At 44.7% G+C, this 113,795-nt stretch overlaps 3 protein-coding genes across 3 annotated transcripts; 2 read left to right on the forward strand and 1 right to left on the reverse strand.

Moving 5' to 3' along the window:
• Positions 1–14,155: 14,155 nt before the first annotated feature.
• TRAPPC5 (trafficking protein particle complex subunit 5) lies at positions 14,156–15,728 on the forward strand. Its single transcript, XM_060240721.1, has one exon. The coding sequence runs from the start codon at positions 14,190–14,192 to the stop codon at positions 14,754–14,756; it is 567 nt and encodes a 188-aa protein (XP_060096704.1). The 5' UTR covers positions 14,156–14,189; the 3' UTR covers positions 14,757–15,728.
• Positions 15,729–22,899: 7,171 nt separating this feature from the next.
• Positions 22,900–77,632, reverse strand: FCER2 (Fc epsilon receptor II). Its single transcript, XM_060238356.1, has 9 exons — positions 77,403–77,632; positions 58,040–58,162; positions 57,264–57,326; positions 54,119–54,172; positions 51,971–52,033; positions 49,946–50,035; positions 47,721–47,872; positions 25,532–25,638; positions 22,900–24,520 (listed from the first exon to the last, which is right to left on the reverse strand). Exons 1-9 carry the CDS (start codon positions 77,491–77,493, stop codon positions 24,379–24,381), a joined length of 885 nt encoding a protein of 294 aa, XP_060094339.1. The 5' UTR covers positions 77,494–77,632; the 3' UTR covers positions 22,900–24,378.
• Positions 77,633–102,385: 24,753 nt separating this feature from the next.
• Positions 102,386–107,133, forward strand: NDUFB7 (NADH:ubiquinone oxidoreductase subunit B7). Its single transcript, XM_060240722.1, has 3 exons — positions 102,386–102,704; positions 104,796–104,964; positions 106,946–107,133. The coding sequence occupies exons 1-3, from the start codon at positions 102,461–102,463 to the stop codon at positions 107,040–107,042; spliced, it is 510 nt and encodes a 169-aa protein (XP_060096705.1). The 5' UTR covers positions 102,386–102,460; the 3' UTR covers positions 107,043–107,133.
• The last annotated feature ends 6,662 nt before the right edge of the window (positions 107,134–113,795 follow it).

Here is a 113,795-nt window from a genome sequence, read left to right on the forward strand (position 1 = left end):
ATTTATTTATTTATTCGATTTATATCCCGCCCTCCCCACCAAGGCGGTCTCAGGGCGGCTTACAACATAAAATTCAAACAATAAGGTTAATAAATATTAAAATACATTGAATAATTTACAGCAATTAAAACAATAAAACAAAAAACGATCTAACAGTGTGGTGCTATTCTACTCTTCCTTCGCAGTGTTTAGGTACCAGTCAGTTATATGCCAACCGGAAGAGGACTATCTTACAGGCCTTGCAGAACTGCCCAAGGTTCTGCAAGGCCCTCACCTCTTCTGGTAGCTGGTTGCATCAGCAGGGGGCTGTAATTGAAAAGGTCCTATCCCTGGTTGACTTCAGACCGGCCTCCTTTGGCCCAGGGATTACTAGCAGGTTTTGAGAACCAGATCTAAGCACTCTCTGGGGAACATGTGGGGAGAGACGGTCCCTAAAGTAGGTAGGTCCTAGGCCATATAGGGCTTTAAAGGTAATAACCAGCACCTTGTACCAAACCCGGTATATTATTGGCAGCCAGTGCAGTCCCCGGAGCCCTGGCTGGATGTGCTCCCACCTGGGGAGCCCTAATAACAGCCGGGCAGCAGCATTCTGCACTAGCTGCAACTTCTGGATTCGGCACAGGGGCAGCCCCATGTAGAGGGCATTACAGTAGTCCAACCTCGAGGTGACCGTTGCATGGATCACTGTTGCCAGATTGCCATGCTCCAGGAAAGGAGCCAACTGCCTTGCCCGCCTAAGATGAAAAAATGCAGACCTAGCAGTGGCTGCTATTTGGGCCTCCATTGTCAGGGCAGGCTCCAATAGTACCCCCAAGCTCCTGACCTTGTGTGCCCTTGTCAGTGGCACTCCGTCAAAGGCTGGTAGGGGAATTTCCCTTCCCAGACCACGTTGGCCTGCTCCAGAACCACTAATTTTGGAAGGGGTGTGTGACGGTAAGGTATGGGTTAAACAGAAAACTGAAGATGCACAGAGCCTGCGTCAGGTGACCTGAGGGTGGGGGCGAGAGTGCTCAGAACTCTCAGTGAGATTGACAGCTAACGGCTGAGGGAGTCAGTTAGTGCCTGACAGAGCCGGAGAGAGTTGGTGCCTGTCAGAGTCTGAGAGAGTTGGTCTTTGTGGGAGCTGAGACAGTGGCTGAGGAGAGAAGCCAAGCTGACTGCTAGCTCTATAAAAACAGCAAGGGGCTGTGTGTGACTAAGAAGGAGAGTCACTGTGAAGACCTGAACGGTCACAGACACTTATATACATCTCTTAAGATCTAGAGAGGTGGCTGAGGGAACAGATGTGGGTCTAAGAGTCTGAAGGGCTGAGAGTAGAGGCTCCAGTCGACTGGAGAGACTTGGCACATCATACCCAAGAGGCCAGCCTATACTAGTAGTGGAGAGTGCATTATTTAGGAACTGTGAACCTGAGAGACCTAAGAAAAAGAAAAGATATTGTAAAGCCTGAAGGGACTGAGCAACTTGTTAACAGCTTGAGACATAATATAGCCTGTGTATATATCACCCATATCTCCAGTTAAGACTTTGTGTTTAATATAAATATCTGTGGTTTACGTTAAAGTTCTCTGGTGCCTTTAATTTGGGAAAACTGTCAAAGCTGCTGTGGTCCCCTACGAATCATAATTATATATCTATCTGAAAACAAAAACCCCGAAGAGACTAGAAGAGTGAAATCCATATCATACCCACCCCTTTGAGTTCTATAGTCCTGAGGTGAAAGTTTAAAAAAGGAAGAACTGAGAAGGCAGAGGGGCTGGGGTAGCCATAAACAGCACATAAAAGCGATCCAGTGGGACTGTGAGGCGGGTGCTGTTATAGGGTGCTGAAAGACCTGAGTCAGATTGAGGTGACAAGAGAGGAGGTCCTACAACTGATTGACAAATTAAAAACTAATAAGTCACCAGGTCCAGATGGCATACATCCAAGAGTTCTGAAAGAACTCAAAGGTGAACTTGTGGATCTCCTGACAAAAATATGTAATCTTTCATTGAAATCTGCCTCCATTCCTGAGGCAGCAAATGTCACCCCCATCTTTAAAATGGATGGTAGCAAATGTCACCCCCATCTTTAAAAAGGGTTCCTGTATGAAACCATTTTCAATTGTTATGGGCCAGTTTGCGAGGTCACTGTATTCTTTGAAATAATTGAATTTGCTTCCTGTTTCCTGCTCTGTCTCTTCTTGTTCCGTGTACTTTCATGTTGACCACTGCAATCCTCATCTGTATCAAAAGAGTCAACAGTGAGTTGAGTATTGCTAGAAAGAGCTCCCATGGTTTGTGCACTATATCAAGAAACTGACTTCCATCCATTTTGTGTATATAAGTACTTGTGTTAATCAATGTAATTTTATGTAAATTGTACCAGAATTTGTAGTAGCAGATAGGCTAGGTCAGCAGGTAATTACCAATTTGACACCTGTGTAATTAGTCACACCTGTATATTCAGCTCCATTTGACAGGTAGATGTTTTAGATCTAACTCTGACAGTATGACCGTTTTCGCACACAGCTTATCACGGGGTCACATTCCTGTTCTCTCCGCAGCGTCCGTCGGATTTCCCATTATCTGCACCGAAGTTACAGGAAGTGCCGCGGCTTTTGCGTAGCAAACGTAAACCACTAAAACCCAGTTTATGTTTGCTGCACAAAAGCCACAGCACTTCCTGTAACTCCAGCGCAGATAATGGGAAATCCGACAGACGCTGCGGAGAGAACAGGAACGTGACCGCGTGGTGAGCTGTGTGCGAAAACGGTCTGAGTCATCAAGAATCAGAGTTGGATGTCAGCTCTTAATTAGATCGTGTTCAGAATTGGCTAGTCAATCAGCCAGTTATGTAACAGCTAGGATATATTCTGGCTAGGAGCCACAACACATCATCACATGAAAATCATCACAGGACCTGATACCAGGAAGATATGACAGGCCAGCAAGACGGAAGGTGAGAAGCAGTGATGTCTACCTGTGTTGTGTGCAGTCCTGTAGCTAGCAACGTTTTGCTTAGGAGACCCAAGTGGGCCTGCTATCATATGACTGTGTGGAGCTGTCACACCACGCTTATACATAACCAATAAATAAATAATAAATACACGTGGTTTATTGCATAAAAATGTTTCAAGGTTGTTATTGTTACAAATAAAAGTGGCTTATTGCACAATAATATTTCAGATTTGTTATAATTTATTACAGTAGTAGTCAACTCCAAAGTAAGGTCTGGATCACCATATATCACCGGGGTGGCCAAAGTGTGGCTCAGGAGCCACATATGGCTCTTTCACACATATTGTGTGGCTCTCAAAGCCCACACTGCCCCATTGGCTAACTTGGAAAAGGCATTTCTCTCTTTAAAACCCTTCCCCAAGTCAACAAAGCTGGCAGCTTGGAGAATGCATTTAAAGTTGCTTTCTTTTCACCCCTCCCCCAATCTATTTGCCTGCCTTCCTCCCTTCCCTCCCTCACTCCCTGTGGCTCTCAAATATCTGACATTCATGTCTTGTGGCTCTCAAACATATGACATTTATTGCATGTGGCTCTTATGTTGGCCATCCCTGATATATTATATGCTCCCACATTCAAAGAATTCTCTCCTAGGGAACGTGTGCTGGGTCCTTGTTCAAAGAGCAGTTCTCATGCCTGTTGCTCAAAAACCAAGTGCCCCCAGGGCAATCACACAGGCAGAAACCAAACATCACTATGCTCTGGCACCTTTAAGACCAACAAAGTATTATTTAAAGTAGAAACTTTTGTATGCAAACACACTTCCTCAGATACAAACAATCAAATAAAATATCCTCAAGTCCTGCTTATAAGGAAAAGAGAGGCTGGGGGCAGCTGTTACGGAATGGCCATACAGAGCCAAGATGCATTGAGCTGAAATAGGCCTGTAAGATCAATGAATGGCAGCAAATTAGCACATAAATGCAACAGGTAACAGGGATGTGAGAATGAAACCAGAGTCATTCCTGCAGAACCCCCAAGCCAAACGAAAGTCATCCCAGGGCACATGTGATAACAGACTCTCAGCATGTACACACTTCTTCACATACATTGAAACAGATTTCCTCAAATATTACATTTCATTGCGAAATGAGGATTAACACATTTCAGAAATGCTTCAGTTCCTTATACCAAACTGAGTTTCCTGAATTTGAATTCATTCACAAGCACACTGAAAGCACATTGCAACTTTGCATCCTGACTTCTTTCTTTTAAATAGTCCTTGTATCCTTTTGTATAGATATAACAAAGATTTCCATTCAAATTCTGTCTGAACATATAAGCTTTGACATTTGAAACCTCAGATTCCCAAAACCAACATAAATCAATCACTGGACATACCAAGATAGGCTTGCTCACCTGTTATTTGTCAACATTGCATATGCTGTTAAATGCCAACAATTCCTGTCTGATTCAGTAGTAGAAGAAGATTCCTGCCCTATACTCTTCATCTCAGAATCTCAGAGCTGCTGATAATCACCTTTATCTTACTCCCCCACAACAGAGAACAAAAGAAACAATTGATCTGGCAAAGGGTTACTTTTATGGCTCTGAAGGAGGGAACAAATGCTAATTTCAGGGAGACATGAACTGCTGCTGGAATTGGGAATCACCACAGTTCAAACAACGCCTGACATTAGTTTGCATTGAAAACACACACTGAAAAGAAAATCACTGAAGAGGCTGTGTGAGGGGGCCTGTAAAAAATGCAAGGAGGCCCCTCCCCCATTGGCCCCTTTAGAGCTACGGCGCTGGTTGTGTGCCTGACCTAGAGAGCATCAAGTAAGTAAGGCTTAGGGCAAGTAGCCAAGGAATGCTGCACTGTGTAGTGTAGGATCAGGCTGGCTAGTTGTCATAGTCTTTTATTTTAGTGTGTTCCTCTGTATACACTATATTATTTTTTGTTTGGTTTTTATGTCCCTTTTTATGTTTCTCTTCTCCCCCCCCCCTTTAAAATAAAAGCCTTGTATATTTTTCTATAATTTGGCTTTGTATTTTGTAGACCTGTGACCAGAGATTCCACTAGACCACAAGAATCCATAAGGAAATTATTTTGTAAGAATGCAAAAGAAGAAGGGGACAGTAAAAGATGAGATGGCTGGACAGCACTACTGATGTAACTAACACAAATTTGAGCAGACTTCGGAGGATGGTGGAAGACAGGAGGGCCTGGCGTGACTTTGTCTGTGGGGTCACAAACAGTCGGACTCGACTGTATGACTGAACAACAACAAAAATCACTGGCTTCACTGGTGCTTGCTTGGCTAGTTTCAGCCGTAGGTGTTGACAAAGTTTGACTTGACATTGTAAAATAATTTTTAACATTTCGAAATTTTGTCAGATTGCTTTTCCTTGAGATTGCATTTTTTGTATCCACTTAAGTACTTTCTTGAACTAATTGCTATTCCTTTTTGGGGTTTGACCAGTACAATTACAGTCATAAAGTTGTTATTGTTATTAGTTCTACTGCAACTACATTATTTATGAATAACACACTTTAAAAAGGTAAAGGTAGTCCCCTGTGCAAGCACCAGTTGTTTTCAATTCTGGGGTTACGTTGCTTTCACAATGTTTTCACTGCAGACTTTTTACGGGCTGGTTTGCCATTGCCTTCCCCAATCATCTACACTTTCCCCCCAAGCAAGCTGGGGACTCATTTTACCGACTTCAGAAGGATGGAAGGTGAAGTCAACCTTGAGCCGGCTACCTGAACCAGTTTCCGCTGGGATCGAACTCAGGTCGTGAGCAGAGGGCTCCGGCTGCAGTACTGCAGCTTTGCACACTTTAACACAAACATAAAAGAGGCAGTGCAACAGATGCACTTTAATATTAAAATAAACTCTTTATATAAACAAAAGCGTAGGAATCCTCGTTCATTCCTTTCCAATTGCTATTACTTCATAGCAAGGCTCTAGGATATTATTGACTACAAATATTTTCAGCATCCACAAAGATGTATAGTACAAAACGTCTAAACATGTAAGTAATACATATACTGTAAATCCAGGCTAATGTTCATGAAGTTTCCAGGCTGTCCCTGGGAGGCTGCCGTTCTTCTCACTTGGATCCTGAATCCCACTTCAGCTTTTTTTAAAAAGGTCTCTAATAATTGCACAGGTTACTAACATTTACCCGCAATAATCCAAAGCAGGCTTTGAAGCAAGATCTGTGCAGGCCTTATGGTGCCGTTGTTTCTTCCTGGGCCAGACTGAACTGCTAGGCTGCTGGAACAACCAGCCCACTTTAAGAGATGCTACGTCACTGAGCATGCTCCATTCCAAGGTGAATATTAAGTACTTCAACCCACTGGCTTATGATTCTATCACTAAAATAGCCTTATTTTAAGAACAAATGCTTAAAAAAAACCTCCATTAATTTTTGTTGAAAAATTCATTCATTTTTTTTTAAGTTGCTGCAGCGGCCCTCTGGGATTAGGGTCCCTCAAATTTAAGTTTCATTAGTTTAACAGTAGGTCCGCCTCCAGGTGGGTCATATTGACCAGAAACCTTATTTTGGACTTTAGAACTGTATTAGACTCAATGTTATGGGTAATGTGTGGATCTTGAACCAATGCTTGTAGATGTGCTAAATTTAGATGCACAGCTTTGTAAATTTTAGCACTCTACATATTCTTTTATTGACCATTCCTACACAATTTTATAATAAAACACTTTACTTATATTTTGTGGTGTTCTTGAATTCAGAAGGCTTCAGCCTGTACCCAGTGCTAAAGCCCTCACTTGCTACAGCTACCAGATCAAATTGTTTTGTGAAACTTGCCTTGTAAGTGACCTACCCTGCAAGAGTGACTTTTTTGTTCTTATTCCCAGGAGGACTGGAGGATTTTTCAATTGGTCTGGGTGATAAGAAAGGGGCTAATGGTAGTGCTACTCTGGAGCATGATGATTTTTTGCTTTTGTCCCGCTTGACCTGCCCCTCCCAAGGGATCTTGGCTTTAGGGTCCCTTGACACAATAAAACTTTCTTCAAATATATTAGAAGTAGGAAACCAGCCAGGGAGGCAGTGGGGCCCTTGGATGACCATGGGGTAAAAGGATTACTGAAGGAGGATAGGGAAATGGCTGAAAAGCTAAATGAATTTTTTGCCTCCGTCTTCACTGTAGAAGACGAGAACTTTTTGCCCGCCCCAGAACCACTAATTTTGGAAGGGGTGTTGAAAGACCTGAGTCAGATTGAGGTGACAAAAGAGGAGGTCCTACAACTGATAGACAAATTAAAAACTAATAAGTCACCGGGTCCGGATGGCATACATCCGAGAGTTCTGAAGGAACTCAAAGTTGAACTTGTGGATCTTCTAACAAAAATCTGTAATCTTTCATTGAAATCTGCCTCCATTCCTGAGGACTGGAAGGTAGCAAATGTCACCCCCATCTTTAAAAAAGGTTCCAGAGGAGATCCGGGAAATTACAGGCCAGTCAGTCTGACTTCAATACCGGGAAAGTTGGTAGAAACCATTATCAAGGACAGAATAAGTAGGCACATTGATGAACACGGGTTATTGAGGAAGACTCAGCATGGGTTCTGCAAGGGAAGATCTTGCCTCACTAACCTGTTGCATTTCTTTGAGGGGGTGAACAAACATGTGGACAAAGGAGACCCGATAGATGTTGTTTACCTTGACTTCCAGAAAGCTTTTGATAAAGTTCCTCATCAAAGGCTCCTTAGAAAGCTTGAGAATCATGGAGTAAAAGGACAGGTCCTCTTGTGGATCAAAAACTGGCTGAGTAATAGGAAGCAGAGAGTGAGTATAAATGGGCAGTCTTCGCAGTGGAGGACGGTAAGCAGTGGGGTGCCGCAGGGCTCGGTACTGGGTCCCATGCTCTTTAACTTGTTCATAAATGATTTAGAGTTGGGAGTGAGCAGTGAAGTGGCCAAGTTTGCGGATGACACTAAATTGTTCAGGGTGGTGAGAACCAGAGAGGATTGTGAGGAACTCCAAAGGGATCTGTTGAAGCTGGGTGAGTGGGCGTCAACGTGGCAGATGCGGTTCAATGTGGCCAAGTGCAAAGTAATGCACATTGGGGCTAAGAATCCCAGCTACAAATACAAGTTGATGGGGTGTGAACTGGCAGAGACTGATCAAGAGAGAGATCTTGGGGTCATGATAGATAACTCACTGAAAGTGTCAAGACAGTGTGCGTTTGCAATAAAAAAGGCCAATGCCATGCTGGGAATTATTAGGAAGGGAATTGAAAACAAATCAGCCAGTATCATAATGCCCCTGTATAAATCGATGGTGCGGTCTCATTTGGAGTACTGTGTGCAGTTCTGGTCGCCGCACCTCAAAAAGGATATTATAGCTTTAGAGAAGGTGCAGAGAAGGGCAACTAGAATGATTAAAGGGCTGGAGCACTTTCCCTATGAAGAAAGGTTGAAACGCTTGGGACTCTTTAGCTTGGAGAAACGTCGACTGCGGGGTGACATGATAGAGGTTTACAAGATAATGCATGGAATGGAGAAAGTAGAGAAAGAAGTACTTTTCTCCCTTTCTCACAATACAAGAACTCGTGGGCATTCGATGAAATTGCTGAGCAGACAGGTTAAGACGGATAAAAGGAAGTACTTCTTCACCCAAAGGGTGATTAACATGTGGAATTCACTGCCACAGGAGGTGGTGGCGGCCACAAGTATAGCCACCTTCAAGAGGGGTTTAGATAAAAATATGGAGCACAGGTCCATCAGTGGCTATTAGCCACAGTGTATGTGTGTATATAACATTTTTTGCCACTGTGTGACACAGAGTGTTGGACTTGATGGGCCGTTGGCCTGATCCAACATGGCTTCTCTTATGTTCTCTTATGTTCTTATGACACTCCTTTCTAAGTACTAACCCTAGCCAATCCTGCTTAGCTTCCAAGCTCAGGCTATGCTGGGCTATTCAGGCTACTGAAATATATTGCACCACCTGGGATTTCTGGCTTTGTAAGTAAGATCTGGAACATTCTCTTCTTAACTAAATTGGGATACTGCAAAAATGGTTGCATGGGAATAAGTGACTGTGGATAAGTTTATAGAACACTAGACATTTTTGTTTAGGAATCACATATATACAACATGTATTCTTTAAAGCATTGTAATTAAAAAAAACAAACAAACAGAAGGGTAAATGTTCACTTGGTCATTGTAAAAGAGTGATGTGCAGCCTTTCAACAATCAATTGAAATCAGACTCCAAGGCAATAGAAGCAAAAACTTCATGAATTCGCAGATCCTTGCTACAGGGGAGAACAGGGCTTGCTGAGGTCCATCATTTTTGAAAAAAGTGTAGATTATTCTTCCCACCTGATTTAACTCGGAATAGAGACTGGGAAAACTGGGTAGGACTGCGCCGTATTGTTAGATGGAGGGTGATAGATTGGTGTCAGTCAGCGCTCCCATTTAAACATTAATAGAATTTCTTGGCCCTGTGACCAAATCTAAATTTCAGTGAACAGAATAATATTTGTGCTAGAGGTTACAGTTGCCAAATGTGGGTGTTGTGTATGAGGACTCAAGTGAAGACTTATACGGGTGTTCCTGCCAGGGTTGCCACGTCCAATTCAAGAAATATCTGGGGACTTTGGGGGTGGAGCCAGGAGACATTAGGGGTGGAGCCAAGATCAAGGGTGTGACAAGCATCATTGAACTCCAAAGGGAGTTCTGGCCATCACATTTAAAGGGATGGTACACTTTTTCAATTCGTTCCTTCCATAGGAAATAATGAAGGATAGGGGCACCTTCTTTGGGGGCTCACAGAATTGGACCCCCTGGTCCAATCTTTTTGAAACTTGGGGGGGTATTTTGGGGAGAGGCACTAGATGCTATAATGAAAATTTGGTGCCTCTACTCCAAAAAACAACCCCCCCAGATACCCGCGGATCAATTTTCCATGATTTTCTATGGGAATAAATCTCCATAGGGAATAACAGAGTTCCCAGAAGTCATTTCCCTCCCCTCCCCCCGCTTTCTGATGACCCTGAAGCGGGGGGAGGGTCTCCAAACCGGGGGATCCCCTGCCCCAACCTGGGGATTGGCAACCCTGGTTCCTGCCTAGCTCATTGGAGCCATTAGAATGGAGCTTGGGAACTCAGGAACAATGGGCAGGAGGATCCAAATCCCTGCTGCCTTGCTCCAATCACAGGCCCCCTGCTGGTTTGAATGACCCAATAACGTGCTTGCGTGGGAACCCTGAGTTGTATATAGTTGGCCTCTTTGGCCCAGTTCTTCAGTCTTTGAGTGCAGCCCTATACTATGCTGTACCTAATAAAGAGCTGATGATCACTACCACCTCGCCTCTTCATTGCATCGAACCCACTATATTATAGTGGCGATGAAGGTGAGATCCAGATTAGCGAAGCCCAGGACAAATCGGCCTCCACCGCCACCCAGCCCTACTGCTTTGTGTGGTGGTATTAAGGGTGGTCCATTTGGAAGCAAAATGCCTCTGTTCAAACTAGTTTACAGCCCTGGCTGAAAGCAAGTGCATTTCCATGGTGACCATGGGGTGTCCTGTCCTTCAGTTCCCTCCCTGGAAAGCTGGGGAACCCAAGACTGCCTGGTCAAATGGTGCAGAGGAGAACCAGCTGGAGTAGCTTCCCCCGGGGAGGGGGGGGGGCGGGTGAACGGGATGAAAATGTGGGTTGAAATGGAAGATCCTCTTTGAAGGATATGAGCTCCCCCCCCCCCGATTGCTCAGCATGGCCATGTTTCCTTTGCTGTTGCTTACGGCTCTGAGCTCCATGCCCTCCCTGCGGCCAGCTGCCTTCTCCTCCTGCTGCTGTTGACTGGAGCCACTGGGAGGCTCTCCAGTGGAGGAGCCATACAGGTGAAGGGAGAGTTTAATGGAGAGGCCTTCCCCCCCCCGCCCCCCGTAGCTACAGGTCTGTGGCTGCCATGACTGATCAATCAACTACGGGGTGAAAGTATGGTGAAGGGAGGATGTCTGATCAGAACTCTCAGTTACAAAGAAAAATGGATCAAATCAGGAGCACTGTCGAGCTTCTGGGTACCTTTGGAATTTTGACACAAAGCGGTGGGTGAAACTACAAATTGGCCATCAAAGAAGTCAGGGCTAACGACAAAATGGCGGCTGCAGAAGCACACATATTCAGAGACAAAGCCCAAATACTGGGTACAAGATAAATATTTTTTTTAAAAAAAATAAAGTGAGAGAGATTAAAAGCAACATGGGTAGCAGCTGCAGCAGAAAAATATGTATTTTAATCTGGACAGTTAATCACATCTTCTGTGGCCAGTTAGAAGCTGTGCTGGGCAGGAAACCCCCCCCCCCCTGATGGGCAATGGAAAAGGTGTTAGGGGGCACCACGGCATCCACAAGCACTATTTCAGGCATCTCTGCCATAGAGTTACACGTCATTTGGCTGACCCGAATAAAAGGTACTACAGTGCAAGAGGAGCTGTGTGAGTCTATTGTAACAAAATAAAGCAGATGTCCAACACTAGTATTTACTTCTACATGAGCGAAGGTTTCCTGAGTCCCAGCTCTGCTCTCCAGATTCGCATTACTGCATTCCAATCCCACCAGCTTTACACATTTTGAGCCAAAAGCACGCACTAAATTTCCATGAGAAAAACAAAGTCCAAATGTTATGCACCGAACCAGCTTTCGTGAGCAAGCACACTGCTTCAGAGACGGCGGAATAAAACTGAGCCGGTCTTCACGGTGCCCCCGGACTCAACAGAGCTCTGCACCTGAACCTACACTCCTGTGACTAGGGTTGCCAATCCCCAGGTGGGGGCAGGGGATCCCCCGGTTTGGAGACCCTCCCCCCGCTTCAGGGTCATCAGAAAGCAGGGGGAGGGGAGGGAAATATCTGCTGGGAACTCTGTTATTCCCTATGGAGATTTATTCGCATAGAAAATCATGGAGAATTGATCTGCGGGTATCTGGGGCTCTGGGGGGGCCTATTTTGGGGGGTAGAGGCACCAAATTTTCAGTATAGGATATAGTGCCTCTTCCCAAAATACCCCCCATGTTTCAAAAAGATTGGACCAGGGGGTCCAATTCTATGAGCCCCCAAAGAAGGTGCCCCTATCCTTCATTATTTCCTATGGAAGGAAGGAAGTGAAAAGGTGTGCCGTCCCTTTAAATGTGATAGCCAGAACTCCCTCGGAGTTCAATGATGCTTGTCACAGCCTTGATCTTGGCTCCACCCCCAAAGTCTCCTGGCTCCACCCCCAATGTCTCCTGGCTCCACCCCCAAACTCTCCTGGCTCCACCCCCAAAGTCCCCAGATATTTCTTGAATTGGACTTGGCAACCCTGCCTGTGACCCACATCTGACTGGAGCTCCCTGCATTATAATTAATATACAATTTCCCCCACAGAGCCGCTGAGGCATGAAGGGACCCCCCGGGGCGCCCGCAGAGAACCATCCTCAGCACCGACGCTCATTTTTTACAGGCTCGTCTCCTAGCTACGCGCGAGCGGCCTTCGAGCCGTTGCTACAGCGACACTTCCGGTATCCCGCCGCTTCCGCTCCGGAGCCCCGCCTCTTTTGCAGCAGTCGTAAAAGGCGGAGCAGAGCCGCAAAGGAAGCAAGTGATGCCCGCCGGGGCCACTTCCGGCGTTCCGTAGAAGCGAGAAGAGCCTCTCCCCGCACAAGCCGCCGGTTCCAGGCGCAGCTGTTGCCCTCGGCGAAGGGGAGCGCCCCGCACATCTGCACGGCCCGCACAAGAGGTTTGTTGGGTTTCCTAAAGGACAAAAAGCGACCGAGGCTGCAGGTTAACGCGCTGGTGATCTTTTAACTCCTCCCGAAGTTCCCAGAAAATAGAAGAGGCTCGAAGCTGGTTTGTATTTGCAGATGGGAGTGTGGCTGCGCCCTAAGCCTCTGCCGCATTTCTTACAGGGATGGTTTGATCAGTGTGTTGAAAACCAAATGCCTCAAACACAATGATAAACACAGAGTAAATAACATGTTCTGACTGCACCCACTAGCTGTAGAACTGGTTTCTTCTTCATCTTACATTTGTTTTCAGAAAAAATAATCTTGTTACATGATGCAGTTGATCCATATCCTGTGCTTCCTTTGTGCCGTCTATGGGATTTCTCCTTCCTCCCATTCTTTCTCAGGTGACTCTTGTCAATTAAGCTAGATATTAATAATCAGCTTGAGGTCACCACGTGAGTTTTATAACTGGACGGCTGCTTGAACTCAGCATGGGCTGGATCCAGCAGTTTGTCCATGAAGGTGTTGATTGTGATGGACTTCCTCTTCCTCTCAGCAAATGCTGCTGCTGAAAAGAGGAGGGGGCGATTTCACCTCCTTATCCCTTCACACTGCAGCCCACCAACCTACTTTGGCAATTACTCTGTGCAAATCCCTCACCCTGGGAAAGCTGGTTAAGAAGGAACTGCTGTAGTGAGGGGAAAGCAGGGAACAGTCCTTACGTGACTACTGTTTCCAGCTCTGTGTCCCAAATTGCTACATTTCAAGGTGCTGGTACTTACCTGCAAAGTCCTATATGGCCAGGGGCCACCACACCTTCAGGACTGCCTCTCCTCATGTGAGCCCTGTAGAACTCTTAAGACCAGTAGTCTAACATCTCATGGTGGTCCCCAGCCCCAGAAACATCCGACTTGCCTTGACTAGAGCCAGGGCCTTTAGCCCTGGTCCCTGCCTGGTGAAATGAGCTTCCTTTAGAGATCAGGGACCTGCAGGACCTATTGCAGTCCCTCAGGGCCCGCAAAACAGAGCTCTTCCACCAGGCCTTCCATTGAGGCAGTGGACATCGCCTTTTATTAGGTGTTCCCCTTCCCCCAAGCAGTCTTGGGATCTGATGGGCCTCTGGACCTGATGGGTCATGACTGTTGAGGCAGTGTTTTTAAGTTTTGTATTTGGGCTGTTTTTATATTTTAATAGTGTTTTAATGTTTAATTTTCTGGTGGAACCCGCCCTGAGCCTGTTTGTGGGAAGAGCAGGATATATAAATCAAATAAAAATCAAATAAATTGTAATAGTTTATAAGCCTCCTCCCCCTGCAAAATAGATAGCATTTAGAGGCTACTACACAAAATAATCCCTTGTTTAGCACACTGTTATACTAATTCAGGTATAATTCAGCTTCAGGTGTAATTCAGTAAGTCACATTTTATGTATTTATTTATAATTTATATATAATTCAGATGTAATTCAGCTTTAGGTGTAAATAGTTTTTTCTTTTCTCAGTAGCACCATGGATGCACGCTTTACTCGTGGGAAGTCAGCTATCCTTGAGCGGTCACTCACCCGTCCAAAGACCGATGTCAGTCTCAGTGCTTTTTCATTGCTCTTCTCTGAAATTGTGCAGTACTGCCAGAACCGTGTTTACTCTGTCTCAGAGCTTCAGAACAAGCTTTCTGAACTTGGACAACAGGTGGGAGCCCGCATTCTGGATGTTCTGGTGATGCGGGAGAAAAATGGCAAGCGAGAAACTAAAGTCATCAACATCCTGCTCTTCATTAAGGTGACTGTGTGGAAGGCTCTCTTTGGGAAGGAGGCTGATAAGCTGGAGCAAGCCAATGACGATGACAAGACCTACTACATCATTGAAAAGGAGCCTCTCATCAACACGTACATCTCGGTGCCCAAGGAGAACAGCACTCTCAACTGTGCCTCTTTCACAGCGGGAATTGTGGAGGCCATGCTCACCTGCAGTGGTTTCCCTGCTAAGGTCACAGCCCACTGGCATAAGGGCACCACCCTCATGATCAAGTTTGATGAGTCAGTTATAGCACGTGACAAAGCTCTGGATGGCCGCTGAGTACAAGTTGTCTGAACTGATCTGAATTGCTTTTGTGTAACACGTACTCCGATAGGATTTTGAACTTACTGCCCTGACCATGATGGGCTGCTTGTAGTGCAGAAAACCAGTTCACTTCATGTTGTTATGTCCATACATTAGCTCTGACATTGAATATTTCTCCAGTGTTGGTACTTATCACCCAGGACCATTTCAGTTTCCAGAGATCGTCCCTGATTGCATTGTTAAGCTTTTCAAGGCTGGAAGCTGGGCAGGCAAGGGAGGTTATATTTTTCCCTATCACAGCCAGTGAGCAGAGCTAAGCTTAGGTGACATACATAGAATTGGATTTAAGGAATCTTCCGTTCCTGTTGTTCTGTATTTCTTTGTTGCTGCTCTTCTGAAGTTGCACCGAGAGAATAGTTCTAAAGCATGAATGTGGATGCTCTGTTTGCATTTAGAATGAGCCAAGAAGTTCTCACGTTCATGTTTTTACTGCTGCAGAGTTAGTGTCTATGAGTTAGTGATAAGTGTTGTGGTTTTCTTGCATTCTTGCCTGCAGAAATAAGTTGGAACTGTTTTTGCAAAGCCATTTTATTCTGTCAGCTCTTGATCATTGTGTTCTGGCAGCCTTTAGTGTTGCTCCGAAGTTATAAAGACAGCAGAGCTCAACTAGATCTCTCTGAAGTCAGGCTTAGAGGGGGCTAAGCAAAGAATGTTTGAGAGTTGTTCCTCCAAGGATATTCCAGATTAAGTTGCAACATAGCAGCAGATATCAGTCTTTGGATTCCTGTGGACTGGGTAGGTCCTTTTGTTATGTTGTTGTTAAAGCAAAAAGAATACCAAGGACCTATGGTTGAAAGAAATTCGCTTGTTGGGCTGCTTTTTAAAAATAATTTAAAATTGTTCCATTAAATACAGTTAAGATACTAAAGGTTCTGAATGATCTGTTCTTGTTGCCCTCCTCCCAGTTAATAAACTGTTGAATAGCCATTGTAGGGTGTTTTGTCTACTTTTCTGATCATGAGATACTCCACTGTATTGAACTTCCTCATTTTGTTCCTGTTTTGTACCTGGTGTATTGCACCTGACTGTAACAATATGCAGCGGCAAGCCCCATTGAACCATTACTTTACTTTCATTTGTTTTAATGGGAAAATATTTGCTATATGGTTTTCACGTGATTCTGAAGTAGTTCAGTAATGTTTTGTTATATGTTTGCAAATGAGGTTTCTATGTCTCTGAAAACGATAGAACAGATGCAAAAAAGTCATTCCAATAGTGGTGGTAATTTTTTCTGATACAAGGAACCTACTTCCTTAAAACATATTTTCTAACCAGAGCAAGGTTTCCTTGCAGTGAAAGAACTAGTGGAATGGAACCTGCCTCTACTTGGCTGTGAAAGGTTTAGTTTATGATCTATCCAGAATAATTAAACTTTGAAATTTGTCCCACACCAAACTGGCTTCTTGAAACCTTTCTATTTGGGGAATGTTCAAATTTATCCATCAAACTGAAGGATGCTTCAGCTGGAGAAGGACTGGTCTTCAAATGGGGGCCTTGCTTATGGGTAAGCCTGCCTTCCGTCCAGTAGGTACTTTACGCAAGTTGACTTCCATTGACTTTGTTCCCTAGTGAAACTTATATTAATCTTCAGCATTGTTAATCCAGGGCCCACCACATTTTCCTTTTGTTCTCATCATTACAGACGTCTGTGCCATGTTCAGCTGGTGGAGGAACCTTCGACAAACTGCTGCTGATTAGGGACAAAATTGCTTTCTTTCCTTCTGTCTCAGAAACTTAGTGCAACTTAAACTGTTTCCACATCCTGCACAGCCTAATCTGGTTAGTCTGCTGCACATCCTGTGGTCCATTTCAGACAACAGCTGCAGGCTTTGCTGCTGTGTTTCCTTTTCTCCCCCTGCCCCAGCACCATTTTTGTAACGAAACATTCAGCATGATGAAGGATTCTAAATCTCAGGAGCTTGTGTGCTATTTTTGTGTTATTTTGGTTAGTCCTAATGAAAGATACCATATGACTTTTGTTTTCACTACAGGTAGAGGATCACAGCAGGGGAGTTTATTCAAAAACCATTGAATTATATGCTAGGATCCCATAGCACTTGTGTGAGTGAAGTGTTAGTGCAGTGTGAATGTCAATGGCTGTTCTACGTTCAAGTTCTTGGATGGTTTCTTGGCTTCATGAACTCTCTGTCTTAATGTGTGACAGACTCTAAGCAACTTGCAAGTAGTCTTCACAGATGATTAAAATAGCACTGTGGGCTGCACCAGTTATGATAGCAGGTGAGACTTTAATTTTTAAATTTTATATTGCATGAGTTCTCTGCAAAGAAAATTAATGGAAGGTAACAGTTTTAGTGTAGCCCCTTTTGTGGCTTACAACTTGCAATGATTGTTATGCGAGGAACATTTTAAAATATGACTCTTGTCCTTTTAAAGTTTCACAAATACACAATGGTGATCCCCCCCCCCCCAAAAAAAAAGATGTATTCTTGAATACTATTCACCAGCATGAACAAATCATGTTTGTGGTGGGCATAAACCCGATTACCGGCTCTGCTCCTTCCTCCCCTCTGATTAGATGGCAGTTGAAGATTTCAGCAGTTTTCAGTTTAACAGCCCTTTGTCATAATGTCTAAATATGGATACTTGGGAGAACTTCATTTTATCCCATAAACCAGGGTTCTAAAATAGCAGTTCATGGGAATGAAAAGCTCCAGTTTTTCAAGTCACCCATATTTAACCATCCTAACAAAACAAATCAGATTGAAGACTTCTACAACCAGGAAATCTTCTCTTTATGTTTGGCTATGGGAATGAGTGGCAGTTATTCAGCCACTACTTTAAAAACCGTCACTACAGAGAAAGAATGTGGTCAATGATTACCCTGTCTAATCTACCCTTTCTGGGCAAAGTGACTGAGAAAACAGTAGCAAACCAAGTTTTCTTGGATAACTGATCTGCTCTAGACCCTTTTTGGTTTGGCTTCAGGTCAAGGTATGAGGCAGCATGGCTCTTCTAGCTTTAGTTGATGACCACTGAGTGTAGACAAAGGCCAGGTCTCTTGTTCTTACTGGATTTATCTGCAGCCTTTGATAGATCGGGGTGTCAAATGTCTGGCTCATGGACCAAAACCAATCCACCTAGGGCTTTAATCAGGCCCGCGAGGCTCTTTTCTCCCCCCTCCTCTCCTCCCCCTTTGAAGCTCAGGTGCTGCTGAAGTTCCCTTTCTGCCTTGTCTTTCCCAGCTGCAGCAGAAAGCAAAGCTGAAAAGAAAATGAGTGGGTTTTCCATTGAGGTCTCTGTACCCACACAGATAGGGCACAGGGACGTTAATAGAAAATACATTTCACATTTTCCTTGCAACTTTGTCTGTGCTGCAATGTGTTTCAATGGAGTGGAGATCAGTTTCACTTTCAGCATTCCTATATAGACAGCTGAAGCTCATGCTTCCTGGAGTTGTGTCCTTGCAAATAAAAGGTTGATGCTTTGAGCCAGTTTGTCTCTGCTGAATGGACTTGACCTAGTGAGTACTCTAACCCAGGAACCCACAGCCAAAGCGGTATATTACACTGGCAAGCCATTGCCAATCTAAGTAGACCCCGGAGGGGGGGGGGGGGAAGCGAACTTTGCAGTGCCATTTCATTGTTTTCCCAGTCTCAGAGCATTTTATATTTTTAGTTTCTGCTGTGATCTTTGTGCTTTTTCTTGAAGTTTTATTTTTAAAATTGCATTGCCAAATCCCACTATTCCCCCACCTTTCCATTTTAAACAAAATATTGCAAGAGTTTTAAGCATGTTTGTATTCTACGTTTTAAAAATGTCTTTAATTGTGTTAAACTGTGTCTTTTATAAAGTTTATATCTCTGCTACCTCACATTACATTTTACTACACACATGAGCCATTTGTGTCAAATCTGGCTCTCTTAGCACCCCTGTGATCAGGCCATCATATTGAGGTGCCTGCAGCCAGAAGTAGGTAAAGGGATGTGTGTTGAACTGGTTCAAATCATTCCTCATGGATGGACTCAAAGAGCCGCTATTGCTGTTGCTGTGGGGCCTATGTCATAATTGGTTTTTATTGTTATGCTGTTTTGTTGTGTTGATTTTATTATTCATGTTGTGCTCCGCTCTGAGCCCCTATGGGGAATGGGTGGAATATAAATAAATAATAATAATAATAATATTTGCAGCATATAACACTTCACCTAATTCAGATAGTCACGTGAAGTATATTAGACAATTGTAGGTTAACATTTCAATGCTAAAAAAGACGCACTTAAGTCTACTTCCTACATTATAAAATGTGAGCCTTCCACCAGCTATGCAGATCATAATGATACTACTAAATGAGGCTATAAGTATAGTTGCCAGACCCCCTCCCCCAGTGGAGGCAGGGGTCATCCGCTGCCAGTCCCTGCCCCCCAGTGGCCAATCAGCTGGCTGGTGGAGGGACTTGCCAGTAGAAAAAGGAAAGCCCAGGTCATGTTGCTGGTGCTGGCCAAGAACTGATGTCATCACACCAGCAACATCAGGGCCATGCTCTTGTATTTGAGCAAAAACGCTATGGTAGAAGCCATTTTTACCATAGAGTCTTTGTGCAAATACCAGAATGTTGCAGCGAGACTGCAGCATGATATCACTTCCTGTGTGATGCTGGTGGTGTAGCCCGGGCCTTACTCTTTCTCAGGGCTCATTTTGTAGCAGGAGCTCCTTTGCATATTAGGCCACACACCCCTGATGTAGCCAATCCTCCAAAAGCTTACAGGGCTCTTATTACAGGGCCTACTGTAAGCTCTTGGAGGACTGGCTACATCAGGGGTGTGTGGCCTAATATGCAAAGGAGTTCCTGCTACAAAATGAGCCCTGCTTTTTCTGGCAAGTCCCCCCTATCCCTCACTGGTTACCTGGAGGGACCTGGCAACCCTAGCTACAACTAATGAAACTGTTTTGCCATGCTAATGTCAAATTGAAATGAATACAGAAATGATATTCTAGTTGAGAAGCTGGTAAAATGTGGTTTGGATCCTATTATTGTTAGGTGGATATGTAACTGGTTGACAGATCGCACCCCAAGAGTGTTCGTTAATGGTTCCTCATCCTCTTCCTTGAGAGCCAGTTTGGTGTAGTGGTTAAGTGTGCGGACTCTTATCTGGGAGAACCGGGTTTGATTCCCCACTCCTCCACTTGCACCTGCTGGAATGCAATATGGGGCCACTGTTTTGCATTCCCTGAAGAACATCTAAAGCAGCTGTAAACATTTGGAAATAACCATATAATAGTGAAAGAAAACTTTGTCCAGTTTCAAACAAAAGATCCCCTCCCTTCAGACAACTCCACCTATATCTGGTCATGCAGTATATTTTGTATTAGGAAAAGTGTAGATTGCTGGACTTCTGATTTTATTTTGCGAAAGTGGCTTTAGGGAATCTGTAGATTGAGCTGTAGGAATCCAGAAACTGACAAAAAAAGAACGGGAAAAGTCCAGAAGGAAGGCAGATTGAGCAGCAGGCTTTTCTGTCTAAAGTCCACCAGTCTTGGATATCTTGCTGTGTGTGTTTTGGGGTTTTTTTTGGAGACCACCAAAGATCAATCCCTACCTTGTCCTTCTCTCCCCCCAGCCCCCAGCCTATGAGGGTCCTTCTTTTCCTAGAGTTCCTTGATCCTTGGGTAGGTAGCTATGAAGCTACTTTTGTGTGCTGTGGAATTGAGCTGTAACTGGAAGGTCAGGAGGGTGGGGGTAAGGAGGCAATTAGTAGTTCGCGAGGATTTGAACAGGGAGCGGAGGGCGGCACAGGGAGAGCCGCCGCTGAGGAAGCCACGGCACCTCAGCGCAGATGCTTCCTCCAAGCTCCCCTCGAAAGCCGCCGGCGGGGGGTTCCGCCCCTCTCAGGTGGAGGTGGGGGCCAAGACCACCCACTATGAGTTTGAGCAGCAGCGGTACCGCTTCGCCGGCCTCTCGGAGGAGGACCTTAAGCAGCTGGTGAGCGGCCTTCCTTGGGTTGACCCAGTGCAGGGGTGGCCAAACTGTAGCTCAGGAGAAGAAGAAGAAGATGATATTGGATTTATATCCCGTCCTCCACTCTGAAGAGTCTCAGAGCGGCTCACAATCTCCTTTCCCTTCCTCCCCCACAACAGACACCCTGTGAGGTGGGTGGGGCTGGAGAGGGCTCTCACAGCAGCTGCCCTTTCAAGGACAACCTCTGCCAGAGCTCTGGCTGACCCGAGGCCATTCCAGCAGGTGCAAGTGGAGGAGTGGGGAATCAAACCCGGTTCTCCCAGATAAGAGTCCGCACACTTAACCATTACACCAAACTGGCTCTCTTAAGTGTAATGGTCCGCACGCTTAACCATTACACTTAACCATTACACCAAACTGGAGCCCCATGTGGCTCTTTTACACATATTGTGTGACTCTCGAAGCCCCCACAGCCTCATTAAAACTAAAGTTACTTTCTTTCCACCTCCCTCCCCCTCCATCTATTTGCATCCCTTCCTTGTCTTGCAGCTCTCAGACATCTGACGTTCATGGCTTGCAGCTCCCAAATATCTGATGTTTATTCTATGTGGCTCTTGCATTAAACAAGTTTGGCCAACCCTGACCCAGTGCGTGGGGGTGGTGGTAGAGTCCTCAGGTGCCTTGTGGGGAGGGCTGTACCACCTCAGAGAACAGGTGCATGATAGCAGTTGGGGGATGATAGCCTAGACAAAAAGTGGAGAGGGTTCTTTACACACACAAAAATCTAGACTGGAGGGTTTCAGTCTCTTCTCCCTGGGCTGCTGGTATTGTGTTTGCAGAAAGTCCCTTTTTCTGTGCAAGGAGGAGCATTCAGAAACAATACCATCTCATTGGACTACTGTGTGGTCCCTTTAATTGTGATGGACAGGACTCCCTTTGGAGTTCAATTGTGCTTGTCACACCCTTGCTCCTGGCTCCACCCCCCAAAGTCTCCTGGCTCCACCCCCAAAGCCCCCAGATATTTCTGGACTTGGACTTGGACTTGGCAACCCTAGTGACAGCCCCTCAGAGCGATGTATAGCTACATGGAATTAATTCTTCCCTAATTTAATGTTTACTTAGGCAAGACTACTTCTTGTTGGTCATCATAAGACTGTTCTTTTTTGTCAGAGTTGCAGGTGTGTCAATGAATCTCAGACATCTTTTGCTTCCTTAGCAAACAGTAGTGCATTCTAGGAACTTCCAGTGCTTAAAAAAAAAGCAGGAACCCACAGGAACTCAGTTCCAGCTGGCTTGCCATCAGAAGGTGTGGTCTAGTATACAAATGAGTTCCTGCTGGGCTTTTTCTAGGAAAAAAGTCCCAGAGCTATCTCAGTTTGGCACAGCTAATACAGCATAATCAGGATAGCTAACATGTATCCAGGGCTGGATGTACCTATTTTTGGAGGGGGGGGCAAAGTTAAAAAATGGTGCCCCTCACTACTCTCCCACCATGAAGATCTTCCTATTTTTGGAGAGGAAAGGGTGCTGGTGGTGCACCCCTTGCTCTAGCACCTGGGGCGGCTGTCCCCTCTGCCCCCCCCCCCAGATCCAGCCCTGCATGTATCAAGTTTCCCCCATGTCTGTAGAAAAATACCCATATGGGGCCAGGTTCAGCATTAGGTATAGTACAGGTAGGGGGACCCACAAGATTATCAGAGGATCTCATCCTTCACCATCACTCACCAGGCAGTTTCTCAACCCACCTGTAGTGCCTCTACCTCTCTCATCTGCCCCTCTCCTGCCTGCCTGCTCATCCACCTGCCTGCCTACTGAGGAGAGGTGGCGATGATGGGGTTGGCATCAATGGTGAAGCGGTTGGCAGAAGTTGTTCCTACTCCTTCTCCCCGCATGCCTGCAGCACTGCCACCTTGGGCGGGGGGAAACGGCTGGCTCCCACTCCTCCTCCCCTGCCCACAGAAGTGGAACGGTGGTGAAGCTGGTGTTGGTGGCAGAGGGGAGCACTGGTGGCTCCCCCTCTCTGGGTCTGCAGAAGAATATCCAGAAGAATATCTGAACCTGAGCCAATTATCGGGATGTATCAATCCATAAGAGGACAGTTCAGTTTGAGATTTAGGACATACTGTTTACAACAAATCAAAAACCTAGAAAAACAAAAGCAAAAAAATTGACCAAATTACCAAGTAAGCTAAAACTTTTTATTACAAAGTAAACCTATATAATAAAATCTACTAACGTGAAAACTCTTAATGCCATATTTTATCTAATCCCTCCATGTGATTAATTCTTCACAAGGCTGTGATGTCACAAATATACATTTCCTTAATTGTATTTACCCACTGGTGTTTACAATGTAAAATATATTGCTTCTGGTTTATTAAATGTAATCTAAGAATGGGTTGTGGAATGGTATGGCATAGGCCAGTCTCATCAGATCTTGTTAGCTAGGCAGAGTCAGTACTGGGATGGGGGACCACCAAGGAAGACTCTGCAGAGGAAGGCTTGCCTTGAAAGTCCCTTGATGGGTTGCAAAAAGTCAGCTGTGACTTGATATACATATAAATGTACATAAAAATTCCAGTAATTTTTAGATCAAGCAGCTTGATTTAATAGAGGGTCCCCAGCCTCTCACTGGGGGTGGGTTTTTCCCCAATTTCAGGGGCTCCAACCCACTGCCATGGAACTGGCCAGCAAGGGAGCCCCACCCCCAAAGAGCACCAGCACACTGCAATGTGCCTGCCATGATGACATCACACAGAAGTGACGTTATCATGCTGGGCAGGTTGCAGAGGGGATGGATCTAGCATTTGGAAAAAACTCTATGATGACCATAGAGCTTTCCCCTGCCAAGTGCTAGAGCGCCCCCCTCCCGTTCCCACAATGTGCCCAGTGCAATAATGTTACTTCTGGGTGACATCCTTACACCATGTCCACAAAGCACGCACAAGGAAAATCCCCCACTGGCTGCTGGGTAGGACCTGGCAACCCTAATTTAATGGCATGCACTCTGGAATAAACATACATGGTATCTTAATTCTGAGACCTTCTGATAAAACTACTGAAACCATTATCCATAATTTAGAGGCTCACTCAGATAACCACCATATGGGGGGGAAATTGTTCTATGTCCACCACAAAACCAGAAGCTTCCCTCAAAGTTGTTATAAATTCTGACTAGACTCCATGATGAGAGATGTCACTGATGGACCATTTTCATTAAATTCTCTCTAAACAAATAACCAACTGAAAAAATTGAACAATGAGTAATCATATATGTCCAAACTTCCTTTGGCTCACATTCTATTACAAGCAAAATGGAATATATTGCTGGAAAAGGTTGCTTGCCTTTTTCAACCACAGCGTTTTGAACTTAATTGAATAAATGGGACCTACTTGGTTGTGCTCCCTCGGGGATCAATCTTAGAAGTAAATTGATCTTTATTTGTAAATATTAAAAATCAGATATGGTATAGTTACTGCAAGTTTACACCAACTTAAATGTGATCACCATTGCCTCATGTGTAGAAATAATTTGCCATAACCATATCCCAGAAGGTATCAGAGTTTGCACTGCTGGAAGATTTGTTTCAGCAAGGGCCCTAAGCAGAATGACAGAGTCATCAAGAGCGAACCTTCTCTTGTGGATTCTGTTCTTGCTGGCCACTATTGGCAATTCCACGGCTTCTCACAAATACTGCCCGCCACCTCGTTGCCACATCCATAATCATTCCAATAACCATTGTTTTGCATCATGACACAGTCTTCGCCATGGCCATAATCATTGGGCTCCCCTGGAAACCAGTGGCTGTGGAAGACAAGTGATGGCAAGGTCAGTAACATTCCTGTGAGGCTGTTTTTACACAAGATTTGGCGAATACTCTCTGATAACCAGCAATGGGTTGTATAGAGAAATGCCATTCACTTTGACCACATCACACTATTGGGAGGTTGGAGGCTTCAAAACCTCCACCATTCCAAGAAGCAGACTTGTGCATTTTTTTCATTATTAATCACAATAATTACACAAATTGGGTGTTCCATAGTATTGTATTTAACATGAAAACGAAACAAAATCCCCATCTAAACAGCCTATAATAAAAAGACTATGATTTTCGTTCATTTTGTTTTGGCTTCTTTCATTACTGTCGTCTCTGTCTGTATCGGTTTCTCTTTTTCAAGGCAAGCAGTGTTTTACTAATAAGGGCCTAGAGCAGGGGTGTCGAACTCGTTTGTTATGAGGGCTGAATCTGACATAAGGGAGACCTTGCTGGGCCAGGCCATCTGTGTGCTTATTTAAGATTAGGTAGCAGAGATATAAACTTTATAAAGGACACAGAAAAACACAATTAAGGATTTTTTTTAAAAAAACTTGAAACATGCTTAAACCATTAGCACTCATTGGACTTAAAGGTAATTTCTTTGTATTTTTCCAATGGGATCCAGGGAAATGGGCAAAGGAAGCTCTGGCTCTTTCCTTCTTTCCCCAGGGGATCAGGAGAGGGAGGAGCCTCAGCCAATAGAAGGAAGGGAGGCTTGGCTCAGTAACTCTGCTGTGCAATTGACAGAGCCTGGCAAAGCAAACTCTGCCTTCCTCCCCAAGGGAGGAGCCTCAGCCAATGGGGAAAATAGAGGTTTTGCTCTGTAGCTCCTGTGCAATTGAGCAAGCCTTGCAAAGCAAGCTGCGATGCAGAAGGGAGTAAGAGAAAAGCAGACGGCAGCCAGTTGCTTGGGGGCCTGATTCAGCCCCTGTGCTGCATGTTTGACACCCCTGATTTAAAAGGTGCTAAGAAACATATACACACATTACTAGACTTACCTGTACTTTAAAGGACTATCATTCACCCAGATGAACATATTTTCACTTTTCATATCATGGAGACCAATCCAATAGCTAGAGACTTTTTTCTTTGATTCAAGAAATGCCTGCAACACAAACCCATTTATGTCATTAGACTAAAATATACTATACCAAGAGTACATTGGTATCTAACCTCTTGGATCCAACATTAACATTACTGTGCTAGGGAGGAGACCACAGTTTTCTATGAATTATATGGATTACTGTTATGTGCTGCCTTTAAAGGCAGCTTGGAAATTGCAACTGGTCCACAATGTGGCAGCTCGATTTCTGCCAAAGGCCAGACAGACGACAGGAACACTTCTTATATGTCTTAAAAATAGGAATGGGTACAAACTAAAGCATGAAGCAAAATTTATCATGGATTTTGCCGTTTATGACCTGAGGCTCATGATCAGTCTGCTGCCATGAATCTCCATGAACTTTTAAAGCCATTTCTGGCAATTCATGGATGAGAAAGCAAGGCGTGAAAGGGATTCTGAGTCTCTTTAACCCCCTGCTTTCTGTTCTCTGCCAAAGCCACAAAAAAAGCTGAGTGGTGAGAAGCTCCCTGCTGCTCAGCTGTTTTTTGCACTTTATTGTGACATCCATTTCAAGTTTAAATTCTTGTTTTGGCTGTGGACTACAAACTGCACACATGTGTCCATCCATACTTAAATCAAGCACTTTGGCTGACAGTAGGGTTGCAAAGTCCAATTCAAGAAATATCTGGGGACTTTGGGGGTGGAGCCAGGAGACTTTGGGGTGGAGCCAGGAGCAAGGGTGTGACAAGCATCATTGAACTCCAAAGGGAGTTCTGGCCATCACATTTAAAGGGACCGCACACCTATTTAAATGCCTTCCTTCCATAGGAAATAATGAAGGATAGGGGCACCTTCTTTGGGAGCTCATAGACTTGGACCCCCTGGTCCAATCTTTTTGAAACTTGGGGGGTATTTTGGGGAGAGACACTGAACACTACATTGAAAATTTGGTGCCTCTTCCTCAGAAAACAGCCCCCCCCCTCAGAGACCCGTGGATCAATTCTCCATTATTTCCTATGGGAAGTCCCCAGCAGACATTTCCCTCCCCTCCCCCCACTCTCTGATGACCCTGAAGCAGGGGGAGGGCCTCAAAATTGGGGGACCTCCTGCCTCCACCTGGGGATTGAGTAACCCAAAGAGCAATGTGGAAAAGTAAAGCAGGAACAAAGCCAAAGGCATCCACGAACAACCCACCTTCCTATGAAAAACTTTATATAAATAAATTACTTGTTAAAGAGACAATAGTTGTAATACATAATTATAAAACCATAAATAAGACAAAAACATATCCCACAAAGACAAAGTCTTATCTCTTAAGCAAAAGTTCCTTTCTTATTAATAGAAGTCTGGGGAAAGCCTTGAACAGCCGTGAAGTACGATTCCAAGAAGAGAATAATCCTTTCAGCCAGGAAGGTGTGTATAAACAAATTCACAGCGTTATTCTGCTAAAGCGACACAGTGCAACTTCGCAGTTCTAAAAGCCGGGAAGATGCGCAAGCGAAAAGCGGTACACCGCTGTTTCGCATGAGCAGCAGAGCGCAATTGAGCGACAGGGAAGCGCACATAGCCCTGTTTCACCCGAGGCTTTAACAAGCTGCACAAGAAATAATATAAGAGTATCACCAACAAGCTAAAAAATACAATGGAAGAATATGACAAAGAAACATATATACGAACCTTCACTAATCCTGAAACATTCATACAAAGCAATAGCTGAACTTCTTTTCTGCAGATTAAAGCGGCACCACACAGCCACACCTCACAGAATATATATGAACAGGTGTCAGACATTACCTAAATCCTTAAAGTTACAGTACATTCTACACTCTTTAAATCAGAAAATGTCAGACATAATATCCACAAAGATCAACAGTAAAACTTACATACAGATGCATTATAAAAATCATTGTCTATAGAAATCAATGTTACAAAAAACATGAAAGATCCCAATCATTGTTCAATCCATTGGGTGTTAAGGAATTCAATTTGAAAATCCAACGCATTTCCTGCCTGAGCAACCATTTATGGAGATCTACTTTACCCTGAAGTCGTAAAGGAAATTTTTCCAAAACAAAAAACCTCAAATCATTAGGATCATGTGCAAATTGGCGAAAATGCTCAGTGAGAGGAGCCTCAGAAATTAAATTTTTTACACAAGACTTGTGTTCCAAAACACGTGTCCTGACAGCACGTCTGGTACTGCCACAATAAATTTTTAAACAAGGACACAAAATAATATAAACACAAGCTTTGGTTGAACAAGTAGTAGTATCATGTAAAGTGACCTTAAAGCCTGTAGTGGGATGTTCATCCAATCTATCCACGGACCCACCTTGTCAGCATCAGAAAAAATGGCCATGACATCATCAGTATAACACCGAAACCATAATACAGAAGAGAAAAATGGATTAACCAGAGCATTGCAATAAAACTCTTTCTCCAAATAATCCATAAACAAACAGGCAACACTAGGAGAAAAGGGGCTCCCCATGGAAACCTCTTTGACTTGTACGTAGAATGAATCCTGAAATCGAAAAAAATTATGTTCAAAAATTATATCTATGAGCTCGAGTAGAAAATGAGTAGGAGGAAGGCGTTCCTCTCTAGAGTCTAAAATGTTCTCCAACACTAGTCTCACCTCATCGTGGGGAATGTTAGTATATAAGGCATTGACATCAAGGGAAACCAACATTGCATTTTCTGTTACTTGAAACCCTTCTATTTGAGCAATAAAATCAGTGGTATCCTTGATGCAGGTAGGTGACAATGGGACAAAAGGTTTTAGAAAAAAATCCACATACTGACTGACAGGCTCTAAAAGGGAAGCAGAAGCGGAAACAATAGGTCTCCTGGGAGGGGGATGACCAGCCTTATGGATCTTGGGGAGTATATAAAAGACCGGAGTGCGTGGAAATTGATTGCAAAGCCATTGTTTAAGTTGATCAGTAATATAACCCATATTATTTGCTTCAACCACAACAATTTGGGGAGGGACGGTGGCTCAGTGGTAGAGCATCTGCTTGGGAAGCAGAAGGTCCCAGGTTCAATCCCCAGCATCTCCAACTAAAAAGGGTCCAGGCAAATAGGCATGAAAAACCTCAGCTTGAGACCCTGGAGAGCCGCTGCCAGTCTGAGTAGACAATACTGACTTTGATGGACCAAGGGTCTGATTCAGTAGAAAGCAGCTTCATATGTTCATAATTTGAATCACTCTCTTAACTTTATCAGTAGGGTCAAAATCCAATAATTTGTAATAAGTGTCATCATTCAATTGACAATGTATCTCTTGAAGGTAATCAGAAGTATTAAGGACAACAATACTTCCACCTTTATCAGCAGGTTTAATAGTAATTGCTTCATTATCAATTAGGGACTGTAAACCTTGTTTGTCCCTGTGTGAAAAATTGCACCATCTAGATTTAAACTGTCTTTCCACTCGTTCAATCTCATGAATAACTAACTTCTCAAACACAGAGAATGAGGAATCAAAATGAGCAGGAGTGAATGTGGACCTAGGTCTAAAAGGTACATCAGATGGAGTGGTATTAATCTCATTATGAAAAAAAATGTTTAATTGCCTAGTGAGTTTATACAAGTCAAGTCTGGCCTGAAATGCATCATCATGAGGGGTGGGAACAAATCCCAACTCCAAATTCAAAACCCTCATCTCAGCTGTTGATAAGGGATGGGACGACAAATTGACAATCAAGTCCATTTTCTGCCTCTCTGGGGGCGTTTCCAAAAAAGAAGAAGGCTAGAATAGATGGAAGGAGCCCTCTGGGTCTGGGATGTCTCAATGCATAATTCCTTCCCAATGTGCCTTCATCCCCTGATGACACATTATTCTCTTCACCTTCTGAAGTGTCCGGTTCGGACCATACATCAGCCCAGCTCACACGTTTCCTGATGGGTTGTAAAGCCCACCAATTATAAACATCAGACTGTTTGTAATCATTTGTGTCCCTTCTGAATTTCTTCACCTTCTTTAAGATGACACTCAAATTGTTTGACCTTAGCTGTTAGATCCTTAAAATTAACATCAAAATTTTGTGAGGTTTTCTCCTTTAAGCCCTCAATCATTGTTTCAATTTCCATCTTTGGTTTAGCAGCCTCTGCCACTGTTCATTTAATTATAAGTAACATTAAGTCCAGTGAGCATTTGTTTAAAACAGCCGCCCACTGGGCTTGAAACTCCTCATCAGATAAAAACATAGCCAGTGGCTTTTGAATTCGTAAACCTCTTGGGATCATATCTGATGTACAATAATCTCTTAAAGAAACTGAATGCATATTCATTCTAAGCTCTTTTTTCATAAGATATTCTAAATTAGACCATGTATTGGCTCCCTCATTGGAAAAAGCAGAGGACACTGTGGATAGAATGTCTAATTATCTCTCTCTCTTAAGCACAGTGCTCTTGAGCTCTTAGTCATCATTTGCAATGGATTTTTCCATTTTCACACAGTAAAATGCAATCGCAAAGTGAAAGCAGCCTAGAGACTTAACCATGTGCTGATGGACAATGAGAGAAGTTCCACTGTGGGAACAAAGGTAATGATAGAGTTTTTAAATGCTGCAGCTTTTAAGATTTAATTGCCTATCCTAATTAAACATTTAGTATAAGTACAGAGGGGAGGGTTTACAGGACTGTGTGTTTCTTTGTATCATTGCTCAGCCTGATGCTTGAATGGAAAAAGTGTACTCTTTTTATGTTTTGTTTATTCAATTTTCTTATATTTTGAATGTGAAGAAACCAATCAATTCTTCTTCTGGTTTCCACTTGGCTCACCAGACACACCTTTCTCCTCGTGAAGTTTTTATTTTATATTAATCTTTTAATTTTTAACTGCTAGCCTGGCTGTAATTATAACAACCTTTGGAATAATCCACATTTGGGAGACGTTTTAAAGAGCCAAGAGTCAGGCGGATATTTAGAATTGACACTGAGAAAATACAAGGACACACTTGAGTAAAGTGATGTTTCAGCCCAGTCAACAAAACTAACAATCACTAGACCCCCAATTTGTGATTCTTTTAATCTGCTAAAAAACATTTCCATGATTTTGCATACTAATTCACTGTCCACTTTCTCTAAATTTAGGACTGCTTGCCATTCCATCCTATTGTCTGAATAAGTATGCTTCTAGCACACAAAAGCTTACATTCTTTGTTGGTCTTAAAGGTGCAACTTGCCTCCTGCTTTGTTCTACTGCTTCGGACCAACACGGCTGCCCACCTGGGTCTAGCTTCAAAACAACTGAAAATTGATTAGTTTTATTTAACTCAGATCCTCGCATTAAACTAGCTTGCTGTGCTGGCAGAGTCAGCAGATTTATCTGTGGTTACTGACACCTCTGCCATGTTTTTCTCAGCACTGGAAGATAATGCTGATAATAATGAAGTAAATGAAAGCCACACAGATCAACTTCAAGGCACAGAAGTCAAGGGACTTAGAGTCATATATAAACCTCTGTGAGTTTTTCCATTTAACTGTGAAAACTGTTGAACTTATTTGCAAAAAATTACAAGTGCTGCATTATAAAATGGATAAGATAAGCAACACAGTATTAAACAGTGATGGAAGAAGAAGAGAAGTAAATGGAAAATATGAATTAATACAGTCAATGTTACCTCAGACTGCAGTCCCCCTGGATGGTGATAAGGCTACAGATACAATTGTTCCCTCTTGTGTCGTGGTGAGTAAATGTAGAGGGAACTACAGATTAGTGCTACAACCTTCCAAGATTAGTCTGACTTTTGTAAATGGACATATCCCCTACTGGAACTCTAAGACGGCAGCTAAGAACTTATCTAAAAGCCTTTGTGGGGAAGCAGGTGAGAGTGGTGGACTTAAAGGAGCTAGAAATCCTGGGTAGTGAGAATCAAGCATTAAGAGTCCTACTGTTCTTCAGTAGCCCAGAAATACCATCAACTTTATTACAAAATAAAGATTGTTTTGAATGTTCAAAGCCTGATATCTGTAAGCATACCATGCCTATTTGGTCTTGCTCTCCAAAGAGTGGAAATGGAGAGGGGCAGTGCTTGAGCTCACCATCCTTAGAGCACAATAGTTTGAAATTGCTAAGATGTGCTAAAGAGCCCTATACTGGCTATTGAGAGTGAAGTCAGACCAGGGAAGTAGCCAGGGGTCCCCCCACCCTTGGGGGGCATTTAAAGAAGTCAGGGGCATCCCCTCATACATACACCAGGCTGTCTCAGAAAAGGTAGCAGATACTGTGGGAGACTGAGCCTGGGACCTTTGCATGCCAAGCAGATGCGTAACCAGTGGAACCACCAGCCCTCCACTCATGTCCGCATGAAGATGTTAGGAAGTGGTTTTGGTCATCTGTAAGCTCTGGTTTGACTAAAGCTTTCTTTGTTTTTTTATGCAAGGATTCAAGAGCAAATAAAACTCTCCTCCTTGCTTACTGAGATCTTCACACCTCCCCACCGCCCCCAAGAGCCAGTTTGGTGTAGTGGTTAAGAGTGTGAACTCATATCTGGGAGAACCAAGTTTGATTCCCCACTCCTCCACTTGCAGCTGCCATAGCTCTCACAGAGCTGTCCTTGAAAGGGCAGCTTCTGTGAGAGCTCTCTCAGCCCCACCTACCTCACAGGGTGTTGTTGTGGGCGAGGAAGGTAAAAGAGATTGTGAGCTGTTCTGAGACTCTGAGATTCAGAGTGGAGGGTGGGATATAAATCCAATATCATCTCCTCCTCCTCTCCCCTCTCCCAGTCTGACTTGGGGTGACACTGGCTTGGGGTGGGAGTGAAACTCTGAATAATAATATGCCCCCCTGTCTAGTCCTCCCACACCATTGGCCCATCAACCTGACTGGGACATTTCTTGTAAGGCAGGGAAAGAGGCTCAGCTGACCAGTCTCTTCTGCTGCTTGCAATATTGTAAGTCATGGAGAGCACAATGTGGAATATGCAAAAAGGAAAGAAAAATAGCTCAAACAGAAAGAGCAGGGTGGGGGGAGGGATATATTTTGGAGCAAACAGGACCAAGAGGTGAAAGTTGCTTGGGAAGGGAGCCGAGCAATGAAATCAGGGGGGAGGAGGGCAGTTGAGCTTCCTTAGGCATTCTTTTGCCTTTGGCGTGAAAGCGGCTGCAAAAAAGGCACTCTGTAATGTCCTGGGTTCGGGCACGAGTAACAGTCAACATACTTTATCAGCTAGTACATCACAAAGACAACATAGCAGGGCCGGGTCCCCGAATATATACATTCGCCCGGAACAACCCACTTCCCAGTCGGGTCCAATCCTGACCAGTTAAACTTCCCACCACAGATCTCCATAGGCAGTTAGCATCTGTCCCTTACAGTCAGGTGATCCGCGGTTTGCCGCTGGCCATCGCAGCACACATAGCCATGCTGTGTTGTAATTTCAGGGACCAAAATGCAAGACACAACACACACACCGTCAGAGCTCAGGAGGGCTTCTTGAAGGCTGTGTTCCGTCCTGCTTTGAGTCCTGCGAGAGATCAGCAGGAGTTTCAAGGGGCAGCAGAACCCTTGATGGGACAGCCAGCGTCAGGAGTAGCAGCAGGGCTCTGAAGGAGGATGGGCAGGGAGGTTGCTGGCAGAATTGCAGAGGCAGGAGAAAACGGGCAGTGGCAACAGGACAGGAGAAGAGCAAGGCACATCAACAAATAAAAAAAAATGGGGAGTGTAAGGAAGATATCTCTCTCTCGGCTTGACTTCGCGAACGAAGATTTAAGAAGGGTGCAATAGTCCACGTCTGCTGCAGGCTCGCTGGTGGCTGACAAGACCAATGTGGGACAGGCAGGTCCGGCCACAGCGGCTGCAGGGAAAAGTCTGATTTAGGGTTGGTGCTGTAGCAGTGCGATTCTTCCTCAATCTCCTTTTGTCCTCAAGACCAGCTATGCGTGTGTTCTCAAAGGAAGAGACAGCCTGGTGGATGGTGTGCCTCCATGCTTTGCGATCTGAGGCTAGGTCAGACCACTGGTGATGGTTGATGCGACAGGTGCCAAGGGATTTCTTCAAGGAGTCCTTGTACCTCTTCTTTGGTGCCCCTCTATTTTGATGGCCGGTGGAAAGTTCGCCATACAGGGCAATCTTCGGAAGGCGGTGGTTTCCATCCTGGAGATATGCCCTGCCCAGCGCAGCTGCATCTTCAACAGCAGTGCTTCGATGCTTGTAACCTCTGCCCGCTTGAGGACTTCAGTGTTGGTCACAAAGTCACTCCAGTGGATGTTGAGGATGGTGAGAAGGCAGCGCTGATGAAAGCGCTCAAGGACTCGCAGGTGATGACGGTATAAAACCCACGATTCGGAGCCATAGATGAGGGTTGTCATCACAACCGCTTTGTAAACATTGATCTTTGTGCCTTTTTTCAGATACTTGTTGCTCCACACCCTTTTATGCAGTCGGCCAAATGCACGGTTTGCCTTTGCCAGTCTATTGTCAATCTCCTTGTCGATCTTGGCGTCTGAGGAGATGATGCACCCCAGGTAGCTGAACTGCTGGACTGTCTTCAAAACTGATTCACCCACAGTGATGCAACGAGGGTGATAATCTTCCTGGGGTGCAGGCTGGTGGAGAACTTCTGTCTTCTTCAGACTAACTTCTAGGCCGAATAGCTTGGCAACCTCTGCAAAGCAGGACGTCATATGCTGCAGAGCTGATACCGAGTGGGAGACAAGTGCAGCATCATCAGCAAACAGTAGCTCTCGGATAAGTTTTTCCATTGTCTTGGAGTGGGCCTTTAGTCGCCTCAGGTTGAACAGGCTGCCATCGGTGCGATAGCGGATGATACTGGCTGATTTGCTTTCAATTCCCTTCCTAATAATTCCCAGCATGGCGTTGGCCTTTTTTTTATTGCAATCGCACACTGTCTTGACATTTTCAGTGAGTTATCTACCACGACCCCAAGATCTCTCTCTTGGTCAGTCTCTGCCAGTTCACAACCCATCAGCTTGTATTTGTAGCTGGGATTCTTGGCCCCAATGTGCATTACTTTGCATTTGGCCACATTGAACCGCATCTGCCACGTTGACGCCCACTCACCCAGCCTCAACAGATCCCTTTGGAGTTCCTCACAATCCTCTCTGGTTCTCCCCACCCTGAACAATTTAGTGTCATCCACAAACTTGGCCACTTCACTGCTCACTCCCAACTCTAAATCAATTCTGAACAAGTTAAAGAGCATGGGACCCAGTACCGAGCCCTGCGGCACCCCACTGCTTACCGTCCTCCACTGCGAAGACTGCCCATTTATACTCACTCTCTGCTTCCTATTACTCAGCCAGTTTTTGATCCACAAGAGGACCTGTCCTTTTACTCCATGACTCTCAAGCTTTCTAAGGAGCCTTTGATGCAGAACTTTATCAAAAGCTTTCTGGAAGTCAAGGTAAACAACATCTATCGGGTCTCCTTTGTCCACATGTTTGTTCACCCCCTCAAATAAATGTAACAGGTTAATGAGGCAAGATCTTCCCTTACAGAACCCATGCTGAGTCTTCCTCAATAACCCGTGTTCATCAATGTGCCTACTCATTCTGTCCTTGATAATGCTTTCTACCAACTTTCCCAATATTGAAGTCAGACTGACTGGCCTGTAATTTCCCGGATCTCCTCTGGAACCTTTTTAAAGATGGTGACATTTGCTACCTTCCAGTCCTCAGGAACGGAGGCAGATTTCAATGAAAGATTACAGATTTTTGTTAGAAGATCCACAAGTTCAACTATGAGTTCTTTCAGAACTCTTGGATGTATGCCATCCGGACCTGGTGACTTATTAGTTTTTAATTTGTCTATCAGTTGTAGGACCTCCTCTTTTGTCACCTCAATCTGACTCAGGTCTTTCAACACCCCTTCCAAAATTAGTGGTTCTGGGGCGGGCAAAAAGTTCTCATCTTCCACAGTGAAGACGGAGGCAAAAAATGCATTCAGCTTCTCAGCCATTTCCCTATCCTCCTTCAGTAATCCTTTTACCCCATGGTCATCCAAGGGCCCCACTGCCTCCCTGGCTGGTTTCTTACTTCTAACATATTTGAAGAAATTTTTATTGTTGGTCTTTATGTTTTTTGCAATATGCTCCTCATAGTCCCTTTTTGCCTGCCTGATCACAGTCTTGTATTTGATTTGCCACAGCCTGTGTTCCCTTTTACTAATCTCACTTGGACTGGTTTTCCACCGCTTAAAGGAGTCCTTCTTACCTTTTACAGCTTCCATTACTTTGTTTGTTAACCATGCAGGCCTTTTCTTATGCCTGTTTGTGCCTTTCCTAACTTGTGGTATGTATTTTATCTGAGCTTCTAGGATTATAGTTTTAAATAGTCTCCAAGCTTCCCCAAGGGTTTTGACCGTATTTACCTTTCCTTTCAGTTTTCTCCTCACATGCCTCCTCATCTCATTGAATTTACCCCTTTTAAAGTTAAACGTGGTTGTGGCGGTCTTTTTGGGCAACTCCCTATTTATACAAACGGTGAAATCAATAACATTATGGTCACTGCTACCAAGTGGCGCAATCACTTTTACATCTCTCACAAAGTCTTGGGCATTACGTAGGACCAAATCCAGGATCGCCCCACCCCTGGTAGGTTCTGAGACCATCTGCTCCATAGCACAGTCATTGAGAGCATCAAGAAACTCAATCTCTTTCTCTCGACCAAAACACATATTGACCCAATCAATCTGCGGGTAGTTAAAATCAGCTATTACGACACAGTTTTTACGTTTAGCCGCTATCTTTAAGCCTTCCATCATATTATAATCGTCCTCTCTCTTTTGATTTGGTGGGCGATAACAAACTCCCATAGTTAAATTTCCTTTTGGGCCCTCTATTTCAACCCAAAGCATTTCTAAAAGTGAATCTAATTCTCTGACCTCAGTCTTACTGGACCGTATATCCTCTCTGACATACAGAGCCACCCCACCTCCAACCCTTCCCTCCCTATCCTTCCGATATAACTTATATCCAGGAATCACCGTGTCACACTGATTCTCCTCATTCCACCAAGTTTCTGAAATTCCCACAATGTCTATGTTTTCTCCCAACACTAAACATTCCAATTCACCAATTTTACTTCGAACACTTCTAGCATTTGCATACAAACATCTATAATTTCCCAGGCAGGCTAGGCCCGCCACCTTCCTCCTGCCGCCTTGAGACTCTGGTAGACAGTCCATACTGTTTGTCACCATCACAATGGACAACTCTGGTCCGTTACCCGGTAGAAAAATAGCAGCCAACCCTTCATCTCTTTGAGACGAGTCCTCCCGAACCAGAGACATTTCATCTCTTGTCAGCTTTTCCCCAAGATTTAGTTTAAAAATTGCTCTGCCACCTTTTTGATTTTAAGTGCAAGCTGCCTGGTTCCATCCAGGGACAAGTGGAGACCGTCTCTTTTGTACAGCTCCCGCTTGTTCCAGAAAGAATCCAAGTGCCTAACAAACTTAAATCCTTCCTCCTTACACCATTGTCTCATCAACACATTGAGACTTCTCATTTGTGTCTCCTGCCCTGCATGTGGAACAGGTAGCACTTCTGAGAAGGCTACTTTGGAGGTCCTGGCCTTATGTCTCCCACCTAGCAGCCTAAATTTTTCCTCCAGGACCTCACGACTGCATTTCCCCACATCGTTGGTGCCAACATGCAGCACGACCACAGGCTCCTCCCCAGCACTGTCTATCAGCCTATCTACTACACACGTAATGTCCGCTACCTTCGCACCAGGCAGGCAAGTCACCATACAGTCAGTACGTGGTTTCTCCACCCAGCTTTCTACTTGCCTAAGGATCGAATCACCAATTACCAAAACCCCCCCTCTGCCCAAAGATGGTTCCTTGGCACGAAAGAATTCCCGCTCACCAACCGAAGAAGAGATCCCTTCTGAGGACGCATTCCCCTTATCCTCAGCATGGTGCCCTGTTCCCTCCCGACCCTCACGCTCTCTGGCAGCAATGGGGCTGCTACGTTCAGAGCGAGGCTCATCTAATACGCCCCCGAGAGTCTTTTCCAAGTGCCTAACTGACCATATCTGCTTCTCCAGGGCAGTCACCTCGGCCTCAAGGGTACGGACTCATTCCCTGAGGACCAGGAGCTCCTTGCATCGAGCACATACCCAAGACTTCTGTCCTTTGGGCAGATAGTCGTACATGTGACACTCAGTGCAAAACACTGGAAAGCCCCCAACCCCCTGCTGGCATTCTATCTTCATGTTATATATATTAAAATATACAGTCCTCTTTAAATGCTGTTTGTTTAAGTGGCTCCCCTTCTGGAGGGTCAACTTACCTTATTGGGAAAACGAAATCAGGGATCTGGGTTCCTGGTCCTTAGGGAGCCCCCAGGCGAAGAGACTTTCTTCCTTCTGGCTCTCCCCAACCCCCCAACACCTCCAAGAGGGCACTATGTGCTCTCATCTCTATTAGATAGTTTGCTAGAATACCTACCTCACCTTTCCCATCACAGGATGGATTTCTTTATCAATTAAGAATGTCCTTTCTTAAGGCAACAAGCCTCATGTGGACTTTATCTTAAGATAATCACTCTTGCATAGCCAGCTCAAGCTAACAGGTTATCGGCCCAGCAGTCTGCTAAGAGAATAAATCCTTGTGGAAAGCAAAGCTGCTGATTAGCAAAAAAGTAAGGTCCCAGTTGTGGCTTGAAAGAATTAAAAGGGTAGAAAAGCATAGTAGTCAACACAGATTACAGATATCCGCTAACAATGCTGAAAGAAGGAAATTCTGCAACATGGAAAATGCAGTTAGAAGCCCTATTCAGAAAGAGGGTTGCCAGTCTCTAGATGGGGCAGAAGTCTCCCAGAATGCCAATTGATTTCTGAATACAGAGATCAGTTCCCCTGGAGACATGCCTGATTTGGAGGCAAAGGCAAAGGCTTCAACTCATTTGTTACAAGGGCCAGATCTGACATAAATGTCACTTTGTTGGGCTGGGCCATGCATGCCATAAAATGTAATGTGAGGTAAACCTTATAAAGGTGATTTCAGATGTCAGATGTTGAATAGTGGCAGCGAATGACAATAGCAGCCTGGATTGGATTAGGTGTGATAAGCAGGCAGGTAGTAGGCATGGTGTTGGTAATGAGACAGGAAACCTATGTCTTAATTCCATCCAGGAAGATGCAAAGAATAAATGGACATACGTCTGACATTAGAAACCACAACATTCATTTGCCAACCTAAGAGCAGCAGTGCTCTTACAAAGGAATTTCAAATGGAGATGAGAAAGAGGGACTGCTGAATTGCAATCGATAATGAAATTCAAGACAATACATCTTCCAGGACTGAATTGTGAACTAGTTTTCCTGTCTTATTACCTATGTGTGTACTATTCACTTGGTATCTGAAATCACTCCACTCTTCAAGATATAAGGACCAATCCAAACATTCTAATTCCTAATTAGGGTTTTTTTGAAAGAAAATAAATCCAGATAGGAACAGACAGAGCCATTTTTAAACCCCCCAACTTTTGAGAATAAGAGGCAGAGAGAGAGAAGCAAAGGCAGGCTTGTCTCTGTATCTCTCCCACACAAAGCAGCCACAGAACTCTCTGCATGCCTATATGGCAGGAAGCAAAGTGCCATGGAGGAAGATGGGAAACAAAGGCATGGTACGGCTGTAGCAGCAGCCCTGGAAGCAGGAGAAGGAGGTCGCTTGGTAGGCTGGATCTGAGCCCCACATGGGATGGATACAGCCCATGGGCCAAACATTTGACACCCCTGATCTAAGGCATTATATTCCTCTGTGGTCCCTCTCCAAACCCCACTCTTCCCAGGCTCTACTCTAAATCTCCAGGAATTTCCAATCCAGAATTTGGCAACCCTTCTCATTAGAGATCAACTGATAAGCATGAATCAAAAAGACTGGCCACTCCTGAAGCTGAGCAGGTAGCATGGGACCTAAAGGATGACAAAGCAACAGACCTAATAATGGTAAATGTAGCTGACACACATCTTTTGTATTTATGGGAGGCCATAACTGTAAAGGACATGTGTAATACATTATGCAAAATACAGAAGAAAAGGGTGGCAAAGAAGTCTGAATCTTAAAAGATGGCATCACATGTAAATAAACTTGTTAGCATTACTGTTCAACTGAGAACCACAGGGAAAGAGTACTCAGAGTAATGGCTCTCATATCTCTTCCAAATTCTTTTGGTTCTCTATTAAACTCTTTGGAAACCAGACCAACAATCCATTTATGATGTTAAATTACAACTAAGTGGAAGGAAGGAAGCTGAAAGCACAGAAATGGAGCTGCACAGAAGAAAGCCTTTCAAATGCAGAAATCCTAGCTGAGCTGAGAACAATAGAAGACTGTTACCAAGACAGTCAACCCCAAGTAGGAAATTCAATGGTTTCAATGGAAGGAAAACCAACTGCCCTAAGGCCTTCAAGTAGTAAACACGTACATTCAATCACAGAAGGCTAAATTAGACGTGCATCTAGGCTTCCCCCCCCCCCCCGCCTTGGCGGGGGACCCCCGAATTTGCAGCCTCCTCCCCCGCTCTCCAAAAATCCAGAAGTGGGGAGGGGGGGAGAGAACGTGCATGTAGGCATCATATCATTGTAGAGCTCCTGCAGGTTTAGAAACCTGCAAACAGTTTTTAAAATGTGTGCCCCTTTAAGGCTGCACAGGAAACAGGAAGGGCTTCATGGGAAAGGGTCAGTAACAGTTTCCATGGAGAACGGCCCCTCCCTTTCGTTTGCTTTCGTTTTCACAGCAAGTGAAGTTCTGCTGGAAGGAGACCAAGTAAGTATTTGTGTGTGTGAGAGAGGGAGGGGGCAGGGGATTCCCTGGTTTGGAGGCCCTCCCTCCCTTTAAAAAGCGTGGGGGGAGGGAAATGTCTACTGTGCACTCTATTATTCCCTATGGAGAACGATTCCAATAGGGAATAATGGGGAATTGATCCGTGGGTATCTGGGGCTCTGGGGGGGGCTCTAGGGGGGTATCTGGGGCTCTGGGGGGCTGTCTTTTGGGGTAGAGGCACCAAACTTTTAGTATAGCATCTAGTGCCTATCCCCAAAATACCCTCCAAGTTTCAAAACAATTGGATTGTCCAATTCTATGAGCCCCAAAAGATGGTGCCCCTATCCTTAATTATTTCCTACGGAAGAAAGGCATTTAAAAAGGTGTGCTGTCCCTTTAAATGTGATGACCAGAACTCCCTTGGAGTTCAATTATGCTTGTCACACCCTTGTTTCTGGCTCCACCCCCAATGTCTCCTGGCTCCACCCCCAAAGTCTCCTGGTTCTGCCCCAAAAGTCCCCAGATTTTTCTTTAATTGGACTTGGCAACCCTATGTGCATCCCTCAGTCTGACCCATGGATGACACAGCAAAAGTTGCTAAGCAGTTCCTGAGGGAGCACATCACAGAGTCCTACACTCCACAGCAAGGAGCCCTGTGGCACAGGGTGGTAAAGCTGCAGTACTGCAGTCCAGGCTCTCTGCTCATGACCTGAGTTTGATCTCGGCGGAAGCTGGGTTCAGGTAGCCGGCTCAAGGTTGACTCAGCCTTCCATCCTTCTGAGGTCTGTAAAATGAGTACCTGGCTTGCTGGGGGGAAAGTGTAGATGACTGGGGAAGGCAGTGTAAAACCACCCTGTACAAGTCTGCCATGAAAATGTTGTGATGCAACATCACCCCAGAGTCAGAAATGACTGGTGCTTGCACCTTTACCTTTTACACTCCACAGCAGAATGGCTTGGCTGCAAGAAGCCAGCATCTGACGGAGATGGTAAGATGCATGGCGCACAACAAAAACTAGGGCAAACAGTCCTGGCAGCTACATACTTAACAAAAGACTTTCTCTCCGACCTCCAAGAGAGCAACAAGTACTCTCGTCTCTGCTATTCCATGTGGATTTCATTATTAATGATGAATATCCTGTCCTTTCTTGGTTTTAAACAATTTTATTAATAACATATGGTTACAATATTTAATTACGGTATGTCCTTGCTATCTCAAACCCATATGATATTTTCAACCCCCCCTCCCTCCATTACTAGACTTCCGCCGAAGTTATATACTTAAGTTCAATTAAAAAGGCACCCCTAACCAATCAAAAATCAATGTCTTTCTTTTCTCCCATTCACATTAAAAAATTGTCCAATGTCTTTTTACATTCCACTCTTGCTCTATGTATTCTCTAAATTTCTTCCACTCCTTTTTAAACAGATCCAAATCATAGTCAAAGTTCTTGCTAGCTTGTCCATCTCACTCCACGATTAAACTTTCACAATCCAGTCCCATTTCTCTGGTATTTTTTCTTGCTTCCACAACTGCGCTTACAATGTCCTAGCAGCTGAGAGCAAATACCAAATTAAAGTCCTATCTTTTGGAAATTTATCTATTTGTAGTCCTAGCAGAAAAGTCTCTGGAACTTTCTTAAAGTCATATCCCAAAATTTTAGAGATTTCTTGTTGTATCATCTGCCAAAACTTTTTCGCTTTTTCACAAGTCCACCACATATGAAAAAAAGAACCCTTGTGGTTTTTACATTTCCAAAATCTTTCTGACATCTTTTTACTCATCTTTGCCAGTTTTTTCAGAGTCATATACCACCTATACATCATCTTAAAACAATTCTCTTTAATATTTTGACATGTTGATATCTTCATCGAGCTCTTCCAAAGGTATTCCCATATATCCATTTGTATTTCTCTATTTACATTAATTGCCCGTTTAACCATTTGAGATTTTACTACTTCTTCTGTAGACCATTTCAATAGTAATTTATATACTTTCGATATTAATTTTTCATTGTCTCCAAGCAGAACCCTTTCCAATTCTGTTTGTTCACGTCTAATTCCATCAGATTTAATATCGTTTTCCATCAAACTTTTTATTTGTTGCATTTGAAACCAATCGTACTTGTTGTTTAACTCTTCTGCAGACTTTAATTCAATTTTGTCACCTTGAATTTTGAGCAGTTGATTATATGACATCACTCTTTCTTCATCAGATTCAGCTGTTATTTTTATTACTTCTGCTGGCACTATCCAAAGCGGCTTTCTCTCATCGCCATATTTCTTATATTTTATCCAAGTGTTTAATAAGCTATTTCTAATATAGTGGTGAGAAAAAAGACCATCCATCTTATTTTTCCCATAATACAAATAAGCGTGCCAGCCGAATTTATTCCCATGAGCTTCTAACCATAGAAGTTTTTTATCTAACAGCATTATCCAATCTTTAATTCATGTCAAGCAAACTGCATCATGATAAAGTCTTAAGTCCGGAAGTTGAAAACCTCCTGTCTCCTTAGCATCTGTTAAAATCTTCATCTTAATCCTTGGTTTCTTCCCAGCCCATACAAAATCAGAGATCTTCCTTTGCCATTTATTGAATTGTTTGCTATCTTTCACAATCGGGATAGTTTGGAACAAATACATTATTCTTGGCAAAATATTCATCTTAATTGCAGCAATCCTGCCCAATCCATTTCATCAAATCTTTGTCCATCTTGCACCATAGCTTTTCGTAATTATTTTTAAACAAGTCAATATTCTTCATAGTTATTTCTAGGCCAAGATATTTAACTTTAGAAGTAACTTCACATCCCATCAAAGTCTGCAATTCTTTCTGTCTGTTTGGTTGCATATTTTTACATAAAAATTTTGACTTCTCTTTGTTTATACATAATCCCGCTATCTCTCCATATTCTTTTATCTTGGCTAACAACAATGGTGTCACTTGAATCGGATTCTCTATAATGAACACAATATCATCTGCAAATGCTTTATATTTGTAAAAGAATCCTCTAATTTTTAATCCAAGCTTCATTATAAACAACAATGGTGAAAGCGGGCATCCTTGTCTTGTACATTTGCTCACCTTCAACTCTTTTGTAAGATCTGCATTTACACACAGTTTTGCATGTTGTTCCATGTATATTGCTTTCGTCATTCTTACAAAATGTTCCCCTAAATTTATTTTTTCCATTACTGCAAACATGAAGTCCCAGTTCAAATTATCAAAGGCTTTTTCTGCATCCACAAAAAATAAAGCTGCTTCTTTTTCTGAATGTTTCTCATAATATTCCACAGTATTAATAACAGCTCTTACATTGTCTCTTATTTGCCTTTTAGGGAGAAATCCAGCTTGATCTTCTTTTATAAAATTAATCAGATATTGCTTCAGTCGTTCTGCCAAAATTCTTGTATAAATCTTATAATCATTATTTAGTAGTGAAATTGGTCTATAATTCTTTACATTTGTGATGTCTTTATCTTCTTTAGGAATCAACGAAATTACAGCCTCCTTCCAAGTATTTGGAATTTTCCCTTTTTCTCTTATCGTATTCAACAATTTTTGCAGTTTAGGTACTATCGTATCTTTAAGAATTTTATAAAATTTAGTTGTAAACCCATCTGGCCCAGGAGCTTTACCTTCTTTCATTGCTTTTATAGCTGCTTCAATTTCAATTTTTTCTATTGGATCATTTAAAATCTTTTTCATGTATTCAGTCAGGGGTGCTATTTGAATATTTCGTAGATATTCTTCCATTATGTCTTTTCTGATTTTCACACCTTTGAATAAATTTGCATAATATTTAAAAAATTCTCTTTTAATTCCATTTTGATCAACCATCTCTTTTTGATTTACCATGATTTTGTTAATAATTCTATTTTCTTTCTTTTTTTTCAATTGCCAGGCTAGATACTTCCCAGGTTTATTTGCGCCTTCAAATGATTTTTGTTGCAAACTTTTTAAATTCCATTCTAATTCTTTATTCAACGTGTCTTACTTGGGATTGTAATATTGTGATTTCTTTTATTAATTTCTTCTTTCCTGGTCTTTTTTAAAATTCCTCTTCTTTTTTCTTTATTTCATTTTGTAAACCTAGCAACCGCTCTTTCTTGGCCCTCTTATCTTTATTATTCAATGTGATTAGTAATCCTCTCATTACTGCTTTATAGGTATCCCAAACTGTCTGAAATTCCACATCATCAGTCTCATGTATTTGAAAGAACGCTGCAGTTTCCTTTTCTAAAAATGTCACAGTGTCTTTATCTTGTATCAGATCCTCGTTAATTCTCCATCTTCTTGTTTTCTTTTGCAGTTTTGTAGTCCAGCATATTGGGTTATGATCTGCACTAACCTTTGGTAGAATCGCCACTTTTTTAGTTATGAGGCCCAAACTTTTGGAGCCCCATAACATATCTATTCTGGAAAAAGAATTATGTCTTGCTGAAAAGAAGATATAGTCTCTTACTTCAGGATTAAACTTTCTCCAGATATCTTCCAAATTTTCTTGTTTAACCAACTCGAAAAAAGAATTTGGTAGTTTTCCTTCTTTGTCTGTCTTCTTTGGCTTGATCTATCAATATTATTTTGTATTGTCCCATTAAAATCACCCATCATCAAGATCTGGTCATATGACATTTCATCTAACTGTCGATTAATGTCTTTAAAGAACTTGTCTTTCGCTCCATTGGGCGCATATAATCCTAGTAGCAACGGGTTTTTTGCCTCCATCATCACTTCCACTGCAATATATCTTCCTTCTTTGTCTTTAAATATCAATTTTGGTTCTAATTGTTCTTTAATATAAAAGACTACTCCTCTTTTCTTTTGTTCTGCCAAAAAATTCCAGTCCCAAATTTTTATTCCACAAAAATTTATAATCCTTTTGTTGTATATGAACTTCCTGTAGACAAATTATATTACATTTTTGTTTTTTAATCCAATGAAATGTTACTTTTCTTTTTTGTGGTGAATTTAGTCCATTTACGTTCCAAGATAGTAACTTGTACTCCATTATGGTGCAGAATCCTTATTCTCTTCAAAAAAACTATACATCTTTTGTTCATTCTTTATTGTAATCCTTTTTCCATGTTGTTCGAAACCAAGACCTTCAGGTAGTATCCATTTGTATCTTGTGCCCTCCACACGCAACTTCTCTGTTAACCTCTTGTACTTCTTCCTGTCGTTAATCACTTGCCTTGGTAGCTCTTTCATTATTTTAACTCTACTCCCTTCTATTATGCAAGCTTTTTGAAAACCTTTGTTTAGAATTCTTCCTGCTATGTCTTTAGACCTTAATTTTATAACAATGTCTCTTGGTAGACCTTTGTCCTTTGCATATGCTAAGTTAACTCTGTAGACACTATCCAGCATACTTCTGAATTTTTCAGGATCTTCTTCTAAGTATTCAGCAATGATTTTCACCAAATAATCCATTAAATTCATCTCTTCCCCTTCAGGTAGTCCTCTCAGACGCACTTGTGTTTCCATTAATCTGCAGTCATGAATTGTGACCTTCTCTTGGAGTTTTAGAAGGGTAACAGCATGTGTATCCACTTTCTCTTCAACACCCTTAACTCTGTCCTTGATCATACCCAGTTCATCTTTAAAGTCCTCAACATCTTTTCTAAGATCTCCAATATCTTTTTAAAGTTCTTTTTTAAGGGCCATTAACATTTTGTCCACCCCTTTCATCATCCTGGCTTCCAAGGCATCAAATTGGATTTGCATTTTGTCAAAGGAATGAGGTCTTGCACGGATTACCCTTCCTTCTGACATAAAAACCTCACCAAAACTTAAAAGGTCTCCAAATCAAAATCCAACACCAAGTCCAATAGCTTAGAACATGCTGTTTAAAACAAGACTAATTTAGTCTTTCTCCTACCTTCCTGGGCTGAGATATTGATTTTTAACAGATTTGGCAATTTTCCTCCCTTTCAAAATGGCGATCGTTGTTTCTCTATGGTTAAAAGAAGTTCCTAGTGAGGACTTTCTTGGTCTTGGTCTTAATTCCTTCCTGGTTCAACTGTCAGTCTTTTTCATTGGCCAGCAAGGTTTTACTTCCTCATTTAAATTGCTCAGTTCTCTTCCACCAAGTATCGCAGCCTTTGGAGCTTGTTATGTTGATTACCAGTTTAGAGCGAGAAGCGAAAGAGCCTGTGTCATCAGCCACAGGTATTCAAAACAATTTCATTCTTTTTCAAGTTCTATTAAAGTTTTTAGTTTAAAAGAATTCAGATTAGGCAGACCCTTATCTTCATTCTGTTTCGCCTCAGTTCCAATTATTTTTAATTCTCACTGTCATTTAGATTAGCTTAGAAAAGTCCCGGAGCAGAAATATAAATCAAAGTACCTTATCTGTTATGTTCTTGCACTTCCGCCTTTCTGTTCATTAAGTTGTAAATCAGTCCTTAAAGTGAATGTCCGACAGGCTTAAACCAATTTTTTTGCTTTTAATCCTTTGTAGATGATAGAAAACATTCCCTCTTAAACGCTGGATCTTCAAGGCTTCCAGAAGGCAGGTTTAATTGCCTAATTTCAGCCGAGATCTACGACTGAAGGTATTCGACGTTATCTTGGTCCAATATCTGACTGATATTGGTGGGCAGAGATCCCCAGAGGGGTCTTTACTACCCTGAACAAAGGAATAAAATTCCCCCTTAGTCAGGGATGCAGCTCTGTCAGCACACTCAAACCAGAAGCCAATATCCTGTCCTTTCTTAAAGCAACAAGTTTCATATGGACTTATGGTAGGCTCCATTCCACATGTACAGCCAGCTCAAGCTAACACATTGTGACACTGAATGGTCTGATCTGTAGTGGCAGGATTCTTCTAGGGGGCATATGTAGAACCCCGAGGAATCCTGAAGTGTACTGGCTTTCTTTCTCCCCTTCTCTCTCCCTGGGCTTATAGCTTTCAGTCCCATTGATGGGGAGAAAAATGGGATACAAGTATTTTCAGTTAAATTATCACCTGTCATAATTACAGGCCTTTTGACAGAATACAATAACCGGCAAAACACAAATAATTCCTAATAAGGAATAGTTTGACGCACCAGTAATTATGTTAAAATCTGAAGAAGTAAGCAGTGACTCACAAAAGCTCATACCCTGCCACAAATCTGGTTAGTCTTTAAGGTGCTACTCAACTCTTACTCTTTTCTGGGTTAAAAATGTATCCAACAGGTTCCTGTGACATTTCCACAAAACATATCCTATACAACTATCACTGCAGCACTGATACCACATTTTCCCACATAAAAATGAGCTCTGAGGAAATGCAATATCTCTGCCACAAAAGAGCTGGCTTGTGAGGAAATAAACAGGTTGTGCTCAGTAAATGAAAAACCTATACTCAATTATTATAGAACAACTATTAATTACCTGCTCAGAGTTGTCATTGATGACAACTAAGTGGCCACCTTGATCATCACAGAATTTTTCAGCTAAAGACCAGTGCATTGACTCTTCATGAAAATAGTAGCATTGTCCTCTGTTCAGGTGCCATCCTTCTGGACACATCTTGCAGGCTGAAGCTACAAATGAATGACAGAGGAAGTATGCAAAGCAGTCATCAATATATCTAATTCTCACCCTGGCCAAATCTGTAGATACTTAAATCCAGAGATCAGAACCATGAATAGACAAGACAGATGTTTCTACAAACCTAAAGAAAGTCACAGGTTTGCAGAAAAATGTGTAATTAAGAAAAATAAATAAAATAATAAAATAAAAGCAGTGCTTGTAGCTTTAAGAAATCATTGCCCTCTCAGAAGCTTCTGTGGCTGTTACTAGGCAACCATAACAGTATTGCCAGCCTTAAAGCCTTGGTTTTTGCCTTTAAAAGGCAGGGGAGAGAGTAAGGTTGATTTGAGTTGCCATTGTGGAGAAAGATGGGGTATACACATAATAAATAAATAAATATAGCTAAAGAGGGGGGCAGATAGAAAGCAGGATGGTGGGTAGGAAGGAAGAAGAACAGATTGGATTAATATGCCACCCTTCACTTGGAGTCTCAGAGTGGCTTACAATCACCTTTCCCTTCCCCTCCCCACAACAGACACCCTGTGAGGTGGGTGGAGATGAGAGAGCTCTCTCTTGAACTGCTCTTGAGAGAGAACAGCTCAGAGAGAACTAGTGACTGACTCAAGATCACATCAGCAGGTGCATGTGGAGGAGTGGGGAATCAAACCAGGTTCTCCCAGATTAGAGTTCATGCTCTTAACCACTACACCAAACTGGATGTCTTAGGAGAGAAGGAAGCAGGAAAAGTTAATGGTATGGGGGTTGTGAGGAAGAAGGGTAAAAGAAATGGTATGGGGAAAGGGATGCAGAAGAAAATGATGTGCATCTTGCAAGTCCTTGTTGGTTTCCACTGCACAACTAGGCCTGGGCTAGCAGCCAGAATTCTGCAACTTTGTCATAGTTTTCCTAGGGACTGGCTGCCAGAGTAGGAAAGGAAGGAAAGCTTAAGACAGGAGGTCAAATAAAGGTAGATTGGCTGTGCTGGGTTGGAAGGAGAAGAGGCTATGAGGGCTTTCATGGAAAGGAAGAGGAAACAGTGGATGAAGGGGAAATGAGATGCCCTCCACATGTTCTTATGGACCTGCTTATCGTATATCAGGGGTGGCCAAACTTGCTTAATGTGGCAGCCACATAGACTAAATGTCAGATGTTTGAGAGCAGCAAGACATGAACAAATATTACACACATATCTTTCTTAAAACTCTTAATACTGTCTTTGCATAGAAAGATAGAATATATATGTATGCACTTGACAACGTGACCATGCTAGGAGACTTTTTTTTAAAAAAAGCTGGTAATAACAGTTCCCCATAAGACCAGCATAGGGAAAGGTTAGGAAATTATTTTTGGCACTAGTGAGAGAAGGAAACACACATGTACCACATAAACCACTGACCGCCATTTGCATTGTTATGCATCTCTCTTTGCCTCGACAACAAAGTTAGTAAATATGGCTCCTACAAGAGCTATGAAACTAAGGGGAACCCTATGCCATCCTCTTTAATTCTGTCCCTCCTTCTAGTGACTCCCTCATCTCTTACACTCTCTTTCCCTGCTTTAGTTCTCCAGACAACCTCTGCAGTGGAGGAGAGCTTGCAAACCTGCCTATTCCCCCCTCCTTCTCTGCTTCACACATGGCAGAAATAGTCCCCTACCTATGGATCAGCACTCAGAGGTTGACTGAAGTCCTGATGCTAAACAAGCTTACTTGAGAGTAAGCATGCATTAAGTTCCTCCTTGACCTCCAGGAGCTTCACCACATGTGGCTCCCGAGCCACAGTTTGGCCACCCTTGTCATATATTACACCTAGAGAAGTCTGTGTATGCTTCACTTTCATACACAGCAGACTCTTCTCATGGTGTTTACTTTCACATTGTACTGGTCTCTAGGGATGTGCTCTCATCATTCCTTATATGATCCAGGGCTTTTTTCGAGCAGGAACACACAGGAACGCAATTCCGGCTGGCTTGGTGTCGGGGGTGTGGCCTAATGTGCAAATGTACTCACTAGCTGGGGAGTAAGCGATGTCTCTGAAGAAAACAGCATTTCATTAGTCCAGGAGCAAAGGAATGTTGTATCTTACCGTTTAGTTTATGAAGTACACTTCCTAATTTAAACAGCTCATCCCAGATGTTTTTTTCCTCAATGTATAAATCAAATAGTTCTTTGGTCACTAGGAACAATATTTTGAGGAAAAAATAAAATAGGTGAACTTGGTCTCATGCAATTGGTATACAGCGCAAAAGTGATTCCAAAACAAGCTTTTCACAGTTTCCTCATCACTTTGTATACTAATCAGTTAAGAAGTAATTCTCATTTTTTCACTGCTGGCCAAATTAAATGCAAAACCAGAAGATGGACAAATAGGTGTCCCACACTTTTTGAAACTATCAATAGTAGGGGAGGAGTGGAGTTCTGATCTGTGATAACGTATAAATATTTTGAAGACAATCACTTTTTGTCCTTCCTGAATCTCTGTCTCTTCCACATTCTAGTCATGTTCTAGGTTGTATTTGTATTTAGCTAGGGGGGCGGGGGGGCAGACCCCACTAATTCACCCTGTTTTGCCTTTACCTTTCTAGCCCCTACACTGCTCACCCACCACCCTCCTTGCTCACCCACCACCTTCCTCACCTGCCTTTCTCTCCTGCCCACTGCCTTTTTCACCCACTCATTGCCTTCCTTGGCTGCCCACCACCTTTCTCACCTGTAGGGTTGCCAAGTCCAACCCCAGAAATATCTGGGGACTTTGGGGGTGGAGCCAGGAGACACTGGGGTGGAGCTAGGGGGGAGGGGGGAAACGGCGCCGGGGAGCGTGGCGAGCCGCCCCGCAGCTGCCGCCTCTTTTCCGCTCACCGTGGCTGCTCCTCCAAGATGGGCTCAGCCTGAGCCCATCTCGGAGGAGCAGCCACAGCGAGCAGAGAAGAGGCGGCAGCGGTGCAGCGGCCTCGCCCGCTCCGCCTCTGGGGTGGAAGCGCAGGGGAAGTGGAGGCGGGCCGGGGCGGCTCGCCATGCTCCTGGCCTGCCTCGCCCTCCCCTTCTCTGGTTTTGCCTGCTCCTCTGAGATGGGCTCAGCCTGGGCCCATCTCGGAGGAGCAGCTGCGGTGGGCGGGGAGGGGGCGGCAGCAGCGCGGCGGCCTCGCCTGCTCCAGGATCAGGCGGCTTGCTATGCTCCCCGGCACCATTTCCCCCCTCCCCCGCTTCCGGTTTTTTGGGGAGCGGGGGAAAAGGGTGGAAATCCTGGGGTCCCCCGCCAGGGCGGGTAGATTGGGAAGCCTACTCACCTGCCTTACTCTACTGCCCATTACCTTTCTCAGTCGCCAGCCACCTCTCTCGGTCGCCTCCCTCACCTTCCTCACTTGCCTTTCTCTCCCACCCCCACCTTCCTCGCCCACTCCACCACCTTCTTTGGCCACCCACCACCTTTCTCGGCCTCCTGCCGCCTTTCTTAGTTGCCCGCTGCCTTTCTCGCTCGCTCGCCCTCTGCCCCCCCCCTAAATTTTTATCCCCTGGGCCCCCCATCTAAATTTTTCTGGCTACGGGTCTGATTTAAAGGTAGAATAATAGTTAAAGTTCTATTAAGAACTTTGGTGCATCTGTTTGATTCCTGATTTTGAGAACAGAGTTTCTGAGATCTGCTTTATATGTATGTCTCTGGTTTTTCCTGGATTTTCCTGCTACATCTTCTCTTTACTATGTGAGAACATTATAGAAGCTGGGCTTTGGTGTGGTGGTGTAAACCTTTCCAGCATGTTATTCTGTGGTCTATATTCCTCTCCCCTTATCTGTGATTGCTATTTGTGTCATGTGGGGGAGAATATAGACGCTAACTCATAGCTCACTCACTGAAAATGCTCTCCATCAATTAACCACTTAAAGTTTCAGGCCTAGTTCTTAATGAGGTTGTAGTAAACTATTAGAGAGACTGTGGAACTTCAGATGTTGATGATCTCACAGCATTTAATGCACTTCCACACACAAAAATCCCCCCTCATAAGAACATTAGGAGTTAATGATGAGGTGAAAAGGTAAGGTTTTCGTGGAAGTTCCATTTTATTTAATAGGGTGGTTTACAGAGTTCCTAGGATTGCAGCCTAAGTGTGCTTACTATTTTGTTTTAGTTTAGTCTGATGATCTTCCAGTCTCTTCAGGCTGTTATTCATCTGTGATGCTGAAAACAAAACAAAACATTACAACTACACATCACCAGTTACGGGGAAAAGATACAGTTAAATTCTCCTTGCTTTCTTCCAAGAAGCAAGAAGGCCAGGAGTAGTACCACATGGTTCAATTTTATTTTTGTGAGAATTGGACATTTATGGTGTGTCTGTAATTGGGAATAGGAAAGGAAAGGTCCCCTGTACAATCACCAGTTGTTTCCAACTCTGGGGTGACGTTGCTTTCACATTTTCATGGCAGACTTTTTACGGGGTGGTTTCCATCACCTTCCCCAGTCATCTACACTTTCCCCCCAGCAAGCTGGATCCTTGAACAAATCAGCCAGTATCATAATGCCCCTGTATAAATCGATGGTGCGGTCTCATCTGGAGTACTGTGTGCAATTCTGGTCGCCGCACCTCAAAAAGGATATTATAGCATTGGAGAAAGTCCAGAAAAGGGAAACTAGAATGATTAAAGGGCTGGAACACTTTCCCTATGAAGAAAGGTTGAAACGCTTGGGACTCTAGCTTGGAGAAACGTCGACTGCGGGGTGACATGATAGAGGTTTACAAGATAATGCATGGGATGGAGAAAGTAGAGAAAGTAGTTTTCTCTCTTTCTCACAATACAAGAACTCGTGGGCATTTGATGAAATTGCTGAGCAGACAGGCTAAAACGGATAAAAGGAAGTACTTCTTCACCCAAAGGGTGATTAACATGTGGAATTCACAGCCACAGTAGGTGGTGGCAGCCACAAGCATAGCCACCCTCAAGAGGGGTTTAGATGAAAATATGGAGCACAGGTCCATCAGTGGCTATTAGCCACAGTGTGTGTGTGTGTGTGTGTGTGTGTGTGTATGTGTGTGTGTGTATGTGTGTGTGTATATATATATATATACACACACACACACATATATAAATTTTTTGCCACTGTGTGACACAGTTGGACTGGATGGGCCATTGGCCTGATCTAACATGGCTTCTCTTATGTTCTTATCCTCATTTTACCAACCTCAGAAGGATGGAGAGCTGAGTCAACCTCAAGCCAGCTACCTGAAAACCCAGCTTCCACCGGGGATCAAATTCAGGTCATGACCAGAGCTTAGGAGTGCAGGAGTGCAGCTTTAACACTCTGCGCCACGGAGCTCTCTGTCTCTGTAATTAGGCTGTTCTAATTGCAAATTTACAAAACATAAAACTCCTGCAGCAGGCAGAACAACTTGTTATCCTGAAGCTAATCCAACATTGTGGATGCTGCATATGCATTTGAACAGACATACAGACAGTTTCCATTATAGTTCTGTAAAACAAAAACCTTGCCACTTAGTCTCTCTTCCCTCACACTGGCAACCGGCTGGAGAGGGGAGGATGTTGTGCCATTGACATGTCTTTTCCAGCCAGCACAAACCCAAAAGTGACATCACTGCATCCAGGACTTTAAAAAAAAAAGCCCAGCAGGAACTCATTTGCATATTAGGCCACACCCCTGACATCACCATTGTTTCACGCAGGGCTATTTTGTAGGAAATGCCCAGCGGAAGCTCATTTGCATATTAGGCCCCACCCTATGATGCCAAGCCAGCTGGAACTGCGTTCCTGTGAGTTCCTGCTCAAAAAAACCACCCTGACTGTATCAAGCAAGACAGTCTAGGCTCACCCACCCCGTGGTTTACACCAGAAGTGACATCAAGCCAATAGCACAATGACTCCCCTTGACCTTTCCCCCCCACAGTGGGGACAGCAGGTGGATGGTTGGAGACCTAGTAAGCCTATATCTCACACACATCCGTCTCATACAAGCATCCTGGCAGAGCATAATCTGAAATCTCATGCTGTTAGTAAGTTCCCATTCAGGAAAAGCTTTTCCCATTACCATTAGCTCCCCTGAGGAAATGTTATGTACAGACCATGACCATTAGCAAGCAATTTAACAAAGGATAGTGATAAGCCATGGGAAGCATAATTAACAAAGACTGAGGGAAATTAGAATTAATTGTCTTTGGGAAAATTGTTCTTGGGACAATGCTGAGAGGGGAGGAAGAGCAACAACAGTTTGCAGTAGGAATATCAGGATCATTGTGAAGTAAATGCATACCATAAGTGGACTGACTAGAATGAAGTATGTCCAGTTGCTTCTCCATATGGATGTCTGGAAAAGACAGAATTCTCAGTTAGTAGGAGGACCTAGCTAATAGTCTGGGATTTTTTAGCAATGTCATCATGTTATGCTAAACAGTTCTTCTGAGGTAAAAGGCTTTCATTCAAAAGAAAATTTGGTGCACTTGAAGTAGATAGAATATGGAATTATATTTACATTACATAGTATATGGGGGGTGAGGTGGGTGGGCTCCCTCTGGGTGTCCTGCCCCCCCTGGGAAAGTGCATGCGCAATACATCGCCTCTCCTTTCCCGGTGTAGTGAACGCTGTGTGGTCACTGTCTGGCTATGCCTGGCAGATGGTCACTGCAATGGCCTCTCCTACATTACTGCATCCGTGGCAACACCTTCTCGCTGGTCCCCCCCGTTTTCACAGAGTTTGCCACGTCATGGTGCCTAAACTCAGATTGAGCTTTAACTTTTCTAACACTCTCCCTACAAGCACTGGCTATTTGTTTACATCCATTCTACCATCTGGTAACACAGTTCTGTTTGTACAAGGCATTGTGCAGGAGCTGCTGCAAAATCAAGTGCTGATTTTTCATTTCAAATCAGTTTGTAGGGTATAAACACAAAAGCCTAGGGCTTCTTTTTGTGCTAGAGCTCACCAGAGTGCTGCTCCACCTGGGCTGTCCAGGGCTCTAGCTGGCCCAACCTGCCATGCAACAGCCACGTGGGGCCTCAAGGTTCCTCCGAGGAAGGTGGGTCCTGGGCCTCAGGAGGCTGCTCTGAGAAGGGCTCCCCGATCCCCACGTGCTCTGCCTCTCACCTGGTCTGGCCTGCTGCCCACCTCCAAGCTCCCCACCTTTGCACCAGAGGGCATGCTGCCACTGGCCCAGCTATGGACAGAGGGAGGGACCCCACTCAGACCTGGCCTCAGGCCTCCTCGCCCGCCAGAACCCTCCTTCTGCTGCTGCCAGAGCTGCAGCTAATGTGATGGGCAGGCACATCAGGGTAGTCTTCCTTCCTGGCCATAACGGAGGTCAGGAGGCATGCTGCAGGGTGTGTAGCCACTTGGGGGTGGGCCCAGGGCTTGCCTCACCAGCGCCCACCCAGCTTGCCCTAGTTGTCTTGCACTGGCCAACCCGCCTTTCCTGGAGCTGCAGCCTGGCTCCCCAGACACCCTGGCTCCCTCCCGGCCAGAGTCAGGGTGCTGCTGGCAAAAGTGGCTGGTGTGACAGTGGCAAGGGGGTGACCATCCCAGAAAGAGGCTGAGGAAGTGGTTATTCAGCACTTGTGGTCTATTGGATGGACAATGTCAAACGGGGAGAACACGACTTTCTTTTCTCACCAGAGTTCCTTGTGCATAGGCGGGAGGGAGGAATACCTGGTGGGATGGGGAAAACAAAGCTCCAAAAGTCAGCTGGAGCAACTGAAACACTGCTGCTGTTTCTTGCAGGATTCACAGGCCCAAAATATATGTAAGTAAAATGATACAGGCTAGAAAAAAATAATGCTTTAAAGTTAATGAGCCTGGTGTTTCCTGCCGCATTGGCAAACATTTAAAAAAACCAAGAGGGCCCCAGTAGTGCCTGCCAGAGCTGCAGCCCAGTCCCCCCAACGCCCCATCTCCCTCTCTCCCTGGATAAAGACAAGATGATGCCTTTTGAATGGCCACATTAGTTTACAAGATGGCTAGCAAATGTGCAGAATCTTGGGGTGGGGGTGGTGTTGTTAGTACACCTGTACTAGCTACAGCAGGTATTTCACCGCCGTGCAGCCTATGGAAGGACGAGGAGGTGTGGCAGCTGCCTCTGCCGTCCCCTGCTCAAGGGCCACTCACTTCACCCACGAGACACGAAGGTCACTCTGTTCCTTTTGAATTGCAGCAGATTACCAGGGTGATAATATTGAGGTGTTCAACGTATCACACAGCAGGCTTTAGATATGTTATGTATTTAATTAATATCTATGCTGAAGCACACATCCGTAGCAGGCCAGGATGCTGATGCCTGCATTCTGATTGGCCATTCTGCTAGAATCATCCAATCAGGAAGTCAGGCATTTTGGAAGGGAATGCAAATGAAGGATCCCAAAGGGTGCAGTAGGATTGGTGACTGCCTGCCCAGTAAGACTGAGAGGGGGCAGCGGCTGCGCTCTTGGAGATGCTTGGTGGAGAGCCTCCGAGAGCACACACATGGCTCACCTGAAGCCCCCACACAGCCTTCTTGGGCCTGTTTGAACAGGCTGAGCAGGGGCTACAGGTGAGCGACATGTGAACAGTGTGCTCTTGGAGGCAGAAGGGCAGTCTCAGAGTGTCTCTGAGAGCACATGTGTGGCTCACCCTCAGCCCCTGCTCAGCCTTCTCAGGTCTGCCTGTAGAGCCTGAGCAAGGACCGCATGTGAGCCGTGCATGCACAGTGCACTCCGAGACTGCCCTTCTTAAGACAGTCTTGGAGATTTCGCACACCACTTACCTGGAGCTTCCCCAGCCCTCCCTTGCCGCAGTGGCAGGGCAGGGCAGGGCAGGTGCCAGCCTGGGTTCTAGAGGCCCTAGTTCCGGCCCTGGTTGTAATGACCACATCACTCTAGTCTTGGCCCATCTACACTGGCTCCAGGCCTGTCTCTGGGCACAAATCAAGTTGCTAGCCTTGACCTTCAATGCCCTATATGATTAACCTACCTGAAAGACCACCTACTCCTTATGAACCTGCCTGACCACTATGATCTTGTTTGGAGGCTCTGTTTGGGTATCCCCACCTTCTGAGATTAGACAGATGGCCACTTTAGAGAGAGCCTCTTGGTCATGGCATCAAAGCTCTGGAACTCTCTCCACAGGGAGGTTTCTGTCTGTCCCCTTTTGTTGCTGTCTTCTGCCAGTGGGTAAGGACTTTCATTTGGCATTCTCTCAATGATTCCTAACCAATGTTTTAATTGTTGTTTTTTATGTTTTGTATGTATATTAACTCTGTTTTTAATTGTTTTAATGATGTGTTTTAGGGGTTTTAATGGTTTTGAAATGTGATTTTATCATGTATACTTTTTGTGGCCTCTGTGAGGGCAAAAAGGTGAAATACAGTTTTTAACATAAACAATGATAAATAAGTAACAAGCAGTTTTGAACAGAAAAGCTGAATTGTTACCATTTGCACTCAGTAGAGTTTGATTGCCATGCAACTGTTCCAGTTCCTTGGCCATCTTAGAGTCTGAAACAACATGCAATGAAGTTGTTAATTGATCCCAAGCAGCAGCCTTTTTTCTTACTCCTGTCTACTCTAGATGCAGCAGCATGTGCAGAGGGCTTTAAGGCTTCCCAGTACCACCTGCATGAAACTTCTTCTACTGCTTAGGAGCAGCACAAGGATGAAGAGACCAGAGTTTCAGCAACTGGCAAGGAAGGACTAGTAACTGGACCTTCAGGACAGCAAGTAAACGTTGGAGAGTAGGCTTCTTCCTGCTCTAACCTTCTTCAATTATTGGGTGATTGGCACAGGCTTTGGAAACCTTCATCTTTGAATTATGGTGGCCATGGCCATCAGATTTTCACGTAGGATATTAGGTCGCTATAGCAACCCAATATACCACCCAAATTGTTCTCAGTGGTATCTGCATATACAGACATTGCTTGTCTTTGGGGCGGGGCTTATCTCCCATTTCCCCCCCATAAAACACTTTGTATTTTTATGCTAACCTGCAAGTTCCCTGCGGTCTGCAGAAGCCAATATGCTAGCTTTGGATGGCTCTTTTGTATGTTTTTTTGATCCACATGGGGCTCACCCACTGCTATTAGACATACAGATTATATTCTATAACAGTCAAAATTCTGCATTCCATCCCACACCACAACCATGCTTTCCCCTCATGCTTGTGCTTTCAAAATGAGCTGAAATACAGCAGCTTTTTTATCCCAAATCCATACATTTTGCAGTTAGAAATATGGTGGTTATGATCCACAGCAGAAACAGCACAGCACTTGCAATGTAAAGGACTGATATGGAGGTTTCTTCCGAACAACATCTGCAGCACTGCAACCGGAAAGCACCTGTGGACAACAAAAATGCATCACGTAAACAGTGTGCAGTGGTGGGAGCTAAATGTTCACTAGAAATGGGGAGTAATTGTTGCCTCTAGTAGCAAAGTGGAACATTCCATGCTTGACAAGTTTGGCAATGAAATAAAGCCATGGGTTTTATATATAAGAGGGATACCCCATGTACACAGAACAAAAAATGTTAGTTTATAAAATGACCCCCTCCCCCATTAGAACTGGGAGGGTCAAGCATGTTTGCTGCCCTCCTGCAAGAATCCTGGGCAGCGTGAGAGCAGAGCACAGGCACAAATCCTTAGTAGTCTGGCTGACTGTGAGGCTGGAGAAAGATTGCATCTGCGACCTCACGCCAGGCACAAATATTTGGTATAATTCGGTCATTAACAACCTTATCACAAGGTAAACAAAATATTAGGGAACTGGAAATAGGCTGCGAGGCTTTTGCAGATAAAGTCTTGTCACTCCAACATGACTTGCCGCCACACTTGATATAGTGAGTGAACTCGAGACACCGAGCACATCTTCTGGTCCATTTTTGAATTCCTTCACTCTGCTCAGTCTGGAAGAAGTCAACAGGACCCTTCTTACTGTGCACCCTACCACCTGTGGGTTGGATCCATGCCTGTCTTGGCTGGTGAAAGCCAGCTAGGTGACGCTACATGAACCACTACAGGTGATTATCAACAGATCCCTTTAAGAGGGGATCTTTCTCGCACCTCTGTAAGAGGCTGTGGTACGCTCCCCTCTTTAAAAAGGCAACTGCAGACCTGGCTGAATTGGCGAACTATCAGCCAGTGTCAAACCTATCCTTTTGGGGTAAGGTTATAGAGCAGGCTGTGGCGACTCATTTACAGGGGTTCCTGGATGACACTTCTGCCCTGGATCTGTTCCAGTCCAGCTTTCAGCCAGGTCATGGGACAGAGATGTTTTTGGTTGCCCTCATGGATGACCTCCTGTGACATCTGGATCGAGGTGGCTCAGCGGTGCTGTTGTTGCTAGATCTGTCAGCCGCATTTGATACGGTTGACCACCAGCTATTGTCTAGCCACCTCGCCGATGTGGGGATTCGGGGGTCTGTTTTGCAATGGCTGGCCTCTTTCCTTCAAGGTTGGGGACAAAGGATGGGGGGAAAGAATCGTTCCGGAGGCACCCACTCACATGTGGTGTGCCGCAAGGGGCAGTTCTGTCCCCGATGTTATTTAACATCTACATGCGCCCCCTTGCCCAGATTGTCAGGAGGTATGGGCTGGGGTGTCACCAATATGTGGATGACACCCAGCTCTAACTATTGATGGGTGGCCGATCCAGCTGTGCCCGGAAAACTTGGACCTGGCATTACAAGCCATGACATCTTGGCTCCGGCTGAGTCAACTGAAGTTGAATCCAATGAAGATGGAGGTTCTCTATCTGAGCCGCAGTGGCCTGGGAAATGAGATCCCCTTGCCGGCTTTTGACGGGGTGCCACTAATTCTGGCCCCAAAAGTCAAGAGCCTGGGAGTGCTCCTTGAGTCCTCCATGTCTATGAAAGCCCAGGTAGCAACCACTGTCAAGTCCGCTTATTTCCAACTGTGGCGGATATGACAGTTGGCCCCTTTTCTGGAGCATTACGACTTAGCAATGGTGATCCATGCTACGGTCACCTCGAGAATAGACTACTGTAATGGCCTCTACATCGGGCAGTCCTTGACTCTGACTCAGAGACTGGAGTTAGTGCAGAATGCTGCAGCACGGTTGTTAATGGGACTCCAGCGATGGGAGTACATTCAACCAGTGCTGAAAGAGCTACACTGGCTGCCTATTGTGTTCCGAGTCCGTTTCAAAGTCTGGTATTGACCTTTAAAGCCCTATATGGCCGAGGACCTGTCTATCTAAGGGACTGCCTTTCCCCATATGTTTCCCAGAGAGCACTGTGTTCAGGAACTCGATATCTATTGTCCATCCCCGGACCAAGGGAGGCCAGACTGGGCTCTACATGGGCCAGGGCCTTCTCAGTGGCAGCACCAATACTGTGGAATGCGATTCCTGAGGCCATAAGAGCCCTGCGGGATCTCTCCCAATTCCGCAGGGCTTGTAAAACCAAACATTTAAAACAGGCCTATAACAACTAGGGGAGAAGGCTGCCGCTCTATGCTGCTGGGCAACTCCATCTGAAGGACCACCAGCAGATAAATTGTATACTTGTATAGCACCAATACTTTGTTTTAAATTGTTTTAAATTATAATTATTATCCTATTGTTTCATATCTGAAATTGAGATGCTGGTTTTATTATGATTGTTAGCTGCCCTGAGTCCGTTTGGAATGGGCAGGATATAAATCGAAAGTAAATAAATAACAACAACAGCAAGCCTTTATTGGCATAAAACAGATTTAGCAGTAAAATATCAATATAAATAATATAAAATCCTAGATTATAGAATACATAGGGAGCTAATATACATAAAATAAGTAAAATATATATGAGTCGAGTTTAGCCAAATTAAATAATTAAAACAAATAAAATGTGGTAATTCCAGAACCATTCTCTGTCATATTTCCATGGCGTGTTGAAGAAATCTAGCCACCATTAAAGTTACCTCAGAGCAAGTGTCATTTAAAAGTTTGTGGACTTTGCCTGAATCAGCACAGCCCAACATATCTGCTAAGATATCTTTCAGGTGGCCAAGTTTGCGGATGACACTAAATTGTTCAAGGTGGTGAGAACCAGAGAGGATTGTGAGGCACTCCAAAGGGATCTGTTGAGGCTGGGTGAGTGGGCGTCAACATGGCAGATGTGGTTCAATGTGGCCAAGTGCACACAGTACTCCGAATGAATTGCACACAGTACTCCAAATGAGACCGCACCATCGATTTATACAGGGGCATTATGATACTGGCTGATTTGTTTTCAGTTCCCTTCCTAATAATTCCCAGCATGGCGTTGGCCTTTTTTACTGCAATCGCACACGGTCTTGACATTTTCAGTGACTTATCTACCATGACCCCAAGATCTCTCTCTTGGTCAGTCTCTGCCAGTTCACAACCCATCAACTTGTATTTGTAGCTGGGATTCTTGGCCCCAATGTGCATTACTTTGCACTTGGCCACATTAAACCTCATCTGCCACGTTGACGCCCACTCACCCAGCCCCAACAGATCCCTTTGGAGTGCCTCACAATCCTCTCTGGTTCTCACCACCCTGAACAATTTAGTGTCATCTGCAAACTTGGCCACTTCACTGCTTACTCCCAACTCCAGATCATTAATGAACAAGTTAAAGAGCATGGGATCCAGTATTGAACCATGCAGCATCCCACTGCTTACTGTCTTCCACTGCAAAGACTGCCTATTTATACTCACTCTCTTCTTCCTATTACTCAGCCAGTTTTTGATCCACAAGAGGACCTGTCCTTTTACTCCATGACTCTCGAGCTTACTACAGAGCCTTTGATGAGGAACTTTATCAAAAGCTTTCTGGAATTCAAAGTAAACAACATCTATTGGGTCCCCTATGTCCACATGCTTGTTCACCCCCTCAAAGAACTGTAACAGGTTAGTGAGGCAAGATCTTCCCTTACAGAACCCATGCGGAGTTTTCCTCAATAACTTGTGTTAATCAATGTGCCTACTCATTCTGTCCTTGATAATGCTTTCTACCAACTTTCCCAATATTGAAGTCAGACTGACTGGCCTGTAATTTCCCGGATCTCCTCTGGAACCCTTTTTAAAGATGGGGGTGAGATTTGCTACCTTCCAGTCCTCAAGAACGGAGGCAGATTTCAATGAAAGATTACAGATTTTTGTCAGGAGATCCACAAGTTCAACTTTGAGTTCTTTCAGAACTCTTGGACGTATGCCATCCGGACCTGGTGCCTTATTAGTTTTTAATTCGTCAATCAGTTGTAGGACCTCCTCTCTTGTCACCTCAATCTGACTCAGGTCTTTCAACACCCATTCCAAAATTAGTGGTTTCTGGAGCGGGCAAACACTTCTCATCTTCCACAGTGAAGACAGAGGCAAAAAATTCATTCAGCTTCTCAGCCATTTCCCTATCCTCCTTCAGTAATCCTTTGACCCCTTGGTCATCCAAGGGCCCCATTGCCTCCCTGGCTGGTTTCCTGCTTCTAATATATTTGAAGAAATTTTTATTGTTGGTCTTTATGTTTTTTGCAATACGCTCCTCATAGTCCCTTTTTGCCTGCCTGATCACAGTCTTGTATTTGATTTGCCACAGCCTGTGTTCCCTTTTATTAATCTCACTTGGACTAGCTTTCCGCCACTTACAGGAGTCCTTCTTACCTTTTACAGCTTCCATTACTTTGTTAGTTAACCATGCCTGCCTTCTCTTATACTTGTTTGCACCTTTCCTAACTTGTGGTATATATTTTATCTGAGCTACTAGGGGTAGGGGGGGGCTCCCTCTGGGTGTCCTGCCCCCCCAGGGAAAGTGCATGTGCAATACATCGCCTCTCCTTTCCCGGTGTAGTGAACGCTGCGTGGTCACTGTCTGGCTATGCCTGGCAGATGGTCACTGCAATGGCCTCTCCTACATTACTGCATCCGTGGCAACACCTTCTCGCTGGTCCCCCCCATTTTCACAGAGTTTGCCACGTCATGTTGCGACCGAATGTCCGGCAGTATAACCGGATTGGCAGGCTGGGCTCACCAACCTCGCCAGCCAAGAGAAGGAAAACTCTAACATCAAGCCCGGGCAGACAGAGGTCGTTAATGTAACATCTACCACCTGGAGGACTCGCTGCCGGCGTCCCAGCTTACTGGGCCATGGCAGACGACCCCATGGTGAAAGGGTGGAGCCAGTACTGTGCACACTGCGCTTCACCTAAAAATTCCTCTGCGCAGGTTTGAAGGGTATCCACATCCACAACCCACAACATACCAAGTCCTGCAGCGATGGGCAAAAGGCGAAACGGCAGGTGGAAGATGTCACTGGAAGCCGCAGTCCCGATCCTGCATGTAGGTGGTTCAGGGTATTGGTCGCCTGATGCTGACCCAGAGACGAAAGCATTTTTCGGCAGCACCCTGAACGACCAAGCAGCCCTATTTAGGGTCAGCACTGCTTGCTCCGTATGGAGAGGGGCCTAGAAAAGGTGGCCTAAACAAAGCTCATCTCCTTCCCCCCAGTTGGCTAGCCACGGTCAACGGGCATCCTTACTTGCGGTCGAAAAATAACAACAAAGAAAAGACATGTACCTGCCTCACAAAGTGTGCAAAGACTAAAGCTTGCGTGTTGGGACATCAGAACCATGCTTGACACAGTAGACAGTGGTCGCCCTGAACGACGCTCTGCTCTAGTTGCCCATGAACTTCTCAGGTTGAATATCGACATAGCAGCTCTCAGTGAGGTCTATTTCCCTGAGGAAGGTAGTCTTCAAGAACACGGTGCTGGCTATACCCTCTACTGGTCGGGTAAGTCAAAGGCTGAGAGCCGCTTTTCTGGCGTTGGCTTCATGATCAGGAACTCCATTGCCTCTAAACTCGAAAACCTGCCAACAGGTCACTCAGATCGCATCATGTCTATGCGCCTCCCACTTCAAAACAAGCAGCATGCAACCCTCTTTAGTGTGTATGCCCCAACCCTTCAAGCAGATCCTACAGAAAAGAACAAGTTCTATGCTGATCTACGTAACCTCGTATGGAAGACCCCTACAGAGGACAAGGTGATCATCCTTGGCGACTTCAATGCCAGAGTAGGTAAAGACTTGGAAGCCTGGAAAGGAGTACTTAGCAAACATGGCATTGGCAACTGCAATGATAACGGGTGCCTCCTGCTAGAATTCTGCACGGAGCATCAGCTCACCATCACCAACACTATCTTACAGCAGAAGAACAGTCTGAAGACAACCTGGATGCACAAACGGTCCAAGCATTGGCACCTTATTGACTACATTCTGGTGCGCCAGAGAGGCCTTCGAGATGTCTTACACACCCGAGTAATGCCCAGTGCAGAATGTCATATGGATCATTGTCTTGTATGCTGCAATCTCCATCTTCATTTTAAATCTACACCCAGGAGAGGCGGTATCCCCCGGAGGAAGTTTCAGGTTGGCAGCCTTCAATCAGCCGAAGTTAAAGCTGCCTTCCAGGCAAAACTCCAGTCAAGAATTGAGGACCCCAGTTGCCTCACAGATCCTTCTCCAGAAGCACTCTGGGAACACCTAAAAACTACCATCCTGTTGACCTCTGAAGAAGTCCTCGGGTTCTCCACAAGGAAGAACAAGGACTGGTTTGACGAGAACAATCAAGAGATCCAAGAATTACTGACAAAAAAGAGATCTGCCTACCAAGCACATCTTGCTCAGCCCTCCTGTCCCGGGAAAAAAGCAACCTTTCGCGCTGCATGTAGCAACCTCCAGCGCAAGCTTCGAGACATTCAGAACAAGTGGTGGACCAAGCTTGCAGAGAGAACCCAGCTGTGTGCAGACACTGGTGATTTAAGAGGGTTCTACGAAGCCCTGAAGGCAGTATATGGTCCATCATATCAGGCTCAGAGTCCCTTGCGTAGTGCAGACGGCCAAGTGCTCCTCACAGACAAGGCATCCATACTGAACCAGTGGTCGGAGTATTTTCAGGTTCTCTTCAGTGCCGATCGCGTAGTTCAAGATTCAGCAATCCACCTCACCCCACTTCAACCAGTGAAAACAGATTGGATGAGATCCCCACCCTAGAAGAGACTGTTAAAGCCATCAAGCAACTGAAAAGTGGCAAGGCTGCGGGAGTTGATGGAATCCCACCAGAGATCTGGAAGCATGGGGGCATAGTACTACATAGCACACTTCACAAAGTACTTGTCACCTGCTGGGAACAAGGCAAACTACCACAGGACTTTCGCGATGCAATCATCATTACTCTACATAAGAACAAAGGGGAAAAGTCAGACTGCTCCAACTACCGGGGGATAACCCTGCTCTGCATCGCAGGCAAAATCCTTGCTAGAATACTCCTGAACAGACTGGTGCCCGCCATTGCAGAAGAACTCCTCCCAGAGAGCCAGTGTGGCTTCAGAGCTAACAGGAGCACCACCGACATGGTATTTGTTCTCAGGCAGCTCCAAGAGAAATGCAGGGAACAGAACAAGGGTCTATATGTGACTTTTGTTGACCTTACCAAAGCTTTTGATACCGTTAGCAGGAACGGCCTGTGGCAAATCTTGGAACGTTTAGGATGTCCCCAAGGTTCCTCAGTATGGTCATCCAGCTACATGAAGACCAGCGAGGCCAAGTCAGACACTGCAACGATCTCTCGGAGCCCTTCCCAATAGGCACAGGTGTAAAGCAAGGCTGCGTTCTCGTGCCAACTCTCTTTACGATCGTCTTTAGCATGATGCTTCAAAGAGCCACAGTAGATTTAGATGATGATGATGGTGTCTACATCCGCTATCGCACCAATGGCAGCCTGTTCAACCTGAGGCGACTAAAGGCCCACTCCAAGACAATGGAAAAACTTATCCGAGAGCTACTGTTTGCTGATGATGCTGCACTTGTCTCCCACTTGGTATCAGCTCTGCAGCATATGACGTCCTGCTTTGCAGAGGCTGCCAAGCTATTCGGCCTAGAAGTTAGTCTGAAGAAGACAGAAGTTCTCCACCAGCCTGCACCCCAGGAAGATTATCACCCTCCTTGCATCACTGTGGGTGAATCAGTTCTGAAGACAGTCCAGCAGTTCAGCTACCTGGGGTGCATCATCTCCTCAGACGCCAAGATCGAGAAGGAGATTGACAACAGGCTGGCAAAGGCAAACCGTGCATTTGGCCGACTGCATAAAAGAGTGTGGAGCAACAAGCATCTGAAAAAAGGCACAAAGATCAATGTTTACAAAGCGGTTGTGATGACAACCCTCATCTACGGCTTCCAATCGTGGATATTATACCGTCATCACCTGCGACTCCTTGAGCGCTTTCATCAGCGCTGCCTTCGCACCATCCTCAACATCCACTGGAGTGACTTTGTGACCAACACTGAAGTCCTCAAGCGGGCGGAGGTTACAAGCATCGAGGCATTGTTGTTAAAGACGCAACTGCGCTGGGCAGGGCATATCTCCAGGATGGAAAACCACCGCCTTCCCAAGATTGCCTTGTATGGCGAACTTTCCACCGGCCATCGAAATAGAGGGGCACCAAAGAAGAGGTACAAGGACTCCTTGAAAAAATCCCTTGGTACCTGTCGCATTAACCAACACCAGTGGTCTGACCTAGCCTCAGATCGCAAAGCATGGAGGCACACCATCCACCAGGCTGTCTCTTCTTTTGAGAACGCACGCATAGCTGGTCTTGAGGACAAAAGGAGATTGAGGAAGAATCGCACTGCTACAGCACCAACCCCAAATCAGACTTTTCCCTGCAGCCACTGTGGCCGGACCTGCCTGTCCCGCTTTGGTCTTATCAGCCACCAGCGAGCCTGCAGCAGACGTGGACTACTGCACCCTTCTTAAATCTTCGTTTGCGAAGTCAAGCCGAGCTTCTAGGATTTTAGTTTTAAATAGCCTCCAAGCTTCCCCAAGGCTTTTTACTGTATTTACCTTTCCTTTCAGTTTCCTCTTCACATGCCTCCTCATCTCAGAGAATTTACCCCTTTTAAAGTTAAACGTAGTTGTGCTGGGCTTTTGGGACAACTCCCTATTTATACAAACGGTGAAATCAATAACGTTATGGTCACTGCTCCCAAGCGGTGAGATCACTTTTACATCTCTCACCAAGTCTTGGGCATTACTTAGGACCAAATCCAGGATTGCCCCACCTCTGATAGGTTCTGTGACCATCTGCTCCATAGCACAGTCATTGAGAGCTTCTAGAAACTTGATCTCTTTCTCTACATTTATCCCTGTTAAAATTCATTTTATTGGTTTTAGCCCAGTTTTCCAGCCTGTCAAGGTCATCCTGTATCCCGTTTCTGTCTTCTACTGTATTTGCAACCCCCCCCCCCAAATTTGGTATCATCCGCAAATTTAATAAGCATTCCCTCTATTCCTTCATCCAAATCATTTATAAAGATGTTGAACAAAACAGGTCCCACGTGGTTGACCACCGGGACTGGGTAGGCGTGGTCCTGCAGTGCCTTGTCAATAGTGCATTTGTAGTCCATGCAAATGCGGATGCTGCCGTTTGGCTTCACCAGGGTCACAATGGCGGTTTCTCATTGTGCATTAGCAACTGGCTCTAGTACCCCTTGCACATGAAGTGATCCAGCTCTTCCTCTATTTTAGGCTTTAAAGCAAAGGGGACACGATGGGCCTTCAGCCTTACAGGCTGCACTGTGGGGTTAAGTTGTAAGGCTACGGGGGATTCAGTGTATGTCCCCAGCATTCCGTTGAAGATGGATGGGAACTCCCCACAAATCCATTGAAAATTGGTCCCCCCCCCCGGGGGCCTGGTGGATGCCAGTGACTCCAATCCCTAATGGACCGAACCACAACCATCCCAATGATAAGGACCCCGCAACAATTAGCAAGGACAGGGTTCTCTTTCTACCATAGGTGGTGGACTTGTGAAAAAGCAAAAAAGTATTGGCAGATGATTCAACAAGAAATTTCTAGGATCTTGGGATATGAATTTAAGAAAGTTGCAAAGACTTTTCTGTTGGGATTACAAATGGAAAAATTTCCAAAAGAAGATAGAACTATAATTTGGTACTTGCTTTCAGCTGCTAGGACATTGTATGCGCAGTTGTGGAAGCAAGAAAAAATACCAGAGAAATGGGATTGGATTGTAAAAGTTATGACATGGAGTGAAATGGACAAATTAACAAGAACTTTAAGAGATTATGACTTAGAAGTTTTTAAGATGGAGTAGAAAAAGTTTAGCGGATATGTAGAAAAAGAGTGGAAAATAAAAGGACATTAAACAATTTTTGATAATGATTAAGTCTTAGAAGGAAGAAGAATATTAATCTTTGTTTTTATTAGTTAAGGGTACCTTTAAATATTAGTATTTTAAGTACATAACACCGGCAGGGGTCAAGTAACGGGGGGAGGGGTGGCTAGAAAGTAATATATGGGATTAAAAAAAGTTACTAATGATGCAAGAAATAGATATTGTTTCCATATGTTACAAATAAAATGGTTTTAAAAACGAAAATTGGTCCCCCCCCGGGGGCCTGGTGGATGCCAGTGACTCCAATCCCTAATGGACCGAACCACAACCACCCCAATGATAAGGACCCAGCAACAATTAGCAAGGACAGGGCTCTCTCATACTGCCTGTATTTGACCCTGAAGAACCCGACTCCCTTCATGGCAACCTCCTGTTTTTGGAAATACCGCACTATTGCAGGGGAGGGGTATAAGCAAGGTCCCCCCCAGGGGCACAGCTGCTTCAGGGTCTGCGCTGAGATTACTGTGAAGGTGGCCCCCAAGTCTATTTCCATCTTGCATGGGGCGCCCTCTATGAACAAGGTAGTTTTTAATTTGTCCAGTGCGGGCATGGACAATTGGCATACCTGGGCGATGAGCTTATGGAAGGAGTGCTGCTCCTCAATGATGGCGGCCTCATGGTGTTGACCATGTTGTCGCTGGGGCGCTCCTCCTGAAGTTTGGCAGGGCAATTTGGCTCTGCAAACCCATGTCAGATGGCCCGTGTTTCCACCCTGGTAGCAAACAGCGTCTCTGAATTTTCACGAGCGGCACTCAGGCCCAGGCAGGCGCTGTCTCTGATGCACATGGTTGCGGGTGTTGCTGGGCCGCGTGGTGCAGCTTGAGAGCGTCATCGCCATCGGAGTCATCCAACGCTGCAGGGGGTGGAACTGGTGAGCACTGGCTTCGATACAGCAGCTTTTGTCCTTACCCACCTTTTCAGCTGCAATAGCCGTCTTGAGGGCCTTTTCAAGTGTCGGGTCTTCCACCTCAGTGACCTTCCGGCAGGCCTTCTCGTCGCGGAGGCCATGCGTGAATTTTTCAAACAAGGCCTCTTCCAGACGTGCTGCAAACTCCACTTTCACCCCCAAGTTCACAGAAGTAAGCGAAGTAGTCAGCTGCTGACTCATTCGGCTGCTGATGCCTGTTGAGGAACTGAAGTCGCTGGGTCATGCGGGTCAGCTGGAGAGTGAAGTTGTCAGTCAGCGCCAAGATGATCTGCTCATAGGAGAATGACTCGAGCATTGCAGGCTCTTGGCTAGCTTCAGGGTGGTGATGCCACAGGTACTCAGCAAAATGGCCTTTTTCATCTCCTGGTTGTTGTCCTGGTTTTTGATCTTCTGGGCCATGAGGTAATATTTGAGTTGTCTGACCCACGATTCCCACAGCTCAGAATGAGCTGCGTCGAACTTGGGCAGCATTCCTGGAGCAGTAGCCATGTTGTCTGGTATGGCGATGTGATGCGTGCGAAAAGAGCGATGCGCGGTGCCTGGTTCTGGGACTCGCTCAGTAGGATCCCACCTTTGTCGCCACTATAATATAGTGGGTTCAATGCAAGGAGGAGACACGGTTGCAGTATTCATAGCTCTCTTTATTAGTTACAGCATGTTAATGGCTGAACTAGAAGACTGCTTTTCTGGGCCAATGGGGCCAACTATATACAGTTCAAGGTTCCCACGCTAGGATGCCATTGAATCATTTAAACCAACAGGCAGCCTGTGATTGGAGCAGGGCAGCAGGGATTTGGATCCCACTGCCCATTGTTCCTGAGTCCCCAAGCTCAGACCTAAAGGCTCCAATGAGCCAGGCAGGAACACAGGTAATAGCATCATTAGTCCACATACACAACAGTTCGGTTAGTTGGACTGTTGGAATACAAGTCATGTCCCTAACTATGCTTAGCTGAGGTACTTAAACCAGGAACTGAAGTTTGCTTATTACTTGTTTTCTGGTTTAACCCAGGCTGGAGGAAAATAAAAACAGACTTTGTCAAGGAAAACCAAGATTTGACTGTGAGCTGAATCCTGGTTTCACAAACTAACCTTATTAAAATCAAGCCGTGTTTTCATATTATGTCTGGGTATCTGCCAACTAGTTCTGCTCAAGAGGACAGAATAACTGAGCCCTCTTTGTTGCTTTTCTCAAGCCCCCCATGGAAACGGCTGTAAATCTCCACTAGATCTTCACCAGTAATTTATCACAAAACTACTTGCGATGAAGTGTGTTCCCTACAGCAGGAGGATGCTGCCATTAATACGTACAAAAACTGACAATGCAACACTGTTATCTTTTGCTGTTACAAATGTATTGTGTTATCTCTGTGCAAACGCTTTTATGCCTGCAGCTGTCCAGGCTGGCTTCCTTTATCCAACAGACAAACTGGGTTAACAGTCAAAGATTTGAGAACTGTAGTTTGGAAACACTAGAGATCTCTAACAGTAATTTTTTGCAGCGCCTTTACCAAAGTACAATTCCCTGGATTCTTCGGAGGAAACTATTAGTACCATCTAAACAGGGTTACACCCTTCTAAGATTTCAGTGGACATAGAAGGATGTAACTCTGCTTAGGATGGCACTATATGACAGTTAAACTGTATAAAATGGTCCTAGTTTATAATGTACACTACTCAGGCTCAGTTCCTTCTTCCAGTGAACAGCAGACAGCACGTTCAAGAGATTTCTGAGTCCTGCTGATTTTAACAAAAGACACTTTTGTGTTTTGGCCTCTGGCCCAGGCTTATGAAAGCGGGAAGCAGCTGTGCCTCTGACATGAAAATTTCTCTCTCCCAGACCAAAATCACAAAAATAAGTGCAGAACCAGTGATGAATGGCTGGCGAAAAGGTTTCCTGAACTATTGAGCAACATTTGCTTTCAACATAAATATTCTCTAATGATAGGGCATCTCATACTTCTCTCATTGGGGAAGAGGTTATTATCTGATGGGAATTTCTCTGTGGAAAAGACCCTGGACCATCTTCTGATCAGCAAAAGTGCTGGAGCTCATTAGCATATGCCACACACCCCTGACATCATAAACTTTATAAAGCGCACAAAGAAACACAAAGATTTTTTTTTAACCTAAAATAAAACAGGCTTAAAACATGAGCATGCTTGCAATGTTTTGTTTAACAGTCTCTGATAACTGACATCTCATGCTCTGAATTACTGCATCAATATCTGGAGACAATTGCACTACGGAAATCCTGAGTATGTTGTTCAGGTGTTGTCTGAGTGTATATCTGTAAGTTTTGATTTATTGACATTCATTACAGAAATCAGTGCCCTAGGATCCAGGGGAAAACATGAAATGGCTGGGCATTGCGAGCTTTTATACAGAAATTGCTTCGTGTGCTGGTCAAGAACATGTGAAGAAACCATGACAGAGATTGAGGGCTATGTGTCCATCTATAAAACTATAGTATTCCCAAGATAAATTGCTATAACTCCTACGAAGCAGTGCAAAAGTAGAGAGACAGCCATGTAGAGTGGCCAGTATCAACCTACTATCTGGGAAGCCTAAGTTCAAAATCTCCAATCAATCAAAGCAAAGGAAAGGAAAATGTGAAATATGAACGAAAAATAAAAGGAAATGTTTTGGGTGAACTTGTTCTGGGGATACACACTCTCAACCTAATCTTGGCTTGTTGTTATTCCTCTTCTGGATAATGAAGGCATGGAGCATGAAGGCATTAATACAGTGAAAAGCGGAAGGCAAATCCGGTTGAATGTAGGACAGCCCAGGCATAACAAGTCAACAAAACACACTCTCTCTGTGTGTAGCAAGCCAAAAAGCAAGTACCTTGAACGAAACGTTGCTGGTGTTAAAAGTGCTTTCTTTGTATCTCACCCATGTAACTGATAGAGGGAATGGGGCGAAGGAAACTCTCCCTCTTTCTCTCCCTCCCCAGGGGACAAGAAGGGGGAGGCGCCTCAGTAAACAGAAGGAAGAGAGGCTTGGCTCAGTAGTGCTGCAGTGTGATTGAGAATGCCTGGAACCCTGGCAAACTAAACCACACATCAGAGCTACAGAGTCAAGCTCCTCCATTGGCTGAGGCTCCTACTCCTCCCTTTGGGAAGAGGGAGGGGGAAGAGTGAAAGAGCAAGAGGCCGCTTTGCTCAGCTGCCTCATCACAGGGGTCTGCACCTGTGGCCATGGAAGCAGGGAAGGGAGACGGGAGCAGACAACAGCCATTTGCTAGGGAGCCTGATTAGAGCTTCTGAGAGCTCCAAACCCAAATGAGTTCTGTGAATCTTTTATTACTCCATTAGTAACATTAGTAAAGTTTATTTTTTATTACTCCATTAGTAACACAGACAGACATAACACCAGAGAACCATGATTCCATATTCACATTGCACCAGTGCAGAAATTAATAAGAGTATGTCTGAAAATAAGTGAGAAATGCCTGAAGCAACAGAAGAAGCTGGAGTGCGGAGGGTGAGGGATAAGTGAGAAGGGGCTGCTGTCTAATGTTTAGGATCCAAGAGGCTACTGCAGAGCCTTTTGCCTCATGGCCTGGCAAAATCTGGACCTATCAAGAGCAATGTTCCCTCTAAGCTGAGTTAGTGTGAGCTAGCTCACAGTTTTTTAATCTCCGGCTCACACATTTTTGTGCTAGCTCGAGAAAAATGGCCCCAGAACAAACTAATTTTTGCAGCAGCTCACAACTTCAATGCCAGTAGCTCACAAAGTAGAATTCTTGCTCACAAGATTCTACAGCTTAGAGGGAGTATTATTCTTGATTTAGAGTTAGGCAGCCCATCTTGGGAGGCAGATACCACCACCACTAAAAGGGCACCATTTGGGTATTCTGCCTCAAGCATCAAATGTTTTAGGCCATCTCTACTCCATACCCTGGTAGAAGCAGAGCAAGTTATGCAAACGTATGCCTAATTTTCCAAAACTCAGTGGGCCTGTCAGGATCAAGCAGGCCTCTGGGATTGTTTCTGAGAAGTTAATGCAAGCACAACTTTTTTTTTTTAATCCCATTAATTTGTGATAAAGAAATCTGTCAGGTTCAGCAGAATGTATGCTGAGCAGAGACCATTCAATTTTCAAGCAACAAAAATAACAATACTCAGCTAAGAATAATAATAAGAAGAAGATATTGGATTTATATCCCGCCCTCCACTCCGAAGAGTCTCAGAGGGGCTCACAATCTCCTTTCCCTTCCTCCCCCACAACAGTCACCCTGTGAGGTAGATGAAGATATTGGATTTATATCCCGCCCTCCACTCCGAAGAGTCTCAGAGGGGCTCACAATCTCCTTTCCCTTCCTCCCCCACAACAGACACCCTGTGAGGTAGATGAAGATATTGGATTTATATCCCGCCCTCCACTCCGAAGAGTCTCAGAGCGGCTCACAATCTCCTTTACCTTCCTCCCCCACAACAGACACCCTGTGAGGTGGGTGGGGCTGAGAGGGCTCTCACAGCAGCTGCCCTTTCAAGGACAACCTCTGCCAGAGCTATGGCTGACCCAAGACCATGCTGGCTTATTAACTAAGGGCTGGCTTATTAACACCCCTAAAAGCTTGCTTGTCAACAGTTGTCAACAGTTCATTAAAGCCAATTTATTGTTGAAGGTCAGAGGAGACAGAGTTGTTTCTATCTCAGGCAAGCTTTTCCCCCTTTTGTCTGCCCATAAACCCTGTTGGCCAGTCAAGGCATAATTGGTTAAGCAGCATTGCTAGCTGCAAACTATATAGGAGTGTCTTGTGCCAGCTGGTCAAGGCTACCAGGTGCATGTAATTAATAAACTGCACATTTCCCTCAAAATGAGCCCAGACCAAATCTGTAAAAACATACAGCCTGAACACAGCTGATGAAAGCCGTGAGACCCAATAACAGCTAACAGGGCCACTGATGACCCATATTCATCCTTTATCATTTTATTCTGTCTATTATACCTCAAGTATACTTTTTTAGTATTAACCATATGCAATTCTGCTGTTTACAACACAGAACTAGCACAGTCCCCATTGGAAGGACTTAAGCTTTGTTCACACAAACAAATCATCATCTGCAAATGTGAAAGGCCACTATGTGGACAAAAAAAATAATGGCTGAGGTTTTTGTTTCACCTAAACTGTATTTTTACTGGAAGCAGATTATCTAGAACTCAGAAACTCTTTGACACATCATGGAATAAAAATAATTGTCTCAGTTAACTTAGGGTGTTTTTACACTGACAGTTTATGACTATCACCACATTTGAAACTCACCTTTTATATTACCTAACATTCTCATAACTGTTTTGCATCGTTACTGCCCGAAGCATCTAAATTTGTTTCGGTGAGATGAGTTCTGGAGCTGCTGCTGCAACGTTTTTCTCAAAACTAGTTTTGATCCAGTCATTTCTCTATAGGCATTTCAAATTTGTATTGTAGAAGTTTTCATGCGTTTTAAAAGACTCCTCCAAAAGCCACAAGGTGCAGTAATTTGCATGAGAACTGACAGCATTTGAATGTTTTACATATCATTGCTTGCCTCATCTTGTAATTTAAATTTGGATTGTTTTTGCAGTGTTGACATGATTTCCAAGCGATCATATACATTTAACTAAGCGCTGGTATTCCACCTGCCCTCTGATCAGAGACAGCCCCCCCATCCAAAATTGAAATGCTTTCAGCAGGAAATATAGAAGTTTGGCTACACAAAATGAACAGAGCAAATCCACCAATGTAAAAGGAAAATAATTAAAGCAGAACGGTGGCAGGCGATTTGAAGACTCTAAAACTCTGGATCAAACTGAATGTAAAAACACCCTTAATAGCAAGAAAGGTGAATGCAGGGCTTCCCAAAGGAATGCCAGGATTTGAGGCAGTGCAGTCTTAACTGGTAATAGGCAGCGTTGATCTGAGGGAGAGAAACAGACATCTTGATCTAAGCGCAGGAAAAGTAAAATGCCAGAAAATGGGCAAGGAAGAGGTAAATGAAGGGAACTAAGAACAGATGAAACTGGACAGAATGGGAAGAGCAAGAATTGGATCAAAAGGAGATGGGGTAGTCAGGAAGGAAGTGTGGCTATCCTTAACTTGTAAAGATACTTCAGGCACCATGGAACCAGGATGGAATTTTAAGAAGCATAGCAATGGGGAATAGGTTTTCATTCCATCCTTCTCCTAAGGAACGAAGGGCAGCATACATTGTCCTTCTTTCTTAATGTCCTCTTCTTTTCAAAAACTAAGCAAGGGAGATGAAGACTGAGAGTGAGAGAGCGGGCCATGATCACCCAGCAGATTGCATGATGATTTGAACCCTGACCTCTCAGGTCCAACACTCTAACCACTGCAGCAGACAGGCTCTCATGACCAAATTCTCCCTCTCGCAGATAATATTTCTACACAATAGAACATTCATGCGTGAGTAAGAAGACTAGGTCAGAAGCCTTCTTCCTAGCATCTTATTTTCTGTTGAGAGGACTTTTTAATGTTCTGTCCATACAATCTATTATACAAGGACCGCTACACACCTGCAGTCTGAAATGGTACAGCCCAAACATAGGTTTCCTGCCTCACTAAGAATTAAGCCAATATATAGGGTTGCCAAATCCCCAGCTGGCGACAGAGGATCCCCCGGTTTGGAGGCCCTCCCACCACTTCAGTGTCATCAGAAAGTGGGGGGGGGGATGTCTGCTGGGCATTCCATTATTCCTTATGGAGACCAATTCCCATAGGGTATGATGGAGAATTGATCCACAGGTATCTGGGGCTTTGGGCGGTGTTCCCTCTAAGCTGAGTTAGCGTGAGCTAGCTCACAGATTTTTAGCCTCCAGCTCACACATTTTTGTCTTAGCTCAGGAAGGATGACCCCAGAGCGCGCTAATTTATGCAGCAGCTCACAACTTTAGTGTCAGTAGCTCACAAAGTAGAATTTTTGCTCACAAGGCTCTGCAACTTAGAGGGAACATTGGCTTTGGGAGGGCTGTTTTTGAGATACATGCATCAGATTTTCAGCATAGCATCCAGTTCCTCTCCCCAAAACACCCTCCAAATTTCAAAAGGATTGGACCAGGGAGTCCAATTCTATGACCCCCAAAAGAAGGTGCCCCTATCCATTATTTCCAATGGAGGGAAGGCATTTAAAAGGTGTGTGGTCCCTTTAAATGTGATGGCCAGAACTCTGGAGTTCAATTATTCTTGTCACAACCTTGCTCCTGGCTCCACCTCCAAATTCTCCTGGCTTCACCCCCAAAGTCCCCAGATATTTCTTGACTTGAACTTGGCAACCCTACCAATATATGGTTGGTATAAAGATTGTTCAATTCATATGCAGAATATATCAGAAGGAAAGGTAGACTAGTTTTAGATTAAGTTGAAGTGAAAATTAGTAGAAGGAACATTAACAATCTGTGATATGCAGATGATACCACATTACTGGTAGAAAACAAATAACATTTAAAATGACTGTGAATAAAGGTTAAAGAAGAAAGTGCCAAAGCAGGATTACAGGGAAGAAATTGAAATGGCTAAAGATATTCCATTGTATGGCTCCACCATCAACCAAAAGTTGCAACCTAGAAATCTGAAGGAGACTGAGATTGGGAAGGGCTGCCATGAAGGAGCAAGAAAAGACTCTTAAATGTAAAGAACCAAGACCAAGATATTCCCTATTACTTTGTACGGATATGGAAGTCAGACAATGAAGAAAACTGACAGGAATAAAATTGATTCATTTGAAATGTAATATTGGAGAAGAGTTTTATGGATACCATGGAATGCCAAAAAGATAAATAAGTGGGCTGTAGATCAAATCAAGCCTGAACTCTAGAAGCTAAAATGACTAAACTGAGGCTATTATTTTTATTATTTTATGTATGTGGGTCACATCATGAGAAGACAAAGACTCACTGAAAAAGACAATCCTAGGAAAAGCTGAAGGCAGCAGGAATAGAAGACAACTAACCAGGAAACTGATTGGCTCAGTCGAGGAAGCCACGGGGGCTTTCAGTTTCCAAGACTTGAGCAAGGCTGTTAATGATTGGACATTCCTGAGGGCATTAATTTGTAGGCTCACCAGAAGTCAGAAGCAAGTTGATAGCATATATCACACATATTTAAAGTGTACAATACTTTATATAGTTATATTTATTTTCACAGAGGCTTTCTAACCCGCATAGGGATGCCCACTCCGTCTCTCAAATAGCGATTTTGTCACTAATATCACTGAAGTACCAAAGTGATACAACTCTTTTCCCTGGCCTAAAGCTCCTTCCTACCACAGAGACCCCAAAGAGCAGAGTCCTGTGCACAGTCTCATAGCCCCAATTCTCACAAAAAGCCTTCCAATTGTTTCTGAACAGGCAGTAAGACCTGAGAAACTGAGTGCCTTGCTCAATACCCAGTTTAGCTTTGTCAGTTCCTGAATCTAACCTGGAGATGACAGTTACCTGGTCTCCTTGATGTCTTGTGAAATGCGTTGTCTTTGAGCTCAACTGTGTCAGGTTCTTCACACTTCATGTAGATGCTACCTGGAGCCATTCTTGTCAATCTCTGTGCTTCTCTGCTTTCAGCTACTTATAAATTTGAGGACTATGGAGCTTTTTTCAAGAAAGGAAATGCTAAAGCTAGCCTTCCTCTTTTTAGTCTGGAGTCCTGCTTAAGTCACTTCTGCATTGAAGTTCTTTGGAACATCAACTGAAGTGGAGTCCCGTGCTTTGACTCATCTGACTTAGTCTGATTCCACATGGCAAGGATTCTCCATTTCCCTGCCATCACTGCCAAGAGTGTAGAGGTATTCACACTAGTGCAGAGGCACACAGGAGTTTTGTGCACACTTTCCTTTGTTAACTGTCATTTTCCATGCATTTTTCTCCCAGTGCCCCATTGTAAGACTTCTAAAAAACCCAATAATTGCTAGTATGTTACAGCAATGTAATGTTATAAACATCTGTTGCCATAACCTACTGGTTCCTCTGAATTCCAAGATTTTACTTTTAAAAAAAAGCTTATAGCTATTTTTTGTGGTGAAGATATTTAATTTTAATATTATTTACTTCACGTATAGCCTGCCTTTCTCATTCAGACTCCAGGTAAAATACAATTTTTTAAAAAGCAACAGAATTTGATCAGATAGCCAGTAGGGGTGTGCAAAAAATAAAATACAGAAATAATCGGATTCGGAAATATACGGGGCCAAAATATTTGGAATACAGTATATTTCCGAATACTGGTAATGGGAATAGCCGTATATACGGGAGATATACGGCTATTTCCGAATATACGGCCCCATTATACCCTATGGGCTATTGAAATCAATGGCAAAATAGGGTATATTGGAAGCCACCTGAAGGGGAGGGGGTTTGAGGGAGAGCCCCCAAGTTTGCAGGGGACCTGCAAGGGACTCTCCCCTACGAACCCCTTAAGTCCCAAAAAGGTTGGGCCAGGGGTTCCCATTCCAGGAGCACCCAAAGAGGGTGCCCCTATCCCACCATTATACCCTATGGGCCTTTGAAATCAATGGCAACATAGGGTATATTGGAAGCCACCTGGAGGGGAGGGGGTTTGTGGGAGAGTCCCCAAATTTTCAGGGGACCTGCAGGGGGCTCTCCCCTATGAACCCCTCAAGTCTGAAAAAGATTGGGCCGGGGGTCCCTGTCTTTGGGCTCCCCAAAAGACCCATTGCCACCAATGCTGGGGAGAGCCCAATTAGCCACTTCCTCTACTATAATTGCTGTGGGGAAAGTGGCTCTGGCTAGAGGGGAGTTTGAGGGAGACGCCCCAAAACTGCAGGGTAGCTTCAGGAGACTCCCCCACATGCAACCGCCCTGCCCCAAAAAGACTGCACCCATCTGTGGGCACCCCAAAAGGAAAACTGTTCTCTATGGTAAGAAAAAAAAAAATTGGACCAGGGGGTCCAGTTCCTGGGGCACCCAAAGCCAAACCTAACTTCACACCAGAGAATCTCTATAGGACGAAATGCACTACATCCATCTATATGAACCCTGCTGGCCTGGAACCAATATAAACCCTGTTGCCAATGTCACTGCCACACAAAACACAATCTGCTCAAGGCCTGCTCTGCAGACCTGGCTGCAGCAAACTCAGATGCCAACTTTCCAGCCCTGCCCCAAACAACGCGGGGAGAGCTGGCCAAGCACAACAGGCATGCTGGTTCTGGGTCTCTCACCCAGATGCCAGCTTCCCTGCCACAGACCATGCAATCTACAGATGCCATCTCTCCAGCCCTGCCCCAAACAACACAAGAGAAGCGGTGGACCGCACCTAGCTCCACATCATTCTGTATCTGACACAAAGCAAGAAGCATTTAGACATACCTTGAGTGACGGATGGTTGGCTGGTCCAGGCTCTTTTGCATTACCCAGGGTGTACCATGAGGAGGCGAGCTAGAGTTGCACCCCAAATGAGGAAGATCACTGGGAGGGCCTCAGATTGTGTGAGAAGAAGGCAACCATTCCTTCTCTCTCAGCTCAGCAGCAACACACCAGCTATCACTGTCCCATTAGAGGGACCTCAGCATTGGTATGGCTGCTGGCTGCCTGTCATCATCACTGGCACCTCCCTCTTCCTTCCTCCTGCCCCTGAAAAAAAACCTGGGTTATCTGGGCTGGGCCTGTGGGTGCTTTCGGTTACAGTTGGGGGCTGCAATGGCCCTTTCAGTATTGTTAGGCATGGTGGATGGGGACTGGGGAAATTTGGATTGCTTTGCAGATTTTAAACCAGCATTCACTTTTGGTTTGGGGATGGCTGAGGGGTGGGGGTGCACTGCCAATCAATTTGTGAGTGAGTTTTTGGGCTGTCTTTGGACTCTAGCCTATGTTTAGTGGGAGAGCATTTTACAACCACCTTCCAAGCGCAGACCAAGAGAGGATGCAGGCACAAGTAGGTGCTCACTTCATTCACTCTCAAAGTCTACGTTCGGGGAGCCGAATAGAGGCATGTTGACCTTCAGGAAGACCAACTGCTCAACTGTCCAGGGTTGCAGGCGATTGCAATGTGGGCAGACAATGTCGCCCATATGCGAAAAGACGCGCTCACTCTGCACGCTCGTTGGTGGGCATGAGAGGAATGCCTTGGCCATGGAGGAGAGGGCCAGTCAGACCCGCTCCTTCGTGACCCAGTAGTCCAAAGGAGATGTTTCCTGTGACTCGTTGGGCTCCAAAAGATAGTCCCTCACTATTGCAGCACCCGTCTCTGCTCTCAGGGCCTACCGCTTCCAGAGGGGCTAATGAGCTGCCTGATGAGTGTCATCTCGGCACTCTTCTTGGCATGAGTCTGGCGGGAAACACTGCCTAGCCGGGGAGGTTGGGGATGAACAGCAGTGGAAGTGGCAGATGAGCCGCTTCCACCCCCCTCCTCCTCAGCTACCGGCACTGGGCCCGCCCTGACTCTGCAGCGCTCTACCTTCTGGGAGAGCTCATCTCCCCAGCGATAGAGCTCATTGGCCTGCTCGGCGATCGTGCCCTTAAGGCACAGATCTAACATGGTTGCCATCATGTAGACCTTATCCCGGATGAAAGTCTGAAAGTGGGCCTCAAGCCCTTCCTTCAGCCTAACAACCAGGGTGTGCACCACTGGAAGAATATCTGCACAGCCTTGAGCTGGCATTAGAAATGAGGCCAGGTCCTCACTGGCCATGTGGACCATGGGGATGACCAGTGCGATGCTCGCCGTGTCAGATGAGAGAATTTCTGTGTGGGTCTTGAAGGGCCCAAGAACCTCCACAGTCTGAGAAATGACCACCCAATCCTCTTGGGTGAGATGGTTCTCATCATGAAAGACCCTCGTCTCAGAGACAAAGGCATTCAGGACTGTTCTCTGCTCCACCATGCACTCCAGCATGGCACAGGTGGAGTTCCAGCGTATGCTGACGTCACTGATCAGGCAGTGCCCTGGCACGCCTGTCAGTGTCTGTTTCTCACGCAGCAGATACGAGTCCGTATTGCTGCAAGAGAAGTGACCTGTGATGTGCCGACACTTCTAGAGCAAAAGTTGGCACTCATGGATCATGGCTAGATACTAACGATCCTGGCTTTTCGTCTGGCACAATGCATCCTTAACCATGAGGTGGAGAAGGTGGGCCATGCAAGGAAGGCATTTTAGGCTCTGACGCTGGACAGCCGCCTTGATGTTGGAGCCACCATAAGTCACCACGAAGCCCATGGCGACGTCCCTGCTGCCTACCCAGCCCTCTAACTGTTGTGAGAGGATGGCTCCAAGAGTGTCCGCCATGTGCGGTGCGTCGACTGCTTCGGCGTGCAGCAAGGCCCAGAAATAGTTGGCCTAGTGGCAATGACCCTACCTGCTGCTACTGCCACCCCCACCCTGCAGCTCTCTGGGTTGCCACCAATGTGCAGTCAGGGAGAGATACCCCTTGAACGCATGTTGGGAGCTCCAGATATCTGAGGTGAAATGAATATTCCCTCCGGCAGCACGGGACAAATGCTCCTTCACCACAGATCTGGTCGCCCTGAAAACAGATGGCACAATGGTCCTGCTAATGGTGGTTCTCGCAGGAACTTTGTACCAGGGCGCCAAGTACTTGAGCAACCATAGCACTCCAGGATTCTTGACCACTGAAAATGGAAGCCCAGGGGTGACTGGCCTGGCAAGGTTCCAGGCGATCACCCTCCTGCCATACCTGATTCCCCCTCTTGGCACACAGGTGCCACCCCCACCAAACATCTCAGGCAGAGATGCCTGGCATCCCTGCCCTGTTGCAGAACTCTCCTGGAGAGCTCTGGAGGTAGTCACAGTGGGACGGACCTCCTGGCTGGGTGGTGTTGGCCGCTTGGGCACCCCAGCACCAGCCTGCTTCTCCCCCTTAAGAAGCATCGCCTGGTGGTGCTTCTGCAGGTGGTTCTGCATCCCCCCTGGAGTCACGTGGGCAGAATCCCACCCACAACTGATGCGGGCCCTGCACAGCTGGCACAGCGCATAGTGTGGATCCTCCGTAAGTCAGAAATGCTTCCAGATTTCAGAGGTGTATGGATGCCCAAGCTGACCAGCAGCTTGGGTGTCTGGAGCAACCTCCTGTGAGGTGCTCGGGGCAGACACATCGTGTCTCAGGGTGGCAGGAGGGGCTGGCCACCGGAGGGAAGTGGGCGGAGATGGAGGCACCTCGTGTGTCTCCATTTCTTCCCCCTCCACCCCATGCGGCCTCCCCTCCTGGCCATCCCCTGAAGGACTGCTGGTACCCGAGGGAACCGAAGAAGGGGGATGGTCCTCCTCAACCAACTTCTCCTCCAGCTCCTGCATGACACTCTGCACCCTCCTTGGGGTGATCATTTTGGACAGAAAACTGTCCCCAAAGCTCATCTCCAAGGAGGGCTGCTCTTGCTGCCCCTCCTCCGGCTGCTGAGGCCGAGCGACATCAGCAGGAGGAGAGACTGCCCGAGCAGCAGACCCCTGCTCAGTGCCAGCACCTAATGGCACCTCTGCTGGGGGCACCCCAGCAGCAGCCTCGATGAAGGGCCCAAGGTGGGACTTCATCACACTCCGGCCAGAGGTTGGAGTGCTGGAAGGCGGCTGTGGAGTGGCCCCACGCACAGGTGGGGGGGAAACCTGGGTCCTCCCCCTCCCCTCCACCCCTCTAGTCTTCTCCTTGGCCTTGCCTCCAGGGCCCCTCTTCTGCTGCCCATCACTCATGTCACCCTTGGCCAGTCTCACACAACCTGAACTGAGAGTGGGGTTTTTTTACAACCGTAACTCACTTCACTGTAGCCTGAACCAACAGGTGCCCTGACTTCTTTTTAAACACCCTCCCACCAAAACTTGTTTGTTTGTTTTTTTTTGTCCCTAACCTGTCCTTTGGGTTGGGATAGTAGTAGTCTGGTAAAGTTTAGGAGACTAGGTGATCCTGCCTCTACCTGGCTACAATTTTTAAAAGGCTACCTTGAGATGAAGGCAATCCTTTTATATCCTCCTAGTTAAACTTCTCCTAACTAGATCCTAGGACAAACCGGATTTCCTTGCAAACTAGAAATCAGGCATCCCCTATAACTAGAGAGAAGCTGTGGTTTATCCTATGGAAATCTAAGGATGCACCAGCTTTCAGTGACTGAAAGCAAGATGCACTGCAACCCTAGTCTCTTTAAAAGGGAGCCTGATGTGGCCTAGTAGTCACGCTGCCTTTTATGAGAAACCTAAAATCTTTTTAAATTGCCCCTATCTGGCCTCGTTGAATTTTGAAAGAAGATAAAGCTCTAATCTGGATTAATTTTTTTTTTTAATTTCAAAAAACAGAATCCCTAAAAACACCCTTATTAGTGGGGCAGCCTATTTAGTGGTCCTAGCGAAACCGAAAGCACCCTCAGAGTCCAAAAATAACTCTATAAAAACATGAAAGGGACCCTCCCCGCACAGCCCACACACCAACCCCCTCACACCAACCAGAGGTAATTAAAAAAACGCAAAATGTGACAGAAAGAAACTTAACTTTTAACACACACACACACACCCCCAAAAAAAACAGAACCAGGAAGAGGGACAGGACAGGGCAAAACCAATAGCAACAGATCCAAACAAATCACTGAGAAAAAGCCAACAAACTCAACTGTTAAAAAAGTGATTTTTTAAACAATAAAAATTAGACCAAACAGCACCCCCCCCAAGAACCAGAAGAGAAAAGGAACAACAGCAGCACAACACAGCAGCAACAAATCAAACACAGAATCCTTTTAAAACAGTAAAAAACTTGACTTTTAACAGTACAGGAACTTTACCAACCCCTCCCCCCAAGAAAACCTTCACCCTAACCCCAAGAAATCCAAGCCACCCAAATCAGGAAAAGTAAAAGGACACTGCACTTTTAAAAGTCCTCTCACTAAAGTAAGATATAGGCAAATTGGCAACCCCCCACCCCAGGCCCCCACCCCCTAACCCCAAATAAGCTACCCAGTACTCACCCACCCAAATCTGGATAAGTAAAGGGACTCTGAGTCTTAAAAAGGCCTTTTACTAACTAAAAGAAAAACAAGAACCCCAAGACTGTCTTAGCTTAGACGTCTTCTCTTCTCCAGGCAAGTCAGGCAAGGCTGAGAGAGAGCAGCAGCAGCTGAGGCCAAGGGCCAGCACAGCACAATCTCTTTCTCACACCAACACAGCAGCAATGGAATGGAGTCCAGACAGACAGACTCCTTAAAAAGGTTCCCTGGCCCTACACAGAGCAGTTTCAAAAAATGTCACTGCTCCGTGATTGGCCAGAGAACAGTGTTTACTTGGATACCCAAGTAAACAAAAGAACAATATTGCTGATGGCTGGTGGATTAGCCCAGCCATCAGCTACACAACAGCCCTGCAAAGCATGCATTTGCAATGCCTTTTGCAAATGCATGCTTTGGATTGGCTGCTGGGGCTCCTCTCCTCCTCCCCCTCCCTCCCTGATTCCAGGGAGGCTATGGGAGAGGCGGGAAAAGGCTTCCAAAGGTGGGAAAAGAGACAAGCAGCTTCCCTGAGGCTGCAGAAGCTCCTTTCCCACCTTTTCTATGGACTTCCAAATATTGATTTGGAAGTATATGGGGAGCCGTATACGGCTCCCATGTAATGCCTATAAATTGGATTCGGAAGTATATGACGCTGTATACTTCCAAATCAGGGGGTATTCGGAGGTCTATTCGGTTTGGCCAAACCGAATGCACACCCCTAATAGCAAGGGCCTCCAATAAACAATGTAGTAGGACTCAAATAACAACAGCAAAAAACAAGCACAGGCAAGACTTACCTCCACCAGCATTTGTTGTTCAGGAGGTAGAGGAGCCTGGAAAGGAGCCACTATGTGCCCCCTGACAAGGCGGGACAGAGGTGGGCCAATTCTCCACAGCCCACCTCATTGGGTCATAAGTCACAGCAAGGGGCAGGCAAGAGTCCACAGGGGCTATATATGCATACCTGTGCTGGGTCTGAGCCTCTTTGGTTTGCCCACTCATGGTCAAAAGTATCAGCTGGGGTGCATAGGCAGTCCCAGATTCTATCCCCAGCCTCCCCAGTTGAAGGATTGGGCAGGAGGTGGCCTGAGATCTTAACTTGAGTCCCTGGAGAGCTACTGCAAGTTGGAGCTGGCAATACTGCCTTGAACAGTCCAAGGGTTTCATTTGATATAATGCAGCTTCATCAATGGTGCAGGCTTCCTTTTAAAGGGGTGATTTAAAAGAGTAAGCACATGGCATTCCAAATTACAAAGCATTAATTTAATGTCAGACATTAACTGGGAGTTGACAGCCCACAGCTGGAGCAGGTTTGCTGCTGTTTTCTAGTAGGTAACCTGTTTTCATTTGAGGGCAATCTTAATCGGTTGGTATTTTTTGCAGGCTAGGGTGAGTTTTTCTCTTAGAATCATAGAGCGGAAAGGGACCTCCAGGGTCATCTAGTCCAACCCCCTGCATAATGCAGGAAATTCACAAATACCTCCCCCTAAGTTCACAGGATCAACACTGCTGTCAGATGGCCATCTAGCCTCTGTTTAAAAACCTCCAAGGAAGGAGAGCCCACCACATCCCGAGGAAGCCTGTTTCATTGAGGAATCGCTCTAACGGTCAGGAGTTCTTCCTAATGTTAAGCTGGAAACTCTTCTGATTTAATTTCAAATCACTGGCTCTGGTCCTACCTTCTGGGGCCACAGAAAACCATTCCACACCATCCTCTACATGAAAGCCCATCAAGTACTTGAAGATGGTGATCATATCACCTCTCAGTCACCTCTCTCCAGGCTAAACATACCCAGCTTCTTCTACCTTTCTTCATAGGACTTGGTCTCCAGACCCATCACCATCTTCGTCACCATCCTCTGGACCCGTTCCAGCTTGTCTATATCCCTCTTAAATTGTGTGTCCAAAACTGAACACAATACTCCAGGTGAGGTCATACCAGAACAGAGTAAAGCAATACCATCTGTTACTGAGAAGCGCTGCCTGATATAAACGGAGTACCCCAGTACAAATATAGAGAGAGGGTCTCCTATTCTTGGTGAACAAAATGGAGTCTGACCCAAAGACAGGCCAAGACAACACTCCATCTAGAATAGGTAGAGTGGACCTTGTAGAGAGCCTGGTTTGGTTGGCGCCTGCAGTCTATCTCAGCACAATCTCACCCATTTCCCCTCCAGCATCCCTGCCCAAAAGGGATGCATAATGACATGGGAACTGCGGGTAAGCAGTACTCTCACTCTGATCTTCTGGAATTGCCAAATGTCTCTTCCTCCAGTCTATCACCTCTACCTTGCTAAAATCCAATATAATGCATAACTTGATTGATCCTACCTTCAAGTCTTTGATCCCTTTCCGAGTGTCAGACAAAGCCCAGTAACAAATGATGCGTTTTCTCTAAACTTATCATTCTAGCAAAATGTGCGAGGTTTTCCAACATAGTGATTCAAGACATCAAAGACCCTTTTGTGACTACCGACCCCCATCCACATACCCCTATAAAGTGTGGGTCAGAACCCCACCTCAGTGTGCATTCTGTAGGGTGCCATTTGCAGTCTGTACCACCCGTTACTCCTGTAATTGGGTCTATAGGACGCGTTATGCTGGTCGTTCATGCTCCTCTCCTTTGGACAGACATCTCCTCTTCTGGATCAGGTGAATATCATCCGCTTCAACAACCCTTGAATTCCTCTATTGATAACCTCTATTTTCTTAGACTCTTGTGTGTGTGTGTTTATACAACATACGTGTGTGTGTGTGCAAATACATCCTTTTGACATATATTTTAAGTAAACACTATACAAAGATACAAACGCGTGGTCTATTCTTGGCTGAAAACCCGAACTCCGTATTATTGAAAGCAAAGATCTTCGCTCCTCATTCGCTATACCAAGTCTCTTAGCTAATTTCCCATCAAAAATAAGAGACTAAAAACAATGCATGTAACACATCATTTCACATGATCTGACACTATACTTCTGTTAATACAGCTCAAAATTGCATTTGCCATTTTAGCCACTGCATCACACTGTTGACTCATGTTCAGTGTATGGTCCACCAAGAACCCTAGATCCTTTTTGCACATACTACTGCCAAGACAAGTCTCCCCCATCCTATAACAATGCATTGGATTTTTTTTTCTACCTAAATGCAGAACTTTACATTTATCCCTGTTAAAATTCATTTTATTGTTTTCAGCCCAGTTTTCCAGCCTGTCAAGATCATCCGGTTTCTGTCTTCTATTGTATTTGCAACCCCTCCCAATTTAGTATCATCTGCAAATTAAGAAGCACCTCCTCTATTCCTTCATCCAAATAATTTTTCAAGATGTTGAACAAAACAGGCCCCAGGACAGACCCTTGAGGCACTCCACTTTTCATTCCTCTTCAAGAGGCCAAGGAGCCATTCATAAGCACTCTTTGGGTCCAATTTGTAAACCAGTTACAGATCCATCTCACAGTATTAGGATCCACATTTTAATAACTTGTTAACAAGCATAGTATGCAGAACCTTATCAAATGCCTTACTGAAATCAAGATAAACTATGTCTACAGCATCCCCTTGATCCAGCAAGGTAGTCACTTTCTCAAAGAGAGAGAGAGAAGGTTAGTTTGACATGACTTGTTCTTGAGAAACCCATGCTGGCTCTTAGTAATCACAGGCATCCTTTCTAAATGTCCCAGAACTGAATGACTGATGTTTTGTTCTAAAACTTTTCCAGGTATAGACGTCAAGCTGACAGGTTATTAGTTACCCGGATCCTCCTTTTTTCCCCTTCTTGAAGATGGGGATAACATTTGCCTGCCTCCAATCTTCCAGCACCTCCCCTGTCCTCCAAGAATTCATAAAAATAATGGCCAGAGGCTCAGAAATTACATCCACAAATTCTTTTAGAACCCTTGGATGCAGTTCTTCTGGCCCTGAGGACTTTGTTTAATTTAAAGAGACTAGGTGTTTATGTACAACACCTATGCTGATCCTAGGTTGCAACTCCCTACCCTCATTATATTTTATTTTATTTATCGATTTATACCCCTCCCTATCCCGCAAGTGGGCTCTGGGTGGCTTACATTAAAAACCTTACAGAAACATTAAACAAACCACATCCAGACTAGATAATATCATAATTTCAAAATCTGCAAAATTATAGAATCACAGAATTAGCAAGATAGTATCCAACATAACTTAAGCACCTAGATGGTAAGATGCTGATAAGGTGCTGGGGGAAGCAATGACTTCAGGGGACACCCACTGAATCAATTAAAAGCCTGGCAGAAGAGCTCCGTCTTACAGACCCTGCAAAACTTGGATAAGTCCCGCAGGGCCTGGATCTCCAGTGGGAGCTCATTCTATCAGGTGGGGGCCTGGACCGAAAAGGCCCTGTACCTTGTTGAAGCCAGTTGGGCATCCTTAGGACCAGGGATCACAAGAAGATGTTGTGTAGCTGACCTCAGGGTCCGGGGGGGCTTGTATGGGGAGAGGCAGTCCCAGAGATATGCAGGGCCATAAAAGGCCTTAAAGGTAAGGACTAGCACCTTGAAATGGATCCGGCACTCCAGGGGTAGCCAGTGCAGTTCATGCAGCACTAGATGCATCTGCGCCTGGATAGGTCTCGATGCTAATAACTGGGCTGCAGCACTTTGCATTCACTGGAATTTCCAGAGCCGAATCGAGGGTAGCCTCATGTAGAGAGAGTTACAATAGTTCAATCTGGAGGTGATCGTTGCATGAATCACTGTGGCTAGATCATGGAGGGTGAGGTAGGGAGCCAACTGTTGGGCCCACCTCAGATGGAAAAAGGCGGCCCTTGCAGTGGTGGCAACGTGGGCCTCCATAGATAAAGAGGAACCCAGGAATACTCCCAAGCTCTTCACCTCTGTTGATGGCACTGAGTACTACTGAAGGGTGGGAGCCTGATCCCACTTCCTGCCCTCCCCCGATCCAGACACAGGATTTTCATCTTAGATGGATTTAACTTCAGTTGGCTCTGGAGCAACCAACCAGCCATGAATTGCAAAGCCTCACCCAGTTCATCAGGGGCAGAGTCCAAACGGCCATCCATAAGCAGATAGAGCTGGGAGTCATCAGCATGCTGGTGACAACCCAGCCTATATCTGTCAAGCATTGTACACCCCTTCTATATTACTCTATATTATTCTAGCGTTACAAAGTATCAGTCCCAATCTTCAGCTCGAATGAGCCACATGGATTATCAATAAACCTAACTTGTTTCAAAATCCAAGGACTGGTTATTTTGAAATCTCATGCTTGACAATATCTCTGGACCATCTGGGCAAGGGGGCGCATATAGATATTAAATAGCATCGGGGAAAGGATTGCCCACTGCGGCACACCGCATTCAAGTGAGTGCCGCTGGAACAATTCCACCCTGAGAGCCACCCTCTGTCCCCGACCATGAAGAAAGGAGATCAGCCACTGTAAGACTAATCCCCGAATCTCCGCGTCAGCAAGGAGGTAGGCCAACACCTCATGGTCGACCAAACGCTGCCAATAGGTCTGAAAGTATCAGCTGTGCCGATCCACCACAATCCAGATGTCTCCGGAGATCATTCACCAGGGTGACCAGCACCATCTCTGTCCCATGAGCAGAGCGGAAGCCAGACTGGAAGGGATCCAGGATATCAGTTTTCTCCAAGAAGACTTGGAGCTGCGTTGTCACCGCCTTCTCCACTACCTTGCCCAGGAATGGTAGATTCGAGACTGGGCAGTAGTTAGTAAGGACTGTTGGGTCCAACTATGTTTTTTTCAGGAGAGGGTGAACCACTGCCTCCTTCAAAACCCCTGGGAACATCCCTGATAACAGGGATGTGTTAACAATCTCATGTAGGGGAGCCCTGACTTCATCACCACTGCCTTTTACCAGCCATGATGGGCAGGGATCAAGAAGGCAAGTGGTTGGTTTCACAGACACCAGGATCTTGTCAACTTCCTCCTGGGAGAGCAGGAGGAAAACCGAACCCACAGATGGACAAGGTGCCTCCAGTTCATATATTGTAGCAAATGTGGCTGGGAGGTCGTGGTGGAGCAACAAGATTTTGTCTGCAAAATGGTTCACAAAAGCCTCACAGCCAAAAGCAAATTCACTAACATTTGAGGTGCCTTGAGGCAAAGAAGTCAAAGACTGAATTAATCTGAATAATTAAGCCGGGCGTGATTTTGCAGACTCAATGGAGGCTGCATAGAACTTCTTTTTAGTGGCCTTCATGGCCATCTCATAGGTCTAAACAAGATCTAGTGGATGCTCTCGTAGCCTTGACGCAAACTCTTTGCCACACTCTCTCTAGCCATCTTAGTTCTCGCTTCATTTCCCTCAGCTCCACGGAGTACCATGTTGAGCACTGTTTCCCTCAGAAGAGAAGACTGAGGAAAAGTAGGAACTGAGCAGTTCTGCCCTCTCTTCATCACTTGTTACAATTTCATTTTCCTGTCCCCACAAGGGCCTACCATGTTCTTGCTCTTTTTCTTACTCTGAACATGAGAAGAACCCTTTTTTGTTGTTTCTAGCCTCTCTCGCTAGCCTAAGCGCATACTGAGCTTTAGCTTTCCTAACTCTTTCTCTACAAGCACTGCTGATTTGTTTATATTCATCCTTGGTTATAAGACCCTCCTTCCATTTCCTAAATGAGTCTTTTTTATTTCTCAAGTCTTTATAAGTAAAGGTAGTCCCCTGTGCAAGCACCAGTCATTTCCGACTGTGGGGTGATGTCGCATCAAGACATTTTCACAGCAAACTTTTTACTGGGTGGTTTGCCATTGCCTTCCCCAGTCATCTACACTTACCCCCAGCAAGCTGGATACCCATTTTACCGACCTCGGAAGGATGGAAGGCTGAGTCAACTTTGAGCTGGCTACCTGAATCCAGTTTCTGCCGGGATTGAACTCAGGTTGTGAACAGAGCTCGGACTGCAATACTGTAGCTTACCACTCTGCACCATGGGGCTCCTCTCAGGTCTTCAGAGATCTATTTATAAAGTCACCTAGGCTTCTTTAGGCAACTCCTATTTTTCTTCTCATAGGAATTGTCTGAGGGAGGGTGGCTTAGGCTGAGCCAGCTGATGAAGAAAAGAGCTACTTGGCCTGGTCCAGGCAGGGAAATCCCCCTACCAGCTTTTGATGGTGCACCACTAACAACGACACCCAGGATCAGAAGCCTGGGGGTGCTAATGGAGCCTTCTTTAACAATGGAGGCTCAGATAGCAGCCACTGCCAAATCTGCCTTTTCCCATCTAAGGCAGGTAAGACAGTTGGTCCCATTCCTCGAGTGCAGCGACCTGGCAACTGTGATCCATGCTACGGTCACCTCAAGACTGGACTATTGTAATGCCCTCCACATGGGGCTGCCTTTGTCTCGAATCCGGAAACTACAGCTGGTGCAAAATGCAGCAGCCAGGCTGCTATTGGGGGTCTCCATGCAGGAGCACATTCAGCCAGGGCTGCGGGAGTTGCACTGGCTGCCAGTGGTGTACTGGATTCACTACAAGGTGCTGCTCATTACCTTTAAAGCTCTATATGGCCAAGGACCTGCTTACCTTGGGGACCATCTCTCCCCACATGTTCCCCAGAGGGTACTTAGATCTGGAATGCTAAATCTGCTATTGATCCCTGAGCACAATTGAAAACCACCAGAGAAAGACCCTTCTCAATCACAGCCCCCTATTGGTGGAATCAACTTCTGGAGGAGATTAGGGCCTTGCGGGACCTCACGCAGTTCCTCAAGGCCTGTAAAACAACATTATTCCGGCTTGCTTTTAATTTGAACTGCTGATATAGTGAGGGCTTCTGCATCCCATTTACTGGCCCTCGCATTGCAACTGACTACATCGACTTTAAGTTGGCCCAAGAGCTCTCAGATGTTGTCACTCTGAAAATAACCAATGAGTACATGGCTGGCAGGGTGGTAGGTTCCCCTACTAGTCACCTCAGCATTCAGGAACTCAGCCTGTTCTGGCAGGGCTGCAAGAGCATCTAAGGGCTTCTTGACTCTTGATGTGAGACAGGAGATGGTCTACATGGCATTTCATGATAATCTCATCCAACTGGACCAGGGGTGTCAAGCATTCAGTTCGGGGGCTGAAACAAGCCCCTGGAGGGCTGCTATCAGGCCCCCAAGCAACTGGCTGTCATCTGCTTCCTTCTACCTATATCTTACTTCCTTCTGCATAACAACTTCCTTTGCCAGGCTCTCTCAATTGCACAGTAGAGTTACCAAGCCAAGCCTCTCTTCCTTCTATTGGCTGAGGCGCCTCTACTGCCAGTCCCCTGGGGAAGGAAGGAAAGAGCCAGAGCTTCCTGGATCCTATGGGAAAAATACAAAGAAAGCATCTTTAATACCAATGAGTGCTGATGTTTTAACCTTAATATATATTTGTGTTTGTGTTCTTTATATGTCTGCTACCTAATCTTAAATAGGTACACACATGACCTGGCCCGACGTGGTTTGGCCCAACTCGACATGGTTTGGCCCAACAAGGTCTCATTTACGTCAGATCCGGCCCTCATAACAAATTAGTTCAACACCCCTGAACTGGACTGTGTGAAAGAATAGTCCAGTTTGTGATATAACAACTCTGGCACCCACTTGATTTCTCAGAAAAGTTCTTGACTCAAACAGGGTGTCTTTGATATAAGGCCGAGGTTGGGGTAGGGTGAGCTTGCCACGAGAGGCACTCACTGATTTTGGTGTAATAGAAAAGATCATGTTACAAATTGTACACTCTTTGAAAATATCACATACTGTCCTTGTATATTGAGCGTTTTCCTTCCTGTGTGATGGTTTTGAAACTCTCAAGATAACATCTGTCATAAAGACCTGCCATGTGTTTTACTGCTGACAAAGGAAGATTGCATGGAAGAGGATGTGAAACCAATAAAGCAGAACTCTTCTGGGAAACCCACAAGCTTCTCCTTTTCTCAATAAAATGACATTTTAATTTCTTAGAAAGCAATGATCCAAAAGTTGCATTCCATCAGTGCCACTGATCCATTTTTTTGAGTGGAAACCACAGGGGTCATAGAACTCTATACAGCACAGACAAAGAATTGGAATAGAATCTTAACCCAAGTTTTTGAAAAGATAAACTGATTTGAGAGAAGGAAGAGTGGAGAAGTGATGGGATGCTCAACTTCTCTCCTGGCTACCAGTTCTCCATTCCATATCACATCCAGTCAGCGCTTTTTTTGTAGCAGGAACTCCTTTGTTTATGAGGCCACATACCCCTGATGTAGCCAATTTTCCAAGAGCTTACAGGGCTCTTATTACAGGGCCTACTGTAAGCTCCTGGAGGATTGGCTACATCAGGGAGGTGTGGTCTAATATGAAAGGGAGTTCCTGCTACAAAAAAGCCCTGCATCCAGTATTTTCCCCCCATGAAGGGTTCAAAATGTGTGCTATACCTCTGCCAAGAGAAGGAGTCACTGGAGGCATATGGAGTGAACCACAGTGATGAAAGGGCTAGGATCCTACCACCTGCATCTCTTAGTGTAGTGTAGATGACTGGGGAAGGCAATGGCAAACCACCCCGCAAAAAAGTCTGCCGTGAAAACGTTGTGAAAGCAACATCACCCCAGAGTCAAAAACAACTGGTGCTTGCACAGGGACTACCTTTACCTTTTTTACCTGCTTCTCTACTTCACCCCTCCTGCCATTTTTCTGTTCCTGATTATCTTCTCCAAAAGCTGCTTCCCTCCCATCCCACACTTATTTTTTAAAATGCAGTGTCAGCTCTCAGTGACGCACATGTCCATGCAATGTACGGTTGGTTCATGAGAAACACACCCTTGACACCACCAATGACATTGTGAAATTGTTTAAACTCTTGCCCTTTTCTTCACATAGCACTTCTTTGGCTGAAGCCAGAAATCAATTTTTAAGAGTTGAAAATGGTTTGAGAAAGCCTTGTTTTCCAGGCAGGGGTGTAGACTTTTCAATTTCCTTGGGGGGGGGGGGCTGGAGCCCAGCCAGAGGCATTTGATCCAGTGACATCATAGGGAGGAGCCAGTGACATCACAGGGAGGGGCCTCCATTATCACTACCTATGCATTTATGGAAAAGCTCCCAGAGATATGGGGTATGTTGCCTAATCTCAGTGGGCCACCAGAGGTGGGATTATTTTGAGGAGGAGAAGAAGAAAAAGAAGATAATGATGATGATGATGGTGATATTGGATTTATATCCTTTACCTTCCCCCCCTCCCCCACAACAGACACCCTGTGAGGTAGGTGGGGCTGAGAGAGCTCTCACAGAAGCCCTTTCAAGGACAGCTCTGAGATAGCTATGGCTGACCCAAGGTTGCAAGTGGAGGAGTGGAGAATCAAACCCGGTTCTCCCAGAAAAGAGTCCACACACTTAACCACTACACCAAACTGACACATAGATTCCCTCAGATTTCCCCACCACCACCCTGCCCCTGCCCCTCACAGACCACTTCCTACCTATATTTTAGTTTTTTTCAAGTGGCATGAATCTAGTAAAAGGAGATTATTGCTAGTCTCATGCTACTTAGAAAAAACCCAACTCCCTGTTGGGCTGCCCTCTCCTGCCACCCGGATTTAATTCTTCTGCGATAGTTTCTTCCTTTTTAAATAAAAATGCACTTATCTGTTTTCTCTACCATACTAATAAAACAGGATAGCAATATTAAAACTGGCACCAGTTTTTTCCATATACCTGGTGTAATGAATGAATATTATATCTTATATGTATATAAAAGCCTAGCCATACTGAGGATGACTCACCTACTATCCCTTTGGCTGAGCTGCTTGTCACTCAAAGAGCAACCCCAGCCACCAGCCCCAGGACAAATGAGGATTAGGGCCACTAGGGAAGCTGCTAGGCAGTGTCAGTTGCTAAGTTGTGTCTGTAAAAGGTGGGGGAGGAGGCCCTTTCCAGACCTATTTTGGCCTTTGAGGGAGAACCTATTGGGGCCAGTCCTGACTAGGATTGTCAGCTCCAAGATGGTGGGAAATCCTTGGAGATTTTGTGGTGGAATCTAAGGAAGCCACAGTTTGGGGAAGGGAGAGGCCTCAACTGAATATAATGCCAAAGAATTCCACCCTCCAAAGCAGTTACTTTCTCCAGGGGAGGGTAATCTGTTGTCTGGAGTTCAGTCATAATAACCAGGAGATCTTCAGCCTCCACTTGTAGGCTGGCTACCGTAGGCCTGGCAGCACCCTCTGGGTGACCTGATGCCACCTGAGTGGCATGACTTAACTAGGCCTGGCTGCTTGCTACTGTTCACCAGCAGCCCTCCTATGACATAGTAGTTAGCGCTTCAAAGCAGGGCCCGCCAGACCAAGGTTCTTGCTGTGGAAGCTGACTAGGTGATTTTGGACAAGTCACAGATTTTCAGCCTAACCTACCTCACAGGGCTGTTGTGTAGACCAAAAGGGGGAGAGGAGAATGATGTGAACTGCTTTGGTCCCCACTGCAGAGAAATTCTGTCTTTTTCCTGAGAAGAGGCTGATGGAGGGAGGAGATGGAAAACTGAAGTCAGAGGGGCAAGTAAAGGTAGGTTGGTGGTATGCTGGGAAGGAGATAGGGTGGCCAACTCCAGGTTGGGAAATTCCTGCAGATTTGAGGGGTGGAATCTGAAGAAGGTGGGGTTTGAGGGGGCTATGGGACTTCAGACAGGTACAATGCCATATACTCTACCCTCCAAACCAGTCATTTTCCCCTGGGGAAGCATTGTTGCCAATCTCCAGGTGAGGCAGGGAAAGAAAAGCACAATATAAAATTTGAACCTAATCAGTCTTTCATACAAAACACATGGAACGTCTTCAAAATCAACAGAAACCAAGTCCAAATCATTCCATGCAATTCAATGCCATTTCTTGTCAGGAAGTCCAGTGATGAAGTAGAAGAAAACAAATGAGGTGATGTCACCACAGTCCAATTTTTCTTCTTGTGGAATGCAGCCAGCAGTCCAATAATTGCAACAAGGTCATACTGGTGCCCTGGTTTCACATTCGCTTTTTCAAACTTCATCAATTTCAGATACAGGCTAAGAACACCAAAACAATCTCATATTACTTGCAACACTTCAACGTGGACATCACCTCCTTTGTTTTCTTCTACTTGGACTTGGTTTCTGGCGATTTTGAAGACATTCTGTGTGTTTTGTATGAAAGACTGATTTGGTTCAAATTTTATATTTGTTCTCAATATTATATAAGTGTTCTTTAGTAAATTCCTTTTTTGTTTATTTTGGTTGATAATCATGGAAGCCTTGTGTTGGTAATCATGGAACCCTTGTGTTTTTCTTCCTTGCCTTCCACTACCGTGATTCTCTTTTTTGTTACTCAATCTCCAGGTGAGGGCAGAAGATCACTCAGAGTTACAACTGTTCCCCAGATGGCAGAGGTCAGCTCCCCTGGAAAAAATGTAAAAAACCACAGGTTCCGATGTAAGATTAAACTGGAATAGTAATAACTCACTGGAAATTATTTAACTCTCACACTCAAATTGTGTATATCCTAATAACTTTTATACAAACAAAAATTAAAGCACACCATTCATACAATACAGCCTTTGTGTTTTCTTGCAGCAGTGACTAGTCCTTTAACAAAATCCTGGTTCTCATATCTTCCTCAGGAAATTATTCAAAAAATATTCCTCTGGGCTAAACACCTCTAAAGTATTCTGCTGCTGAATCCCTGAAGATCCAATAATTGCTAAAGGAGTCCAAAGTATCCAGAAGAAACTACGGGACCACCTTCCTAATTTTTCCATGGTTTCAATCCTTCTTCAGCCTGGTCTCTCTTAAAGCTGCTTCACAGAGCCAGGATACATAAATTTTCAGGTTCAGCTCAACACAAAGATGCATAGTTTCCAAAAACAGTTTGCATTTATCAAAACCGTGGAAAAGTCCTAGAAGGCTGATCCTTTATTCTCTCTTCCAGATACTTTGGACTTCTTTAACAATTATTGGATCTTTAAGGGTTTAACAGCAGAATACTTTGGAGGCATTTAGCCAGGAGGAACATTTTTTGAATTATTTCTTGAGGATGATAATGAGAACCTGGATTTTGTTAAAGGACTAGTCACTGTGTTCAAGGAAAATGCAAAGGCTGTATTGTATGAATGGTGTGCTTTAATTGTTGTTTGTATAAAAGTTATTAGGATATACACATTTTGAGTGTGAGAGTTAAATAATTTCTGGTGAGTTATGGCTACCCCTGGAGAAAATGGCTGCTTTGCAGGGTGGACTCTGTGTCATTATATCCTGCTGAGGTCCCTTCCGTCCTGCTTTGGTCCTCACTGTGGAGAAAAACTGTGCTTTTCCTAGGTAGAGGCTGCAGGGAGTGGGGAAGAAATGGAAAGCTGAAGTCAGATCACTTTCCCAACAGAAAATGGCCACCTTGAGGCTCATACTCTAAGGTATACCATAACACAACCACGCCAGACAAAAAAACCAGGTCATGCCACAAGCTCACACTGATGCTAATGCTTCAAGGCTGAATATGACAGCAAAAGGTGGCAACAGTGCACTGCTACCAAAAGGAATGCTGAACCTCAGCATCTGTGTTACTGTCTTCATCCTCTGAAAACCTCCCCCCCCCCCCCCATTATTCTTCCTTATCTCCATTTTGGGCCTGTTTCAGGGCTTTGAGCCATCACAGGCACAGGGACATACACACACACACACATGTGGGAAGGGGAGCCAGCATCCGTTTCAGCTGTAGTGTGGGTGGAAAGACAGCAAAGGGGGTGAGTGAATACCAAGTGTTTGATGATTTATAGCAGGGGTGTCAAACTCATTTGTTATGAGGGCTGGATCTAACATAATTGAGACCTTGTTGGGCCAGGCCATGTGTGTTATAAAATGTAATGCTAGATAGCAATGTACTTCCTGCAGTGGTTCTTGAAGGAAGGTATTTAAAAAAATCCCCTATTAGGAAAGGCTTTGCCCATGTTGTAGTGAAGGCATAGAATCTTTAGAGCATGTTTTCTTGTAAGGCCTATGTAAGGCCTATAACAAGCTTCGTGAATGCCTTCCCTCGGCCACAACATTACCCCTCACTGGCAGACAAAGATTGTGCCTTTTGAGAAGACTTCTTTCAGATAGGCATCCTGATGCTACTTATCAGGTTGGCTAGATTTGGGTGGCGTGTAGGGATAAGAAAATCTTTATTAGCTCAAGTAGTGGAATTTTGCCATTTTTTCCCTTTAATATGCATGTAAAATCTATTTTATTGTATCCTGATAGTTTGTATACTGTTTATTGCTCTATGTGGCATTTTATCAACGGATATTTAAGTTCTGGTCTTTGACCGTAATAAAGCCAAATTGAACTGAATGCCAGATAGCAGAGATATATACTTTATAAGGGACACAAACACAATTTTGTAAAAAAACTTAAAACATGCTTAAAACAGTAGCACTCGGTCTTAAAGGTGCTTTCTTTGTATATCTCTCGTGCAATCCAGGGAACTAGGCAAAGGAAGCTCTTTCCTTCCTTCCCCAGGAGGGGGAGGAGCCTCAACCAATAAAAGGAAGAGAGGTTTGGCTCAATAGCTAAACAGTGCGATTGAGAGAGCCTGGCAAAGCAAGCTATCTCTCCCCCCCCTTCCTCCCCAAGGGAAGAGCATCAGCCAATAGAGAAAATAGAGGCTTTGCTCTGTAGCTCCTGCATGATTGAGCAAGCCTGGCAAAACAAGGTGTGATTCAGAAGGAAGCAACAGCGAGGGAGAAGGAAGCAGATGACAGCAAGTTGTTCGGCAGCCTAGTATAAGCCCTCCAGGGTCCTGATTTGGCCCTCCGGCTGCATGCTTGACACCCCGATTTATAGCGCTGAAGGCAAAGATAACAAGATTATAAGAAAGGTGATAAATTTCACTTGATCTGATTCTGTACTAAGGTTGTAATGAGTAAATGTATGGATCTCAGTAGTGAAGAAAGTCAGATATGAATTCTTTTTTTTTTTAACTGTAGTTCGTTTGTGTGTGTGTGTATGTGTGTGTAGGTGGTTGTTTTGTCTTGTTTTTCTTTTTATTACCTAAACAAAAATTGTAATAAAAATATTATCGAGAAAAAAATTCCATTTCCAAAAACTCATTTTTCGTAAACTTAGTAACAATGAAAATATGCTATTGTCAATACAATACAATATTAAGCAAGCTCGACAGCTTCAAAGCTAAACCTAAAATTCTTTTTGAGCCATAAGCAAAAAACAGAATATAAATATGTTAATAGAAGAGATGCTGTAAAGACAATATGATATGGAACTAACAAGAAGCACAAATGATGAGATGCTTCATAAAAGAATACTGAGCAAGTCTACTCAGAATCCTGTTCAGGGCTTGCTCCAGGGCAAAAGTTCTTAGGATTGCACTTCTAGTGACCTCTATGGGTGAGAGTTAAATCTGAATGAGATATGTGGACAACCACATCCATGGCATTGTGCCTATTTCTTTGAGTGTGCTAAAATTTATGTCAACAATGTCCAGTGGCTTCTCCCAACTCCTTAACATAAGGGAAGTAACAATGCAAGTGGGTACATGTTACATTGTCTTTCCATTTTTACACATATTATTCTAATAAAAATAATTCCCACTTAAAGTTTTGAAGGGATCTGAATACTTCAAGTGATCCTTGGCTCCTTTCTCAATGGTGCTCTTTCTAATGGACTGTATTCTCATTTTAGTTTCTCATTCTGTATTCAGTCCAGTGCTCCATTTATGAAGATCTTATTAAATTTGAATACTTTGAGTACCACAAATACTATCTAACACAGTAGTGGCCAAACTGTGTCTCAGGAGCCACATGTGGCTCATTCACACATATTGTGTGGCTCTCTGTCAAGCATCGATATTTCTCAATAATCAAGCTTTTGTTCTTTTAATCAAAAGTTGCTTTATTGTAAAACTCCATAGCTTATCCAAGGACAGACTCTTTGGAAGTAATGATGTACACAGCATTGAATAGTTACTTATAGGAAGACTTCAAAAGGAATGTATACAGATAACTTCAAAAGGATAACATACAGATGCAATTTGAGTCACAGGTTCAAAGATTACTAGCTAGTATCTCTTTTATGGCTAAGGAATGCAAGCTGATTAAAAATATCTCCCTTTCTCACACTTTCTCTGAGAGCCAATAAGACCTGGCTGTGTGAATCTGGGGGAGAGGCACTCTACACAGTTGCTACAAGGTTAACCTAAACATCCTGGTTCCAGATGGATTTATTATGCCCTCTTTTGTTGTATAGGGGAAGAGGGGGAGAATAGGCCATAGTGGTGTTCTGCTTTATATCAGGCCTATTAGGTACATAGAAATAACATGCTTGACAATCTCAAAGCCCCACTGCCCTGTCAGTTGACTTGGAGAAGGCATTTCTCTCTTTAAATCACTTCTCCAAGCCAAGCCAGCAAATTTGGAAAATGCATGTAATGTTAGCTGCTTTCTTTCCACCTCTCCCTCCCTCATCTATTTGCCTCCCTCCTTCCCTTCCTGTCTTGCGGCTATAAGACATCTGATGTTCATGCCTTGTGGCTCTCAAACATCTCATGTTTATTCTGTGTGGCTCTTACATTAAGCAAGTTTGGCCACCCCTGATCTAACATGTATCATCTGCAAATTTCAGTTCCATGTTCTTCCTTTAAAAAAAAAAACTGAGAGCACCTCACTTATTATTGCTATTAAAACATTTCTTAGTTGCCTTTTATCCTTGTGCAGCCTAAGGGCAGCTAACAATATTATAAAAACACATAAAAGGTCTAAATTTTGATTAAAAACTCCAATTAGGACTTTCAGTAAATAAAAACTAAATCAGTCAAATACAGTTCTAAATAAAACTGTTTTTCAACTGCCTCTTTAAGATCAACAGTGAGTGGGCCAGGTGGACCTCCATGGAGAGCGTTCCAAGGAGCACAGGTCCCCAAGCTGTGAACCTGTCTTTGAAAAAGAAATATAACCTCGTAACAGGAGAGATATAGAGTCCCAGGACATCACATCCTTGCTGAGCTTCATCTCTCAAATCCCACCCTCCCCAAGCCTGGTCCCCAAATGGCCAGGAATTTTCTAAACTGGATTTGGCAACTCTAGATTTGGAACTCCAAAGGGATCTGTTGAGGCTGGGTGAGTGGGCGTCAACGTGGCAGATGCGGTTCAATGTGGCCAAGTGCAAAGTAATGCACATTGGGGCTAAGAATCCCAGCTACAAATACAAGTTGATGGGGTGTGAACTGGCAGAGACTGACCAAGAGAGAGATCTTGGGGTCATGATAGATAACTCACTGAAAGTGTCAAGACAGTGTGCGTTTGCAATAAAAAAGGCCAACGCCATGCTGGGAATTATTAGGAAGGGAATTGAAAACAAATCAGCCAGTATCATAATGCCCCTGTATAAATCGATGGTGCGGTCTCATTTGGAGTACTGTGTGCAGTTCTGGTCGCCGCACCTCAAAAAGGATATTATAGCATTAGAGAAGGTGCAGAGAAGGGCAACTAGAATGATTAAAGGGCTGGAGCACTTTCCCTATGAAGAAAGGTTGAAACGCTTGGGACTCTTTAGCTTGGAGAAACGTCGACTGCGGGGTGACATGATAGAGGTTTACAAGATAATGCATGGAATGGAGAAAGTAGAGAAAGAAGTACTTTTCTCCCTTTCTCACAATACAAGAACTCGTGGGCATTTGATGAAATTGCTGAGCAGACAGGTTAAAACGGATAAAAGGAAGTACTTCTTCACCCAAAGGGTGATTAACATGTGGAATTCACTGCCACAGGAGGTGGTGGCGGCCACAAGTATAGCCACCTTCAAGAGGGGTTTAGATAAAAATATGGAGCACAGGTCCATCAGTGGCTATTAGCCACAGTGTATGTGTGTATATAAAATTTTTTGCCACTGTGTGACACAGAGGGTTGGAGTTGATGGGCCGTTGGCCTGATCCAACATGGCTTCTCTTATGTTCTTATGTACATTCATAAGAACATAAGAGAAGCCATGTTAGATCAGGCCAATGGCCCATCCAGTCCAACATTCTGTGTCACACAGCGGCCAAATATATATAAATATATACACACACACATACACTGTGGCTAATAGCCACTGATGGACCTCTGCTCCATATTTTTATCTAACCCCCTCTTGAAGGTGGCCATACTTGTGCTTCCCCTCACAATCCTTCCTTTTAGCTGTCATCCGAGTATGCACGAATTCATTGGAAAACAAGGAAGTGTGTTTTTTTAATAATAATAATAATAATAATGCCATTTTGATTTTGTGCACGAGGTATGGTCGGAAGCATGGAAATGCAAGATATGGCGGCAACCGATGTCTGCCAGTCTGGTTCTGTGTTTATAGGCGTTTCAGCCACTGATATCATTGGTGACCCTTTTGTAATATTCTCATCCTTTGCATTGCTACGATGAAAGCGTCAAATGCTTCACATGGCGGTTTACAGTGCAGAACTCGTCTCAGGCGCATGCGCAGCACAAGAGCAAGGCGAGTTTGGAAGGGCCCCTGGCGCCTGGTTTCGTTTCTGCATCCCAGACGGCAGCGGTCTACCACAGACACGTGAAAGCCTAGACCGGCCCCGGCAGAAATATGGCCGCTTCACGTTTCCGGCGGAAGTTCGGGATGCGCGTCACTCTGAAGGGCTGTTTCCGGTTCCGGCGGCGGGAGGAGAATGGTGCGGCCTTGAGAAACGGCTGCTGGGCGGAGGCGGCGGCTGCAAAGATGGGGGCTCATTTGACTCGCCGGTATCTCTGGGACGCCGAAGTAGAGCCCGACCCGCGCAAAATGCCGACCTTCGACCCCCTGTATGGCTTCCCGGAACGCAAGGAACGGGGTGAGCTGGCCGCGGGGGAAGACGGGAAGGTTGTTCCCGCGTCTGCTTCTCCTCGAGGGGTTCACCTTGCGCGCCCGTGACCCTTCCAAGCCAGCAGCGGCTCGTGTTGTTCCCTGCGGCCCCTCCCGTCTCCCACCCGCCTCCGAAGGCTGCGCAAAACACCCCCCGGTTGGAAGTTCCCCCCGGGCTTGGGGAGCGGCCCTAGCGTGTGCCCCCCCCCCCCTGTAGAGCACATGGTAGCCTGCAGGGGTGATTTTCCGAGAAGCACAGCTGTGAAAATCTGCTGCAGCAAAAATAGTTTGGTGAGATCTCATCAGCCTTTTCGTGGCTATTCACTTTTCCCCTCTTTCATAACCTCCCGTAAGTGTTCTGGCTCCTGTCTCTCCGTCATCGTGAGGCAAAAATGTTCACAAGTGCCACTTCCTGCAGTTAGCATTGCATGTGCTAATATGTAGAAGAAGAAGATATTGGATTTATATCCCGCCCTCCACTCCGAAGAGTCTCAGAGCGGCTCACAATCTCCTTTCCCTTCTTCCCCCACAACAGACACCCTGTGAGGTAGATGATGATATTGGATTTATATCCCGCCCTCCACTCCCAAGAGTCTCAGAGCGGCTCACAATCTCCTTTCCCTCCCCGCCCCCCCACAACAGACACCCTGTGAGGTAGATGAAGATATTGGATTTATATCCCGCCCTCCACTCCGAAGAGTCTCAGAGCGGCTCACAATCTCCTTTCCCTTCCTCCCCCACAACAGACACCCTGTGAGGTAGATGAAGATATTGGATTTATATCCCGCCCTCCACTCCGAAGAGTCTCAGAGCGGCTCACAATCTCCTTTTCCTTCTTCCCCCACAACAGACACCCTGTGAGGTGGGTGGGGCTGGAGAGGGCTCTCACAGCAGCTGCCCTTTCAAGGACAACCTCTGCCAGAACTATGGCTGACCCAAGGCCATTCCAGCAGGTGCAAGTGGAGGAGTGGGGAATCAAACCCTGTTCTCCCAGATAAGAGACCGCACACTTAACCACTACACCAAACTGGCCCTTTCAAGGTCAACTCCTGCCAGAGCTGTGGCTGACCCAAGGCCATTCCAGCAGGTGCAAGTGGAGGAGTGGGGAATCAAACCCAGTTCTCCCAGATAAGAGAGCTCTGGCCGACCCAAGGCCATTCCAGCAGGTGCAAGTGGAGGAGTGGGGAATCAAACCCGGATCTCCCAGATAAGAGACTCTGGCCGACCCAAGGCCATTCCAGCAGCTGCAAGTGGAGGAGTGAGGAATCAAACCCGGTTCTCCCAGATAAGAGAGCTCTGGCTGACCCAAGGCCATTCCAGCAGGTGCAAGTGGAGGAGTGGGGAATCAAACCCGGTTCTCCCAGATAAGAGAGCTCTGGCTGACCCAAGGCCATTCCAGCAGCTGCAAGTGGAGGAGTGGGGAATCAAACCCGGTTCTCCCAGATAAGAGAGCTCTGGCTGACCCAAGGCCATTCCAGCAGCTGCAAGTGGAGGAGGGGGGAATCAAACCCGGTTCTCCCAGAGAAGAGAGCTCTGGCTGACCCAAGGCCATTCCAGCAGGTGCAAGTGGAGGAGTGGGGAATCAAACCCGGTTCTCCCAGATAAGAGTCCGCACACTTAACCACTACACCAAACTGGCTGTAGTGGGTCCAAATATTCAGAGGTGCTTATTTTTTGTGGCTAGAGTGTTTGTCAGACTTTTGCATCAGTGCTCCATAGCTATTTGAAAGCTGCCATAGGTATTGTTCATTAAGAAGAAGAAGTAGGGCAGCGCTGCAGGGGTTATGAGAAAACCCGTATTATAAAGAGAATGGTAATGACACACTTGCAGTGCTTGAAGCATTCAGCTCCAACCTTAGAACTCTGTCTCTGCACTAATCGCTGCAGTTCCTATCAACAGCCCTATTAAGTTGGAGTACTTTGGATTTAAACTGGAAAGGGCCTATAACTTTAATAGGATAAGGCAGTTTAACTAGTTTACAGAACAAGCAGAATTATATTCCTTAGTTGATGTGAATGAGCTGCCTGGCTGTCTTGACCTTGCTTCTGACTATTTCCTCCCCTTCAATTTCCTGTGTAGTGATGATAGCAACACAACAGCAGATGGACGATGCCCAGCTTCCTCTACAGCAGCGGGATTATTGTGCCCATTATCTCATCAAGTTGATGAAATGCAAGCGTGACTATTTCCCCAACATCTTTGCATGCAAACATGAGCGCCATGACTGGGATTACTGCGAACACCTGGAGTAAGTGGCATCCCTACATACCTGCTTGTTCCTTGAGATAGTCTAGAAATATCTTATCACCACTCATGTATTTCCCAGAGAAGATTAACTTTCTCCTACCATGTAGAATGTAGCAAGATTTGGTACAATTGTCATAAATGCTGTGGGTGTGGTTGGATGAGATAAAAGAAAAGGATGCTCTGTCAGCGATGCTTCTTTAATATTGAAACTTGACTGGCTTCTTTGCTTGGTTAGGAGGGTACATTTACTTTAGGTCAATAGAATCAAGACAGTATTTTCTCCTATCACCGGCAAGGATACAACTAAGGCGCCTTACTTAAATCAGTACTGTGATATATGGGCTACTATATCTTTTAAATAAAACTACTTCTACATTTCACAGCTATCATTCACATAAAGAATTAACAATAACCACCAGAGTTATGTATTTTCAACAGATTCATTTTGGCATTGTAATACAGTATTTTCATTTTCAACAGAGTTCATTCTAACGAGTAACTAGTTGTAGACTCTTAATATCTTCCTCTTTTTGGGCTGTGATAAGGAGCAAGCAGTATCTTTTTATAAACAAGTGCAGAACCTTCTGTTTCACTGCTGACTAAATTCTCTCCATAAGTACAAGCATTGAGACACTTCATGAAGGAACCATCCATTGTTGCCATTCACTTTCATACAGGAAGCAAGCTAGTAATTTTTCTTTATGAAGTTCCAAACCTTCTGTTCAATAGCCGGCATAATGCTCTCCAAAATTACAAGCCTCATGAAAGAAAATGTTATTTATATAAAGAACATGCCACAAAGCAACAAAGCCTTTTCTTCTAGATGGCAAAAAAGCTCACCAGCTATTGAACAGAAGCTCACCAGCTACTCTTTAGATTGAACTCTGTTGAAAACGAAAATACTGTATTACAATACAAAAATGAACTCTGTTGACAATGTCATATAACTCTGTGGTTGTTATTGTTAATTCTTTGTGCGAATGATAGCTGTGAAATGTGTAAATAGTTTTATTAAAAAGATAAAGTAGCCCAAGTATCAGTTTTGTTTTTTGTATTCTGTATGATATCTACACTGTGATCCCATTTAATGTCTTTTACTTAAACCAGTAGCAGAGACTTGAAAAGAAGGCATCGAGTGGATCTCTAACATCATGTGCTTAAAGCATATCTGGGTTCCAGACTATAAAACATGGCAAGTGGGATAATTTATCATGAGGAATTCAGTCTAATAATGGGAAGGGAAATGGTTTGCCAGGAGGGGTTACGCTAGTGGTTCTTAAATGGACATATCCCGTATTCAGAAATGTGATGGGCAAATGGGGGGAGCAGTTGGGATTTTTAGACGGTCCCTGCTTGCCACTTGCAATGGCTTCTGACAACCAGCAAAGGATAGCTTTATTCTGTTCATCCTGCTCTGAGAACAGGTCCTTAAAAAGTGGTACACAGCAAATGCAAATCAAGCCTAATATTGAGGGAATGACTGCTGGCAATCAGCCACAAGAGTCTCTCTAAATTTGTCTCTATAAAGTATGCACTTATCAAATTACTATGTGGTTTCCTTCTCTGGAATGCTGTTTTTACGCCCTATTTTTTTACTTATGAGCCTGACGGATACTCAGATGCTCCTGTGGCCAGCCCCTGCTCTTTGTGCTATCCATTCAGACACTTTTGTCAGCGGCAGCATCAGCATTATGGAAGGCCCTTCTGCTGACTGCCTTCCATTAAGAAATGTAAGGACAGTCTTTTTAGGTAGGCATTTTACAGTTGATTTCATAAGGAGGGTGGTATTTTTGAGACAGAGTTGTATAGCTCTTTTTGTCTATTATCTGTGAACTGAGATATTTCATTTTTAGTAAGCTAGGAAAACAAAATGTTTTAATAGAGGGTGTTTTCTGTACTTGGGGATAGTAACTGATTAAATGCTAAGAACCACTAGGTAAAATGCCCTATAGTGTGACCTGTAACTATTTGTTCTCCCATAGCTATGTCATGCGCATGAAAGAGTTTGAACGGGAGAGACGCCTTCTGGTTAGAAAGAAGCGCATTGAACAAAAGGAAAAAGCAGCAGCAGCATCTTAACTAACTTGAGAGTGCCTCTGCAAAGCTCCTTCTGCAAGCCTTCATGATTCTCTCTGTGACGTTGGAAAATAAACCTTATCTTATAGTTTCATCTGCATTTGTGGTTTATTGGATAAATAGGGGGTGGTATAACTAGTGCATGCATCAAACTTCAATAATGTGGAACTTCTGACACTAAAATTCTTAATATCTAGCTCAGGGGTGCCTGGAGGCTTGATCAGGCCCACAAGCAAGTCTGCTTCCTTTTCCCTCTCTTGCTTCCTTCTGTATCACAGCTTGTTTTGCCAGGCTTGCTCAATTGCACAGGAGCTACAGAGCAAAGCTGCTATTTTCTCCATTGGCTGTCCCCTGCGGAAGACGGGAAAGTGCCAGAGCTTCCTTTGCCCAGTTCCCTTGATCCCACGGAAGAGATACAAAGAAAGCACTTTTAATACCAAGGAAGTTTTATTCAAGGTAGGAGGCTTTTTGCTTTGCTAGAGTTTTATTGACTTGTTATGCAGGGATCTCCTGGATACAACGTGGTTTGCCTCCCCCTTTTCTCTGAATTCGTGTCTTCATGATCCAGTCTTTCTTAGCAGGAAAGCAATGTGAACTATTTAGATGAGAATTAACACATGTCAGTGAGGTGTATTAGGCTGAGTGTGTGTGCGAAGACCAAGTTTGCCTAGCACATTTTTTTTGTAGACGGGATATTCACCTAGGCTTCCCATATAAGTAGGCTGGTATTGACCACTGCACATTGCTGTCTCTCTATTCTTACACTGACTCATAGGAATGGTAATTATTTCTCTCAGGACTGCAGTTTTGTAGACAAACACGTAGCCCTCAGTCTATGTCGTGGAGCTTTCACATGTTCTTGACCAGCACATGAAGCAACTTATGTACACAAAAGCTCGCAATGCCCAGCAATTTAATTTTTTTCCTCTTGGTCTTAAACAACATACTCAAGATTCCTACAGCACAGACATTGTCTCCAGAGTTTGATGCAATAATTCAGAGCAAGAGGTGTCAGTTATCAAAGACTGTTAAATAAAATATTGCAAGTGCTAATCTTTTCTAAAAAAAATCTTTGTATTTGTGTCCTTTATAAAGTTTACATCTCTGCTACCTGGCATGACATTTCATGACACACATGGCCCAGCCCAGCAAGGCCTCTTTATGTCAGATCCGGCCCTCATAGCAAATGAGTTTGACAGCCCCTAGCTGCTCGACCATGTGTTCATTTTTAAAGGGTGAAGGGATTTTTGTACTCTTTCAGGTGAAGAGCTATCTACTAGTCAAAAGCTGCACTAAAAGACTACAAAGTACCAACCATTGTAGGTGTCTGTGTAACAGCCCCATTGCCTCCGGGTACGGCTCATGCATATCTTGGCCATTACATCCCTAAATCTTGCTGTAATCTGTTTACTCCTGATCGCACCTTACAGAACAACCCTTGGCACTTACTGTGAGGGGTTCTTCTCCTAAGAGGACAGGAGGACATCATGGGTGTTTCCCACCATCCAATCAGGGAGGCAGGAATATTAAAATCTTCCTCTTCCTGTGGCTGTGGGAACCACCTCTCTCTCAGTTCGGGTGACTCCGAGAAGCAGTAAGAAGAGTATCATACCTAAACACTTCTAACGTAAAAACTAACCGTCAGAAACAATAGCAATAGCCTAGCAGACCGACTAAAAAACCCTTATAGGGAACAAACAGGTAACAGATATTAGCATGAACAAGACCATAGATGAAGGTTACCAAACGAGATAAAGATACTGCCCAAGGTAGGGCGAGAGAAGGGAGGGCAAGATGTCCTCCTGTCCTCTTAGGAGAAGGACCCCTCACAGTAAGTGCCAAGGGTCGTTCTCCCTAAGAGGCTGAGGACATCTTGGGTGCTCCCATAGCAGTATGTTAGGGTGGGGTCGCCCTACTCAGGCAGCACATGTTGCAGGATTCGTCTACCAAAGGCTGCATCCGCTGACACGTATGAATTCAATTTATAGTGGAGGATAAAGGTGGAAATAGACGACCACGTAGCTGCTTTACACACTTCCTCGACAGAGGCGTTCTTATTAAAAGCTGCACTGGTGGCCGCACTTCTGGTCGAATGTGCAGTGATCCCTGAGGGTACCTTGAGATGTAATGCCTTGTACGCTTCCGTTATACACTGCTTAATGGCGTAACTAATGGCCGACTTGGACATTTTCTGACCCAGTCTGGGCGCTGCTATGCTAATGAACATGGAATCTGACTTACGAATAGGTTCAGTTCTAATCAGGTAAACCTCGATTGCCCTACACACGTCCAGGGTATGCCACGTGCGCTCTTTGGGGTGCTTAGGATCTGGGAAAAAGGATGGTAAATTTATTTCTTGGCTTTGGTGGAACCTAGACGGGACCTTCGGTTGGAAGGTAGGGTCCAGATAAAGAACAACTTTGTCCTTGTGGAACACGCATAATTCTCGCTTAACTGAGAGAGGGGTGGTTTCCACAGCCACAGGAAGAGGAAGATTTTAATATTCCTGCCTCCCTGATTGAACGGTGGGAAACACCCAAGATGTCCTCCGCCTCTTAGGGAGAAGCTGTATTTTTTTATATTGGTTATTACATGAACAATAAAGATAAAAGGGAAAAAGAAAAACAACTACTGGATATTCAAAATGAAATAAAGAAAAAAGAAAGAGAGCTGAGGAAAAGACCAGGGAAAAAGAAAATTCTAAGGGAAATTTCAATATTGCAAACTCAACTAAGACATTTATTAAACAAAGAAGTAGAATGGAATTTGAAAAGGCTCCAGCAAAAATCGTTTGAAGGAGCAAATAAGACGGGGAAATACTTGGCGTGGCAGCTGAAAAAAAAGAGGGAAAATAAAATAATTAATAGAATTGTGATAGATGAAAGAGACGTAGTTACTCAAGAGGGAATAAAAAGAGAATTTTTTAAGTATTATGCCAAGCTGTTTAAAGGTGCTGAAGTAAAGAGAAAAAAGATAGATGAATATCTACAGAAAATAAAAATTGAGCCACTAACTGAGAATATGAGAAAAATTTTGAATGACCCAATTGAAAAAATAGAAATTGAGGCAGCAATCAACGTGATGAAAAATGATAAAGCTCCCGGGCCAGACGGTTATACAGCCAAGTATTTTAAAATGTTTAAAGATGAATTAATACCAAAATTACAGAAGCTGATGAATGCAATAAGAGTCAAAGGGAAGGTACCAAATACATGGAAAGAAGCTGTTATTTCTTTGATACCTAAAGAAGAAAGAGATGTTACAAATGTGAAAAATTACAGACCAATTTCACTTTTGAACAATGATTATAAAATATTTACAAGAATTCTGGCAGAACGTCTTAAGCAATATTTGATAAATTTTATAAAAGAGGACCAAGCCGGTTTTCTTCCCAAAAGACAAATAAGAGACAATATTAGCCGACTTGGACATTTTCTGACCCAGTCTGGGCGCTGCTATGCTAATGAACATGGAATCTGACTTACGAATAGGTTCAGTTCTAATCAGGTAAACCTCGATTGCCCTACACACGTCCAGGGTATGCCACGTGCGCTCTTTGGGGTGCTTAGGATCTGGGAAAAAGGATGGTAAATTTATTTCTTGGCTTTGGTGGAACCTAGACGGGACCTTCGGTTGGAAGGTAGGGTCCAGATAAAGAACAACTTTGTCCTTGTGGAACACGCATAATTCTCGCTTAACTGAGAGAGGGGTGGTTTCCACAGCCACAGGAAGAGGAAGATTTTAATATTCCTGCCTCCCTGATTGAACGGTGGGAAACACCCAAGATGTCCTCCGCCTCTTAGGGAGAAGCTGTATTTTTTTATATTGGTTATTACATGAAACCTTTTAATTAGGCTCCTCTTGAACCATATCTAAATGCTAAAGTCCTGCTTCATGTGCAGGTAAAGGGAAGAGGCTTCCTCATACAAGGAAGTTTGTGCACAAAAAATGAGTTTCCTATTCACTCCCCAAACCGTTCAAGAGTCCAATCCATTGAATTGCACCAAGACTGAATGGTGGCAAGCCACTTGCCTACTCCCTGGGCTAGTGAATGAGTGATGTACAGTTGACCATTCTGATACTCCAATGCTGCAACAAGAGCATCTTCCAAGCACCTCTGCAGCACCAGGGGTGGATATGGAAAGGAAGGAGAAGGGCATAAGGATGCATTGGGGGCATTAAGAGGAGACAAGAGGCTGAAGGCAAAGAATGGCCTGAAGAAGTTAAGGGATAAAAAGGAGCTGGAGGGAGGAGGGTGATAGGAAGGAATGCAGCGGATGAACTATAAAGGCGGGGGGATACAGGAACACTAGCGAGGAAGTGCTGTAGAGAGGTCTAAAAGCTGAGAAAATACAGGGAATCAGTAATGATGCTGTAATAATGGTGTGGAAGAGGATGGAGATGACAGTTAAGAAGATGATGATATTGGGTTTATATCCTGCCCTCCACCCCAAATCTCAGAGGGCTCACAATCTCCTTTATCTTCCTTCCCCCCCAACAGACACCCTGTAAAGTGGGTGGGGCTGAGAGGACTCTCACAGCAGCTGCCCTTTCAAGGGCAACCTCTGCCAGAGCTATGGCTGACCCAAGGCCATGCTAGCAGGTGCAAGTGGAGGAGTGGGGAATCAAACCCGGTTCTCCCAGATAAGAGAGCTCTGGCTGACCCAAGGCCATTCCAGCAGCTGCAAGTGGAGGAGTGGGGAATCAAACCTGGTTCTCCCAGATAAGAGAGCTCTGGCTGCCCCAAGGCCATTCCAGCAGGTGCAAGTGGAGGAGTGGGGAATCAATCCCGGTTCTCCCAGATAAGAGAGCTCTGGCTGACCCCAGGCCATTCCAGCAGCTGCAAGTGGAGGAGTGGGGAATCAAACCTGGTTCTCCCAGATAAGAGAGCTCTGGCTGACCCCAGGCCATTCCAGCAGCTGCAAGTGGAGGAGTGGGGAATCAAACCCGGTTCTCCCAGATAAGAGAGCTCTGGCTGACCCAAGGCCATTCCAGCAGGTGCAAGTGGAGGAGTGGGGAATCCAACCCGGTTCTCCCAGATAAGAGAGCTATGGCTGACCCAAGGCCATTCCAGCAGCTGCAAGGGGAGGAGTGGGGAATCCAACCCGGTTCTCCCAGATAAGAGAGCTCTGGCTGCCCCAAGGCCATTCCAGCAGGTGCAAGTGGAGGAGTGAGGAATCAAACCTGGTTCTCCCAGATAAGAGTCCGCACACTTCACCACTACACCAAACTGGCTCTCTCTTAAGGGGAAAGGAAGGGAAGAGGCATGGAAAACATCAAAAGTATGTAAAAAGAGGATAATGGAGGAAGGAAATGGGAATTTAATCCTGCAAGTGTGACTTTTTTTTCCTGTTGACTTCATAATTCACAATCTGTGCTGCAGTTTCTGTAACACTAAATTTAAGACATAAATGAGAGTAGCAAACATCTGCAACATCTTTTTAACATCTTTACCTCCCAACTTTGTTTATTTTCTTCATAGCTCCTAATGTGAAGCTGTAACTTTTAAACTGTAAACACTCCTCCCTCCATGGGGCATTTTAGTGCAGATATAAGGACTTGCAAAACTATGACTAAATTGACCAACTTATGCAAGCATTGTAACTTTATTTCCTCCCATTAAGAGCTAAGAATACGTAAAAGACCTTTTCTGCTGGCTAAGTTAAAGGCAAACCGGAGTTTCTTTCCCTCTCCTTTAATGAAAACAGCCACCATTCTATCTTGTGACCTTCTAAAGGCAGTTCTTGAACTACTGAAAGTCAAGTTCTCGAATGATTTGAGAAGCCTTAAAAACATGCATAGTTGCATTATAACTTGGTATAATTTCACCACTGGCTGAAGAATTAAAACAGTAACCTACTTTTTAGCATGCTATATATGCTCCAGCTCCAGATAGAATAGCCATATGCTAAGCGTATTCTCTAGGTAGCCCCGTAGCACAGAGTGGTAAAGCTGCAGTACAGCAGTCCAAGCTCTCTGCTCACAACCTAAATTCAATCCCAATGGAAGCTGGGTTCAGGTAGCCAGCTCAAGATTGACTCAGCCTCCCATTCTTCTGAGGTTGGTAAAATGAGTACCCAGCTTGCTGGGGGGAAAGTGTAGATGACTGGGGAAGGCAATGGCAAACCACCCCGTAAAAAATCTGCCGTGAAAATGTCGTGATGCGTCATCACTCCCGAATCGGAAGCAACTGGTGCTTGCACAGGGGACTACCTTTACCTTTTTAAAGCATTTTCTCTAGATGCCCCACCATGTACAAAGCAAGTCCTTCATCCTGTAATTCCAAAGCTACTCTTAACAAACAATCTTGCACTATCCAGTGGGTTGAATTATTTTAATGGTGTAGTTCTGACACGGAAGACAAATTCCACATGAAACAGACCATAGCAAGTCAGTGGCTCATTTAAACAGCTGCCTAGCAGGCTTCCAGTATTTTACTGCTCACATGCAGCATAAATTAAGACTATAGCAAACTTTCAGCCCACTCCTGTCCATGCTTACTTAACAGTGAATCTTAATACATTCAATAGGACTTTTCCACCAAGTAAGCATGGACAAGACTGCAATCTTGATAACTCGAAGACAAAACAGGCAAAAGCAGATTTTTCTCAGGGAGGTTTCTCTCTGTGTCTTTTTAACACTGTAAGCAAGAGTAGGGCCCTCTTCTGGTGATTAAATGAAGCTTCAACCATTGTTTCAAACCAGTCCCCCGTTCACAGTGTTTTATTTATTTTTATTTATTTATTTAAGATTTAT

This window comes from Heteronotia binoei, chromosome 5 (assembly GCF_032191835.1).
Source record: "Heteronotia binoei isolate CCM8104 ecotype False Entrance Well chromosome 5, APGP_CSIRO_Hbin_v1, whole genome shotgun sequence".
NCBI lineage: Eukaryota > Metazoa > Chordata > Lepidosauria > Squamata > Gekkonidae > Heteronotia > Heteronotia binoei.

What these genes read in the sequence shown, in the direction of transcription:
- TRAPPC5 (XM_060240721.1), top strand. Translation starts at nt 14,190, where the DNA reads ATGGATGCACGCTTTACTCGTGGGAAGTCAGCTATCCTTGAGCGGTCA.
- FCER2 (XM_060238356.1), bottom strand. Translation starts at nt 77,493, where the DNA reads ATGGCTCCAGGTAGCATCTACATGAAGTGTGAAGAACCTGACACAGTT. An exon ending in TTCTAGTCAGTCCACTTATG is followed by an intron (nt 52,034 to 54,118) that starts GTATGCATTTAC and finishes TTTTGTTTTCAG; the next exon opens with CATCACAGATGAATAACAGC. An exon ending in GACTAAACTAAAACAAAATA is followed by an intron (nt 50,036 to 51,970) that starts GTAAGCACACTT and finishes TATTGTTCCTAG; the next exon opens with TGACCAAAGAACTATTTGAT.
- NDUFB7 (XM_060240722.1), top strand. Translation starts at nt 102,461, where the DNA reads ATGGCCGCTTCACGTTTCCGGCGGAAGTTCGGGATGCGCGTCACTCTG. An exon ending in CCCGGAACGCAAGGAACGGG is followed by an intron (nt 102,705 to 104,795) that starts GTGAGCTGGCCG and finishes TTTCCTGTGTAG; the next exon opens with TGATGATAGCAACACAACAG. An exon ending in GATTACTGCGAACACCTGGA is followed by an intron (nt 104,965 to 106,945) that starts GTAAGTGGCATC and finishes GTTCTCCCATAG; the next exon opens with CTATGTCATGCGCATGAAAG.